Source organism: Macaca thibetana, chromosome 2 (assembly GCF_024542745.1).
Source record: "Macaca thibetana thibetana isolate TM-01 chromosome 2, ASM2454274v1, whole genome shotgun sequence".
NCBI classification, from domain to species: Eukaryota; Metazoa; Chordata; class Mammalia; order Primates; family Cercopithecidae; genus Macaca; species Macaca thibetana.
Genome location: NC_065579.1, coordinates 177,402,392 through 177,546,570, shown reverse-complemented (window position 1 = coordinate 177,546,570; position 144,179 = coordinate 177,402,392). Strand labels below are relative to the sequence as shown.

General features: G+C 35.8%; 1 non-coding gene and 2 pseudogenes across 1 annotated transcript; 2 read left to right on the top strand and 1 right to left on the bottom strand.

The window, feature by feature from the left end:
* Positions 1-20,862: 20,862 nt before the first annotated feature.
* LOC126949397 (U6 spliceosomal RNA) lies at positions 20,863-20,969 on the bottom strand. The gene has a single exon (XR_007723703.1). It is a non-coding gene; the product is annotated as a U6 spliceosomal RNA (small nuclear RNA).
* Positions 20,970-28,850: 7,881 nt separating this feature from the next.
* LOC126949036 (60S ribosomal protein L18a-like) lies at positions 28,851-29,364 on the top strand (annotated as a pseudogene).
* Positions 29,365-69,622: 40,258 nt separating this feature from the next.
* LOC126949035 (protein RCC2-like) lies at positions 69,623-136,260 on the top strand (annotated as a pseudogene).
* The last annotated feature ends 7,919 nt before the right edge of the window (positions 136,261-144,179 follow it).

The following is a 144,179-nucleotide window of genomic DNA, read 5'->3' as shown; positions in this document are numbered from 1 at the left end:
TGGAGTCAGTGGACTGGGAGAGGCAGGCCCACCATCAGTCTGGGTGGGCACCATCCAATCAGTTGCCAGCACAGCTAGAATAAAGCAGGCAGAAGATGGAACGACTAGACTCACTGAATCTTCCAGCCTCCATCTTTCTCCCATAGTGGATGTTTCTTGCGCTCAAACATCAGACTCTAAATTCTTCAGATTTTGGACTCGTGGACTTACACCAGTGATTTTCCAGGAGCTCTCAGGCCTTCAGTCACAGACTGAAGGCTGCACTGTCGTCTTCTCTACTTTTGAGTCTGGGGACTTGGACTGGCTTTCTTGCTCCTCAGCTTGCAGATGGCCTATTGTGGGACTTCACCTTGTGATCATGTGGGTCAATACTCCTTAATAAACTCCCCTTCATATATACATTTATCATATTAGTTCTGTCCCTCTAGAGAACCCTAATTAATACAATTACTAAGGCTGAACAAGCGCATACAACCTGAATGTAAATTCTGTTTCTAACACACCCTTGCTTTAAGGATGTGACTTCTCCAAACCTGAATCTATCAAATGGTTCCCCTCCCAGGGGTCGCTACAGATGCTAAAGACCATGGGTATTGACAGTTGAAACCTCCCAAGTTGTATCTCTCTCATATTCATGGAGTCTCTGGACAAGGGCTTTTTGAACTGCCCATTTTTAATTTCCTTCAGGACAGTGGTTTGTAGAGATTCTTCTTAAATTACTATATCTTGTATGTAACTGTATTTAATTCTCCAAAGTTTGCATACTTCAATTAAGTATTGAGCTTATTTTATCCACTATTACAGGAATTTGTGCCCTGTGTTTTGAATGTGTTCATAACACTGCGTGGATCCTCTAGAATGTTGATGATTTACCTGGACTTTGTACAGTTTAGGGCTTCTTTTCTACCCCTATTCCCTTCCAAGAGTTTACTGATACCCTTCTTTCCTTCTGTCAGGAAATACAGTTAAAGTGGTAAGAGGATAAAACCAAACTTACTGACCATTCCATACTATATTATGGCAGTAATCTAATGAATTTGAATACTCTTAAGGAAGTACTGGAGGTATAAAAAATAAATAAATAAAATGCAGCTGACTTACTCTGATAGACAGAGATAAAAGGCATTGGTCAAATAAATCTCCCAATGTAACTGAGACTCTCATTCTACTATAATGATCATTTCAAATGATCATTAATGGAGGAATGGTACTCTTGGAGAGATCATATGAAATGACAATAATTATTTCAAAGACATAGCAATCAGAGAAACCACCTTTTGTTGACTTCTATAACTCACAGCCTATCCTCAAGATATCGTTAAGATACTTCAGAGTGCATTGTGAGAAAAAACCGGGTTTTGTAAGAGTATTTTGTGTTTACCAGGACATAATTCTCACATCTTCATGATTAGCAAAAAGATATTTTTATCACATCCTGTTAAATGTAGTATTTTTCTGGAATTAGAGAACCTCTAGTGACTTCCAATATACTCTTTCCTCCCATGTTTATCTAACCTTTAAATTTATGGCCCTTATCCATAACATTCTTTACTCCTCCAACTGTGAAGCCACAGTCAGTGTAGTCCAAATTTGATTTCTCTTCTACTTCATGTCCCTGTGTAAAATCACCACTAAATACTCCTGACTTGATGTACTGTGGTGATGTTACTGAAAGCTACAAAGGTCAATTATAATTTGGCTCCTATTTTCTAATAGTCCCTGAAACATTGCTTACTCACCCAATCTCAAAACTTTGAAGCTAGATACAGGTTTTAAGACCGTGCACATGGGCCTCTCTTTTATTCCCTCAGTTTTTATTAACTTTTCCTAATTAGAGCTTATATGGCTCATTATTCCATGTTTTAACAACCAAAACCATTGGTCCTTTTTACTAAAAACTTGTTTTCTTTTTTTTTATGAGTTGTATTCCCTGCTAACAATTTAATAATTCAAGCTTTTTGTCTCTCCTTTATAACCCTACATGTTATTATTCCTTCCTAATCCTAAAAATGTCTTCCTAGTCTCCGCTTTTGCAAGCCTTGTCATTTCATTTACCTATTGCTGTGTAACAACCTATTTCATTACTTCATAAATGAATGGCTTAAAACAACCACTTTATTACGTTTCATAATATTTGGAGTCCAGGAATTTAAGCATACAGTGACTGGATTATTCCACATATTTACATGGTATTGACTAGTTAGTTACCTGGTGTATTCAGATGAGCTGGTGTTTGACGGGGATGGTGGGAACACTGGTCTCAAGTGGGCCTGCATCCATCCACATGTAGTCTCAGACTCCTTCCAAGTTGTCTCTCTATCTGGGCAGCAGGACTTCTTAGGTGGTGGCTCAGAACTTCAAGAGGAAGTGTTAAGAAGACACAGGAAGTGTGGAAGCTGCCCATCTCTCATGACTTGGGACCAGAAACTGACAGATCATCACCTCCAGCATGTTCAAAGCAGTGTCAAAGCCTGCCAGCTTAAAGGAAAGGAAATATTCATCCAACCTCTTCACTGGAGTAGTATATCAAAAAAAAAAAAAAAAAAAAAGTGTAGCCATCTATAATCTGCCACACAGGTATTGTTTCTGAATGAATACCTACTCAGTCATTACTCAGGTGATATGCAGTGTTTGTAAAATCAGGCCAAAATTGGAGCATCAGGAAGTGAGATTGCCAGACCCAGTACTTTCATAGGTGATGCCTAGTTCTTTCATAAGTTTTTCACCACCATCCCCACACCCCTAAGTAAAATATTACTGGATTTTTAAGGGCATTATTAATGGTTCATATTTGGTATATCTAAGTCAAGGAGATTCCAGGAAAATCATGTTGACACATGACAAAATGTAATTGATTTTATAGCAGCAATGTGTTAGAGTGTCTTAAAGAGCGTATCTCCTATGAGGGGTACTTTCTCAATCCCATTTTTCCATATTTTTGTAGACCACATAGAAAGAGACTTGCAGAATTGATATGGCTTTTTCTAGAGGCCATTCCATAACTTATCAGTGATAGCAACAATCTGGCCCACAAATTCAAGACATGCTTTTTTATTACTAGGTCTCCCAAAAATAGCCACCAATTGAGGAAGAGTAAGTCACTATCCTTGAAGACCCAAACGAGGGGTATACTCTTCCCACTTTGAAGATGTAAGTAAATATCACTCCCACAGGGGAAAAAGAAAATAAATTTCTTCTTTCCCTGAGTTTTCCAATATTTTGTCCTCCTTTCCCCCAAAACATCTGCCTGAATGGCTCCCACCTGCATCTATCTGAAGGGAGCAGAAGGAAAAGTTGTTCACCTATTATGATCATTGACTGTTCTTTTGGCATCTCTATTCCTTGAAAATTAGACTGTTGTTCATTTCCTTCTGTAAACTTTCTAAAATGAGATAGGCAAAATCCAGAAAACTTTGCCATGTGTCTTTATCTTCCTATCCTTTCCCTTTACTTTCTTTTCATTCCTACAAGTTGTTCCCCAACAGTTCATCTGGGCAATTATAGTTCATCCATGGAACTTCTATATTCTTTGGCACAGCTCTTGTGCCAAAGAATATTTCAGTGGTTTAACACAATACAGATTTGTTTATCACTTAAAGTATCTTTCCCAGTCTGTCACTCAGTGATCCAAGCTAAAAGAAACTCCACAAATTTAGAGCTCTAGAATTTGAAATGGTTAGATTCTTTGGTTGCTGCAATGGAGGAAAGGTACTCTTGGAGATATTACACTTTGTGTGGGCCAGATGTGATATTTTTGACTTCCACTACAGTCCGTAGTCTAGAATGAGTTCATAGCCCTGATTCCTGATTACTGAAGGGTGAGTAGAAAGTGTAGTTTCTCTGAGTCAAGAAGAAAAGGAAAACTGGATACAGCTGAGTATTCATAATACCAACCACGAGTTATGTGACAAAAAATTTATTCTTTTAGTCTTGACAGCAAATTTGGAGATAAAGTCAAAATTTGTGGCTTTATATGAATATAAGGGTTCATATAGCTTCCTTGGCTATAATTTTAGGCCCTGGGAAATGGGGACAAAAATGAAAAATTCTGTTATTGATTCAATGATTGTGCACCCACTGAAAATGTATATATTGAAACCAAATCCCCAATGTGATGGTAAGGACTTTGAAGGTAGGGCCTTTGGAAGGTAATTAAGTCACGAGGGCAGATCCCTCATTATCAGAATTAGTGCTCTTATAAAAAGGACTCCGAAGAACTTCTTTCCCCTTTCTGCAATTCAAGGACTCAAAAACAAGACAGCCGTCTATGAATCAAGAAGCAAACCCTCACCCAAACTCCAAAACTGCATACCTTAATTTTGAACTTCCCAGCCTCCAGAACCATGAGAAATAAACTTCTGTTATGTGTGAGCCACACATTTCATGGTAACTTGTAATAGCATCCCAATTGGACTAAGACAAATGGATTATTTTTGAGCAATAAAAAACAAATAACTTCTATCTGTATCACATTTCATTTAGGGAATTTTTTCAATCAAAGCATCAGAAATGTATAAAATAATTATAAAAAATTACTAGATGTCATTGTTTTAAAACATCTTTATCATAATACCACAGTGACTTCCCTATTTTATTTAGAGCATTGCTTAAATGTAACCTCCTTAGAAGTTAAACCTTTTGTGATAAATCTTTTCAAAGTTATATTTGTATTGCACTTCTTTCTCCATTCCTTATGCCTTCACACTATGTTGTGTAATGTGATCATATGATATATTGATGATACTTTCCAAAGAAACAGTACATTATACATGTGTGCTATACCTGTTTGCTGTTTGTCTTTTTACCCAGAATGTAAGTTCACCGAGGGAAGACACTTCTCTTTCATTCTAATCAACTAGAACAATATCTGACAAATAGGTAACCAATATATATTTTGTTGAATGAAAACAACTTCAGAAGAATCAATCTACTACAAAATAGCTTCCAGGCCAGCCTTTCATTAAAACTGTATTCTCAGTGATATACCACAAGCTCCTTTATAAATCAGGAGATAACCAATCATCAAAAGAAGAGAGACTTCCTCTTGGTCCTACGCCTACTTCTTGTCTTTGCGAAAAAAAATACCACTTTCTTCTTTAAATTTCTTACCTCTTTGATTCTGTGATGTAATTTCTCTCCCTTTACATTATTTCTACTCTCTTCTTGAGAATTTTTAATGTCTTCTCTTCCTCTTCTTGGTAAGTCATAAATGATCAGCTAAATTCTCTTTCATTAATAATCTCTTCAATAATTATGCTTCATTTAATTTCTTTGGCTTGCATTACTCTGAGACCCAAGATTGATGGGTCTAAACTGATGATCATTCCAAAAGTACTTATTAGACTTATGGACTTAAAGGCCTTTCATTTAAACTCAATATATCCAGTTTACAATTTGGGGACTTCCAGATCAAATGGCAGACTGAGCAGACATGAGAAATAGTACTACGAGCACACATATCGAACACATATACTACATATTTACATGCTTCATACATACATATTCCAGTACTATAAATCTTATAAATTAGTAGGTAGAAGATTTTTAATAATACCTAGTTGAGTTTGAAAGCAAAAAAAAAAAAAAAAAAAAAAAAAAAAAAATCTACCCATCTCAGGAATGAATGAAGATATTCCTTACCCAACGCAACTGGAAGCTGAAGCTGTACAGCTCAAAGGTATACCAGGATAGGAAATATGCTTCAAAGCCTAGAGTCTTATGTATTGTTTAATGTAGTGAAAATGTGGTTCTCCATGTAAACCCAAGAACTTGGGTAATACTATTATATATCTAAAGAGATTTTTTTAAAAAGACAGCATACATCAAATAATTGAATATCATTACATAAAACAAAATGTGTCAGATAAAATTTATAGGTTGAATAAAGGACATCATTTAAGAGGGAAGTACAAATAGTTACTAACCATGAGGAAAGCAACACCGGAATATGAACAATAGATGAGAAGAAACTCTGGAAGCTAGACATACAACTCATAGATTTCTCAGAGGAGAAGAATAGAAGGGGTAAATGGAAGTAAATGTTTTAAAAAATGATAACAGAGTTTTCCAGAATTAAAAAATACACGGTTCTCAAACAGAAAAAGCACTAACATTCAAAATAGGATAAAACAGCCTAAAATTTACTTTAACAGTTGAGTGTGGTAATAAAAAAATAATTTTTTCATTAATAGGAAGAAATACATTTTCAAAGTTAATGTTATTAGTGGTCAAAATTCTACACAGTATTATTAAATACTATAGACAACTAATAATTAGATTTGATTAGCCTATCTAATGGTTTAGCTCTCCACTTCTGGTGTCTACAATGGATTCACATCTCCACTCCATCATTTACCAATTGTGTAACTGTGAGATTACCATTTAAACTTTCACAGCCTCGGTTATATCAACTGTAAAATGGGAATATTCATAACATCTGCCCAATAAGGATACTATACAGATAAAATTATAAGATATAAGATTAAATTATATAATTTCTATAGTACAGTATCATGGATAAGATAGATTCATAAGAGATATTAACAACTCATATTAAGATGAGATACTGAATTTTATCTATAAGAAATAAAGTATATTTTTCACCAGCCAATAACTTACAAATTATGTATAAAATATAGTATTTATAGCTGTTTTAAATTAACTTTTTAATAATCAGGGTGGCTAGGTAATGCATCATCCAATAATAAGTATATAAAGTACTCAAATTGGGACTTTTGAGAGCAAAGGGAGGCTTTATTAATGATTACACCAGTTCAATCTTAACATAATCCTGCACTTTCCAAAGTAAAGCAAGTTGTGTGATCATTCAATCCATAATGTAATTGGTTTTCACTCATGAATTTTGCACAGCTAAATTGAATCATGTAATTACATTGAAATTGGTACCTCTGAAACAGATGAGCATACCCCACAGGTACCATATATGAATCTTCCACTAAATTGAAGTCAATAAAGAGATAAAAATTTATATTCTTCTTCAACCCAAAACATATAGTGCTATGTCTGCATATTTCCAGTCTTGCTAAAATTATAGGATTATTTAACATAATGAAAATACTTTTCACAAATGCATAGTGTATTGTTTACCATTTAAGAACCACCCCTATATCTCAGACTTGTTCATTGGTTAGTGTTAATTTGGAAGAAAGATGCAGCAGAGGGTGAATTGAAAACTTCTTGAAAAAAAGTTACTATCTAATTGAAGTGGAACCACTCAAAATCTTTTTCATTAGAAATAATCACTGAGAATGTGCTTTTTTTAATGATATCAAACTCCTCAAACTTGAAATGTTAAAAAGAAAACCCTGATATTTTATGTTGATGAGTTTTTAAAGTTGATGAGTTGAAGAGTTTTTAAAGAAATTTTGGACAATAAACTGCTACATGGATTCACTTTCTCACAATAAAGATATGACATTTATTTTCCAATGATTCTAAGTGAAACAAATTTAGCAATGTATTTTGCTCCTTAAATAATACAAATAAAGATTTGTAAATCTTGGCAAATCACTGAAAACAATTTAACTGGATTAGTTATACTAAAAATCAACTTTGGTTCTAGACACTGACTTTTACTATAATCAAGTTAATTAAATTGATATAGTGTTGCTTTTTGCTTTCTTAATAATTAGCAAAGCACAATATTAGGGAATGTATTTTAAAAATTATTTTAATATTTGTAAGTGCTAAAGCAATCATATAATTGAATCATCTAATTTATTCAACAAATATGCAGTTATCATCTTCTAAAACTTAAAGAAATTGCAATATGATGCATGCCTTTCTTCTACATTGAATCAAATGAGTTTATAACAGCATGTGGTTAAGGGAATTACTTGTCCATAGAAGAGTGGGTCGGAATGAACTCATGACACTAAAATTTCAAGTGTATACATATGTATATGGAAGGACAATTGTTTTTCTCTATCAGAAAGTACTAATACTAAAATGTACTAAATGAATTAATCTGTCAGCATGTCAAGCACCAAAATTTATATATGTGAACTGATAGAATGAAGGGGGTATGGTAAATCAGGTCTCTTAGAAGAAAGGCTAATATTGTGTGTTATTCTAATATAAGAGAGGCTAATGTGCTATCAGTCCAAAAGTATCAGGTTTTGAGAATAAAGTTTCTTCATGCCCATTTAGTGGCTAGTGAGTAGAACTTGACAGGGCAGAAGAGCCCCTTGTGAATCCTTCAATCAATGCAAACTGTATATAACTTGAAATTAAAATCAACTTTTATTTTGCAAAACATATTACTTTCCGTATAACTAGTCAGCTGGCATTAACAGTTTTGGTTGTTCTTTATAACGGAATGTTCTTCCTTGCTATTCAATGTCAGAGGCATAATGAGAGGTTGCTCAGGTCATTTACAGTTAGGATTCCATTTGAATACCCATACTTAATTAGGGAATTCAAAAATTAAGGAGGGGGATGGAAGAAAGAAAATGCTGGGAAGGACAATCTTAATGCAACAGGAACTGGGCACATGCTTATCAAATTCATTTTGTATTCTTTCTGGACACAACTAGAGTGCATTTCACACCCTCCTTTGCAATTAAGTGTAGCTAAAGGCTAAGTTCTAGTCAAGAAAATATAAGTGGAAGTAATGGATACCATTTACACACAGTATTTCTTTGCATTTCCAGCAGCTTTATACAGGTGAGTAGAGTGACCTTGTATTCATGCATTGAAAATGGCATAACCACAAGATAGAAAATGACTGAGTTCTTGGGTCATGATTTACACCAAGTAAGAACACTCATTTTGGACTTCACAATAATAACAAATTAACTGCCACTATGATCTTCAAACCATTGTGTAGATTCAGGTTTGTTTAGTACTGCAGCAAGTGGTGCCCTAACTTATACTAAGGTTGTTTATAGAAGTTAAGTGCTTTATCCAATTTTTCTTAGTCTTCCTCCTCTTTAAAAATAGGCTATTGGATCTGATCATTAGGTAGTCATGCGTGAACTGTAAGAAAGCAATTTTAGCAAAGTATTAAGGATGAACCACAAAAGTGTTGAGGAATTAAAAGTTGGTGTCAAGTGGTGGGGGAATTTCTTCCAAAGCTTTCTGCAGCCTAGAAACATAACTAAGATCTTAAGCAGACAGCAAAGCAAAAACAAAAACTTTATCTTTGCTTGTAAGATTCAAAGTGGCTTAAAAGTCTATATAAATATGGACTATGAAAATAGAGAAATATATAGATAAAGTAAATGTACGTGGGAAAGAAGGATATAACTGATGAAACAATAAGTCAGATAATGAAAAAAGTGGTAGATTTCAGATAATTAGTAGCAGTATCAAATATGGAAAGGACAAACAAAGGAAGCAAATGAGAGTAGATATATATGCACATATGTACATATAAATACATATACTATATATATTCACACCTACATATAATGTAGGAATATGCTGTGAGTTATATTCTTGAAGATACATTAAGACTAGACAATAAGGACTATAGAAGAAATAGAATAGGAAAATCTCAATATATTTGATGACCTAAACAATATCACGAAACATAATTTTGCAATGGACGTTTCCAGGTTAAAAAAAGTAGCTACTAAGTTATCAAGGTTTTGTTTTTCTTTATAAAAATACATTGTTGAGTATATGATTAGTCTTCTGCCAAATACTATATACATTATATCATCAGAGAAGCAAACAGCCATCAAAAATGGCAGATTATATAGCATAGAATTTATGCCAAATTTATCTCACCGTATTCTAACTCTAAAAATTCATAATGTATGTATTGTACTGTATCTCTAAGATAACCAAAATAATTCCAATTTTTTATTCTATGTAAACAAGATTTTAACTCTGTATTAAAATGCAGAACTACGTAATTCAAAAGTCGATGAAAATGTCAATTATTTTAGAACAAGCTTGAGAAATTTAGAATTGCCTCAAGGACTTTAAAATTGTAGACATATTCTGGGAAACCCACTTGAAACTCCTTCATTTAAAATTGTTCATGTCTTTAAGATCCAGACTAATTCACCTAGACAGTAAAATTGAATGGATAGCTTTCAAGAATTAGATCAAATACCTTAATGCTTACACCATAACCTAAAGGCCAATATTTTCATTAAAATGTTCATAAACTCACAACATGTATTTTGTTGTTTCCTATTTTTTTCTATATAATTGTTTGGGAAACTGTGCTTTTCTTACAGAAAACCTCCATAATCATGCCATTAATCATTATGTATGCCCTCTGCAAAATATTCATGTAGTTAATTTTTCCTAGAATTTTTCACTAACTTCCTAAACCTCTCAAAATAATCTAAAAACTCAGTTACCTCATTAGAGTATAAAATACATATATGGAACAACATTTAGAATTTGTCACACAGATTATGTTTTATCACACAAATACTTATTCTCCTACTTAGAAAGTGCAATTCCTTTCTAGTCATTTTTGTCTAACTTCAGGGAAATAGCAAATTTTTCCTCAGCTATCTCTGAGGCATATAGCCTCTTATTCATCTACATAAAAAATGAGGTTATAAAGATATTAAATAAAAATCCCAATTTCTTAGATATGAATACAGTGTTTAAGTGTCTGGATTTTTATTCGGCTATAGCTGCATATTGGAAAATGTTTTAAAAGGGAACACATTTTGAATGCATATATGAATCTGAGCAGCAGTATCTCAGATTGGAATGTTTTTCTCTAGAGAAATATGTTAGGAATATGCTTCTTCCAAATTTTTCTCTTTGATTATATAGAGTTCTTCTCTCCAAAATATTGGTTTTCTCTTATCTAACCAATAGAGTGGTCTGCCTTTTCTCTCAAATTAATGGCACAGAGACATGAAAAAGAAAGGTGAAAAATGAGAAATAGTATGTGGTATATTTATATCAGAAGGCAACCCAGAAAACACCTTAGCAATTGTCCTAAACACACATTCCAAACAAAGCCTCACAACCCACTATTAATTGCAATAAAAGTAGTTGCCCTCTATCCTAAACAGTGAAGAGACTATTCAAATATGACCTAAGCAGTTGAATAGGAATACCTTCTAGGCTAATAGCCAGATGGGAAAAAGTAAAGGATTCTTAATAGTTTTACACAGAACTCTGTGTGAATATGGCTACCACATTATTCTGTTGAGCATAGACAAGACAGATGGGAAAACTTCTTTACAAAAATCTTACATCACTGAGACTATTTTCTGCTCTTTGTGCACATTTTATATATATAAACTATTATGTAAATTTAACATCGATAATCCTATATGTTATCATAAAACAGGCAAAGTTTATTACGAACAGTTGCTAGGTTTTAGAATAAGCAGACATAAATCCTGTTTTTGGCACTTGATAATTATGTAACTTATCTTCAGTTTCTTTACTGATAAGTTGCAATATTCATATAAATAAGTTTTAAATGAAACATTTAATTTGGTAAAATATGTTAGTTGCAGATATTTTCAAAGATTCCACATATTAGACAATGTACTGCAATTCCTTTACTTGAAGAGTTAAAAAATTACTTATAACATTGTGTAAGTGTCTTTATTTGAATGACAAGAACCTTTAAGAAGGTAAGAACTTCTTGTATTGTAACTTAATTTACTATTAATTCTAATTTATTCTCTTACATGAGCTAAGCAAATGGCTAGAAAATGCATGTGTTCGTGTATATCAAAACATTTTCCTTTACCAAAGACCCCCTACTATTGTTATTTAATGATTTCCAGGCAGATTTTCAAAATGCATTCTAAAACTTCTAACACGTTTTGTATTTATTTTATCAAATATTCATTAATCTAACATTCATTAGAGTCAAAAATGGGACTGTTTCTCCTTTCCATTTTTCCAATTGAATGCCTAGTGTACTTAAACCAACGTCTATTCCTAAAAGGGAAGAGAAACATAACAGTGTTTATCTGGATACTTTAATCTCAGAAGAATTTGACCACAATATTCAATGCTGTGTCCTGTTTTTGTTGTTGTTGTTGTTGTTTGGTTTTATTTTCTGCCTTTTCTAGTCTTCTTAGCAGTCAATGTCCACATGTAGCATACCCCTGTGGATACAGCAATATCCACTATTTAGACAACTCTGTTTAAGCAGGATGGTAAAGGCAGCCTTACACACACCAACCTTGTGGTTTACAATTTAAGTATGTAAATACTTAAGTACTTAATTTCAATTAAGTATTTAAGTACAAGTTAAGTACATTCGCTAGAACCAAGAGCTAGGAAGTTAGCTATGAGTCCAAAACACTTGGGTGGCTGCAAAAATCGACCTCTATGCCACACTGTGGATTCATCTCCAGCCATATCCACTATGTGTTTTGTTCAAAGTGAGCTCTAGCCCCTAGCTCGGTATCCCAACAGCAGCACCCCCAACTCTCTTATCCATATCATTCATCTTGTGAATTATAATGTTATCCTGCTTCCCTACCCTATTGACAATCTGGTTATTCCGCCCAGTAGTCCAATCACTTTCCAGATGGAAGGCTAATGCACCCACAACTACTTGCCATTAGTCTTCCTCCCTAGGTGTTTCTGTTTTGTCTTTGAATCCCTGCTTCTGCCTCTGGACTTGTTTCTGACAAATAAGTCTATCCGAAATCACTTTCTCTTCATACATTGATTCAAGTGATGATCAACAGAAGATTTGCCTTTGCTCTTCTCTGCCTCATTTTAGGCTATCCATCCCAATTCTAGGGATAGCTCTTTGTATTCTGTGCCTTTAGATGTTCTACTTCATCTGTCATGCCTGTACTTCTGCTGCTGGATTTTAATCTCCTTATTTTCTAATGCTGCTAATGATCCACCATAGCTGTGCCACCTTCTTTTGCTTTAACGCCAAGAAAAATTCTATCTGATTTGCAATATGTATTTGCAGTTACCTTGATTTATGCTTACACTGCAATCGAGTCTTTACTTAACATTCTAAATTATGTTCCTGAAGAATGTATATCAGAATAAAATACATATCCCTAAAAAGTACTGTAATCCAGTTTCCTACATTTATAAAAAGGGTAATACTGTCTTTAATGTGGCTAGATTCATGGGCATACAACCTGTGCAGTCACATGGGACCCCATGCTGAGAAAGGTTCCATGCCTGCTTTATGCTCTCCTGTCATCATCTCAACATTCTCAATACTTTCATCTTTTATCTTGTGTTTTGAAGTGAATTGCAAGGACACAACAGAGCATGTGCATGAGTGGAGAAATTTGTTTACAATATATGTGTCTGCTGTTTCTTGCCACCCTATTCATGTATAGTATCCAAAGTCCCTATAGTACAAAATTCCAGTGGAACCAACGATGGATGGGAGTTTAGTGATATTCAAAGGGAGAGTGAGATATGCTTTTTTTTGTCTGCGGCTGAGTAAGCAGAGGTCTTAACAATCTAGAGTGGCCGAACTTTCCATTAGAATGAGAAATTGCTTCAAATATAGAAAAACAATGACGGTATGAGAAGAATGAATAATAAAGGAAGCTTTTTCATATTTTTTCTTATTTCTGTTACTTCCCTGTGTTAGCCCACCCCTTATGCTGAAAATGAAGAAATAGAAGGAAACGAAAAAATAGGGCAACCCTACAGTTCTTTTTCCTTTCAGTCCTTCCTTACTTATCAGTAAGCTAAAGATAGAGGTTTTTAGTAAAATGTGTGTGTATCAAGTGAAAACAAGCAAAAGCAAAAACAAAACAGGTCAGTTAGACTTTCCACTATTGTGTGGCACTTTCGCTGTCCTGCAAGAAAGAAATACATATGCACAAGCTATGAAATATAAATTGTGAAATTTCAGTAATTCTTTGTGTGAGTTAAATGGTATAATATTTGCATTTGAAATTGGCATTGCCACTATAATGGTAAAATTCCTACAAATAATGCGTGTAGATTTTTAATTTAGAAATTAAATAGGAAATTAAAATGCCAATACAGGTTGAGAGAGAGATGGTGGAGTACATGTAATGACACATTTTCCTGCTTTTAAAACAAGGGGCCCTGCACTTTCATTTTATACACCAACCCTCAAATTATGTAGCCAGCCTTAATCTTTAGTCACATATTTGAATGGGCTACTCAGTCTGTCGCTGATTAACCTTCTTTTATTTTTAGTGGTCACAATGTATTGATTAAAGAGAAAGTTTACTTTGCTTCTTCTCTCGGGATGGCTATGGTTGACAAAAACATACATTTTGGCTTCTGCCCTATCTTTTATTTTTATTTCTCCCTTGGTAAAGTACTATATAAAAACTTAGCAGTGTTTCTCCTTGATCAATGAGATGTCTCCCTTTTCCAACAACAGCTTCTATATCAGACTCAGTACCCCAGGGACTTAAGCACATAGATGCTTCTATTCCGCTATTTTTCTTCATTTAGTATCTCATCCTTAGAGAGCAGAAGAGGATAAATAGATTGTTTACCCAGGTGTGTTTTAGTGTTGTACACACACAACATGCTGACTCTCTGTACCCTTCTGACACTCGGTAGGATAAAATTAAAAGTATCCTAATATATATTTTTCTGCTGTTTCTCTCCAAAGTGCTTTATTGTTGTCTTTTCCTCTAGCTGTATGAAGAACCTCACAGATATCCCAAATTAGGATCTAGAATGGACTCCTTATCTGGTGGCCTCTATTTCGCCTTCCTGATCCTGATCCTGGGAAGGTCCACCACAGAGAATAAGTCATGCCGTTGAAATGTAATTTTTAAAATAAAACTAATTTGCCCTAATATTCACCAGTTTAATTTCAGCATTTGAAATGACAATAACTAGGTATTTTGCAAAGTTTTTTAAAATATCTATCATGTGCTCTTTGTAGGTTATGTTTTTACATTTATATTAAGGCAACATTTATATTAAAGCAAAATTTATAACATCTGTCTAAAAATCAGTTTAACATGTACATTTATAATATGTAAAATTAAAAAGGAAAGAATATTAAATGGAAAATAAAATTTCTACACTATGTCTTACTTATTACTTTAAAAATAAAATTAGTATATGAAATTTATATATTCCTCAATTGTATTAAATTTTAGAGTGACCTCTAGAGTATCCAGTAGATAATGCAGTTAGCCCTAAAGAAGCAGTGAAACAAACTTCTGGAATGTTTTTAAATTTAAAAAGAAAATCAGTATATTACTGCGTAAAACAAATTCTACAGTATTTCTTCAGAATGTATGAACTATTTGGAAAATAATGTAAACTGTCAACTTTTCCAGTGTAACATAAAAGACAGCATTATGTGGTAGGATGTAAGATGCAGATCCTAGATAGTTTACCTGGCTAGGTTGTAATCTAAGCACCAGCACTTTCCTGATATGCAAATTAAGTATTTAATTATCTGTGCCTCAGCTTTCTCATTAGAAAATGAGGATACTAGAACTGACTTTATGCATGTTACAGTAGTTATCTAAGTTGATGTTTGTTTAAGGCTTAGAACAATTACAACCATATTATAATTGCTATATATCTTTGCATATATGAAATTTAAGATTAATATACTTTTATGGTGTTGATACTACTTATGATGCCTAAATGTGCAATCATACGTAAGCCAACTTAAATGACTCCAAAAACTGGCAAGCTTTCAAGAAAATGACATTCAGTACTATGTCTGGTGATATCAAAATGATATTTGTAAATATATTACAAGTATATTCAATATTCTATTGGCTCGCTTTTTAAATTCCAAAACATTCCAGTTTATTTCACTGATTCTTTGGGGCAAACTGCACTAAAATTATTGCATTGAAAGGTGTTCTGCAGAATTGTAGCTAATATCTAAATGTACAGTTTAGGTTACAACATATGTGAACACGCTCTCTTAGATCAACAAAAATATTAAATTCAAGTGTAATTCAATTACCTATGTATGTGATACAAAGAATCATAATGCCAAAGAGGCCTATGGTAATCTTAGCCAAGTCATAATAATCATATGACCTACACATTGCAAGTAATGATATTAAAATATAAACCAGTCAAATCTTGACATAGCTAATTATTTTTTGCCTAATTACCTCATTTCTAAATAATTTAAGATTTATCATATCAAGTATTGACTCAGTTGGTATAACACTCATATACTCATTTCAACAGCAGAAAACATTACTGAAGATGTTAATTTCAGGGTTTCAAGTACCTCTCTTCAATCCTCTGTCAAATTTAACAGTGCTGAAAGAAATAATATTTTGTCACCTCCATACCAAAAGCTAACAGTGAGCAGGATTGATATAGCTAGGAAAGGAGCAAGAACAAATGAAATCAAATTAAATCTGGTTCTTTTTCTTAAATCAGCCATGTCTGAATTCAGGGTAAATCAGAGCTCTTTATATCCAAGACTGTGGCAATAGCCTTCCAGCACTGGCTGAAGAGAAACTAATCCATTATAAAAATTAAGATAAATGGAATGTTCTAGAGCTGATTACCAAAGCTACATAAAACCGTATACCACCTAATTGCTTTTGTTTTTATTTCTTTTCAATTGTATGCACTATTCTCTAAATCTACAGTGTAAATGAAGGGAACCATTTTAGAATGAACGACTTGTATTACTGACTGGTATTACTAAGACTAATTGAAAATACATAATTTTTAAATTATTAGTCGAGAAATCAGAGGGGAATTGAATGGAATTTCCTCCACTACTAAAATCCTAATAAATAAGCTTCTACTGGGCATTTTGAACTCCAGCCATTCTCAATAATTTTTGAAATTTAATATACACACAATGTCAGGCATTTATTATTTTACTTAAATTGTTATGGAATATCTTCTATTCGAATTCAAATTAAAGCTTAATATAGATTATGTCTCTTGTCTAAAGTCATCACTTACCTAATTCTCAAAATGAAGCATTCTCTAAGTTATATTGCCTCTTCAATTTTTCAACTTTTAAACAAATGTTTTTGTCTCATGTAAGAGCTTTCCCATCATAGAGATCAGAACTTAGTCTTCATTCTTTGAAGCTATAGAAGAAAATCTAAATCTCCTAAATATATTCTAAACTTTTCCTCAAATACTTCAGTGTTTTTTTAATGTAGGTTTTATATTTGTTGCAGTTGAGATAAAATTTTAATTTTTCTCTTAATGGGTTATCAATTGTCCTGATTTTACTTATCAAATACATCATATCTCTCAATCTGGAAGCCACTCACTATATATTAAATGTTAATCTATTAGCGTTTATTTCTTGATTTTTCATAAGCTGCACTGCTTGATTTTTATATTAGTTCTGATATTATATTATTTTCATTACAATCATTTAAAAACATTTTGATAGCTGGGAAGACCAAACCCTGCCTCTCCATCTTCCTACCCTTGCATTTTCTTTCCTCTAAAATATATCTGGCCCTTACTTGCAGAATTACAATCCTATCTATGAATGTAAGATATATTCAAGTCTTCCTTCAATTAAAAAAAATCTATTGGAAATTTTATTGGGAGAGTAAGAAATTTCTTGAAGATAACTGGTATCTTTAAAATATAAAGTTTTGGCCGGGCGCGGTGGCTCAAGCCTGTAATCCCAGCACTTTGGGAGGCCGAGACGGGCGGATCACGAGGTCAGGAGATCGAGACCATCCTGGCTAACACGGTGAAACCCCGCCTCTACTAAAAAATACAAAAAACTAGCCAGGCGTGGTGGCGGCGCCTGTAGTCCCAGCTACTCAGGAGGATGAGGCCGGAGAATGGCGTAAACCCGGGAGGCGGAGCTTGCAGTGAGCTGAGATCTGGCCACTGCACTCCAGCCTGGGCGACAAAGCGAGACTCTTATCTCAAAAAAAAATTTTTTAAATAAAATAAAATAAAATATAAAGTTTTATATCTACAAACGTGGATTATGATTCTATTCTCCTATGACAGCTTTTACTCCTTTAGTAGCGTTTTGTAAATTTTTCCAATAAACCCTTATACATTTCTTATTAGGCACATGAGTAGGCACTTTATAATTTTTTTCACAATTGTTTTGGGATCTCTAGCATATTTTCTAATTGAATATTCTTTTTGTATAGGAATATTATTGATTTTCTTATTTTGCCCTTGTTTCTGGCCACTCTGCTGACCTATTTTGTCACATTGTTAGTTCATATTATTGAGTTTTCTGTGAAGAGAAGCACATTGTATGAACAAAAGGAGAATGTTAACTCTCTCCAATATTTATACTTCACATTTCTTTTTCTAAATACATCGATTAGGAGCTCCTGTATCATCCTCAATATTGTTAAAAATTATGACTTTTTTCTTATCTCTTACTTTAACTGGAATGATTCCAATATTTGACAAATATACTATTTGATGTAAATTTTTCTAAATACCTTTTCTCAAAATTGAGGCACTTCATTCACATTTCTTGTTTCTTAGCGCACTTGCTATCAATGCATGTTTAGATTTGTTAATACTTTGGATGCAGCTTATCACATATTTATTCTTTTAATAAATGTAGTAGATTATATATATATAAGACTTTCTAATGTTGATTAATCTTGCATTTCCAGATCAAATCATACTTCTGGATATGGTCTTCTTTCAGAGAATACCTGAGGTGAATCTGAGGACATTTTATTTGGGAATATTGAATCTATGTACATAAATTAATTTGACCAATAATTTATCTTTTGTTATCTTTGTAGTGTTTTGATTTGAGTTATTCTAGCTTGTACTTATCCCCGCCTATATCCTAATTTATACCGAAAGAAATATAAATTATTCTATTATAAAGACATATGCAGGTGTATGTTCATTGCAGCACTATTCACAATAGCAAGGCATGGGATCAACCTAAATGACCATCAGTGATAGGCTGGATAAGGAAAGTGGGGTACATATACACTATGGAATACTATGTAGCCATAAAAAAGAATAAAATCATGTTCTTTGCAGGGACATGGATAGAACTGGAGGCCATTATCCTTAACAACCTAATGCAGAAACAGAAAAACAAATACAGCACGTTCTCCCTTGTAAGTGAGAACGATATGATGAGAACTGGTGGACACATAGAGGGGATCAACATACAATGGGGCCTATTAAAGGGTGGAGGATAGGAGGAGGGAGAAGATCAGGAAAAATAAATAATGGGTACTAAATTTAATATCTGGATGATAAAATCATCCGTACAACACAGCCCCATGACACAAGTTTACCTACGAAACAAACCTTCACCTGTAACCCTGAACTTAAAAGTTAAAAGTAAAAATAAAAAACAAAAGCAGCAAGAGTAGCTTTTAAAAAAGAAAAATAGTCAATTAATTTTTCAATGTTTCCATGTTTTGAAATAGTTTTACATAGTGAAATACCTTTCTTTAAAAGTAATCTGGACATTTACACGTTTATGAGTCTTATTTTTAGACTATGTTTTACTATATTTTTATTTTTTCTGAATTATTAATTTATAACTATTGATCACTTCTAAAAAGTCTGGATTGTATATTTTCTTATAAAAGTATTTTTCTTTCGTCTTATTTAATTCAAAATTTGTACAAAGGAGAAACCTTCTAAATTTTAAGTTCTGGATACTTGTTTTTTTGTTTTAATATTTTCATTGAAGGGTACCTTTTCTCTGCTTCTCTTTCTCAATAACATTTATCAAGAATTTGTCTGTGCTATATTTTCCCAGATCTTTTTTAAACATTTGCCACCAGGGTAGTATATTTGTTACAATTGATGAGCCTACATTGACACATCATAATCACCCAAAGTTCATAGTTTACATTAGGGTTAATTCTTAATGTTGTATATTTTATGGGTTTGAAACAAGGTATGATGACATGTACCCAAAATTATAGTATGGAGCAGTTTCACTATCCTAAAAATCTTCTGCGCTCTGTCTATTACTCCTCACTCCCTACTAAACTAAGCTTTTTACTGTCAACTACTAAGCTTTTTACTGTCTCCATAGTCTTGGCTTTTCCAGAATGTCATATACCTGGCATTACACAGTATGGAGCCTTCTCAGATTGGCTTCTTTCATCTAGTAATAGACATTTAAGTTTCCCTCGTATCTTTTCATGGCTTGAGAGCTCATATATTTTAACATTTAATAGTATTTCCTTGTCATTGGATGACAATGATGTGCCACAGTGTATCCATTCACCTACTGAAGGACATGTTGGTTGCCTCCAAGTTTTGATGATTTTGTGTAAAGCTGTTACAAACTTCCACATTTTTGTATGGACATACATTTTCAACTACTTTGGGTAAACAGCTAGGGGCAAAATTTCTAGATCATATGCTAGGAGTATGTTTAATTTCATAAGAAATTACCAAATTGTCCTGTAAAGTGGCTGTACCATTTTGTATTTCCATTAGCAATGAGTAAGAGTTTCTGTTGCTGCACATTCTTGTCAATAGTAGGAGTTTTTGGTGCTCTGGATTTTGGACACTCTACACAAGTCTTTTCAAATACATATTTTTAAGGCTTTATTGATTATTTGTTTATATTTATATTTTCTTAACTATTTGAAAATATAATTATAATTCCTTTCAATTGATACTAATTAAAAATAGTTCATATTGCCAAAATTTATGGAAATTTACAATAAAGTTAATAAATAAGCAGATCTTTTTTAAAAATAAAATGCAGTGGTATTTCTCCAATAGCTGGTAAGTAACCATGGCAGGTTTCCAGACACCTATTAGATTTTCCAAGAAAATAAGTTACCATAGCAACTCTAAAAGCATATTATATGGTTTTAGACCATTACTACTCACTGATACTTCTTCAAATATGAATACATGTGTGAATATATCAACTCATAAACACATTGATTCATAATAAATTAGTTTACGGCATTTACAACATTGCTGCATTTTAAAATAAATATCATACAATGATCCAAATACTTTTTTTATTTTTTAATGGAACACTTCACGAATTTTGATGTCATCCTTGCACAGGGGCCATGCTAATCTTCTCTGTATCATTCCAATTTTAGTATATATGCTGCCGAAGTGAGCACTGATCCAAAATACTTTTGATCATTTCAAATGCAGGAACAGGTAGCTAGAAAGCTAGCTGTGTGATGGATCTCCAACTCCTAACATTATACAGAAACTCCACTGATCATACTATTTCCATGTCAGATATTGAAAGAAGCTCTAGAAGGTCAAGAAAGAGATGAAATGGGAATCCTTAATAAGTATTTGAGAACACTGGTCCCAATTCCCACCTCTCATTCTTTAATGGAAAAGAAGAGTTGCAACAAGTATAAATGCAGGCAAAGAAGCAAACCCGATAGCTTAATTCTAAGCATCCCTTTCCTTAATAAAGAGGAGTTGAAAAGTGAATGACTTAGAATACTCAGGTCTAGACTTAGTGATTTCAGAATTATCCTGGAAAGCTCTTAGCTGAACGAAGGGCCTTCAGAAGGTTTAAAACTGCATATTGAACTATTGAGACTGTCTCTCAGCCATTTTTATTGTTGGCAACAGTCCCCAACCCCACTCTCACACTGTTGTGGGGGTTGTTAGCCTGAAAATTCCATCATGTCACTCCCACGTTTCAAAATCGTTTATACTTGTCCACTGTCTACATCATGATGTCTATACTGCTTTTACCATGGTGAGGAGTCCAGCTTCTGGTGAAAAAACTTCAGGTAATTTCCAGGTCCAGTCTGGTGATTATAAACCCTTCACCTGGAAGGCTTAGGAGAAAGCTGCCTTCCCCCCAGCAGACGTGGAGAACAGTTAGAGCACTGCAGTCTCTGAAGGGAGCAGCAGGCAACGATTCTGGCCCCATCTGATCAGTCATGCTCTTTGCATCTTTGCATGTCTGGCCCCAGCAGGATACCTCCATTCCTAGGTCATTTCATCTGAGGGCCCCCAGGCTGAGGTCTCTCTCAGGTACCGCTGCCAAAGCCTCCTTAAAGCAGTGGCAGGCTGGGTAGAGGAGGTTGTGGAGACTCTGACTCAATGCTCAGAACATTTCCATGTTTAGGCCTTCTCCCTCATCCTCTCCACTGCTTTAAGGTCCGTAAAACTGCTAGAGATTTTCTTGGGGACTCCCTCAATAGTAAGATGCCTCTCACATCTGCTCTGACCTGTGCTCCGTTTTATAGGGCAAAATGCAACAGAAGGTTCATGCTTTCTCTGATTTTATCCTTTTGCTTATACCATCATAAAAGAGTAAAGCCTAACTTCTTGTATATTTTTGGCTTCTTGCTTTAATTGGCTACTCAGACACCTCACTGCTCACCTTTCTCACTCCCAGTTTATCTGAACTCTTGTCATATGACACTCAGGCCCTGTTAGAGTTTGCAGAAATGTGTCTTCAGGACCTCTTCTCACCATAGCTTTCTGAGCAACCTTGTACTTGCATCAGTCTCGACACTCCTCCTTTTATTTACTCAGTGATTTCAAGCAATTCTTTTCCTAGAACGCTCCCTTCCTCCTTGACAATGAATAATAGAAAAAGCAATAACTAAAGAACAACATAGACATGACTTTCTCTCAAAGATCTTCTCATCTTATGCAGAGGCATCCCCATGTTCCCCAAATCTTTTAAGTGCTTTACCACAGATTTGTACATACAAAATTACATTGCAAATTATATGTCCACATTTTTTTTCTTTTTGACACTAATCGAGCATGTGGAAATCCAGAACTGTATGTCATTTTTATCTACATCCCTGGTCCCTAACCTAGGGCTTAGCTCACGGACGATGCTTACTAAAAAGCCTAGATCCCTAAAGAAGATTCTTAGATTTCAGCATAAAAGTGAATTAAATGTTTTGTTTAATAATAAAATAAAAGCATTATATAAAGGAGGAACACTTGATTTTGACCATTTAAAACATTTGTGTGAAACGTATCTGAAATTGAATTTAGTTTTGCTCAAAATTGTTACGTAAAATTATAATTTTAACATTCTTATGAATGTATATAATAGCTACACAATGAAAAATTCTTCCTCGATACCCTAAAGAATGTCTATAACGTATATGACATCCAATGGTAAACGAGTAAATGTTTGAGTTTTACACATTGTTATGAATATTGCTAAAATAAAGCATGCTATTCATAAGACTTGATCACCGCCTAAAACAATAATGCTTTTATTATTATGTGCATAGAATAATTAACATTGTCACTTTTTTCTTAAAAATAAATTTTAGTTTTATGTAAAGCCAAGAATTATGTAAATAGAAATGTAATCAGCTCTACTTTACATTTTATTTTTAAATAGGAGAAATACGGACATTTACCCTTTATTTATTCTGCTGTTTGGTTCCCCTCCGCCCTTCTTTTGTGCTCAATATACACTCGGTCACTTTCTGGAAAGTCACATGTGGTCATAGAAAGTGATATTTTTATGTAAAAATGCTTGTTATTGCAATGGCTTTTTAAGGCAGCCTGATAACAAATTTCCTGTCACAATCTGAAATATATTCTCTTTCACATTTGCCACTGCCTGTGACTTCAACATTTATTCTTCACTTAGCTAATTGTTACTCATCATTCAATGTGAAGCAAGAATGTTGTTTAAAAAACAAAAACAAAACACTGTTTCGAAAAGTTTCAAGTTTAGGCATTTAAATCAATGTCTGAAAATATTTGCTACAACCACAATAATCAGGATACAAGAAAGAAGGACCTCAGCACCCAAGCCACCCCAAGGCCTCACCAAATATTACCACCTCCCAGGTCCCAGACCCCGAACTAAGTGTTAAGGATCCAGTGGTGAACAGAAGCAACATGGGTTCCGCAGGTTGAGAGAAAAGACTCAGCTGGTGGGATGGGAGATAAAAAGGGAAAGAAATAAGATGGAGGGAAGGAAATGTTCAAAGTTGTGTAGCTGTGAGAAAGTATGGTATATATGGAAAACAGAAAGTTCTGGGTTTTGTGTGTGCGTTTCAGTTTGTTTCATGTTGGCTTCTTTTCTGGCAGTGGGGGACTCAGAATAGGGTGGAAACACTAGGTGCTGGGTGAAAAAAAATTACTAGCGTATCATTCACTAGACTGTCCTTAAAGAGGTTTCTATAGACTGAAGGGAATAACTTTTATTACAGGTAGAGTCTAAGATTTGGATTCCCTATACAAATTCAGTAAGCAAGGTTACAGAGGGAAGGGTTCAGCAGGCAATATTGGACAGTTAGGGTGTTAGAGAAGCACATTTCGTAGTTCCTATGTGTTCCCCTGGTCCATATCAACTTCAGCAGCAGTATGATATTCAACAATTACAAGAAAGTGTTAAAAAATACTTTAAATAATAAAATTAAATGATTAATCTGATTTTTTGCCTGAATGGGTAAAACTGGCATTTTCAAATTGATTTGAAATATTTTGTCTTAGAGTATGTCAGCTCAGTTCAGTGTTTTGTCCATCTAATGATTCATGGTTCATTCTTTTTTTTTTTTTTTTTTTTTTTGAGACAAAGTCTCACTCTTGTCCCTCAGGCTGGAGTGCAATGGTGTGATCTCAGCTCACTGCAACCTCTGCCTCCTGGGTTCAAGCGATTCTCCTGCCTCAGCTTCTGGAGTAGCTGGGATTACAGCTGGGATTACAAGCGCCGGCCACCACACTCGGCTAAATTTTGTATTTTTAGTAGAGACAGGGTTTCACCATGTTGGCCAGGCTGGTCTCGAACTCCTGACCTCAGGTGATCCACACACCTCGGCCTCCCAAAGTGCTGGGATTACAGGCGTGAGCCACCATTCCCAGCCAATGGTTCATTCTTTAGATCACTCAATAAATAAATATTTATTGAGTTATTTCTATATGACTATTTTTGTTTTCCATGTCTAGTCTCCAGCCACCATAAGAAAAAAACATATTATGTATAAGAAATGAGAAATAAAAATAAAATCCTAAGCTGCCAACCAAAATAATGGACCCCCTGTTAGACAAACCTTGTAAACTGAGTTCCTGGCCATGACCAGATGGGACGCTGGACATGCCTCTTTATACCTCCTCCCCTGCTAACCACCATTAGACTTAATTTTTTCCTAAAGGGTTAGACAGAAACTAACCCTTTGGAAAGACTTCCTCCACCACTGATTTGAACCATCTTTGTGACTGCTCCTCCCTTTGGTGATTGTGATAAAACAACCAACCAGCATTCCTTCCTGTTAACAGACCACCAAGCATGGAGTGGTTCTGGCCAATATATGGAGGATGTGCAGTGAGGCTTTTCATGTCCTCAGCTTCAAGATGTCAAGGGGCAGAAAACTCCACTCCTGAATCATGCTAACACTGCCACTTTTTGAACAAGGACCCTTGGGAAAGCATGAAGATCATCTGCAAATGCACATGTTTCACCTCTCACAAATATTTGTAACTCTTCTTATAGCTTATTAAATATATATACGTGTGTGTGTGTGTATGTGTATATATTCACCTTCTGTGTTCAGCATAAATTCCTATATTATTCTTCCCACCCTAGAAGTGCCTGTTTATGGCTTCTGGACTGATGGCCACCCTGCAGGCTGCAACCCTTTTTGGGAAATAAAGCTCTCCTTTCCCAATTTATGGACCTCATTATTCTTCAGTTGACAGGAAGTAAGATACGTAAGAAGTATATAGTGTACCAGACATTGATGTTTTCTAAGAATAAAAAGTGAAACAGGAAGAGAGATGGAAACTCTATTCAGGTAGAGATGGCCAGAGAAGGCATCGCTGAAGGGATATTTTAAAACCTGAAGGAAAAGAGGGAATTGAGATATGTGGATATTGGGGAGAAGCACATCCCAGGCAGTTCAAAGGGCAAAGAGCAAATGTCCTACAGTGTGATCATGTTTGGCATGTATGAAAGAACAGTAAGGAGGTCAACCAGGAGGAGGACAGCAGAAGAGGAACACGGTAGAGAGGAGGGGGCCACTTTTACCCTAAGTGACATGCAAACTCACTGTGGAGTTTTGAGCAGGAATGACAACATCTTCCTTGACAGGATTAGTTTAGAAATAGTTTGCATATCGTCTAAAAGCAAACTGGGAGGAAGTAGGAAGAAGAAGTAGGAGGCTGTTACAATATGAATACAGGCAAAAAAATGATAGTAGTTTAGACTAAGGTTAAAGATGTGAAAATAATAAGAAAGGATTACAGTTTATTATTATAGGTAGCCAACACGAATAATAAAGTCCAAAAATCCACTTGTGCCAACACTGACACAATTCAAGAAATAACCATGAGTTCCATGTCACATTTCATGAATACATACTCTACAATATTTACCCCCTCATTCAGAAATTATATAGGAGTTAGGCTGCAGTTGGTGAAATGATAAAAGTTCTTCTCCTTTGTTTGTTTCACTAACAAATACAAATGGAAAGTTGACTTATGAAAAGATTTGTTTGAGTTCCAAAGTTATAAGCAAGGAATTTACCCCAGGATCATAGAAATATCTTTGTCTGGCCAGGCATGGTGGCTCATGCCTGTAATCCCAGCACTTTGGGAGGCCGAGGAGGGCAGATCACGAGGTTAGGAGATCGAGACCATCCTGGCTAACACGGTGAAACCCCGTCTCTACTAACAATATAAAAAATTACCCGGGCGAGGTGGCGGGCGCCTGTAGTCCCAGCTACTCAGGAGGCTGAGGCAGGAGAATGGTGTGAACCCGGGAGGCGGAGCTTGCAGTGAGCTGAGACGGCGCCACTGCACTCCAGCCTGGGAGACAGAGCGAGACTCCGTCTCAAAAAAAAAAAAAAGAAAGAAAAAGAAAAAAACATCTTTGTCTTAGGTCACAGGCTGTGCAGTGCAGGGACTCTAGGCTCCATCACTCATTAGCCGTATGACTTTAGGAAAGTTACATAACATGTTCTTTAAGATGGGACGTAACTATGACCCACAGCATAGGACGAGTGGTGTTTATTTTAAAGTTACTATTATAGCAATGTCTAGCTTATGGAAACAGCTTTTAATATTCAAATGTTAGAAATTTATCTTTCCTGAAGCTAAAGAGGAAAGGACTCTCCCCATTGTTTAATGCATTATTTTCTTCCAGAATTCAACCTATATTAGACCTCAGGATGACAGTGCTATCATTAATGCAGAAGTTGATGTAGCAAAGGAGGAATACAGGATTAGAAGTCAAATATTGCTTGAACTCAAAAACCTCATTAGACCAAACTATAACACAGAATTCATAAAATTTCCAAAGTATATGAAAATGAGAGTAATTAATAAATAAATGCATTTTAGACTAGTATGTGACACATAATAGATACTCCATAAGTACTTGTACAGTGAATTCGTTTTCAATTTATGTATTTTATTTTTTACATACCTACCATAGACCATTAGACATTGACTTAAACTCATTCTGCTCTCTTAGATTCTCAAATGATCTACTATAGCTTTTCTTCTCTTAAAAGTTGTAACTATGGAAAATGATTTTATCAAGTTTTAAAAAAACTGCTAATTTAATACAGTCTCACCAAGTATGACTGACATCATACTTCTATTGGGTTTCAAAATGAAATATTCTTAATGTGTTTATTGATTTTGAATGAAAAATTAGGTTTTAATATTAGAGAAGTTGAAAATAAAATCTGTTATTAGCTGTCAAACACATTTGGTTCATGCTGACTTATCGTTGACTGTGTATTGACAATTGTTTAGGACTAAAATGGGAAAATATCTGTTTAAATTCCGTGTAGTTTGTATTTTTATCTTAACTGTCATGTATTTTTTTCCATTTCTTAGCAATAAAGCAACATGTTGGTGCATTACTTAGAAGATAGAATGTAAATTGGAAAACTATTTGGTACTTGCATGTGTGTACACGCACACACATTTAAAATAAAATTATTTGATACTTGTACATGTATATATAAAACATTTTTCATATATATCTATCCCTTCCAGTTTGCTAATAGCAATATGTATTAGCTATATGCTAATAGCTCCTTTTAAGGGGGAAATGTATTATTTTAATTATAATCATTTTAATTATTGATTAAAATAATATATTTTAATAATTAAATAATTAAAATATTTAAATATTTAAATAATGTAATGTTTTAATTATTTTTCTAGAATCCTAGCCTTCTACTTTTTTGAGAAAAACTTGCTCAGTTATATGTTAGTTGTATGAATGAATAGTAAGCATCTCGTGGGGAGCGACATTTTTTTAAGACTTTCATAATAATGTCACTTAGGTAATATTGGTAAACTTAAATGAGATTATATAAATAAGATGCCTTATAAACTGCAAAATCTATATGTTCACTTATTTTGAATACGAATTTCTTATGCAGTAGTCATTTGGTTTTCAAATGAAAATTAGAATAGAAAAATTACTTTTTCACTTTACGAGTAGAATTGTGTATTACATGTTTATGTTAGCTGTCTAAATATGGCTGGCCGGGCACGGTGGCTCACGCCTATAATCCCAGCACTTCAGGAGGCGGAGGCAGGCAGATCACTTGAGATCAGGAGTTGGAGACAAGCCTGGTCAACACGGTGAAACCCCCTCTCTACTGAAAATACAAAAATTAGGGGGCCATGGTGGCGCATGCCTATAGTCCCAGCTACCCGGTAGGCCCAGGCACAAGAATCTCCTGAACCTGGCAGGCAGAGGTTGCAAAGAACGGAGATTGCGCCACTGCACTCCAGCCTGGGCGACAGTGCGAGACTCTGTCTCAAAATAATAATAATAATAATAAATAATAATAAAATAAATAAAATATGGCTAAGACACTGATTAGAATAAATTTATAACTAGAAAATTGTAAGACAATCAGATCTTATAGTTCTCTTGAATTTTTTTTTAGAAATTACTCAGTTTTTGGGTTTTTCTTTTTATTCAAAAGAGGAGACTCTCGACATTTAACAGAATAGATTTAACATCTGTGTAAAAACACATTTTTCCCTTTTGCGGGCGGCGGGGAGCGCGGAGAGAAGCCATGAAGGCCTCGGGCACACTACGAGAGTACGAGGTGGTGGGTCGCTGCCTGCCTGCCCCCAAATGCCACACACCGACCCTCTACCGCATGCGAATCTTTGCGCTTAATCATATCGTTGCCAAGTCCCCCTTCTGGTACTTCGTATCTCAGTTAAAGAAGATGAAGAAGTCTTCAGGGGAGATTGTCTACTGTGGGCAGGTGATTGAGAAGTCCTTCCTGAGGGTGAAGAACTTCGGCATCTGGCTGTGCTATGACTCCCGGAGCGGCACCCACAACATGTACCGGGAATACCGGGACCTGACCACCATGGGCGCTGTCACCCAGTGCTACCGAGACAAGGCGCCCGGGCCCACTCTATCCAAACATGAAGATGGAGGAGATCGCAGCCAGCAAGTGCCGCCGGCCGGCGGTCAAGCAGTTCCAAGACTCCAAGATCAAGTTCCTGCGGCCCCACCGGGTCCTGCGCCGTCAGCACAAGCCACGCTTCACCGCCAAGAGGCCCAGCATCTTCTAGATTAAGGGCCCTCGCCCGGGTTTGCCCCAAATAGACTCATGAAAAAAAAATATATATATATTATATATATAATATATTATATGTATTTTATATATATTTTATATATAAAAGATATATATACACACACATTCCCCCCCTAAGTTCTTAATCTGACTTTAAATAATTTATTCTGGTGATTGTACTTCAGTATTATAGGTATCACAGTTAAAGATAAAAAGTTGGCAGAAGTTTAGAGAAAAAAAATCTAATTTATACCTAATGCACTTGTTTTACATATTATCATTTAAGATAAATTTTTATTTTAAATTTATTTATTCTACCTTAGTCATTATTTGTCAAAAATATTACAGGATATTTCGATTTCCACAAATAGGTTGAAATTTGCATACTTATATTTATAATCGGATATTCCAGCTCTATTTATATTTTTATGTATTTTCACTTGCACTGAGAGCATAAAAGTATATCTAAGTTAACAAATTACATCATTCACACCACAAATATATGCAAAACTCTAGTTCATTAGAGGGATTTTCTTTTAACCTCTAATCAAATTATTATTTCTCATTTCACTTTAGCCCTGTATACAAATAAACAGAAAGAAGGAACCAGCTTCTTGCTTAATAGTGTGAGGAGTTCTGTTGGTTGATCTGCTCCCTAATGAAAGTAAAGAAACTTACAACAACAACAACATTACAACTACTTAAAGCAACTGGAAATGGTCTTAGGGGCAGTAGCAAATGAAGCAGTATCTATTTAATAACATCCATGAAAATTTTAAAGAAAGGCAGGAATTCGTGGTATTTGAACCAAGAGCATTCACTCTCCCACCTCTCCCAACTCCGTAAGCCAGACCCCACTTCAGACTGTTGCAACCAAGAATACAGGTTTCCTGTCTTCCCAGTGCCCAGATAGAGGGCTTTCTTTTGGGAGGAGCTGGATGCCAGGATTCCTTATCCTGCCCCCAGCTATCTGTTGCTAAGACTAAGTCCTAGGCAAGTGGGATTGTGAAGTGGAACACTTGTGTAGAACAGAGGGTCTCATTTATTTGTGTGTGGTATGGTGAAAATCCTGGGGCTGTATCACCTGTGCTGGCCTCATGGCTTCCTTGTTTCATGCCAGAGAGGCAAGACAAGGGAAACTGGGCTCTTGTTCCAGTCCCATTGCTAAGCTCCAGCAGCTGTGTCACTCAGAGAGAAGCTTGCCATTGTTCCCTAGTTCCAGAGCTATAGCTCAGACATTTTTACCTGTAGGGAGAGACAGAACACAAAACAGACTGCTCTTAAGCTCCTCCCCAGGAAAATTAAAAAAAAAAAAAAGTGACTGTATTTGCAACAGAGAATGGAGAAGTTCAAGCCTAAAGGTACTCTCAAGAACAGTGGAGGCCAGTCATGGTGGCTCACACCTGTAATCCCACCACTTCAGGAAGCTAAGATTGGAGGATTGGTTGAACCCAACATTTCAAATCAATTTCCATAATTGCACCACTGCACACCAACCTGGGAAAAAGAGTGAGACCCTGTTTCTAAAAACAAACAACAACAAAAACAGAGGGTTGTGGAGTTGTGGTAAAAGGCAACTTTGAGGAGATTCAAAATACAGGCTAAACTGTAGGTAGGCAAGTTGTAGGAGAGAGCCAAGTAATGACATCTGAGAGGAGTCCTCCTTGAGTCAGACCAAAAATCAAACACTGACTTCAGAAACTATCTCTTCAAAGGAACCAGAATTAAATGAATTAGTGTGCAGAGCAATTTATGCCCAAGAACATTGTCAAAAGCAATGTGGCAATCAGCCAGCAATTAGTGGACTTTAATGGCGTTGTACGTTCAGAGAAAAATTCAGTCCTGCCAATGCCACTGTCGCTCCCGTGTGCATCTTCCTGAGAAACAACAGCAGAAGCTGAACACCGGGGTGGGAGGTGGAGAAGTCAGGATGAATTTCACTAAAATAATCCATTCAGTCACTAAACAAATAGATAAGCAAATCAATAACCCAGAGGAGGAGGGGGATACCAGTACCCAGAGTTGCTGTAATGTACTATCTAAAATGTCCAGCTCCCAACAAAAAATTCTAAGACATGTAAAGACCCGTACACTGAAAAAAAAAAAAAAAAAAAAAAAATGCAGTCAACAAAACTGCCTGTGAAAAAGACCAGATGTCAATTTTATCAGGAAAAGACTATAAAGTAGCCATTATAAACATGTTCAGAGAACTAAAGGAAACCATGATTAATGAAGAAAAGAAAGATATGAGAACAATGTGGCATCCAATAAAGACTACCAATCAAGAGTAAGAATTATAGAAGACTACCAGAAGTGATAACAATGAAAATTTAAAATGTACTAGGGGGGCTATTCAGTAAATTTGAATTTACAGAAGAAAAAAATAAGCAAATTTAAAGATAGAGTAATAGAGATTTGGCAACCCAAGAAAGAAACGAGAGCCTCAGAGTAACGTGGGACACAATTAAGCACAACAACAAACTCATAATGGGACCACCAGAATGAGGAAAAGAGTAGCAAAAATAATCTCGAAAGAATAATGGCTGAGAAATCCCCAAATTTAGTGAAAAACCATTATGTTCACATATAGGAAGCTTGAAAAACTTCAAACAGGGTAAACATAAGGAGATCCACAAACCTATATGCCACAGTAAAAATGCTGAGAGTCAAAAACAAAAAGAAAATCTTGAAACACTACAGATAATTTATTCATAAAACCATTTTTGCTTTGGAAATGATCAAAAGAGCTTAGGAATCAAAAGTTCTAAATTCAAGTCTAGGTCTGTCATTTATTAATTAGATGAGCTTCAGCAATTTTTTGGCATTTCTGAATTCTAATTTCCTAACCTGAAAAATAAAGTTAATATTTCAAACAAACATGAAATTCTCCTTACACTCAATGTGGTAATATAGGTAAAAGCCTTTAGAAAACAATGTGTCCTAAACAAATACAAAATGCTTTTAAAATTTTTAAGTGAAGGCCGGGCGCGGTGGCTCACGCCTGTAATCCCAGCACTTTGGGAGGCCGAGACGGGTGGATCATGAGGTCAGGAAATCGAGACCATCCTGGCTAACACGGTGAAACCCCGTCTCTACTAAAAATACAAAAAACTAGCCGGGCCCAGTGGCGGGCGCCTGCAGTCCCAGCTACTCAGGAGGCTGAGGCAGGAGAATGGTGTAAACCCGGGAGGCGGAGCTTGCAGTGAGCTGAGATCCGGCCACTGCACTCCAGCCCGGGCGACAGAGCGAGACTCCGTCTGAAAAAAAAAAAAAAAAATTTTAAGTGAAAATGTTTTGGGAGCTCAAACTAAGAACCCAGATTTTTCTGGTTTATCCTTTGCTTTACTACAAAGCCAGCCTAATCCAGACAAGTGGCAGAAATAAAGGAGGCTGTTTTCTGTATCGTAAACAATATTATTCTTTTCAAAAAGACACAATTTGTACATCACTATAGGCAAAGAAAATAATGATATTTGAAGAAGCACTAGATCAATAAGCTCTAAATCAAGCATTTGTGGATGGACTCAGTATTTTAATATAACCAATGCAATTACATATTATGCCAGGGGCAACTAAAAAGTAGTGCTTATATTCATGTTGATCAATTTCTCTAGAAGAGAAATACATATCTATTTTATTCCATAAAACTAGTAAGAAAAAGAAATAGTATTTTCAATGAATATAATTTATATTGATATTTTAGTATTAACTTGCTATTATCTATATAATAATGACCATTACTTATATATTACATACATTATATATATATGAAAATTTGCAATAAAACTGAAATCCCCAAGGAAGACATTGATTCATGGAAATCAAACTAGTTACATTTCTTAGAAATCAGTGAAAATCACGATTCTGTTTCAGCAAATAGCCAAATGCTTACAGAGAGAGTTTTAATTTTGATTGTTCCTGAGAACAGTGTTTGCATTACCAATGTTTGTGGATAAAAGTAACAGAGATTTAAACAAGGTGGGAGGAGATGTATTTTTTCTCACTTGAAAAGAAAGTCAGAGGTAGGCTTTACTGAGCATTCATTCAGCTATTAAAAATATCATCAGGAGTCCAGGTTTTTCTCTGTCTTTGTTTCCAAAGTTTTCATTCGATGGTTGCAAGTAGACTTCAGATCCTACCATCATGACTAATGAAGGCATTCAGAGGCAGCAGTAAACAGTGACCAGAAGTAAACAGGGCTTTTTCTCCAGAAATGTTATTTTTATGAATAAGAGAGAAAAATAACCATAAACTCTCAAGCAGACTTCTTAATTTATCTAGCCTGCTATGGCCAATCTTAGGTGCAACTCAGATGGAAATATATTTAATCTATTATCTTTTATTAATATTTCAAGATTGGCAATTAAGAAGGTATTGGGAACAGCTCACTCTTAGGTCATCTAACCAATGATGTCTGTCACAAGTACTATGAAAGAAGAAAATATTGCATAATTTCAAAGCTTATATAACTGTAAATATATAAAAAAGATCCATTAATGATTAATAAGTTTTAGTATTTCCACAAATTAGATAAGCTTTGGATACACTTTTGAATCCACAATTAATTGTACAAAACTCCTAATTTATTATATTCCTGATGATTTTAAATAGTCATATTACCACAAAAAAATTAAAGTCTAAATTTGGTGCTAATCTATAAAACTATGTGACTTAAATTATTTTCTAAGGTAGGATTATTTCTAAACAACAATTGCAACTATTGTTTTTAACAAAAACAAGTTTAAGTTTGAGCTGCCAACTCAAATACCATATAATAATTTTTGGTCTGTTCAAAATGTCCAGTTCTCTTATTCCAAGAATGTATTATAATTGTACTTTTCTACTTATTTGGTTTCAAAGCATAAATGTGTATTTTAGCCCATTTTCTGTTGCTATAGCAGAATACCGGAGACTGGGTAGTTTATAAAGATGAGAAGTTTATCTAACTTACAGTTCTGGACACTAGTACGTTCAAGATTGTGCAGTCACCTCTGGAAAGGACCACATGCTGTGTTATACGGCAGATGGCATCACATCGGTGGCAGCACTTGCAAGAGCAGCAAATGAGTGCCTGCAAAAGAGACAGGGGCAAAGGAGGCCAACTCACTTTAAAACAACCTTCTCTCACAAAAGCCTCAAGAGTACTAACCCAGTCTCATGAGAAAGACGTCAATCTTAACAAGCTAATCCTCTTAAAGGCCTCACCTCCAACACCATTAGATTGGCAACTAAATTTCTACATGAGTGTTGGTGGGGACAAACCATATGCAAACCATAGCACCATGAGAGGCTTTTTTGGCTTGTAATGGTAGAATTAGTTGCACACAGTGAATAGGGCCTGACTCAACACATGGTCAAAAGTTGTAAGAGTCATTACATAATCTGGTTTGTTTCTCTTTTTATCTGTATGAATAAATACATGAAACACAAAGTAGTTTACATACTAAATACCAGCAAAAAAATTAGACTACCTTTTCAAATGTTAAATAAGCAAACGCTTAAGACTACATGTGATCGTTATAACAGTCACTAATTGTCACATGACTCTGCTGTGCTCTGTGGTGGCATCTCCATCTGGTTGAGCCTGTGAAATATACATCTACACATTTTTTACAGACAGAACATGTAATATTGATGGTCAGCAAGACCACGTAGCCATCCATCCCAGATCCCTCTCTCAGGCTGGACAAAGTCTTCTAAGTTTGGTGGGTGGTGAAAATGGTGGAGAGTCATTGAGTCCTGTGCCTGAACCCTATAAGATGATGATTCTGGGATAATCAGGCAGGCATTTGAAGTATTTATCCAGCCCATCATCATGGGTCTGAATTAAGTCTTATTTCAACTGGTAATTTGGCCTCACATTGGCCATAATGGAGGCAGAGAGCAAACTAAGTGAAGTAAGTAATTCTAGGAAACTGCATATCTTATTACACTCAGAGGCATCATGATCTAGCTAATTGAGGTGTTGGCAGAAATCCTAGGATTAAAAAAAGCAGTACGAATAATTAACTGTGTTATTTGAATGCAGGCCTGTTTAGAGGCATTGGGCTATATCAGATGACCTCCTAATTAATGAAATACTGTAAACTATTTGATTTACTGGAGTCAATACCTCAAAATCTGCTCATATTCTCAATGCTTAGCTCGGTAAAATTTAAGAATTCCTGCAATGATGGGCTTCTAAATTATTATGAAGGTATTACTGGTTTCCCGAGGAATATATGTGTATCTTCCTTGGAAAATTAATGTATCTTCCTTGGGAAATTATATTTCTGGTTTTTGTTGTTTTTGTTGTTGTTGTTGTTTTGTTTTGACAGAGTTTCACTCTTGTCGCCCAGGCTGGAGTGGAATGGCATGATCTCAACTCACTGCAACCTCCACCCGCCATGTTCAAGAGATTCTCCTGCCTCAGCCTCCCGAGTAGCTGGGATTACAAGTATGCACCACCATTCCCCACTAATTTTTGTATTTTTGATATAAATGGGGTTTCACCATGTTGGCCCGGCTGGTCTCAAACTCCTGACTTCAGGTGATCCGCCTGTCTTGGCCTCCCAAAATTCTGGGATTACAGGCACGAGCCACCATCCCAACCGGGAAATTATATTTCAATATGTCTTAGGAAATTCTATTAATTCACTTATGAATGTTGATTAATATCAAGATTAAGATATATATATATACACCATATTTTTTAAAAAGCAGTTGCAAACATTTTTAAAATATAAATATTTATAAGAATATTAAAAGTAAAAAGGAAACTAATTAACATAAATTTGAAAGTAACAATAACCAAAAAACCTTGTTTTAGATTTTGATGAGTTGATCAGATATATATAATATGCTCAAATGAACTACACATAATTTGACAAAGATATGCTTTGTGAAGTCTTGGCTAACTAAAACTAGTCTGCATAGCAAGTATAGTTGTAGAAAGGTTGAGTAAAAATGATCTAACCAGAGTAGATCATTATGGAAATCACATGTATCAAGAAGTAAGAGCCAACTTTTTTTTTTCTATTACAAGGACATTTTCCATTTCAAGTTATTCAATCACAATAAATTTGAAGTTATATATATATATATATATAATTGCATAGTTTATTTAAAGCAGTGTCTTTTATTTTGTGGGAAAATAATTGTCTGTGAGGTTTGATGAAACTTCAAGAATATTTATCACTGTGATAGTCTTATTCACCCCATATTCTATGGTCAAAATGTTCATGTCCCCATAAAATATGTTTTGAAACCTAATCCTCAATGTGATGACATTAGCAGGTGGTGCTTTGAGAGTTGCTTAGGTGATATGAGGGGAGACTTCGTGAATGAGATTAGTGCCCATACAAATGAGGCCCCAGAGAACTGCCTTGCCCCTTCTACCACATGAGGAAAGACATAGACCGTGATGAACAAAGAAGCAGGCTCTCACCTAGACACCAAATCTGCTGGATCCTTGACCTTGGACTTCCTAGCGGCCAGAACTGTGAGAAATAAATTTCTGTTATTTATAAGGCAGTCAGCTTATGGTGCTTTGTTATAGTCCAAACATACTAAGACAGTGTGCCTCTTTTGTTTCCCATTTACATTTAAATATGCAACATCTTAGACTGTTCTGTTAGTTCTCATTGAATTAGACAATTTTGCCAATGGAATCATAAAGATGATTATAAAAGTAACCATTATAGCATATGTCTAACCTCAGAATTAAGTTTAATGAGATGCTTCTGATTTGTATCATTTCTTTACTTATCTTTAAAAAATAAGAGGTTTTTTTGGTAGTTTTGATGAGTTACAAATTTTTAGCATTTTATTATGGAAAAAAACCTTTGCTTTACATATAGTTCATTATATTCTAAAATTTGTCTAGGGAACAATAGATTGAAGATTAAGAATATAATATATAGGTTTGGGGAAGAGAAGAAGATCAAAATAAGTCTCATTTATAACAAAAGAAAATAATGTATGAAAGTGTGCTGAAATCAATAACTAATTGTAATATATTCATCCTATAGTGAAGTAAATATAATACCTTACTATAGCAACAATTCACCTGTGTACCATTATAAATTAGTTACCACCATAAATCCAGTAATTTCATGGTTCTTATTGATTTAACTTACTGATAGATTTACAACCTGACTGTAATCTATTTAGTTATAGGCACAGATTCAGTATTCAAGTCAAATTCTTATTTAATGCAAATGTTGTTTTATTACCTAAAACTTGAAAATAGAAAGAAATTTTTGTTACCTTCACGGAAAATTCAATAGAATAAAATGATGTAAAAATAATGAATAACCTTAAAATATTTCACGTACTCCTTAATGCCAGTACTGCTAATGAGGCTCTTTGGAAGCTTGGTTACTTTTTTAAAAAACACTTTCATGTGAGTGTGGAGTTTTTGAGGCATGAGACTAAATTATGTCTTAAAATAATAAAATAAAACCCACTGTACATAAGCACATGGCATACAAATTTAATAGTTTTTTTTTCCATTAATCTAACTAGTTACTCACCTTAGTTATAGGCCAGGTTGATTACCTCACTGATAAATGTAATTGCACCACATCTCACTTTCATCTCTTATCTCCAGTATCATAGATGAAATCGTCTTCCCAAAGGAAACCAATAAAGTACAGTTCTCTGTTTTAACAAATGTGTAATAAAATTTCTAAATATCATAATGTTTCACAGCTTCTCTCTGAGTTTGTTTGTTTGTTTTTGCATTTTATTTTGAATGTCAAATGCATGTGATTGTTTTCTGGCCATCTTAGCCTTAATAAAGTTTAGAGATAAGTAAGAAGAGTTGGAATTATCTTATTAAGTAATGAATTTCAGGATGTAGTTTCAAGGTCAGCTTCAGCAATTCTCTCTCTCTGTATTTTAACATGTGTTTCTGTTCAGCAGCCTATCTCTATCTGGACAGCCTCCGTAATTACAAAACCTCTCTTTTTGCATCTGGACAAAGTGCCCTCTTCTTATTGATCTATCAATTTCAAGACAAGCTTACAGCCGCTAATGCACACTTTTTTAAAAAATAAATTTTACTGTGTATATCTGAAGTTTACAACACAATGTTATAGAATACATAGAAATAGTAAAATAGTCACTATAGCGAAGCAAATTAAAATAATTTATCATCTCACATAGTTACTATTTTGTGTGTATGACAAGAACAGCTAAAATCTATGTATTTAACAACAAAATAAATCCCTGATAAAATAAAATCGTATCACTATAGTCTTCATGTGGTATATTAGATCTCTAGATTTGATCATTCTTTATGACTGCTACTTTGTATCTTTTGACCTTCCTCTCCCCATTTCCTCACCACCCCTGATGACTAATGTTTTATTATCCATCTTTGTATATTCTCTATCTCTGTATATTTGGCCTTTTCTTTCCTTAAAAGTCATACAGAATAATATGATTAATTTGGGTCTTACAGTAGAAAAAATACAAAATAGTTCCTATTTTTCCTGTTACCTCCTTATCCATAATGATTTTGATATCTCACAGATCTGACCAGAAATCCATCCATTCAAACAGAAGGAGTTAAATTTTTCTAGTCTTGCAGCAGTTTTTGATGGATATATCATAGGTTCAACAAAGGGACTATCTAGCCCCTAAACTAAAGGATCCCGTTTTCTCTGTGAATGAGTCAGGTACATGAACAAGAAAAGGTTTTCTACATTTAAAATGATTTAATAAAACATCTGTCAAAGAAGAATGTATAAAGTGCTATCTATGGTAGCACAGTAAGAGGAGAAATTGTCTACTTGAAAAGGGTAGTTTCACAGATGTTATTTAACTGCATATTGAATGATGACTGCAAAGGTAGCAATGAAACATTATTGAGGCAAATGAAACAGCAAATGCAAAGAAACTGAGGTATAAAAGTGCATAGAATCTGGGATAGATGGAAACATTGACCAGATTCTTCGTCCCTCCCTAATGTATATGCTTGCTATGGCCTCATCTTTGGCAGCAGGTGGTTCTCTAATCTGTGACCATGGGCATAACCATGCAACTTGATTTAACTAACAAAATACAAGATAAAACAATACCTTATGGCAAAAGATAAATCATATATTTTTATCACTGTCATAAGCTTCTACCCTTTCCATGAGAAGAATGACTCTGGCTAGCCCATTGGTTGAAAGAAGATGGAGAGAGGCAGAGCAGACCTAGATTTAAAAAGGTATAGCCTAGGGTAGAGATGCCAAGTCAACCCACAAATTCAAATGTTAGAAATAAAAAATAAATATTTACAGTTATAGTTTACCGAAGGTTGAGTTTTATGCAACAAAACAGAATTATTAAAGTGCAAAGAACCATTGGAAAGCAGCTCCGAAAACAATAGATAAATAAAACTGCAGTGCCAGGTTTCTATTTGTTGGAGAGCATATGTACAAGATGAACTCACAGTTACACAATAATCAAATTACAAAAGCTTTTGAATGGTCATATTAGGTCTCACTTCTTAAGCACTGGGAAGCAGTAAAAGACTTTTACTGTAGTAAAAATCCAATCAAACTTAAAATATTACTCCAACAGAATAGTAGTAAATAAATTAAGGAGTGTAAAAACTAGGGACAAAGATTGGGAATGTTGTTGTTGAAAGTGTTCATTGAAAGAGTTTGAGATAAGAACTAAAGCATGAAGATGTGGGAAGAGATAAGTTTAAATAAATAAAGGGAGAAGATTTCACAGAATGATTGAATAAATAGATGTAGTTATACAAGAAAACACCCGCTCGGTCAGAAATCCAGTTACTACATTTTCTGTTTTTACTTTCTAACTTTTATTTTGTAGTTCAAGGAATACACATGCAGGTTTGTTAAAGGGGGCTTTGATGTGCAGATAATTTTGTCACCCAAGTAAACAGCATAATACCTACTAGGTATTTTTTCAATCCTCACCCTTCTCTCACCCTCCACCATTGTGTAGGCCCTGGTGTCTATTGTTCTGTTCTTTGTGCCCATGTGCACTCAATGTTTATATTCCACTTACAATAGAGAACATGCAACATTTGATTTTCTGTTCCTGTTTTAATCTACTTAGGATATTGACCTTCAGCTTCATCTTTGTTGCTGCAAGGGACATGATCTTGTTCTTTCTTATGACTGCATACTATTCCATAAAATAAAAGGCATCCGAATACAAAGAGAAGAAGTCAAACTATCTAGCTTCACAGACTATATGATTCTATAACTAGAAAACCCCATAGTCTCTGCCCAGTAGCTCACAGATCTGAAACAACTTCAGCAAAGTTTCAGGAGACAAAATCAATGTACAAAAATCAGTAGCAGTTATATACATCAATAATATCCAACCTCAAAGCCAAATCACGAATGCAATCTCATTCACAATGGCCACACAAAAAATACTTAGGAATATAGCTAACCAGAGAGGTGAAATGATCTCTACAATGAGAATTACAAAACACTACTAAAAGAAATTAGAGATGACACCAAAAAAAATAGAAAAACACTCCATGCTCTCGGATAGGTAGAATCAATGTTGTTAAAATGGCCATACTGTCCAAAGCAATATATAAATCCAATGCTACTCCTATCAAACTACCAATGACATTTTTCAAATAATTAGAAAAAAATTCTAAAATTCTTTAGAGTCAAAAAAGAGCCTGAATAGCCAAAACAATCCTGAGCAAAAAGAACAAAGCTGAAGTCAGCACACTATTTGATGTCAAAATACACTACAAGGCTACAATAACTAAAACAGCATGGTACTGGTACAGAATCAGAAACATAGACCAATGGAACAGGTTACAGAACCCAGAAATAAGCTCCACACCTTCAACCATCTGATCTCCCATAAAGCCAACAATAGCAAACAATGGGGAAATGAACGCCTATTCAATAATCAGTGCTGTGATAACTGGTTAGCCATATGCAGAAAACTGAACACTTACCTTTCACCATATGTAAAAATCAACTCAAGATAGATAAAATATTTGAATTTAAAACCTAAACAATAAAAAAACCTTGAAGAAAAACTAGCAAATTCCATTCTGGACATTGGCCCTGGCAAAGATTTCATGACAAAAACCCCAAAAGCAATTGCACCAAAAGCAAAACTTAACAAGTGGAACCTAATTAAACTAACGGCTTCTGCACAGTAAAAGAAACAATCAACAGAGTAAACAGACAACCTACAGAATAGGAAAAATGACTGCAAACTATGAATCTGACAATGGTCTAATATTCTGAATCTATAAGGAACTTAAATTACCAAGCAAAAAGCAAAAACCCCATTGGAAAATGGGGAAAGGACATGAATAGACACTTTTCAAAAGAAGAAATACATGCAGCCAACAAACATATTTTACAAATGTTCAATATCACTGATCCTTTGGGAAACGTAAATCAAAACCACAGTGTGATACCATCTCACACCAGTCACAATGGATATTATTTTTTAAAAAAAAATAAAAAAAAAAACACAGGTACTGCCAGAGAAAACAAAACACTTATACACTGATGGTAGGAATGTAAAGTAGTTTAGCCACTGTGGAAACCAGTCTGGAGATTTCTCAAATAACTTAAAATGGAACTGTCTCTCCCCAGCAATTTCATTATTGTTGTATACCCAAAGGAAAATAAGTCATTCTACCAAAAACACACATACAAGCATATGTTCATTGCAGCACTATTTACAATAGAAAACACATGAAATCAACTTAAATGCCCATCAGCAGTGAGTTAAATAAAATATGGTACATACACATCATGGAATATATATACACCATGGAATTGTTACATGTTTGGTTTATGTTGAGACACAACAACTGTGTTACTGGCATTCCATCAGATTAGGCAGAGAATGAGGTGGACAGTCAAGTGCCAAATCCCTCAATGAATGAAAATAAGTGATTTTGAAATTAGGAGGTAGAGAGAGAGGGGTATAATGATAACTTGTTAACCTGCGAATTGGGGTATTTTATAAAGGAAAAATAAAACAGGTGGGAAAGTTTTGTAAAAGACCAGAAGGCTAGTTTTAATATGTTTCATTCAGGATATGAGGACACAGAGCAGAATTCTCCATTCTAGGGTGTAGAGAGATCTTCAAACATGACAAGTAGCTGGAGAGTATAAATAATATAGGAAAAGTTTAAGTTAGGATATTTATTGGCATCTGAATAGATTTATTAAATGTATAAGTTAAAGAAACAGACACTAATTCAGAAGGTGGGTAAAAGTTTACAGCAGTGGTTCTCAAGTGGGTTGATTCTGCCAAATGTCTCATTAGTCCATATGGAAATGTCTCAAGGAAATTTGGTTTGTCACAGCTCGGGCAAAGTACAGGAGGCATGCTGCAGCCATCCAGCAGATAGACATCAGGGATGTTGATAAACATCCTATGATGTGCGGGGCATTCTCCAACAATAAACCACTATATAGCATATTCAAAGTATGCATACTGCTAAAATTGAGAAAACTTGGGTTAAGGACCAGTCTGAACGTTGTTGATGAAAATGGAAATAGGAAGACGTGATTCAAGAAACTGAAGTAAAGACAAAATAAAATTAAAATACTTAAAAGAACTGTTGTTTCTTTGGCCCTTGTTTACTTCACCTTAAATGCTAATTTATATTGTTTTTCTGAAACACACGTAAAAACTTTATGTGTTGTAAGTTTCTAATAAGTGTTTTAAAGATAAAAATGATCCCATTCTAATGGAGAGTGAGCATGACTCCCCACTCCATGTGTGTCGTCCGTAGTAACTTCCTTCCACAGAGGAAGTACAGTACAGAGAGAGGCGACATAGAGTCACTGCAGAGCAAAGAAACCTGACAAACACTACTTCAAACGCCTGGTCAAGGTTAACATGGACAGTGGATGGTGATAAATCGTGTTGATAGTATGTACTATCGATGATGTGATTAAAATGACAATGTATTAAATATCTCTGTGCTCTTCCTCCTACCAACCAATAACCCCAGTCTAATCACGAGAAAAACATAAAATAAATTCCAATGGAAGGACATGTTACAATATACCTGGCCTCCACTCTCAAAACTGTCAGGGTTATTAAAAACCAGGAAAGTTTGAGAAATTGTCATAGCCAAGAGGCGCCTAAGGACACATGACAACTAAATTCAGAATGGTAACCTGAATGAAATCCTGGAATAGAAAAAGAACATTAAATAAGGCAATCTGAATAAATGATATATGTTAGCTAATGTTATTAATATATCAATACTGGTTTATTATTTGTAACAAATAACTTGTTACAAATCAATTATTTAAAAGAAATATTATATAGGATGTTTATAATGGGGAGAACTGCAGGGGGGGGGCATATAGGAACTCTGTATGAGTTGTTTCATTTTTCTAGAAATCTAAAACTTACAAAAATGAAGAGTTTTTATCTGCTAATAAAGATCTTTTGAATAAACGAAGAGTTTTTACCAAAAACATGATAATGATAAATGTAGTCTATGCTAACATTTGATAAATTGAAAACTGATAAATGTTCCCTGCAAGTTTTTTGGGAACTTACTTACAAATAACAGTAAAAAATTAGATAATTTATTTTTATCACTTTTCCATATGTTCATTAGATAAAAACTGCTTGCACCTAAGTTGCAAAAATATATTAAAGATATTTATACATATGATACCAGTGTAATTTCCTGAGATGTTGAAGTATGAAACATTAGTCTACTAGACTGTAGTCTATAAAATTTTTTGCTTAGATGGTATCTTTAAACCTAACATGGAAAATAAAATGTTTAATTCAAAAGATGAGTTATAATTGACCTTAAGAAAGTCATTGTAATTTCTGTTTTCCACTAAGATATTCATGTGAATTTTAATTTTTACCACATGATAACTTGGAATATACAAAATGTTAGCTACAGCTTTATTTAATTATTTTTTAAAAAAATAATGGTAGGCCAGGCACGGTGGCTCACGCCTGTAATCCCAGCACTTTGGGAGGCTGAGGCAGGTGAATCACCTGAGGTCGGGAGTTCAAGACCAGCCGAAGCAACTTGGAGAAACCCTGTCTCTACTAAAAAATACAAAAAAAATTAGCCGGGCATGGTGGCGTGCACCTGTAATCCCAGCTACTTTAGAGACTGAGGCAGAAGAATTGCTTGAACCTGGGCGGCAGAGGTTGCGGTAAGCCAAAATTGCGCCATGGCACTCCAGCCTGGGCAACAAGAACGAAACTCCGTCTCTAAATAAATAAATGAATGAATGTAACCAGACCATTCAATTTGAAGACAAAGGGCAAGAATTAACATTTATTGTGGTTTGCAACCTTAAAATGTGTCTTCCCGTTTATTTGCACAGAATTTGACAGAAAATAAAACAGACTGAGAAAGTTTAAGTCTTATTAGTTCTTCCATGAAGTTAGTAAATATTGGGGTGCTGAAATGTTGACTCAAATCCAACTAAGACACCTATGCTCTTTTACACTGCAACCTTTAAGTGTGTTAACATATTCCTCCAAACATAAAAAGCAGATTGATACGTTAAAATGATGGCAATCCTTGTATAGCTATTGAATGATATAGATTTGAAAGGGCAAATATATCCTTGAGCAAACAGGTTTCATCTTAAGGACTAATATAGCTTTGGAAAATATTCTGTAAAAAGAGTTTGGCTTAATAAAAAAGTGTTGCCATATGGTAGTGAAAGAGCTACTAAACAAAAGGACATGGTTTCCTTTCCCATTGTATTTGTCTTTGCAGCCCTCAAGTACTCAATTTTATTTATGTTGAACATCTCAAAGCATAAAGTTGATCTGAAGTTCTGAAGAGGCTTACATTTAGCATTAACACCAAAAAAGATTCTGCAACTCCATAAATACCTGTATGCACATACACATATGTGTGCACACACTCATACATTGCTTCCCAGAGAATCTCATTTTTTCTACTTTCCCCTACCTATTATTTGTAGTTATTTATTTTATTTTTTTCTCATATCCCAGTCTCAGTCCTTCCTTTCTCTACATAAGCAAAGACTCTAATAGTTTAATAAGTATCTTCTGGCTTGTATGTGTTCTCACAAAATATGTGTTGTAGTTTGAGCATAAAATTGAGCTTACATAAATAATAATGTGTTATGCATCTGATTCTTTTTCTTGCTGTTTAAAGCCTATATGTCTTTCTTTCTGTACAATCAGTGTAACACTTAATCGGTTATTTTAAACCTCTGAATAATACTCTAAGCCTCGAAAACAGTACATTTTTCCACTCAGGGTTATGCAGGTTGCCTTTTAACTTACTAAAACTACAAATAATGGAACCGTGAACATTCTCACATGTGCCCACTTACAGGACTGTGTTAGACTTTCCATTGCATAATACCTGGGAGTAGAACTGTTAAGTCCTAATGAGGATAGGCAAAAGTCAATTTTACTTAGTTTGCCAGAGTTTGCTTCAGAATGGGATGCAACTTGCAGTACCAGGGAATATTTATCACACCATATCCCCACACATTCGGCATTCTCTAACCTTTTTATTTTTCAGACTTAGTAAAGTTATATTTCATGACTGTTTTAATGATTATTTCCCTTATTACACTGAAAAGTTTGAGATCCCACTTTTATGTATTCTGCATATAACTTTTGACAATTTTTCTATTGTAGCTGCTGACTTTTCTAATTTGTAAGAATTTCATTTACATTACAGATATTAATCCCTTGACAGTTTGGGGCAATATAAGTATCTACTGTTCATCATCTATTAACGTTTTCCATGATGAGTATGATGCACTTTGTTAAATAAAAATTTGTAACTGTAAATAAATCAATTCCAATTTGCTTATGGTTTGAACTGCTTGTTAGGAAATCCATTGAAGTATAAAATGCATACAGATGAAACAATAGTATTTTCAATAAATGATGCTGGGAAGAATGGAAGTCGATATGGAAAAAAATGAACCTCATATATAACACAAAAGTTAAATTAATATGTATCACTTACCTAAAAGTTAAATGCAAAACTACAAAACATCAAGGAGAATACATAGGAGAAAATCTGTGTGGCCTTGTGTTTGGTGATGACTATGTAGACATAACACAGAAAGCATAATCTATGAAATTGAAAATTGGTAAATTAGACTTTTTTGAAATTAAAAATATTTAAACTGGAAAAGGCATCATTAAGAGAATAAAACAACAAGACACAGACTTGTAGAAAATATTTGCAAACTGTGTACCTGAAAATAAAAACTGTATTCAAAATAAACAAAGAACTTTTAAAAATCAACAATAAGAAAACAACCCAATTAAAAATGGACAAAAGATCAGAATAAATATCTAATTAAAGAAGCTATACAAGTGCCAAATAAGCAACATAAAAAGATGCTGAATATCATCTGTCATTAGAGAAATTTAAAGTAAAACAATGGTATACCACTACAAACCTATTTGAATAGCTAAAACTCCAAAAGTGACAATATCAATTGCTGGTGAGAATTAGAAGCAACAGAAACTGTTCTTCATTGCTGGTGAAAGGCAAATGGCACAGCCACATTGGAAGACAGTTTGGAGGTTCTTATAAATTTAAACATAATCTTATATGATCCAGCAATTGCACTCCTGGGTAAGTCTCTAACTCATTTGAAGATTTATGTCCACACCAAAACCTGCAACTGAATGAAGCTTTATTCATAACCACCAAAACCTGTAAGCAACAAAAATATCTTTCAACAGGTAAATTGATAAACAGACTTGTACTATTCAGCAATAAAAAAGAATTAGCTATCAACCCATGCAACATACTAGATTAATCTTAACTTTATATTGCTAAGTTTAAGATCCCTATCTGAAAGGGCTATATATTGTATGATTCCAATTATCTGACATTCTGAAAAAGGCAAAATTGTAGTGACTGTAAATAGATCAGTGATTTCAGGAGTGCAGGGGGGAGGGCGCTTACAGTGGTGAAACAATTCTGTAGAATATTGTAATCGTGGATACATGACCCTATGCATTTGTCAAAACCCACAGGACTTCACAGCACAAAGAGTGAACCTTAATGTATGCTATGAAATAAACAGTAAAATAAGACCTCAACCTTTCCAGATGAGATAGACTCCCTGTGGCTAATAGAAATGCTCTAAATTTGAAAGCAGAACCAGGCAGCCATAGCAGGGTGAGAAACAGCAGTTACATCCTGGGGTCTTGGGAAAAGCAGCTCTTGACAAGCATCCTGCTTTACATCCCTGCACTAGAACAGTCCCTACGAACAGAATCTAGGGGGCTAGATTCTGAACAGAATTGGGGTCTGCAGCGGGAACCCCCAACCCACCACCAGCCATTGGAAAGAACCATCTGACGGAGACCTCTGGTTTTGAGCTTGGAAACCACCCAAGCAAGGCTTGACTATTTTGACCCATCAGAACTGAACAAGTTTGAATCTTTCGTTTGCAGAAATGAACCTGATTGAAAACCTGAGTGACAACTGTCCTTGTTTAATTAAGGCAGACGTTCCTTTGATTCTTCAGAGTACACTTCTGTTTTGCACCCAGGGCTGCATCTCCTTAATCTGCAAATTGCTTTTTTAGAAAATAAAGTGCTCCTTTGCCTCTGCAGAGCTCACTGATCTTTGGTTAGCAATGCAAATTATTCTAAAAATCATTTAAGAGATCAAGAAATCCCAAGACCACCACAAGAACTCACCTTGTACTTCATTTTTGTCAATATTTCTAAATCCTTTAGAATATTCACTGTTTTGCTTCGTAATTCCATATTTTATTTCTGAGATTCACTTTGCTGTTACTAGTTATAAATCATTAATTTTCATCTCAGTACAATATTTCATAGTGATATATACCACAGTCTATTTATTCACGCTATTTTAAATGGGTATTTGTTAAATTCCATTATGATAGAGAATATTGCTGCTATAAACATTCTAACATATGAAAGATGGTCGACATAAGGACACATTTTTGTTGTGTATCTGTGCTAATTGTGTATACATACACATAGATTTAGTGAATAATGCCAAATATATTTCCAAAATAGATACACCAATTTTTACTCCTATCTGCAGTGTATGAGATTTTCAGTTGCTCCATGTCGTCTCCAACACTTGGAATCTGTCTCCATTATTTTAACGATTATGCTGAATGTACAGTCCTATCTCAATGTGGCATGCTTGGCATTTCCCTGATAACTAATCATAAGTACCGTTTATAATGTTGAATAGCCATTCGTATATTCTTTTGTGTAATGTTTTTGTTTAAGATTCTATCCCCCATTTTTATTATTCAGTTTTTGTTTTCTTGTCGATTTGTAGAAATTCTTTATATATTCTATTAAAAGACTTTTATCAGATACAGGAATTAGGAATGCTTTATCCCATGTGGGTGTTAATTTTTTAATTTTTGTTTTTCAAAGATGGCTAGAAGAGATGGGGTCTGGATACTCATTTTTCTCTTTCTGTATTTCTGCCTTTTATGCAACCTCTCCATGTCGCTAGTTTGCTCTTCTCTGAATGTTTGCCTCAAGGAATTTGCAGTACCTATGCAGTTGCTGTCTTCTCCCAGAGCACGTGTGCTCCATGTGATGTGGAAGTTGCTAGTTCTCTTAAAAGCTATGCTTGGACTAGGCAAAGCATCTCTTCTGACATAGTCCACTTGATACAAAGTTCCAAGACGAGGCCATTATCAAGGAGAGGAATGAAAAATTTTACAATGCAATAAGGTGAGTGAAAAAGAATTGTCAGTTGTCTTTAACCCACCACACACTGGTTCCATTGTTCTGTTGGGAAGTCACCTTTTTTTTTTTTTTAATTTATCATCACTTAACCACAATCAAAAGTTACAAATATGATGTTTTGACATATGTACGCACCAATGAAAATATCACAATAAAATAGTGACAATATCTACTACTCCCAAGTTTTCTTTGTGGCCCTTTGTAGCTTTCTCCAGTCAATTGTCTATGCATCTTTGTCAAAACCAGTCATTTATAAGTGTGTCCAGAATTGATGGGTTCTCGGTCTCACTGACTTCAAGAATGAAGCTGCAGACCCTAGCGGTGTTACAGTTCTTAAAGATGGCGTGTCCGGAGTCTGTTCCTTCCGATGTTCAGATGTGTTTGGAGTTTCTTCCTTCCGGTGGGTTCATGGTCTTGCTTGCTTCAGGAGTGAAGCGGCAGACCTTCACGGTGAGTGCTACAGCTCTTAATGCAGCACGTCTGGAGTGGTTCGTTCCTCCTCTCTGGAGTTGTTCATTCCTCCCAGTGGGTTTGTGGTCTGGCTGGCTTCAGAAGTGAAGCCACAGACCTTCGCGGTGAGTGTTACAGCTCATAAAGACTACCTGGACCCAAAGAGTGAGCAGCAGTAAGATTTACTTCAAAGAGCAAAAGAACAAAGATTCCACACTATGGAAGGTGACCCAAGCTGGTTGCCACGGCTGGCTCAGGCAGCCTGCTTTCATTCCCTTATCTGACCCCACCCACATTCTGCTGATTGGTCCGTTTTACAGAGAGCTGATTGGTCCGTTTTACAGAGAGCTGATTGGCCTGTTTTACAGAGAGCTGATTGGTCCATTTTGACAGAGTACTGATTGATGCCTTTACAATCCCTGAGTTAGACACAGAGTGCTGATTGGTGTGTTAACAATCCTTTAGCTAGACACAGAGTGCTAGACAGAAAAGTTCTCTATGTTATCTAGATACAGAGTACTGATTGGTGCATTTACAAACCTTGAGCTAGACACAGAGTACTGATTGCTCTATTTACAATCCCTTAGCTAGACATAAAGGTTCTCCAAGTCCCACTAGACCCAGGAGCCCAGCGGGCTTCCCCTAGTGGATCGCACACCTGGGCCACGGGCAGAGCTGACTGCCACAGTCCCGTGACATGAGCCCACACTCCTCAGCCCTTGGGCGGTGGATGGGACCGGGCGTCATTCATAGGGGAGGCTCAGGCTGCACAGGAGCCCACACTGGGGGGGCGGGGAGGGCAGGCGGGAAGCTCCAGGCTTGGGCATGGCGGGCTGCAGGTCCTGAGCCCTGCCCCATGGGGAGGGAGCTGAGGCCGGGAGAGAATTTGTGCACAGCCCAGGCAAGCTGGCACTGTTTGGGGACCCAACCCACCCTCTGCAGCTGCTGGCCCAGGTGCTAAGCCCCTCACTGCCCAGGGCCAGTGGTGCCAGCTGGCCACTCTGAGTGTGGGGTCCCCCAAGCCCACATCCACCAGGAACTTGCTCTGGCCATTGAGCGCCACACACAGCCCAGGTTCCCACCCACGCCTCTCCCTCCACACCTCCCTGCAAGCAGAAGGAGCAGGCTCTGGCCTCAGCCAGCCCAGAGAGGGGCTCCCACAGTACTGTTGTGGGCTGAAGGGCTCCTCAAGCTCCACCAGAGTGGATGCCAAGGTCGAGGAGGCGCAGAGAGCGAGCAAGGGCCGCCAGCACATTGTCACCCCTCATAAGTGTGTGTGTCTATTTCTGGAATCTCTATTCTGTTCCATTAATCTATTTGGCCATCCTGATTGCAGTAAACACTCTTGATTATAGTAGCCTTATGATAGATAGAAAAGTTGTTACTGGTTGTAAGGTGTCCAGGTTCTTAGTGTCTTGAACAAAGAAGTGGACAAATCACACAAACAAAGCAAGGAAAGAATGAAGCAACAAAAGCAGAGATTTATTTTATTTATTTAAAACAAAAGTACACTCCACAGGGTGGGAGGCGGGCCCAAGCATAGAGGCGTAGGAGCCCCATTACAGAATTTTCTGAGGTTTAAATACCCTCTAGAAGATTCCATTGGTTACCTGGTCTATGCCATATGCAAATGAAAAGGATGAAGTTAAATTACAAAGTTATTTACTTGGTGTATGCCCTATGTAAATGGAGAGGCTATTTCCTGTCATAGCTGAAGTGTTTCCATTTAATTTAGTCCTAGGAAGTCAGCATGAATGAGATTTATATTCCAGACCCTAGTCTCCTGCCTCAAAGTCAGACAGTGTTAATCTTTCATAATAGTCCTTTTAAAAAAAAAAGTAGTTTTGGCTATTGTAGGTTTTTTGCATTTCCATACAAATTTTTTAATCACTTTTCAATTTCTCAAAACATTTTTTAACCAAAAGCCTCCTGGAATTTTGACTGAGATTGTATTGAATCTAGAGATCAATTTAGGAGGAACTGGTATCTTAAAAACACTGAAACTTTTAACCCCTTTAAGTCTGATTTTCTCTTAGAAATGTTTTATAGGTTTGAATGTGCAGGACTTCCACATTCTTTGTCAGGTTTATCCCTAAGTACTTAATCTTTTATGCTAAGTATCACTATGGTGAAAGCTCACAAATTTTGATTATGCTGTGTTTTCATTTTCATTGATTTAAAATGACTTACTAATGGTCCTTTTGAGTTTTCTTTGGCCCTAGGTTGTTTACAAGTATATTACTTGAATTCTAAATATTGGAGAAATTCCAGATATCTGATAGTGATTTCTAATTTAATTCCGTGATATTCAGAGAACATACTTTGTATGACTTGAATACATTTAAATGTATTGATACTTGATTTATGGGCAAGAAATTCTATGGCAAGAAGTTGTAATATTCACTTCAAGTATTTCTATTATTAAGTGCATGTTTAGAATTATTATGTCCTCTTCATGGATCTGTTACTAAAGCTCTTTTAAATCCCTGATAATAGCCTTTGTGTTAAAATCTACTCTAATATCACAATCCTTCCAACTTGTTTTTCATTAGTGTTTGGGTGATATGACTTTATCCATCCATTTACATCTAATGTGTTTGTATCTTTATATTTAAAGTGCAGGTCTTATAATTGAGATCTTTAGAACATTTATATTTTATTTGTTTTCTATTTGTCCCATCTGTTTTCCTTTTTTTTTTTTTTTTTTTTGAATTTTTTTAATGATCACATTTTATCTCCTTTGTTGGTTTATTAGCTACATGTCATTGTTTTGTCATTTTATTGACTGCTTTAGGGTTTATTGCATTTATCTTTTACTCACCATGGTCTATATCAATGTACTATTATACTGTTTTACATACAGTATGAAAACCTTATAAAACTTAATTTCCACTTTTCCCTATCAGTCTTTATGATGTTGATATCATGCATTATGCATGTTATAAGCCCCACAATATATTTTTATTGCTATTATCTTTTTAAAATACTTAAGTAATTTGAAAAATTCTTATATATTCTCCCACGTAGTTACCATAGGCAGTGCACTTCAATTGTTTTTATACAGCCATTTTTCCATCGGAGATTATTTTCCTTCTGCCTGAGGGATTGTCTCAATGTTTATTGTAGGGCAAAACTATTGGTGGTGAATTTTTTCAGTTTTTGTGGTCTTTATTTCACCTTTGTTTTTGAAAAATAATTTTGCTCTGTAGAATATGTGGCTGTAAGTTTTTCTTCTTTCAGAATTTTAAATAAGTATCTTCTGACTTGCATTTTTATGAGAAATCACTGCCATTTTTATTCTCTTTGTATAACATGCCTCTTTTCTCTAGTTTTAAGTTTTTTTTTTTTATCATGGATTTTAAGCAACTTGATTAAGATGTGTCTTATGTAGTTTGATTCCACTTCTTGTACTTGACTTCATTAGTTTCTTAGCTCAATGGATTTATAGTTCTCACCACTTTGGAAATATTTAAGTATTATTTATTTAAACATTTTTTTCTATTCCCTCCTATCACTCTCTTCTCTCCCAATTAAACAAATATTAAGTTAGTCAAAGCTCACTAAAGGTCTTCATTTTTAAAAACTCTGCTTTTCTCTACATATTTAATCTTGGATATGTAACATATATAACATAGTAACATATTCTGTTACTATGTCTTCAACTCTACTAATCTTTTATGGTATGGTATCATATCTGTCATTAATTCTATCCAGTGTATTTTCATCTCACACATTGATTTTTCATCTCTAGAGGATAGAGTTTGGTTTCAGTCTTCCCTAGATCTACTTAACTTTGTGAATATATAGAATACGATTATGTTAAGTTCAAATGTCCTTGTCTGCTACTTCTAATATCTTCAGTTCTGCATTGGTTTCAACTGATTTAGGGCTGATTATGTGTTGTATTTTATTGCTGCTTTGTATTTCTGATAATTTTCATTGGATACAATAAGACAGAATCTTACCTTGTTGTCTATAGCATATTTTTGAATTCCTTTAAATATCCTTGAGATTTTTTTCTGGGTTGTAAATAAGTTATTTGAAATCATTTTTATCTATCTGGGTCTTGCTTTTAAGATTTGTTAATCAGGACCTAAACAGGATGTACGTGAGTGCTAGCTATTCGCCACTACTGAAGCCAGATTATTCTGAATGATACAGGAGTTAAAGGAAATTCTTTCGGCAGTTAGTGAGGGTAACAGAGTCCTCAGTAAAGCTTCCCTTTTACCAAAAAGCAGCCTCTAAATTATTTCTTTTCTATCAAAGACCAGCTTGTAAAATCGAGCTGCAGACATAAATAAGCAAGCTGGAAGCTTGCCTAGGTAAATGGTGGCATCTGTGCCATTGGGAAAAGGCTAGCTGGGGCCAAATATGCTCAACATGGAGGGAATCCCTCTTCTCTTTTTACTGTCGCTATGTGTGCATTAAAAAAGCAGGCAACATGGCACCAGCCAGATAGGGATGTCATTAGCATAATAAAAGATTAGGGTGGGATGGCCAGCCTCTTCATGCACTATGTAAATAACACACCTGGCCCAACCAATCTTCTGAGCCCTATGTAAATCACATATCACTTCCTCAAGCTCATCTGTAAAAACTTCTCTGCTTCACCAGGGACCAGAAGACCCACTCAGGAGCCTCTCTCTCTCTGCAGGAAAGAGAATTTTCTCGTTTCTCTCACCTGTTAAACCTTTGCTTTTAAACTCACTCCTTGGGTGTCTGCATCCTTGATTTCCTTGGCATGAAGCAACAATCCTCGAGTATTACCCCCAGACAAATGATGCTGCTTCATAAATACTTGACTAAACTGCCTATAACTTATGAGGTTTCAAGATTGGTATTATTTCTTGCTAAAATATTAGAGACGATTCATAGGGGAATCTATCTAGGCCTGTATTTTATTCTTGCATTAGTTTATTCATAGTTTTAATTATGGATTTAATCAAATGGATTTAATTACTAATTTATTTAAAACATACAGGACTATTCAGATTTTTTGATTTGTTACATATAAATTTTAGCCATTTCTGATTTCATGATAAAAAATTCCATAACATACAAGAAGGCATAAGCCACTATAAGCAGAAGATACCAGAATAAAAATAAAAAGCAGAAATAGGTTTGTGTTAACATCAAAGACTGAATCAAAGCAGACTGTAGTCAAAGCAGACTACACTAATCATAGATTTTACCCAATGCCTAACTTTACAAAAAACTCAGTACAGGTAAGAACTGGGTACAGTCAGAACTCCTTTTTGAAGGAACATTAAACTGTTAGATGCAGTTTCCAAAAATGTACTCTTCCTCCTGAATTAGATTGTATTTTGATTTTAGATTAACAGGCAATTTTGAAAAATATATCTGAGAAATTATCTCAAATGAAGCCATTTTGGTTTGGAGCCTCCTTTGTTTTACTCTTTATCTGATATACAATTAATAATTTGACTATTCACAACCCCAAAATCCATACATCTTTATTTTAATGATAATAAAAAATACAGATCAAATACATACTGCTAATATAATCTACTAGATAGGAATTCCCCATATTATTTCAGCTAATAAATATTATTAAATTGCTTTTCAAAATTTCTAGACAAAATCATGGGCAATTTTTAAGATCGTTTGGTCAATGCCATTCATTCCCCTGTGTAAACCCAAGTAGGAAAGGACTGAATTTGGTCTGTTATGAATGCTTTCCTTCTAAAACAAATACAGATTTTAGATTTTGGAATACAAAATATAACCACACAGGTAAAAACTTAATAACAATGTCTCAAATTAAACATATGTTGTACAATTGAATATATACTTCACAATCCTGACAATTTCACTCCATAAATGAAACTACCATTGCAAAATCATAACTGAGACAATGAAAGAGATCTGATCTAGCCAACTCCATCTTGCTTCTAACCTCCAAGTTGTCCTTGTTCATTCCTGGGCATAGATCAAACTAACTTTGGAAGGAACTTAGTTTATAGTCTAAAACGAAAACGATAACAGCCCTTTCCCAAAACAAACCCCCTTCTTCCCTGGGGACTAGACTTCCTTTGTAGAACTAACAAATTGCCAAAAGATGAGAACAGATGATTTAGGAGTCATGAAGCTCAAGGCCACAAGATTCTGACCCTCCCCAAATTGCTCCTGGGGAAAACATCATTATTGTAAAACCTAAGATGAGTGTTTGAGATATTTTGCAGACCCTGCACTTAGTGGGTCAGCTGGCACCACCCAGATCAATAAACTAGCTCATCTCACCTGGATTGCCAGCCATTATTCCGGAAGTCGCAAGATGTGCAACTTCCCCAATTTCTCCTGCATATAGGATCACCATTGTAGAACCTAAGATTGACCTTTTGAGATGTCTTTTCAGGCTTCTGCCTTTCTGAGGACCGGATGGCCCCACCTAGACCAGCAACTCCCCTGTGGTCCCCACCCAGGAACTGACTCAGCACAAGAGGACAGATTTACTCCCCACGATTTCATCTCCAATCCACCCAGTCACACTCTCACTGGCACCACACCCACCAAATTGTCTTTAGAAACTCTGTCCCCAAATTCTCAGGGAGACTGATTTGAGTAATACTAAAACTCCAGTCTCCCACACAGCCAGCTTTGCATGAATTACTCTTTCTCTATTGCAATTCTGCTGTCTTGATAAATCGACTCTGTCTAGGCAGCAGGCAAGATGAACTTGTTGGGTGGTTACATAAACGTATACAAGGAGATATGTGCAAGAGTATTAGAGCAGCACTGTTTGTAAATAGCAAAAGAATATATGTATACACAAATAAAAAATAAAAGGATAAAGAAGCTTAAAGTTACAGTTTATCAAGAGGAGTTAAACACATTTTAGTATATATATGCTACATAATACTATACAGTAGTAAAAGCCAATGAACTAGAACTACACATATAAACAAATAAATCTGACAAGTATAATATTGTGCTAATAGCAAATGGAAGAAAAATGCATCAGTATATTCCATTTATATAAAATATATTTAATTTTGCATAATGATTAAGAAATCCATACCTATATAGAAAACTATTGAAACCATCTTTGCAAAAATCCTAACAGTGAGAAGATTATGACAGTGTAAGAGATCAGATCCAACCAACTCCATCTTGCCTTTAACCTCCAAACTACTTTTCGTCATTCCTAGATGCAGGTCAAGCTAATTTTAAGAGGAATTTATTGTAAAATTAATGAAAGACCACAAGCTTAGGAGGATGAGAGGAGCCTGAATACATAGTTAAACAATTGCCAGCCATTATTATAGAAGTCACAAAATTTGGAACTTCCCCAGTTACTCCTGCAAATAACATTACTATTATAGAATAGAACTTAAGATTGACCTTTTGAACGCCACTGCACTCTAACCTGGGGGATAGAGCAAGACTACATCTCAAAAAAAAAAAAAAAAAGCCTTTTGAGATATCTTTTCTGGCTTTTGCATGCATTTCTGAAAACCAGATGACCCCAACTAGACCAGTGACTCCTCAGTGGTCTCCACCTAGAAGCCGACTAAGCACAGGAGGACCATTTTCCACATCCTTATGACAGCATCCCCAACCAATCAGCAGCTCCCATACCCTAGTCCCCTGCCCGCCAAACTGTCTTTGAAAAATCCTAGCCTCCACATTTTTCAGGACGCTGATTTAAGTCATAATAAAACTCCAGGTCTCCCCTTTAGCCAGTTCTATGCATATTAAGCTCTTTGGACAGTTCTATGCGTATTAAGCTCTTTCTCTATTCTCTGTGAGTATTAAGCTCTTTCTCTATTTCCCTGTATTAATAAATCAGTTCTATCTGTGCAGTGAGCAAGTGTAACCTATTGGGCACTTATACTATGAAGAAGTGAATATGAATTAAAAACACCAAATCTATGATCTTAGCTATCTCTGTGTGAGAGAGAAGCAAATGTGTTCCGGAATGGATACAGAAGCACTAAACTGTGATTGAAAATTGTATTACTAAGAAAAAAGATGGACATATTCCTCTATAATATAAACAATCCACACTTAAATTTAAAATGTAAATATTATAATATTGTATATAAACTGAAAAAGTAAGAACTTGTCTATTGGAAGGCATAACCATCAAAAAGCAAACATTGTGATGCATTCCACTAAATTATTACAAGTGGTATGGAAAACAAAAGTCCTGTAATTGCTTAAAGAATAAAATAATTTATAATCCAGTCAGAATAGAGGAATTGTGTGGTAGGAGCTATTAAGAAATTATTTTAGAGGACGGGTGTGGTGACTCACCCGTGTAATTCCAACACTTTGGGAGGCCAAGATGGGCAGATCACCAGGTCAGGAGATTGAGATCATCCTGGCTAACACAGTGAAAACTCATGTCTACTAAAAATACAAAAAATTAGCTGGGTTTGGTGGCCAGGGCGCCTGTAGTCCCAGCTACTTGGGAGGCTGAGGCAGGAGAATGGCGTAAACCCGGGAGGCGGAGCTTGCAGTGAGCTGAGACAGCGCCACTGCACTCCAGCCTGGGCCACAGAGAGAGACTCCATCTCAAAAAAAAAAAAAAAAAGGAAGAAAGAGGAGAAAAGAAAAAAAGAAATTATTTTAGAGAGAGAGGAAAAGAGGTCCTCGAAAGGTTCTTTTTCGCAGCTCCAAAAACATTTCTTGTCTAGCACGAAAGTCCTGGCTCTTAGACCCAGACTGGCAACCTGTGATGTGCAAATGCTGACCATTAGAAACTGGGTCCACCCAACACGGAGATTCCCACGGTTGTTCTCTTGCCCTTGTCCCAACATATGCCGGACAGCATGGTCACGCCCACATATCCCCACGTGTGTAGAACATTATGGCGCCCTGCATTTACATATTAAAGGACCGGGGTGGGAAAGCCAGTTTTTTCACAGCCTACCTAAATGACATGCCTGGTCAAACCAATCCCTTGAGCCATGGAACTGAAATCAGACACCGCCTCCTCTAGCCATCACGTAAAACTAGCTAGTATCCTCCAAATGCAGTCTCCTCTTTCGGCTTTGGAACCCCACTCCGGGTCTGTCCCGGGAGCTTCTTCCTTCTGTCTTTTTGCTTCTTTCTTGCCTATTAAACTCTCCCCTCCTTAAAAAAACCACTCCACTAGTGTCCATGTTGTTTTATCTAATTCAACGTGAGACAAGAGCTCTGGTGTTCCTCTGCTCATCAGAGGCATATTACTTGTAAATTCACAAAAGTAAATAAAGAATATATGATAAATGCTTTTGTTAAGTACAGATTATTACAGTTACAAAAATGAGGGATTTTTCATCTAACTTGATAGACTAAAGAAATCAAAAGGGAAGCAAATGCCTGTGTTAGACAATTGCTTGCACATTGCTGGTCAAATAGCGTCAAGACTAGAAAGAAAAACAAAAATAGACTGCATATAGCAAAAATAATTCACTTACTTGAAGCTAGATATAGATTTCATTAATTTCTTACTAAGGCTTGTTTTTAACTTGATTACAGCCTTAGTACCCTGGCACAGTATAATATTAACAAAACAAAAATTAGACATTGTTCTCCATCTACTTTGAATCACCAATCATTCTCGACTATTTTTTAATGTAGAAATTTCTAATTAAAGTAGTATCTTCAAATAGTATGTTTATATTTCTGAACTCGTTGATTAGAACTGACAACTGAAGTCAAAATACTGGTACTTAAGAGTGGGCAGACCAAATAATGAAGTAAGTTTTGATAGTTAAAGCAGTATTTCCCAGACTGTAATGGACGCCTCTCCAATTGCTAATTGCTATGCATATCTTTAACAATGTTTTCTGGTCACACGCATTTTGGAATCTTGGGTTAAACAATTTAGATAGGCTTCGGGTCCATATGAACTCTCAAAGCCTTTTACATACTCATGTGCCTTATTAAGCATTGGGTGGAGGACACATTGACAAGATTATGTTTATTTCCCAAACTTATTTGATAATGGAGACTTTATTTTCATTAACATCTGAATTATGTCCCCACAAAGCTTACTTCTAATTGGGTATGGACATGCAAAAACATGCCTAATATTCTAAAAGTTTAAGAAATTATGAAGTAATTGACCTTCATAGCCATTAAGATATTTCAGCTTTCATTCAATTTAACATTTCAGTTTTCATTCTAATATTTTAAAAGAAAGGGAATACTTATATCATTCGATCTACCTAACATTATTATTTATCTGACTTATGCTTAACTTAAACTTATAAAGAAATGTGAGAAGGTATGAAGAACTTGTAAAAAGAAGAACAACAGAATAGGCCGCACCGAGAAAGGTTCCTGAACATTTTTCTAACAGTATTCTTGCATTACGTAACCCCTAGATACATCCAATGTCTTGTTTGCCATAGGTAACAAGGGTTCATGGAGAAATTTGATATCCGCTTCCTTAATAGGTGTCTAAGTTAGGAAATGATCGGAAGAAATACAGTTAGACGATCATTGAATCTTTTCTTAAGATGAATGTTTCTGCAAAAATCTACCTCAGTATTTGCACTACATAGTAATGATATGAATCTGACATGGCTACAGGCTTTGGAATGCTTTAAATGTATTTGAATTCCAGACATAGATGTTTTACTGGTAGATAAATAAATATCAAATATGACTAAATCATTCATTCTGAAATTGCTTAAGAAATGCTTAGACGTTCATACTGTATTCATATTCAGTGTTTTATACGATCTTTGAGAAATACCCTTACATTTCTGGAAAGATAATGGAATTTTAAAAGTATACTATACAGACTTTAGGAGCAAATATTTTAATATAGTCTATGTCTGGAAGTAGTAATGATTTAAAGGATTAAGTCTGTAAGTGTGTTACCCTTAAAGATAGTCTCATGGAATTGAAAGCTGCATTTGCTTCCACCGCTAAACCAAGGAAAGTTGTTACTGTGGTAAAGGTAAACTGCAGCTCAATCTTTGCTGAAGTGTTTGCCACAGCTCTTTATTCCCAAATCTACTTAGCTCACTAACCCCACTCTAAAAGAAATAGACATATAGAAATAATATAGGCTTCTTTTGAATCTTAGTTACTAGAAAAATCTTGTTGACCACATCATACTCACCCCATTTTGCTTTATTATATTTAAGCTTCAGAAGTATTCCTATCATTACATTTACATTACATTTACATTAAACTTTTTATAATTTTTCTTCTAATACAAATAGATTACTTCTGAATAGTATTGAGAGGTGACAGTGTGCTAGCAGCCCTCACTCTCAGCACCTCCTCGGCCTCAGCATCCACTCTGGCAGTGCTTGAGGAGCCCTTCAGCCTGCCATGGCACTGTGGAAGCCCCTCTCTGGGCTGGCCAAGGCCAGAGCTGGCTCCCTCTGCTTGCGGGGAGGTGTGGAGGGAGAGGAGTGGGCGAGAACTGGGGCTGCCTGCCGTGCTCACAAGCAAATGAGAGTCCCTGCGGGTGCGGGTGCGGGTGTGGGCTCGGTGGGCCCCGCACTCGAAGCAGCTGGCCGGTGCCACCGGCCCAGGGTAGTGAGGGCCAGCAGCTGCGGAGGTTGCACTGGGTCCTCCAGCACTGCCAGTCCACCTGCACCACGCTCAAATTCTCCCCCGGCATCAGCCGCCTCCCTGTGAGGCAGGGCTCGGGACCTGCAGCCTGCCATGTCTGAGCCCCCACCCTCCGTGGTGGGCTCCCATGCAGCTTGAGCCTCCCTGATGGGCGCCACTCCCTGCTCCGTGGCGCCCAGTCCCATCGACTGCCCATGGGTTGAGGAGGGCAGGCACAGCTCGGGACTGGCAGGCAGCTCCACCTGCAGCCGGGGTGTGGGAACCACTACGGGAAGCCATCTGGGCTCCTGAGTCTAGTGGGGACTTGGAGAACTTTTATGTCTAGCTAAGCAATTGTAACTATACCAGTCAGCACCCTGTGTCTAGCTCAAGGTTTGTAAATACACCAATCGGTAATCTGTATCTAGCTAACCTAGTGGGGACTTGGAGAACTTTTCTGTCTAGCACTGTGTGGCTACCTAAAGGATTGTAAAGGTACCAATCATACTCTGTGTCTAGCTCAGGAATTGTAAATGCACCAATCAGTATCCTGTCAAAATGGTCCAATCAGCTTCTCTGTAAAATGGAACAATCAGCAGGATGTGGGTGGAGCCAGATAAGGGAATAAAAGCAGGCCAGGGGAGCCAGCCAGCGACAACCCACTCAGGTCCCCTTCCACTCTGTGGAAGCTTTATTCTTTTGCTCTTTATGATAAATCTTGCTGCTGCACACCCTTTGGGTCCACGCTGCCTTTAAGAGCTGTAACACTCACCACAGAAGGTCTGCAGCTTCACTCCTGACAGCGAGACCACGAACCCACCAGAAAGAAGAAGATCCAGTCACATCTGAACGTCTAAAGGAACAAACTCCGGACACACCATCTTTAAGAACTGTAACACTCACCGCGAGGATCCGCAGCTTCGTTCTTGAAGTCAGTGAGACCAAGAACCCACCAATTCCGGACACAGTATTAGTCAACACAGTGGACTATCCAGAGAGCCTGATGCATGGTGTTTAAGCAGGGATTTTGAAAGCAAACAGTCTAACTTCTCTACTTACCCACCTCACTGAATTATTGTGAGACTTCAACCCAGTAAAATGCTTAAAATAATGGCATATTGTAAATACTCAATAAATGTTGTTGTTTCATTACTAACAAAGAGGATTAGTTAGGGCTAACAGTTCACAGTTCTCCAATGGTTCACCTTAATTTAATAATATTGTTGCTTGATGCCAAAACTCCAGATGGTAACAAAATATTAATTTTACTTTCATGTTATTTTCTAGTAATTTCCATATGCATATATTTATCGATTCATTGTATGTCTTCTTCCAATATAATGCATATTTTATAAAAGCAGAGACTTCTGATCATTGTTATATCTCCAATATTTCTGACCATTTCTGCATTTATTAAATCATTGATAAACATTTCATTAAATAACAGATAATAATTTTCCTTAGGACATATGCATGTAAAATGGGTGGAAAGGCCAAGAAGAAATTAAAGGAATTCTTGAGTATTTAAAAGGAAATGGGCATTCCTAATTTTTCCTTACAAAATTGTATTACAAAAAAGTAGTAACATTCCAACCACAACCTGACGGCCAGATAGGTAAAGATATCTAAATATTTTCTAAAATTTAACCAATGTGTCACATTTTTTTATCTTTTGGTGTAGTGATACTTTTATAGTTTCTACAAGGGGCAAATATTACCTTTACAATAAGAAAAAATGTACTCTAATAAATTAAAAGACAAAAAAAGCATGATTTAATTATTTAACACAATCTAAAAATTTTAAAATGAAACATTGGATACCATAAAAATGTGTTACTATATTTTTTGTTTGTCAAACAACTAAAATTGAGATGAACTGAGATAATATCTGGTACCTAAGATACCAAGACATTCAATTAGTCCACAATTACATGTGGAAAAGTCTATGCCCAAACGGTAATGTATCACAGTCTAGCAAAGGGTATTTTTCCCCCAAAGTCATTGATATTATTTCTAGAATATTCGTGGAACATCTTTTGCCAAGACCAAATGCGACTGATTATAACCTACCCTTTCTACCCAGGTCCACATTCATTACTTCACAAATGACAAAGTTATGTGAGAAAAAGGAAAAGTAGTGTGAGGGAAAATAAAGCAAATGTGACACAAAGAATCTTTCTCTACCATTTTGCCAAGACTACTACTTCAAATGTCTTAAGTTAAAAACTCTAATACTAGATTATTTATAGGTACAATAAGATTTTTCAGATAGCTTATAAAAATCTATATAATTGAATCAGTGATTTAATAATAAAAATAAGAAAAAAAGGAACTATCTGAAGAGATGTTTAAATATTCTAATTGGATTAACAAGCATAGTAATATGATTATTCACAGGTGTTTATATATTAATTTAATACAAATAAAAATTATTTATATTATTACTAAATGCTGCAATGTGTTGACCTTAAAATTCAGGTCAATCTATGTTTTCAATTATCTATTTTCATTCAAAATAGAAAAAATAAATGAGTTTGGCATTTTGGTATGTTTACTAATAGAAAACAATAATGGCAACACGATCAATGAATGATTCAGTTAAATGTAGGGTTTGTTACAATTTTTTGAATATATTAGACACACCAGATTTAAATTCAATCTAAAACCGTATATAAGTCTTAGATGACTTATTATATAGGCATTTTATAATTGCTTTTGAGCAACCTATAACCAAAGGTGTTTGCAGACTAGGCCTTAGATTTACACAGTCCCAGCTTCATTTTCATTCTTTAATAATATTAGTAGAACAAAATATTATTTAGAGTAATATTAAACAGTAATACCAAACTAAATGCCTTAGCAGAATATAGACTTTTATTTTTTGCAAAAACAAATAGCATTGAATTCTGGTTTTAGCTACAACATGTAAAGATATTGGTAGTCATCACTCCCCTCTTACATCAAGGGAAAGGCTGAACAAACAAAATCAGTCACTTAAATTGGACTTATCGGGGAACTGAGATCACAGGGTAAACCCCAACCCAGCACCTTTAGAGATAGACAAATACAGTGAATCACAGCTTAAATCAGCTTATAAGAACCAGAAGCCATCAGAACCATAAATTGGTAGAAACACTTAAACAGTAACGTTGACAAATTGCTAGAGGCATGTGGAGACTTGTGTGAGAATGAGAATGAGAATCCCCTGGGGTTCACATCCTTAGGGAGCCCCCACATTTTAATAATTTTAACATCCAGGAACCCCACTGCATTCTTATAGTAAAGAGGCAAAAAAATCCCTTTTTTGCTGGGGCAAGGATGAGAAAAGAAACCCATTTTGAAATATGCCCAGAGTATCGGTCATAACAAAGGCCTCCCCAGCAAGAGGAGAAATTTACCAGAGCCTTAGCTGACTTGGGGGGAAGGAAATTAGCCAACTATAACCACTCTAGAATGTCCTCAATTACCTAAGGGGAGGGGAAACCAAGCTGTGAAACAGCTGTAAGGTCACAGACCCACTAAAATAATGAGACTTAATCAGATAATTCTAGACTTCCTCTTCTCCCCCTACACCTTACCATCACAACAACACGGACCCAGTATAATATCAGTAGATTATAGCTGAAAGAGCCAGAAGGCTCACACTCCAAGAGAATCTCAAAAAAGTTACAAGAGAAATTAAGAAAACAAAAAAGTCACTTGAGGAAATTGAGACCTCTGATACCTAAAACCACAGCAACCGTTAAAACAGCCCAACCCTCTAGCAAAATTAACATAAAACCTGACACTGAATACCTATTTGCCACAGTTCCTATTACCTGATGTATCATAACCGGCTTTCAACAAAAAACTACAGAGCATGCTATAGGCAAGGAAAAAAAAAATGTGAAGGGGCAAAGCAAAAATCAAAAGTAGATTTATATATGGCAAAGATATTAGCTCTATCAAATCTGACATTTAAAATGAGTATGATTAAATGCTAAAGGACTCTAATGGAAAAAATCAGACAACTTGCAAGAACAGGTGAGTTACAAAGGTTGAGAAAGGAAAATGCTAAGAATCAGAAGTGAAACTAGAAATCAAAAACACAGTAACAAATAAAGAGTGCTCTTGATGAGTTCACCAGAAAAGTACCATTGAGTTTGAAGAGAGATGAACAGAAACTTCCCAAACTAAAATATAAAGAAAAAAAAATACAAGAACTATGGAACAATTTCAAAATGTGTACTACAAATAATTGGAGTACCAGAACACAGAGACAATGAAAATGAAAAATATATATATATATATATTTGAAGTAACAGCTTCCACCTGAGCTCACCTTGCTCTGCTCATATCCATGGCCCAGGTAGGAAGCCAGTTTAATCGACAATGTGTTCTTCCTAAACTTGTACAGAGCCTGAAGTTGGTCTGTGCCTGACTCAAGTTCAGTTCCGCTCTGGACCAAGGCTTTCTACTGAACCATTTTACGGCCTCTGCAACGGAGTCACCTCACTCTTTGCCGTGGAAAACCTAAAGAACAGCTTGCAGACATCTAAGTTTACTCCCTTCTCACACTTAACAACACTCCAGAGAAATTAGGTAACATTAAACTCCTTTCCTCTCCCTGCCGACCCCATGGTTCAAAGCCAAAACATTTGGTGCAGACACTACTTAGGTTGAATTGGGGTAAGAGATATTGGCAGGGAGACCCAAAATGCCGTATCTTCCAAGAGTCTGAAATGTGAATAAGGGTAAAGTCACCTGACATGTTCCCCTCAAATTACTTAATACATATGTCTGAAGCCTTCATTTCTTTTCTGTGACATCTTTCTTCTCCCCACAATGTATTAGAATAAAAGGGGTAAGTTTTTCTCCTTGACTTCAGCTTTATACCTAAAGTTTAATGGCAGGAAAGCACGGAAGAGAAAGAACAGCACAAGCTTATCTATAAAGGCACCCAAAGTCAGTGGTTTTTAAAAACATATTATCAATTATCATTAATATTAACACTAATATTATTATTTTTTTTTTTTTTTTTTGAGGCGGAGTCTTCACTCTGTCGCCCAGGCTGGAGTGCAGTGGCACCATCTCGGCTCACTGCAAGCTCCGCCTCCCAGGTTCGCGCCATTCTCCTGCCTCAGCCTCCCGAGTAGCTGGGACTACAGGCGCCCGCCACCGCGCTCGGCTAATTTTTTGTATTTTAGTAGAGACGGGGTTTCACCGTGTTAGCCAGGATGGTCTCGATCTTCTGACCTCGTGATCCGCCCGCCTCGGCCTCCCAAAGTGCAGGGATTACAGGCGTGAGCCACCGCGCTATTGATCATTATTAATATGATTAAGATTAATTTGGTCCAGATATCTATTTTTATGATGTAAATCTTAGTCTAAGGCCTAACAAATGATCTTATGCCTCTTGGTTCATCTGCTGACCCCACTATTCCCTATTCCAAGATTCCACTATTCCCTATTCCAACCCAGGATTACAATTGGGTTGGTGCAAAAGTAATTGTGGTTTTTGCCACTGAATGTAATGGCAAAAACCGCAACTACTTTTGCACCAACCTAATATTCATAGTAAAACACACGCACACACACAAGTCACTACATACAATATTATATTATTTCAGAAATAATTGTGAGTTTTTGAATGCATGGAGTAGAGGTGGTTTTCTTGCAACTAAATGCCAAAAATAATTTTCACTGATGAATTAAAGCTGCCACAATGTAAATAATAGCACATCTCATGGTTAAAGCAATCAGTAGAGGAAACATCAAAATTTGCAAGAAATATTTTTTCTCAAAAATTGCTAATTTGCTGGCAAGGAACTCCGCTCCTGGTTATATCATTAACAGAAATTAAAAGAATGTTATTTTCTTTACTTCATTCATCTCCTCCTACCATTGAGAAGCTCCAGAATATATTTTATAACTGAAATTAAGGGAAATAGCAGTTAAAGTAGCATATATTATCTATTTGTCCCAGTGAATTCCACATACTTGCCATTTCATTCTCCTTCATAAGGAACAGCTTTAGTCAAGGGAAGGAGTTTTCCAAATGTGACTTTTCAGAAGCGATTCAGGCGATGTCACAGGACATTTTGAGGCTCCTCACTCTGAAAACAGCCCTCTCCCTTTCAACCCAAACCAGTATAATTTTACTTGTTTTTAAATGTGATCTCCCTAGAAAGAACAACAACAAAAAAAAGTTTGAAAGCTTCTGGTATGGAAGAGTGAGTCCTGGAAAAACCCAGGAGTTCTGGCATTTAGTAGCAGTTTTGTCATTAAATTTAGAGAAATTTCTCAGTAAATCCTACTGGGTGTTTCAGATCATGCTGGATTACATGCTCTCAAAAGTCACCAGCAGATATCACTTTTAGTAATTTCAGTACTCTGCTGAAATCCATTTCTTATTAACTTCATTAGAATAATGTAGTTATAGGATCTACTTGTAACCGAATTCTGCTTTGAGTAAATCAGAAGACACTACAATTGAAAGGACAAGACATATGCCCAATTGATATTTACATATTTTCAAGTATCTAATAGTGTTTTTAATGGAGTTTAGCTAAATATTTAATACATTTAAACAATAGTGAGAGAAAAAATACACACATATAATATGTAAATGTTTTAACATCAAACTGAAACTGAGTTATAAATGCAGCATAAACTAAAAACAGGTTATGTTTTTCTTCTTTTTCCAATTAAAAAATAAACCTTTTCCTTTCTACCTTATGAGAAAAAAACATGGCCTAGTCATTGTTCTTCTTAAACCAATGCTCATAAGCTCTGTTGACATTAACATCCAATTTTAGTCCTGAGAACTACTTTGGTAGTTTTCTGCTCATTTAACATGTATTTTGCATTTTCTAATTGCCAGACCTGGGTGTAAGTTTCTGAGGTCCAAAGATAAATAAATTAAACCTTCCCACATTTGTAAGATTAAAAGTTTGATAGAGTAAGCAGAAATCTACAAAACTAATTACTGTGCACACTAAGTGCACATAGTGTGGTTGTGAATAGTAAGTGAGGGAACAAATGCAGGAGCACAGTGCCCTGCGCACAGGGATCACTAGGCACCAGATCTTTTTAGAAACACCTATTGCTTTATTTCTAACAATTCCCCAACCACCATTCATGCTATGGTAAATACTATCCTAAGGACAACTTGGCATAGTAGACCAAGCAAAGGCATCACATTATTGGACTGCAACGTAAACTAATAAAATCACAACCTGGTATCAGACAGGTTTGGAAGAATGCTTACTGTACCAGTATATCTCACCTGAGAGAGAGTTTCTTACATTGAGATTGAGTAGGAAAAGAATTTGTAGGGCAAGCAAAGTGTCAGTGGTCAACTAAAGTCTTTAGAAAGCTGAGTTTAAAGGGAATGAGTGCCTGCTTCACCTCTGGACGTTTGGGACGCAGCAGTTTCGCTGTGGTCCCAGTGTTATCATCACAGGAAGCAGCAAAGCAAAGTGCCTCCTGGAAAAGCTGCTTGGAAGGCTGGGGACAGGAGGAGGAGGGGTTCTCCCACGGAACACCCTGGGGGCACAGAGTAGTTTTAGAGAACAAACTTCCCCGATTTTTGGAGGAAAGTATGGGAAGTAAGTTAAAAGGGAGAAAGTGCCTATAGCCTAGAGGCATCTCACAATTATGGCAAGGGAAACAACCAAGTCCATCTGGGCCATATACCCAGAGGCCGGTAGTGAACAGAAGTATCTCAATGCATGCTAACTGGAGCTGTATGAATGGCTAATAATTAAACTTCTTACCAGCATGATGCCATAAAGCTATCTTAGACCAACAGACCTTAAAAACCTGTCTGGGTGTAGGCACTAAAGGAAACACAATATAAATCTGAAATGACCAAGTTTACCCAAATTGATTAAAATTAGGTAGTTTCCCTAAAAACACTAAGTCACTTTTTTTCCATGCCTGGCATTTTTGGCCTGTGATTTTGAATCTAGGACTCTAAATTATAGTTATTATTCTTCTTATTAATTAATAGTCATGTCGGAAGTCCAACAGTCATGTCGGAAGTCCAACAAAGCTTGTTTTTAAAGCAGAAGCAGAAATTTTCACAAGGATCCTATTTAGGTACAACAACATGGCTATTAAGAAAGCCTGTAGTCTTAGCTACTCAGCAGGCTGAGGCAGGAGAATGGCGGGAACCCGGGAGGCGGAGCTTGCAGTGAGCCGAGATTGCGCCACTGCACTCCAGCCTGGGCGAGAGTGAGGCTCCGTCAAAAAAAATAAATAATAAATAAATAAATAAATAAATGATAAAAAATTTAAAAAAACAGGGAGAAAAGCAGAGATGAAGAAATGAAGGAGGGGAAGGGTGTCCCCAGGTCTGAAGCCCCAACAGTACCTTTCAAGAAGGGGACTCGAGTGGTGGCCTTGGCCCCTTCTATCTGTAATTCCCGCAGCTCTGGTCAGGGCAGAAATCTCCGTGGCTCTATGAAAGATTGTCTTGGGGCAATTAGTTTGGTACGCACATCGTTGGCATATGGAACTGTACAGTGGACGCACCTGACGGCGATGCATACCCCGAGTCTACCGTGAGAATGACCCTGCATGGCAGACGCAGCTGAATGCAGTTCCGAGCTACGGAATCCAGGAGGGGCCAACCCAGAGTCATTCCTTATTTAGGAGGAACGTCTGAGCCCCTGGCCCTTCCTGTGGAACGCGTACAGGAAACTGAGGCTCTTCGTTTTGGCGTAAATGAAGGTTGCCAGGTGGAGATTGTTAGGGGGAGGGTACTAAGTGAAAATACTATGTGAACTACATGCCTTTTGCAAACAATTGCGGTTCTCCTGTCCAGCCTGCCACTACTGGACTCTTTCCTCTGTATGTAAGCCCTTAGTAAAACCCCATGTGTCCTTAAAAAAAAAAAAAAGAAAAAGAAAAAGAAAAGAAAGCAATCTAACATCACATTATTTAGCACTATGATTAAGTAACAAAGCACTGATTGGTCCCTGCAATAATATACAGGCATAGGCTGTGTCAGGATTAAAAAATTATATTTTCGATCATAGCAAAGGTAAGATGATTTACACCAAAATATAGCGACAGCTTCTTATAACATAAAATTAATTAACTTGAAAAGATCTGTGATTACTGTTGATACATTTAAATTATTTTGTTTTCCTTCATGTAAGTCTTATAACGAAAAATATTTTTAATTAAAAAAAAACTAAGAAAATACATAAACTACTAAAATAAATAAACTCTATATTTAATTTTCTCATTTGCCTTTGGCAATTATGCTAATTATAAGTACAGGTTGAGTATTTCTTATATAAAATAGAGATCAGATTCTAGATTTTGGATTTTTTTCAGATTCTGAAATATTTGCATATACAGTCCATAATGCGATATCTTGGGGATGAAATCCAAGTCCAAAAACAAAACCCATTTATTTATCATATATATTTTAGATATAATCCATCGCCCGAAGGTAATTTTATACAATATCTTAAGTAATTTTGTTCATGAAACAAATTTTTGACTGCATTTTGACTGTGACAGTCACAAGAGGGCAGGTATGAATTTTTCCACTTGCGATGTCATATCAATGTTCAAAAAGTTTCAGACTTGAGGACTCTGAATTTCAGATTTTCTGATTTAGAGATGCTCACCTGTACTACATTCAAATTCCATCTTAATGATTTGTGAACTAGACAAATTTATCATCAGTTAAAATGTCGGAAGCAGAAGTGTATGATGAAGAATGTATAATACCTGCAATACATTTAAAAGGTTAACTCTGCAAGACATGAACTCAATCTACTAAATATTAAGGAAAAATAGTATGTTGCTTCAATGACTGAATAACTAGTAACACATCAAATTATATCACAAAAATTATGTACTAGTTGCCTCACAGGGATTAGACAATTGGAAAAAATTTATTTTCAATTATTAATCTTTTCTAATAATAAATTATATTTAACAATGTATATCTGTAACCAGCTGACATTTTGTGAACTTTCGCCAAAAACTTTTGTGGGTACATAGTAGGAGTATATATTTTTGGGGTACATGGGATGCTTTGAGACAGACGTGCAATGTGAAATAAGCATGTCATGCAGAATGGGGTATCCATCCCCTCAAGCATTGATCCTTTGAGTTACAAACAATCCAATTTATCTTTAAGTTATTTTAAAATGTACAATTAAGTTATTATTGACTATAGCACCCTATTGTGCTATCAAATAGTAGATCTTATTCCTTATTTCTAACTGCCAATATGTTTTTTTACCCATTACCATCCCCACCACCACTCTAGGCCTCCCCACCTACTATCCTTCCCAGGCTCTGGTAACCATAACTTTTACTCTCTATGTCCATGATTTCAGTTCTTTTGATTTTTAGATCTCACAAATAAGTGAGAACAGATGTTTGTCTTTCTGGGCCTGGCTTATTTCACTTAACATAATGATCTCCAGTTCCATCCATGTTGTTGCAAATAACAGAGTCTTACTCAGTTTTATTGCTGAATAGTACTCCATTGTGTATGTGTAGCACATTTTCTTTATCCGTTCATCTGTTGATGGATACTGAGGTTGCTTCCAAATCTTAGCTATTGAAAACAGTGCTGCAACAAACATGAGAGTGCAGATATCTCTTTGATATACTCATTTCCTTTCTTTCGGGTATATACCCAGCAGTGAGATTGCTAAATCACATGATAGCTCGATTTTCAGTTTTCTGAGGAATCCTTGCTGTCTGGAAGAACAGCCCTTGTTCACTGTCTTCCACGGCCATCCAGAGCTGGGATAGGCATAGGCAAGATGTCTTTCTGGAACAGGATCAATTTAGTAATTCTCCTGTTGAGACAGTTCTGGAGTCCAAGGGACTGAATGATCATCCAGTTTCTATCATTTCTACTTGAAGATATGTTAGCAATGTTGTCTCCGATGTTAGACAAAATTATTTTTCCCATTTATTTACTGCTTTTTTTCTCCACGCCCTGTGTCATATTATTTTGCATTTCTTCCTACAAGAGGTAGCACATTTGGTATTGTCATATGACTTGCTTGGCCAATGGCATGACAGTAGACGTGATTTGGCAGAGGACTGAAATGTGCTTGTGTATTTGAGCTTGTGTTCAGTGTGTGTGCCACCATCATGACAGGATCATGCCCCAGAAAGTCCATTGGTCACCAAAGAATAATTAAGACGGAAACCCACGGCCTAGAGCCAACCAAGCTGAGCTTAACTTACACATTTATATCCTAACCAAACCACAGAGATGTAAGTGAGAAATAAAAGACTCTTATTGGATGCTACTGAGCTTTGTAGTGTTTTTTTACAAGGCACTATGAGGAATGCAGACGTCAGTGACAACATTAGTATCCAGAGGTGGGGTATTGTCACAGCAAAAATTTAAAATATGTAACATTGAATCTAAGGTTAGTAGGGGACAAAGCAACTGTTATAGGAGATCAAAAATTTAGATTAAACCTTATTAAAGGATATTGAAAAAAACAGAGACATGTCTTATGTAATGGTCAAACATTTGTTAAAAGTGTTGCCTATAATAAACCGGGAAATAGGAAATATGCCTAATGATCTTGTTGAACGCATCAGCTGGCTCCTACTAGCTGCATTTGATAAAGAATAATTTTTAATATTTTTTAAAAAAGGACAAACTCAGAGGAAAACAAAATTTGTTTTGTAAACAAAAATTGGAAGATAATATAGAAAGCTCAGAAAAATCTAGAACTTGGTTGGAAAATAAAAGTGCTCTCCAACTTCAATAAAAGATTCAATTTAATACAAGTACTGGGGGCCAAACAAGTCAAAGGCATGTCCAATAAATGCAATCAGAGGCATAGATCAAATCAAAGGTGGTATGGCCTTCACCTCTAAAAGAATCAAGGTGATGCTTCTTGGATCTGATTCTCCCAGAAGCAGACTAAGAGTCAAGCATTTAGGTTTAAGTGATTTATGAAGGAAGTGCTTCTGGGAGGGAGCAGCAAGGGAATGTAGGAAGTAGGATAAGAAAATAGATAAAACTGAGCACAGTGCAATTTTAAGCCTCAGAATCAGCCTGAAGCCATGGGGAACTTTTTGTGTATAAATCAGCATTTCAAAGTTTGTCTTCTTCAGGCAAGAAATTTGGTGGATTTTTGTGTGCCACATAAATTTGGGGCACTCTGTGACACCACATTATTTTAGATAAAGCTGACTGACATATTTACTTCAAAATTTGGTAGAATTAGATATCAATTCTGTCCCAGTATGCCCTAACCAAACCCAAAGCTCATATAATATATAGGTTCTAAATATCCTAGTAGCAAATTTCAGCATTTTCACAATCTCTCTTAACACTCATTTTAACCTATGTTGAAAATTGTAAGAGAAAGTGCAATCATTTGGATAGGTGTAGAAGGTTGTACCCTACCCCAAATTATAACTTTGGCCACTTCTCTGTCTCCATGCTTTTACTTCCATTTATTTGTTTGGGGCAGAGACTTAAGCTGGTCCAACTCTATATTCAACTGTGGAGTTCTGGGCTTGCAGCCATTGGTGATTGCAGTCGTCAGAGAGTACTCTCTTAGTGATGTTACAAAATACTGTTTTCTTGTTTTTGTTTTTGTTTCGTGTGTATGTGTGTGTGAAGCTAAATATATCTCTTCATTTAGCACTTCACTGAAGCCTGAATACAGTTGCCTCGAACCCTAATATTCTGATTCTGAGAGTCCCGCTCAGTATAGGATTACATGATTTATAAAACACACTGATCATATTTTTCACATCCTACTAATAGCCACTGTTATATATATGCATAACCCCATCAAAGATAGTATTCAAAATAGCTTTTAGACACATTTGGTCTTTATTTGTACAACATCAAGATTTTTTAAACCACATGGTAATTTTTGAATTCAATTCAAACAATAAATGCCAGTGACAGGTAGTAGAATTGTAGGAGTGTTAGCGCTGAATGGTGTGATTGTGGATTTATTTTGAACAGAATGTAGACAGGGTATAAAGGATTAATGGTTAGGTATGAAAGAAAAGGAGCCAAGGATGTATATAAAGGAGCCAAGGATGTATATCCAGGAGCCAACTAGAAGAAGTGAGTTTCCATATACTGAGATGAGAAAGATTACAGGAGGAACAGGTTTGGTGGAGAAAATAAGTAGTTTGGTTCTGGACATGTTCTGTTTGAGAAATTTGATGCACTTGGTAAAGTACAAGTAAAGATGATGAGCGCATAGTTGGATCTGAAGAGAGAGATCCTGGTGAAAACAAACATTTTGAGATAACATGCTTTTAAGGTGATATTTAACATTATGGAACTAAATACGATAATATTTGCAATTATTTTAGAGTTTAAGCTTTATCCTGCTGGGTGAATATTTATACTTGTAATCCTGAAGCATTCTAAGATTTCACCCCAGTTATGGGTCAAATGACCACAAAAGGTGGTTGCTTTTAAGAAAAATATGCATTCTCTTTCTAAGATACTGCCTGAGTTGAAGTTACTATAAGGTCTTCAACAAGGAAGGATTAGTATCCTCAAAGCACTGCTATAAACAATATTTGGTGAATTTATAAAGTATCTCTGAAATAAAATAAAATCAGTTCCTGTGAAACAGCAGGTCTACCAAAATTGATAGTTGTGAGATCTCTTTAATACATAATATCATTCATAAACTGAGCTTCAAGAAATCATTGATTTTACCTTAAAATGTTTTTATGTCCTATTTATAAATTGTAAGCTCAGTGACTGTTTTTTGAGTAGACAAAATATTAATAATTTATGTTGTCACATTATCACAACTTTCTTTTGTATTTTAATGATTTGACATTTTATATTCTGAAAAATGTGATCCTTCTATAATTTTTTAAACTTGATCCAAATACCTCACACTTTATTATATTTTCATATAGTGAAGAGTAAAAATCAACCTTAAAATTATATTATTAAAACTCAAAATTATGATTCTAACCAGATCCGGTACTTAACAAATCAATAATATTAAAGTAAATTTATGATAACAATATATCCCTGGTATCAAACATCTGAACCAAAATTCTCTGTGGATTCCATAGGCTATTGCTTGTGAAACTCTGAAACAGTATTTAGATGAAAAATGGTGGAAAATGAAGGGAGAGATTATTTCTTTATTGCAGTAGTTCTCAATGTCTTCAATATGGTAATGTTCTTTGTGAACCTGACCTTTATTTTGAGCTTTATTTGCATGCTATTTTTAGCACACACTTCAGGTGAAAAAAAGTTCTCTAGATGTATACTGTTGCTTGTATGTATTGTGTAAGCACATTACTAAAGCAAAATTGCAATAACTGATGAACAAGAGGAAGTTAATGTATCAAAATATTTACCTATAGGCCATACCAATACTCAACTATAATAATTACAAAATCAAAGTATAGAGAGATAGATTAGATAGCTAGAGATACATATAGATATTGATATAGAAACATAGATATGCTGATTTTTAAAACAATTTTGAATAGATGATACATTGATTATTAATACCATGGAGTTCACGTTAATGGATGATAAAGAAATATATATCAGTACAACTTGTAATATAAAATGTATTCTGTAAATTTATATTTTGAAAATCCTGCATAACTTGATCTATAGTATGAATGAACTTCTATATAAATTGGGTTGTGAATATTGAAACATAATTTTGGGAAACCTTTTTGAAATTCAGCAATGATCCTTATAATATCCCTAACATATGATTAAACATACTCTTTATCATAACAATAAATTACATTAAGCATATATGAATATACTTAAGTGCATTTTTAATAAGCAGATCTAAGCTTAAATTTCATATACATTGTGGAACTATCAGTTTCCTTAGTCTAATGTAAATAATAGTATCTAACTTATAGGGTTTTTTTTAGGAGCAAAGAGCAAACAACAGAAGGTTCAGAGGTTTACACAAAGTTTTACATAAATGTAATATTATTAGGACTGGTATTCGCATTTCAAAAAAATATTAAGGCTCTATATATAGGGTTTTTGACAATCTGCCCAAACCTCTAAAATTAAATTTAAAAAACAACGAATACATAAAAACAGAGGTAGCTAACATCATTCATTTATAGTTTTATGCCATATCCAAAGGAGTTTGTGCATACTAACTCATTTAATTATTACATAATTTAGGTATTATTGTCACCCCGTTTATCCATGAGAAAACTGAGGCCCAGAGATACTGTCAAATTTCAAACAGCTAGTAAATGGCAGACCTGGGAATTGAACCAGAAGAAATTAGGCTCCAAGATATCTGATCTTTATTTTCTTTTCTTTTTTTCCTGTTTAAATTTTGTGGCTACATACTAGGTGTATATGTTTATTGGGTACAGGAGATATTTTGATACAGGAATGGAATGTGTAATAATCCCAACATGGAAAATTGAGTATCAATTCCTGCAAGCATTTATCCTTTGTGTTACAAGCAATACAATTATACTCTTTAAGTTGTTTTTAATGTACGATTAAATTATTATTGACTGTAGTCCCCCTATGATGCTATCAAATACTAGGTCTTATTCATTCTTTCTAACTATGTTTTTGCACCCATTAACCATTCCCACCTTCCCCCATACTCCACACTACCCTTCTCAGCCTCTGGTAACCATTCTTCTATTCTCTATCTCCATGAGTTCAATTGTTTTGATTTTTAGATCTCACAAATAAAGAAGAACATGTAATATTTGTTTGTCTTTCTGTGCCTGGCTTATTTCATTTAATATAAGGATCTGCAGTTCTATTTATGTTGTTGCAGATGACAGAATCTTATATTTTTTTTTAGGACTGAATAATATTCCATAGCGTATGTGTACCATATTGTCTTTATCCATTTATCTGTTGATGGACACTTAGGTTGCTTCCAAATCTTGGATATTGTAGTGCTACAACAAAGATGGGAATGCAGGTATCTCCTAGATATACCGATTTCCTTTCTTTGGAGTATGTACACAGTCATGTGATTGCTGGATCATATGATAGCTCTATTTTCAATGTGCTGAAGAACCTTCAACTATTCTCCATAGTACTTGTACTAATTTACATTCCCATCAACAGTGTAGGAGTGTTCTCTTTTCTCCACTTCCTCACCAGCATTTGTTATTGCCTGACTTTTGAATAAAAGCCATTTTAAATGGGATAAGATAACATCTCACTGTAGTTTTGATTTGCATTTCTTTGGTGATCAATAATGTTAAGCACTTTTTTATATGCCTGTTTGCAATTTGTATATCTTCTTTTGAGAAATGTCTATTTAAATTTTTTCCCATTTTAAATTGGATTATTACTTTTTTTTCCTATAGAGTTGTTTGAACTTCTTACATATTCTGGTTATTAATCTCTTGTCAGAGAAGTAGTTTGCAAATATTTTCTCCCATCCTATGGGTTGTCTCTTCACTTTGTTGACTGTTTCTTTTCCTGAGCAGAAGCTTTATAACTTAATTTGATCCCATTTGTCTGTTTTTGCTCTGGTTACCTGTGCCTGTGGGGTATTATTCAAGAAATTTTTTGCTCAGACCAGTGCCCTAGAGAATTTCATATTTTTTGTAGTAATTTTATAGTTTGAGTTCTTTAAATTAAGTCTTTAATTAATTTTGATTCAATTTTTATATATGATAAAGTGAGCGATAAAGTTTCATTCTTCTGTATATGGAAATCCAGTTTTCTCAGCACCATTTATTGAAGGACTGTCCTTTCCTCAATGTATTTTCTTGGCATCTTTGATGAGAATGAGTTCACTGTAGGTGTTCAGATTTGTTTCTGGGTTCTGTATTCTGCTCCAATGGTCTATGTGTCCATTTTAATACCAGTACCATGCTGTTTTGGTTACTATAGCTCTATAGTCTAATTTAAAGTCAAGTAATGTGATTCCTTTAGTTTTGTTTCCTTTGTTTCTGCAAAATATGTAATTGATATTTTGATAAGGATTGCATTGAATCTGTAGATTGCTTTTGATACTATGGGCATTTTAATCAATCAACAGGAAATTTCTTTTTTTTTTTTTTTTTTTTTTTTAGTGTCCTCTTCAATTTCATTCATCAGTCTTTCATAGTTTTCATTGCAGAGGTCTTTTACTTCTTTGGTTAATTCCTAGGAAATTAATTTTATCTGTGGCTATTGTAAATGTGATTACTTTCTTGATTTCATTTTTAGATTGGGTGTTCTTGGCATAGAGAAATGTTACTGATTTTTGTATATTGATTTTGTATCCTACAACTTTACTGAATTTGTTTATTAGTTCTAATAGATTTTTGGTGTAGTCTTTAGGTTTTTCCAAATAAAAGATCATATCATCTACAGACAAGGATAATTTGACTTCTTCTTCTCCATTTTGGATGTCCTTTATTTTCTTCTCTTGTCTGATTGCTCTAGCTAAGACTACTAGTACTATGTTGAGTAACAGCAGTGAAAGGGGGGGATCCTTGTCATATTCCAGATCTTAGAGGAAAGGCCTTCAGTTTTTCCCCATTCAGTGTTATATTATCTGTGACTCTGTCATATATGGCTTTTATTATGTCTAAATATATTCCTTCTATACCCAGTTTTTTTAGAGGTTCTATCATGAAGAGATATTGAACTTCACCATATGCTTTCTCTGAATCACTTGAAATGATCATATGGTTTTTGTCCTTTGTTATGTTGACAAGATGTATCACATTGTTTGATTTGCATATGCTTACCATACTTGCATCACTGGGCTAAATCCCATTTGGATATAATAAGTAATCTTTTTAATGTATTGTTAAATTCATTTGGCTACTGTTTTATTGAGGATCTTTGCATCAGTATTCATCAGAGACATGGGCCTGGAGTTTTCTTTTTTTTTTTTTTTTTTTTTTTTTTTTTTTTTTGGTATGTCTTCGTCTGGTCTTAATGGAATGAGTTTGCAAGTATTCCCTCATCTCTATTTTTTGGAAATGTGAGTAGGATTGGTATTGTTTTTCTTAAATGTTTAGTAGAATTCAGCAGTGAAGCCATTGGGTTCAGGGCTTTTCATTACTGGAAGACTTTTTATTACAGTTTCAATTGCATTACTTGTTATTGGTGTGTTCAGATTTTGGATTTCATCATGATTCAAACTGGATAGGTTGTTTGTGTCTAGGAATTTATCCATTTCTTTTAGATTTTCCAATTTGTTAGCATATGTTTGTTCATAGTAGTCACTCATTATCCTTTTAACTTCTGTGGTATTATTTGTCTGTATTTTAATCTCTGATTTTATTTATTCTGGTCTTCTCTCTTTTTTTCTCTGTTAGTCTGGCTAAAGGTTTGTCAATTTTGTTTATCATTTCAAAAAATAAACTTTTTGTTTCATTGATCTTTTGTATTTTGTTTTCATTTCAATTTTGTTTATTTCTTCTCTGATCTTTATTTATTTGCTTCTACTAATTTTTGGTACAGTTTGCTCTTGCTTTTCTAATTCTTTAAGATGCATTGTTAGGTTGTTTATTTGAAGTTTTTCTTCTTTTTTTGAAGTAGACAGTTATATCTGTAAGGAAATTTCCCTCTGAGTACTGCTTTTGCTGTATCCCATAGGTTTTGGTATGTTGTGTTTCCATTATCATTTGTTTCAAGACATTTTTTTAGTATCCTTCTTAATTTCTTCATTGGCTCACTGGTCATTTAGGAGCATATTGTTTAATTTCTATATGTTTGTATAGTTCTGAAAATCCCTCTTTTATTAATTTCTAGTTTTATTTTGGTGTATTCAGAGAAGATGCTTGATACTATTTCACATTTTTTCAATATTTTAGGACTTGTTCTGTGACCTAACATATGGTCTATCCTTAAGAATGATTCATGCACTGAGGAAGAAAATGTGTATTCTGCAGTCATTGGATGAAATGTTCTGTAAATATCCAATTGGTCCATTTGTTCTATAGTGTACATTAAGTCCAATGTTTTCTTTGTTTATTTTCTGTTTGGGAGGTCTGTCCAATGCTGAAAGTGGGGTGTTGAAATCTCCAGCTATTATCTTATTGGGGTCCTCCTCTCTCTAGCTCTAATAATATTTGCTTATATATCTGATTGCTCCAGCGTTGAATGTATATATATTTACAATTGTTATGTCCTTTATATGGTCTGGCTGTGTCCTCACTCAAATCTCACCTTAAATTGTAATCCAAATTGTAATCTCCACATGTTGGGGGAGGGACCTCATGAGAGGTAATTAGATCATGGAGGCAGTCCTTCCATGCTGTGTCTCATGATAGTGACCTATCACAAGATCTGATGGTTTTCATAAGGGGCTTCTGCCGTTTGCTTGGCACTTCTCCTTCCTGCCACCATGTGAAGAAGATCGTGTTTGCTTCCCCTTCCACCATGATTGTAAGTTTCCTAAGTCCTCACCAGCAATGCTGAACTATGAGTCAATTAAACCCCTTTCCTTTATAAATCTCCCAGTCTTGGGTATGTCTTTATTAGCAGTGTGAGAACAGACTAATATAATCCTCTTGCTGAATTGACCCCTTTATCATTAGGTAATGACCTTATTTTTCTTCTACTAGAGTTTTTGCCTTGACATTGATTTTGTCTAATATAAGTGTAGCAACTCTTGCTTTTATTCATTGGCATGGAATATCTTTTTTCATTTCTTTATTTTCAGTCTATACATATATTACATGTGATGTGTGTTTCTTTTTTCTTTTTTCTTTTTTTTTTTTTTTTGAGACAGAGTCTTGCTCTGTCGCCCAGGCTGGAGTGCAGTGACGCACTCTCGCTCACTGCAAGCTCTGCCCCCTGGGTTCAAACCATTCTCCTGCCTCAGCCTCCTGAATAGTTGAGACTACAGGCGCCTGCCACCACGCCTGGCTAATTTTTTTTGTATTTTTATTAGAGACAGGGTTTCATTGTGTTAGCCAGGATGGTCTCGATCTCCTGACCTCGTGATCCACCCACCTTGGCCTTCAAAAGTGCGGGAATTACAAGCATGAGCCACCATGTCCAGATGTGTGTTTCTTGTACACAACAGATCACTGGATTTTATTTTTCATCCGTTCAGACACTATGTCTTTTGATTGGAGAGTTTAGTCTATTTACATTCAATGTTTTTATAGAAAAGTAGGGACTTACTCTTGTCACTTTCTTATTTGTTTTCTGGTTGCTTTTCAGTCTTTTCTTCCTTTTTTCCTTATTTCCTGTCTTTCTTTTAGTGATGGTGATTTTCATTGGTGATATGCTTTAATTTCTCGCATTTTATTTTTTGTGTATGCATTGTATCTTTCTTGAATTGAGGTTATCATGAGGCTTGCCAATACCATCTTATTTTAAACAGACAACAAATTAAAAGTGATTGTGTAACATCACAATTACAGTACTGCATTATTCTGTGTTTTTCTGTGTACTTACTATTATCAGTGAGTTTTGCACCTTCAGATGATTGCTTTTTGCTCATTAACATCCTTCTCATTCAAATTGAAGAACAACTTTTAGCATTTCTTATTGGACAGATCTGGTACTGATGAAAGCTGAAAGATTTCTCCTTTGTTTCTTCATTTCTTTATAAGTCTTTATTTATCCTTCATACTTAAAAGCTGTTTTCAGCAGATATGGTATTCAAGGGTAATTTTTTTCCAGCCCTTTGCACATGTCATGCCACTCTCTTCTGGTCTGTAAAGTTCCCACTGAAAAATCTGATGCCAGACATATTGGAGTTCCATTATATGTTATTTGATTTTTTTCTCTTGCTTCTTTTAGGATTCTTTCTTTATCCTTGACCTTTGGGAATTTAGTTATTATATGCCTTGAGGTAGTCTTCTTTGGGTTAATAACTGCTTGGTGCTCTATAACCTCCTTGAACTTGAATGTGGATATCTTTGTCTACATTTGGGAAGTTCTCTGATTTTATCCATTTGAATAAAATTTTTACCCCTATCTCTTTCTCTGCCTCCTCTTGAAGGCCAATAACTCTCAGAATTTCCCCTTTGAGTTTATTTTCTAGTCTTCTAGGTATCCTTCATTGTTTTAAATTCTTGCTTCTTTTGACTCCTCTGCTTGTGAGTTTTCAAGTAAGCTGTCTTCAAGCTCAATAGTTCTTTCTTCTGCTTGATACATTCTACTATTAAGAGCCCCTTAAGCATTCTGCAGCATGTCAATTGCATCTCTCAATTCTGTAATTTCTTTTTAGTTGCTTCATTCTCTTTGTTACATTTATCTAGTAGATAAATTTATCTGAATTCTTTCTCTATTATCTTAAATTTCTTTAACACAACATAAATATTTTGAATTACTTGTTTCTCCAGGATTAGTCCCTGGTGTTGTATACAGTTCATTTGGTGAGGCTAGGTTTTCTTGGAGGATGTTGATGCTTATAGATGTTTGTCAGTATCTGAGTATCGAAGACATAAGTGTTTATTGTAGTCTTCACAATCTGGGCTTGTTTGTGCCTGTCCTTCTTGGGAAGGCTTTCCAGGTATTCAAAGGGACTTGGGCCCCAACCTTAATACTGCAGTGATTTTTGCAGACTCATTGGTGGTTTTAGATAAGATCCAGAAGAATTCTCTATATTACCAGGCAGAGAGTTTTGTTATTTTCCCTTTCTTTCTCCCAAATGTAGAGTGTCTCTCTCTATGCTAACCTGCCTCAAAGTGGGGGGGGGGGGTGTGGTGATGCAAGCACCCCTTGGGGCTGCCACCAATGGGACTCCACTGGGTCAGACCTGTAGCTTGCAGAGCACTGAGCCTCGGCCAAGGCCCTTTCTCTCATGGTAATGAGTTCCCTCAGGCCCTGGACATATCCAGAGATGCTGTCTGGGATCCAGGGCTTGAAATAAAAATATAAAATAAATTTGAAAAATAAGTAGCAATTTACCTGTTGTTCTATTCTACTAAGGCTAAGATGGCACTTGAGCCACAATACAAAGTCCCTACCAATCTTCTCTCCTCTTTCCACAGGCAGAGAAACCGTTCCCTGTAGCCACTACCACCAATGGTCCGTGGGGTATTCTGTCAAACTGATACGGGAGTGGGGCAGGGAAGTACTGGGTAGAGAAAAGTGTGGTCTCTTGCTAGGGCTCCACTCCTACAGATCTAGGTGAGGACAAGCACGCCTGACTTTGCACCCAAATGTTGCATTTTCCAAGACCGCCCTGGCCACCACAACGCCATCCTGGGCCTACAAAAACCCAAGACCCTAGCGAGCAGACATACAGTTGGCCAGATGTTGAGATGACCACATCAGCGGAAGAAGACACAAGCGACTGAACAGCAAGAGGACATCAAGGAAGCACACTAGTAGAAAAGTACACCAACAGACATTGGCACACCAGCAGTTCATCAACCCGCGGGATGAGGCAGAGTTTGGCCATGGCACTCAGAGGAGAGCTGGGGCCACCGAGCCGTGCAACTCCGGCGGAAAATCATATCCCTTCTGACTCCCCATCTGCTGAGAGGTAGTTCCACTCAATAAAACTTTGCACTCATTATCCAAGCCCACATGTGATCTGATTCTTCTGGTACAACAAGGCAAGAACCTGAGATACAGAAAGCCCTTGGTCCTTGTGACAAGGTAGAGGGTCTAATTGGTTAACACAAGCTGCCTATAGATGGCAAACTAAGAGAACACCCTGTAACACACGTCCACTGGGGCTTCAGCAGCTGTAAACATTCACCCATAGACACTGCTGTGGAGTTGGAGCCCCACAGCCAGCCCGTCTTTATGCTCCCCTCGAGGTTTGAGCATCAGGGAACTGAAGATGCAAGCCACACCCCCATAGCATGTCCCGCGAGGGGTGAAAGGGGACTTACCCCATTTCAACTGGGGGCTCATCAGGGATCCTGGAAGGTGAATGTGAACAAATGTAAAACTGTCAGGTATGTCTCCCTTCTGAAACCCTGCCACCTGTCTCTCTTTCCTGTGGGTAAGAGGCTCTGTTTCCCTTCAAAAGTTCTGTCTTAACCTGCCAGTAAAACGCCCCAGACTTTGTCTCTTTTCTCTCTCACACACAGTTCAAAATGGCTCTTATCTCTTCCTTAATAATGTTAAGAGTTTTGCTACAGGCTGCGGCAATGTTACTAAGTCAAACGAGCATTAGGCTCAGCTGCCAAAGGTGCAAATCAGACCAATTGTTCCTAGAGGTGCCCCTCCCAGCCCGGGCACCTGGGTGTGCCTGCAGCAGGCAAAGGCCAAGCCCAACAGCCATGAGTGCGGGCAGCAGAAAGTTGCAGTTGTGGCCAGGACCCCACAGGGCCAAAGGATGGGCACTTCCTGCCTGTGCATCAGTGACCCCTTTCATTCCCAGGCTAAGGAATTCAGTCTGGTGTGAACTGGGGTAAAGATATAAGGATTAGAAAGGCCCAGTTGCACTAAGCAAGGATTCTTCCTCCAGAATCTTCCCCTTTTTCCCCTTAAACTATTTTTCTGTTTTTTCCTTTTCTAAGTCAGAGGGCTCCCCCTGCCCACGCTGTTTCTCATAGGGAAGTTAACTGAGGAGCGACCCCTGCTGGCTGATAACTGCAAATTCCACAGGGCACATTTGAAACACTCTAAGCAGACACAAACAGCCTCAAAAATGCTTTTTCAGTACCAAACTTGATTCCAAGCTTCAAACAGAGGCCCTAAAAGGAAAAACCAAGTTTGAGGGATCCAAAGTCAGGCAACAGGCCCAATGTAAATAAGCAAGACCAATTCCTGCTGACTAAACCTCCCACCTCATGGAAAGAGGCCATGCTGCAAGGCATAAACCGGCCAAGAGAACTCAAAGTTTGCCAACAATAGGGAGAAATGGAGGTGCAGCTGGGGGCGGTTAATTACTATTCTCAGGTATTCCTTGCTGCGTGGGTATATACCGCACGGGTACCCATGGCCAGCACCTGCCAAGGTCACCAGGGCTCAGGGATAAGGGGTAGAGAGTGAAAGAAGGATGTCTGTTTTCTCTCTCCATCACACCCTGAGTTTTCATTGAAAGAAGGAAGGGATGAGGGACACCTCTATTCCCTCTCTTTCAGAATAGGCAACCAGCTCTTTTTACCACTCCCAGCTTATACTTCTTTGGAGTGTCTCCTGAACCACTGGGACTACTTTGACCCTCAGAATCTGGAGGAAATATGCCTCATAGCCCTCTGCACAAAGGTTTGGCCAAATTGTGATTTGCATGAGGGACTGAGTTGGCCCCAGGAAGGAACCATTCATTTTGATACTATCCGGTCCGGCAGTTGGAACTTTTCTGTAAATGTGAGGACAGATGGTCTGAGGCCCCAAACGTGCAGGCTTTCTATACCTTGCAAGGCAATCCAGACCTTTGCCGACAATGTATGATTGAAACAGCTCTCCTGTTTGCCATCTCAGGGAAGGCTGCAAGGGGCAAGGCCAGGGAATTAAAGATACGAGTCCCAGAGACACCCTCAGCAGAGGAGCCAGCTCCCTCCAGTCCTGCTTCTCCGGGTCAACCCTGACCTCCCTGTCCAGTTTCCGCCTCTTACTTGCCCCCTACTAGAAATCTTCACTCCAAATAAGCCCCAGTCTCACTCTTCCCCCTCCAACAGATGCCCAGTGAATTTGGGCCCAGTAAGGTCCAGGTTCCCTTCTGCCTACAGGACTTAAAACAAATTAAGGGGGATCTTGGCAAGTTCTCAGATGACTCTGACAGCTATATACATATGTATATATACATACACACACACACACATAGACTTTCCAGAATTTCTCCCAAATATTTGAACTCTCCTTGAGAGACATTATGTTACTTTTGAATCAGACCCTGACAGACACTGAGAAACAGGCTGCTCTACAAGCAGCACAGAGATTTGGGGATGAGGTTTGTATCACATATAGCATCAGGGATGGGGGCAAATATCATCCAACCAGAAGAGAAGCAACACCAATGGATGGCCCTAAATGGGATCCCAGTGATGAGGTGGAAGACTAGAAAAGGAGATACTTTTAGTTGTGCATAATGGAGGGCTTACATAGGACTAAGACCAAGCCAAGCCTCTCAATTGTACTAAGTTGTCTGTGATGGACAAGGGATTTGATGAAAATCCCACTGCCTTCCTTGAAGGGCTGAGAGGACTTGGTAAAGCACAACTCTCTTTCTCCTGATTCAGATGAGGGACAACTAACTCCAAAGGATCAATTTATTACTCAGCCTTCTCTTGATATCAGGAGGAAGTTGCAGAAATGGGCCCTGGGACTAGAAAGTACATGAGAGGACCTCCTGAAAGTGGCTCCCTCAGTCTTTTATAATAGAGACAGGGAGGACTGGGAAAGAGAGAGGAAATACAGGTATTCCCAGTGTGCACCTGTTAACTGCTAAAGATATGGCAAGAACAGTTATCGCTCTTGTACAGTTTATCTGCTCCCATACAAGGTTTAGTTTCTTTCACCAGGGTGAAACAGCTTGGGGTACAATGTTGTCATTAGTATATTTCACTTCTTATCTCTGTAATCTTTGGCACTAAATTCTTTTTTTGTTGTTGTTTTGTTTTGAGAGGGAGTCTCACTCTGTCACCCAGGCTGGGGTGCAGTGTTGAGATCTTGGCTCACTGCAAGCTCCGCCTCCCGGGTTCATGCCATTCTCCTGCCCCAGCCTCCCCAGTAGCTGGGACTACAGGCGCCCGCCACCACGCCCGGCTAATTTTTTGTATTTTTAGTAGAGACAGGGTTTCACTGTGTTAGCCAGGATGGTCTTGATCTCCTGACCTCATGATCCACCTGCCTCGGCCTCCCAGAGTGCTGGGATTACAGGCGTGAGCTACAGCGCCCGGTCTTTTTGTGTGTGTGTGTGTGTGTGTGTGTGTGTGTGTGTGTGTGTAATACACGTTTAACTCATGCATACTTAACCTTATAAAACTTGTTTTTTTCTCTCACGGCCTAGAAGCCATCAAACTCCAAGGGCCAGGCTACCAGAGCTTCAGACGATGGCACCCCTTTGCTAAGAACATTTAGATAGACCTCTGAGAGGAGTCTGACTGCCGTTTTCTCCAAAACAATGACCCTTGTCAGCAGGAAGCAGCTAAGACCAGTCATCGTTCCTATTCTAATGGGAGTTAGACATACCTCTTCAGAGTGGGGAATGATACAGCAGGGGGTCAAGGAAGTGCTGGGTAGAGAAAGTCATAGTCCCTTGCTAGGGCTTCACCTCCACGGACATATAAAACCCCGAGACCCTAGTGGGAAACACGTAGGCGCGCAGACATGGAGAGGAGTGGAAGGAGACACAAGTGGCTGAAGGGAGAGAGGACGTAGAGGGAGCACGCTGGTGGGGGGCAGACTTACAGACCTCTGCCTGCCGGAAGCCCATCAACCAGCGGTACAAGGCGGAGTTTGGCCAGGGCAGTCAGTGAAGAACCAGGGCCACAGAGGGGCCCACTCCGTGGGGGAAACCATCTCCCTTCAGGTTCCCCCATTAGCGGAGAGCAGCTTCCACTTAATAAACCTTTGCACTCTTTCTCCAAGCCCACATGTGACCCAATTCTTCCGGTACAACAAGGCAAGAACCTGGGATACAGAAAGCCCTCTGTCCATGTGACAAGGTAGAGGGTCTGATTGAGCTGGTTAATACAGCTGCCTACAGACGGCAAACTAAGAGAGCAGCCTGTAACGCACCCCCACTGGGGCTTCAGAGGTTGTAAATATTCACCCCTAGACACTGTAGTGGGGTCAAAGCCCCACAGCCTGCCCGTCTGTATGCTCCTCTGGAGGTTTCAGCAACAGGGCGCTGAAAAAGCGAGCCACACCCTCATCACATGCCCTGCGAGGGAGACAAGGAAACCTTTCCCATTTCAAAATGACCTCTGATGTTTGCTTAAAGCCCAAGGCTCTTCCATCTGCTTTTGGTGAATCCTGCCAGGCCTTGTACTAACCCTTCAGTGCAGTGGGCTCCCCTCTGGCCCAGGGCAGCTTCCATAAATGCTGTTCAAGGGCCTAGACCTGGACTTGGGGATCCCAAGAGCCTGCCTGTTGCTCTACGCCCTGTGGCCGAGATTGTTCCTGATTTTGGGTTCTTGCGACAGTTCTTTTCTGTGTGCAGATAGATGTTAAAATTTGGTGTTCCAGCCAGGGGGATGAATGGTATCAGCTTCTATTCTGCCATCTTGCCCCAGCTGTGCTCTTTACTTCTATCACATGCTGCCTCTCTAACTATAGATCAATAACATATAGATTCAATAGATTATTTAAAAGTAGATGAAAAAGAGTCAGCTGAAATACATGACAGAAAGACACAGAAAGACGTGCTGCTTCAACAACATGTGAGTGTGAGACGAGTCTAGTAGAAAGCAGTAGTAACCTTAAACAAAGATTTTATCAACAGAAGGGGAAATTGGTAAATAAGGAAGGAGCAGGGGGTGAGGACATAATCAGAGGAAAGATTTATAATTAGTTCTCAGAATTTCACAGTGGGGCAGATTTCATGGCTTTTAGACTCTACCTGCCATATGGTTCTTTAATGGAGCATAACTCTGGGTTATCACAAGATACTAATAAATATTTGAATCACGTAATTCCTTCTCTTGGCTCTAATTCCATTTATTCATTAATTTAGTATTCAATACCTATTAATCCAGGCGCTGCTGTATGTGCTTGAAACATAGTGAAGACCTAGGCAGGCAAATTAATTCTCCAAAATATTCTATTGTTCATGGAATGATTGGAAAACGTCTGTCCCTGTGCCATTGAGCTCATGGTAAACATCAAATAAAAACTTAAAGATATTCATCCAGATTCAAAAAAGACACACTTCTGATCACATTTCTGGATCTGAGTTAAGTAATGAGTAAGAACCTGAGGGGTAGTACTAGAAATCATAGAAGTGTGCTGAAAGCTCAAAAGAGACTGAGTTCTTATTCATACTCCCTTTGGAAATAAGGGATTATAACATAAAAATTGTCATATTTCTCTGATGACTGTTGACAAAGGGCCAATTCCCATAGAGTGGGTATGAGAGCAGCAAAGAGGAAATAAATGAGAGCCATCCTACAACTAACTCATTTATAATGCCCACATATTTCTGGGGAAGGTTTTAGATACACACACACACACACACACACACACACACACACACACACACATATACACACGACTCATCCCATATTAAAGAGATAGTATACATCTTCTGTTAAAAGACTATTCAACTGCATATTATTCTCCAAAAGATTTGCTATATATTCAGCAGAAAATATTTTAAACCTGCGAAGAGTTTATAACAGAGCAAGAGTATAATCTTTATATGGATAAAGTTTGAACTGTTTCCCTGATTGATGCAGACACAAATCGAAAAGTAAGAACAGTGGATCGGCGTAAAACTCTTTGTGTTTTCACTTTAATGACAGGAAAAAAAAAAAACAACTAGGTGTGGTCACAACCCTGCACTGAGAACTAGTAACTGGGGAAAAAGAGATGAGTAGTTATGATGCCCATTTCACGTCTGGCACAAGAGTAAAAACAATTTATACCCAGTGTAATTGACACTAAGCAGGCAGGAATCATACAGTGAACCTTCTGATCTTAGAGCAGTGTGCTATGAGTTTAGCCAAAATCAAAACACCAATGTTGATAGCAGCAGCATGAGAGATATTGTCCAGACCACAGCTATAATCATCTCTTGTTCAAATCTCTAAGGCTAGTGCTGTGGAATCATCTGCTAAGTATTTATTAAAATATTCTGGTAAGGAACCCTTTAGTGACATTTTTATAGCACTCACATAGCTAAAAAATAAGGCCTGTAATATTTACCTAGTGCAATTTATAAATATATTTTTTATTATCCCAGAAGTTGAGAAGCTTGGCATCTTGTAAGCACAATCTGAGAAAGCCCATTTTTCTAAGAAATACTTTTAATCATTGAAAATGCATGCAATTTCATAAATTTGGACTGCTTATCTAAATCATCTGAACATTTTGCAAGGGAGTATGAGTTTCCCTGAGTATGAAATATTCTTCACAACGTTTCTTCACCTTCTCTAATTATAGTAACTGGATAAGTTTTATTTTATAAGAACACTCACTTTGTCTGTACCATCTCCACAAAATTGTCTAAAATTGATTCCTGTCTGAGTTTATAACATGTTTTGCATTCCATGTAATTTACAGAGATTTAACAATCATAACCCCCATTCATATTTTGCACTCAATAGAACTTGCATAAACAGAGTTAAAAGTTTTGCAATCTTGTTAGGTCTCGAATCTAGATGACAGATGTTGATTATAAAGTGGGCTTGGCTAATCTCAAAAGTAGAAATGCCTTAAACAAGATAAGTGTGTTTAGCTGCTATCTCTATTGAAATATGACCAGATATCTAACAATGATTTTACAAACAATTTTAAAATCTGAAATGAATGATTCATTCTTATTAAACACACAACATATTTATCATTCATCTGTGCATTCAAGTTTTCATGCATACATTCAATTAAAACATTTATTGAGTAAAGTACTAGGTATTTCACTATGCCCTAGGTTTAAAAAAAAAGAAAGAGGTGAAAAATAGACAGCAATTGTTCTTCTGAACTTGATGTGGAAGACAAAGAAACATAACACTTGGGTTAAAATCCTGTGGTGTATCATTTCATACTAACCTGGAATCATTGGAGCAAGAAAAACTTCTGTTCAAATCCTGACCTAGCCATTTCTTAATTATGTAGTTCTAGTTAAGTTACTTGAACATCTAAACTCTAGCTCTCTCTTCCAATAAATGAGCATCCTCTGGACCAGGTATGGTGGCTGACACCTGTAATCCCAGTACTTTGGGGGGCCGAGGCTGGTGGATCATCTGAAGTCAGGAGTTCAAGACCAGCCTGACCAACATGGTGAAACCCCGTCTCTACTAAAAATACAAAACTAGCTGGATGTGGTAGCGCATATCTGTAATCCCAGCTACTCAGGGGGCTGAGGCAGGAGAATCTCTTGGACCATTACACTCCAGCCTGCGCGACAGAGCAAAAACTCCATATCAAAAAAAAAAAAAAAAAAAAAAAAAATTAGCATCCTTTGCTTTTAAACAGCTATGATACGGCCGGGCGCGGTGGCTCAAGCCTGTAATCCCAGCACTTTGGGAGGCCGAGACGGGCGGATCACGAGGTCAGGAGATCGAGACCATCCTGGCTGACACGGTGAAACCCCGTCTCTACTTTAAAAAATACAAAAAACTAGCCGGGCGAGGTGGCGGCGCCTGTAGTCCCAGCTACTCGGGAGGCTGAGGCAGGAGAATGGCGTGAACCCGGGAGGCGGAGCTTGCAGTGAGCTGAGATCCGGCCACTGCACTCCAGCCTGGGCGGCAGAGCGAGACTCCATCTCAAAAAAAAAAAATAAAATAAATAAAAAATAAATAAATAAACAGCTATGATATCATTTAACATATAGGGTTTGAGGATTAGATGAAATAAGTATAGATTACAACAACACTAGTCTAACACTTTTATGTTTTCAATAATTCATACAAAATAAGAATCCAGAAATACAGTGGCTAATTCCAATATAATGATTACTCTGATCCTCCATACTGCCATTAATTTGTAATAAAATATACAAATTTACTGCTACTTTATAGTTTTAAATTTCCATACTATGAAAAGGTAAAAGATTGGTAAGCATTTAAACTAAAATTAAAGTAGGAGCTAACCAAAAAAGTGATACATTTTATCTGTGAAACATTAGACAATATGAAATAGGAAGCCGTGTTCTTATCTGAGATAGCACAAAGTATTTTTGACTAATATTGCTCATTACTGCATATGGCTTTGGAATCTTTTCACATCACACCCCTTTTAATTTATTCTAATCTTATAATAACGCTCAAACATAGCAGGTCCCATAATTAAAAAAAGATTAAATATGAACCCACAAAATATTTTTACATCCTTTTATTATAAGAATAATATTAAAAATAGTCCCACTTGTACAACTGGTATTTCATTTTCTTTTTTTAAAAATTTTCAACATAAGAGGATTATATTTGAGTTTATTTCTATTTCTTCACATGTTCATTTTACACATGCTAATTTATCACCTAAGATTTAAAATATGTTAAATCTGATGTCATGAAACTTATTCTGCAAGTCGAAAATATCTCTTATTTCAAACTATTTTTCAATGAAATTTCAAGGTCTACTTTTTAACATCATGTAAGATATATAAAATAGAAGACTCCTATAAGAGAAGTGAGATGGGAACAAAGAAAGGACAAGAACAGCACTGTCATCTTTCTGAGAAGAAATATAGCAGAATGTAAAGGCACATGAATACTTGTCTAGAGAGCCCTTCTCTCTCAGGAGATGGTATCTGAGAGCACATTAGAGGAGCATCACCACTGTTAAAGGAAACACACATCATGCAAAGAGAGCTAAGATTTCCTACGCATCACAAAACATTGACTTTGGTCTTAATATGTTCATCTTAATTTAGTTGTAAGTCACCCAAACCAAGTAATTAGTGCGAGATGACAAAGGAAACTCCCGGAAGGAAATAATGCACAAACCAAGCTTCAACACCTTTCTCTTTTAGATACTCTGTTCAAAATTTCTAATTACCAGGGAAGAATCTGAAGGAGGTTGTGGCAGGAGTTACCTACTGGGTCATTTTGTTATAAATCAGGGACTGAGTCACATTAACACATGTATCTGCAAGAGGAACTATCAATGTTTATCAAGGGAAGAAAAAGCACTTATAAAACCCTAAGAAGTTATCCTAAATGGCAGTGAAAATTGTGGTGGCCAATTAACTGATCAATTTTTCCATATTCAGACCAAAAGCAATAATTTAAAAAGATAGCGCTTACAGACAAAGAATATCCTTTCTATAGACCTCAGATCTGAAGAATTCCAAGAAGGTATGCCTATGAGGTTCTACCCAAGTGCTGAAGTAAAGTTATGGTCAAATATTTGGTACATACATTAGGATATTGGTTAAGCTGCTTTAAACAGAGGTGATATACTAGTTGTTTAAACTAAATAGAAGTTTAATTCTTTCCTATGTTAAAGCCTAGCAATAAATGGCCCAGGCATAGTAAAGGGGCACTGTCATGCTTGAACATGCGATTTCCTTGTTGGGGTCCAAGTAAGCTATGCCTTTTAATATAACCTGCCAGAGAGGGAGAAGAAAGGAATTAAGAAGCGCATGCTCATTCCTTTTAAAGAAAGGACCTAATGATGGCTCAAAGCACTTCTGTTGCTTTCTAGTGATAATAACTTAATCAAATATCCATATCCAGATGCATGGGAGACTCAGAAATGAAGTGTTTAGGCAACAGTGTGGTCAATTACAAGTGTTATCATGGAAAAAAAGAAGACTGAATATTGATGGACTACAGCAATCTGTCACAAAGCATTTCAGAAGCTGAGAAATGAGGCCAGCAAAATAAAGAATGGAAAATTTAATAGGGACATAGAAAAACCAGAGTTATGAATACCACTAATTCTCAAATAATCAAAAAGGCATAAAATTTTTTAAAAACAGAACAAGAAATCAAATGTTTGTTGTAGTCCGAAGTTCTAAAGTGAATTCAAAATGCTCTCAACTTTCTTTTGTCTCTGAAAAATAGTAGAAAAAGTACAATTTTGACCTGGCTGTGACAATCACGGCAAAAGCAATTCAAAATTTGAATTCAAAAGTTGCAAATATAGATCCAGTTTTCTGAAATTACTTTTCTCAAATTTTGATTTTAAATGAGAATATTTCCTAAAGCTTATTTCATACTAACCTTCAATCATAAAGCTTATGATTACAGGGGTTTAATTTATTTTTAAAGTATGAGATAATGATGCATTTAAACTTTGTTTTTTAAGTGAATGCCTCATTTATTTTCAATTCAGTAAACCTAATTTAAATTGAAGTGAACTTTAAAGTGAAAAGTTCAACTATTTTAATTTTTTTGAAGTAACATGATTCATTTTTAGAAATAAATATTAAATATAGTGTTCACTTGCTTACATTTCAAGACTATAATTTGTTTATATATAATATATATTTTACAATATGCATTATATATGTATTATGTATATATATATATAGCGAGAGAGACCTTATACATTTATTGCATCTCAACTTCACCATCCATTGTTAGTTTGTGTTTTCAAATGAGCAAGTGAAAGAATCAGTATAAACTGATTACAGAATGTATTTCTGTTTTACTCGAATAATCTAGGGCATGGTAAAAAGAAACCTGAAGCCTGTGTACAAATATGTCCCAGATGTTTAACAAAATATAATATGTCCCAGATATTTAACAAAATGTATTGAAAATATAAATTCAGTTTTCTTTTATAACTGTAAACCCATAAATACCTTACAGTTTCACTGTGGCTCCTGACAAAGATGTGTGGAAACTCCACTAAAAGGGCTCCCATTACTGTTTACATGCTTTGTAAGATGGGGACCAAAGGCCAGGGACAATTACATAGGAAGAAACCATTCCCCTTCTGCAGGGAGGTTGCTCTAAGTGACTACAGAATTATTACCCTAATTCTAGGTTTTCCTGTTTTTCCATCTTGGGAATCAGGCTTAGAATTAGGGAGAATGAAAAGCATTACCTAGCGCCGATAAGCGGGGTTATATTGCTGATCTCAGTCCTTTTCCTCTGTAGAAAAAGGGGGAACTCAGGATTTCAAAGTGAATGAGGTTTGAGACTTAGTCCTTGCTTCATTGACTATCCAAACAAAACTAAAAAATACTGAACAGAATCCAAATGTGTGCTGTTGAAGAAGATTTGCTCTGCTTTTTTTGTTTTTTCCTGTTTGGTGGTTGTTTCAGTATGCCTGTTAGAATCATATGTATAGAAAGAGAGAGAGAAAGAGCAGCTAAAGAAATGGTATAGAGAACAGAGTGGTATCAGTAAAAGCGCTAGAACAAGACAATTTTCAGAGGGCAGCAAAAATTGCTATCATTTTTATTCATCCCTTAATTATATTTTGCCACTAAAGTTTGTGTTACAGAACACATGGAAAAATATTACCAAGTGCATACATTTGTTGCCCTTGTTTATGAAAGCTCATCAGTGTTTTCAAACTGTGTAAGTAAAAGCAAATTATTCAACCAGAATATGTTGGGAAACAGCGAGGATAAAAAGAACGTAATTATGTTTTGTTTATTGTATTCTACAAGGTAAAGCCTAGTAATTTGTTTCACTACTTGCAATACATAGGGGTATTAATAATAGGTTTTCTTCAAGATATTTATTTGTCAATCTCCAGCTCATTAACATCAGCTATTAATATTTGATTTGAAAGCAAAAGCCTTAATTTGTAATATAATATAAACTTGACATTAACCAATATTTATAGATTATAAAAGTACAAGCAGTCATCACTGTAAACAGTAATGCAGTATCGTAAAAATTACTGTTTAAGTAAACAGTGCCCAGTGATCTTACTAAAACGTGGTAAACGTTATAAATGAGACATGGCCCATGAAAATATCTGTCAAAATATTGAAAACTCTCTTATCTATAGATATATTAAAAAATGGAAACAAATAGTAAAGTTAATATTTATTTTATACTCTGTAATTTAAAACATTAGAAACTTTAAGAATAAAAGTAGGTTTTTTTGTAAAATGTATGTAAAGACTAGTGTAAACAGAGTTTGCCTTCTCATGGTGTAACTAACAATATGGAGTATTTCTCTGTTTTGGAAAATTGTTATACTACTAAGTTTTGATCAGCTTCCAACATTTTATCCTTTTCACTTTCAATGTCAGGAAATATCTCCAAAGTTCCCTTAAAGTGAAGGGTTTTTGCCAGCATCAATTTTTCTGAGACATTTTCATCCTTTCACCACAACCACCATTCTAATTTAGGTCAATCAGTTTGCCGTGACTCAGCTCCTCTAGAGTCCTTTAAGCTATTTCTAATAGAACTCAATTTACATAAGATTCTAATTCTATATCCAGCATGATCACTTTTTGTTTCTTTGCTGCATTTTCATCTTTATTGGTCAATTCCCTCTTTTGACTATCTATCTTTGTAAAATAGCTCCTGAATTTACCAGGGGAGAGAAGGAGGCAGTAGTACAATGCTAGCATTGCTTTTTGAGTGTAAAGTGAATAACAAATGCATAGTGGCCAATCACCAACAGATTTTGAAAGAAGTGACAAGATTCATCACTGATTATAATGTGTGTCTGTTTTTTACATGGTGATTTATGGACTGAAGAAGTAGCAAGTTTGTGCATTATGCAATTTCTCACAGTAAATATAAGGGGGTATTGAAATTTGAGCTGTGGTTTTAGAGGGCTAGGGTAAGTTAACTAAATTATGGTAAATAAAATCTGTTCATATCAGAACTGTGCAAAGAAAGGACTGTCTTGTATGTTGTAACAAGAATTAGCCTAGATGTTAAATTTAGTTGGCAATAAATGTTTTCTTCATTGACCAATCAGGTACCTCAGCATGATTAACAAGGAAGAATAACCTACTGAAGATTTAGCTTCTGCCATAGGCTTCATAAGAACCCCCAAACACATACCAGCATCCAAGTAAATATAGACAATAAATAAAAGTAGCATACTTCCTGTAAACTGAGCTTCAAGACCAGTGTCCCACTTGTCCCAATCAGGTTGATACACATAAGCCTCTTTTATACAGAAATTCTGAATTCCCCACTACTTTTTAAATGCTATATTATATTAGATTTTGCCATCAGCAAGAGAGCCCAACACAGAAAAAAATAACTTTATAGAGACCAGCATTCAACTGGAAATTTGAGTTCATTAAACTCTCAATAAATATTAGCCAAACTGTGTTTTTACCTTCTCCCTACAAAACAGTTAGACTATGACTCTACCACTTTATGTCCATTAATATTGTCAATATCCATAATTACTGAGCATGACAAATATCTATTCCATCATACCATCTTGCAGTTTTAGTCCTATAGAAATCACACTCATTCCTCCTACAAAAAAGTCTTTCTTACCTAATACCTTTCCATTCTGCCATACGGGTTCTCTATTTTAAAATTCTAATGATTTTCTCAAATTTTATGTGAGTATTATGTTCACATTATATGCAACCATACTTCATGTGCATTTTGTTTCTCAATGCATTTTCCTTCCGTGGAGAAAAAAATAAATGATTTGAGAGAACTGAAAATGTTCACATTAAAATAATACATTAAAAGAATCATTCACCATCACCAAGTGGGATTTATCTCCGGGATGCAAGGATAGTTCAAAATATGCAAATCAATAATTATGATACACCACATTAACAAAATGAACATAATTCAGCACTGCTTCCTGATAAGAATTCTCAACAGATAAAGTATAGAAGGAATGTTTCTCAACACAATAAAGGGTATATATGACAAACCTGTAGCCAGCATCAGCTTCAAAGATGAAAAGTTGAAAGCTTTTCCTCTAATATCAGGGATAAAACAAGAGTGTCCACTCTCACCACTTCTTTTCAACATAGTGCCAGAAGTCCTGGCCAGAGTAATTAGGCAAGAAAAAGAAATAAAATACATTTTAATACGAAAGGAAGAAGTTACATTGTCTCCATCTGGTGACAACATGAGCTTATATACAGAAAACTTGAAGACTACCAAAAAACTGTTGGAACTGATAAATGAATTCAGTGAAGTCATAGAGTATAAAATCAACATACAAAATAAGTGGGGTTTCTATATTCTAATAATAAATTATTCAAAAGGGAAATTAAGAAATCAATCCCATTTACAATAGCAGCAGCAACAACAAAATGACAATGCCAAAGTATAAATTTAACCAACAAGCTAAAAGAGGCCAGGCGCGGTGGCTCATGCCTGTAATCCCAGCACTTTGGGAGGCCGAGGTGGGCGGATCACGAGGTCAGGAGATTGAGATCATCCTGGCTAACACGGTGAAACCCCGTATCTACTAAAAAAAGTAATAATACAAAAAATTAGCCAGGCATGGTGGCAAGCACCTGTAGAGAATTGCATACAGAAAACTATAACATTCTGATGAAAGAAAATGAAGAAACAAATAATTAATATTTTAAAAACATCCATACTATTAAAAATGATCTACAAATTCAATGCAATCCCTATCAAAATTCCAATTTTGTTTTTCATAAAAATAAAAAAATCCTTAAATATGTATGAAATTACAAAAGACTCTGAATAGTCAAAATATCTGTGGAAAAAGAAAAAAGGTAGAGGCATCACATTCACTGATTTCAAAACATATTCAAAAGTGATTAGAATAAAAACAATATAGTATTGGCATAAACAGACACATTGGCCAGTAGAACAGGACATATAACCCAAAAATAAACCCACACATTTATAGTCAATTGAGTTTTGACAAGGGTAAGAGCACACAATGTGAAAAGGACAGTCTTTCAATAAATCCTGTTGGGAAAACTGGCTATCCACATGCAGATGCCATAAATTGGATCCTTATCTCACACCATACACAAAATCAAATCAAAATGGTTTAAAGACTTATACATAAAACCTGAAACCATAAAACTACTAAAACAAAATATACGGAAAAATGCCAGAATATGGGTCTGAGAAAAAATTTTTTGGATATGACACCAAAAGCACAGGCCACAAAAGCAAAAACAGACTAATGGAATGACATTAAACTGAAACGCTTCTGCACAGCAAAAGACACAACAAAGTGAAAAGACAACACACAGAATGGGAGAAAATGTTGTATATCATACATTTGATAAGGGTTAATATCTAAGTTATATAAGGAATTCAAATAACTCACTATCAAGGAAACAAACTGATTTAAAAATGGGCAAAGAACTTGAGCAGACATTTTTCAAAAGAAAACATACAAATGGCTAACAGGTATATAAAAAGAAAGCTCAGCATCAGTAATCATTAGAGAAATGCAAATTAAAACCATAAGAATATATTATCTTACACCTGTTAGAATGACTATTTTCAAAAAAAGATGAAAGCCTTGTGTTGGCAAGGATGCAGAGAAAATGGAACACTTGTACATTGTTAATGATAACATAAATTGGTATAGTCATTATGGAAAACAATATTCAGATGCTCAAAAAAGTATAAATAGAACAACCATATGATTCAGTAATTCCACTTCTAGGTATATATCCAAAGGAATTGAAATAAATATATCCAAGTAATATCTACACTCCCATATTTATGATAGCATCATTCACAATACTCAAGCTATGGAATCAACCTAAGTGTCCATCAAAGGATAAAGAGATAAAGAAAATGTAATAAATATACGCAATTTGTTACAAAATAGATGGACCTGGAGGACATGATGCAAGTGAAAGAATCCAAGCACAGAAAGAGAAATACCACATGATCTCACTTTTATGTGGAATCTAAAACAGTAGAACTCATAAAAGTAGCAAGTAAAATGATGGCTTCCAGAAGAGAGAGGAAATGGGAAATTGTTGGTCAAAGGGTACAAAGTTTCAGATAGACAAGAGGAATAACTTTTGAGATATATTGTACTGAAGGGTGACTATAGTCAAACAACAGTGTACTGTATACTTCAAAATAAGAGAGTAAGAGAGTGAATTTTAAATGTCTCCCTATAAAATGATGACAGGTAAGCAAGGGGGTGGATATGTTAATTAGCTTGATTTAATCATTCTACATTGTATTCACATTTCAAAATATCACATTGTATCCCATTAATATATAAAATTGTTGTCAATTTAAAATAATATTAATAAAAGTAATTGAATAAAGCAATTCTTCAAACAAATAAAGAAAACACTATCCAAATGAATTCAGTGTTGTATGTGTCTGATTGCACATTAAAAGCATGAGTAAAAGCCACCTGAATGTATATGCTGAATTTACAAAGGATAAGAGAATGTTCTTAAGAAGAAATAAAACTTTTAATGGGAGAAAAGATATTCCCAAAACCATGGATATCTTAAGTGTCTCTTTTTTCTTAGAAACAAGATACCAAAATTTTGTAGTTATGCTCTATGAGAAAAGAAAGCCCTAAAATACTTAATCTCAGTAGTTGGGATCTAATGCTAAATTCTTTTATCTGACATTACCAGAGTTCAAAGATTTTTGTAAATGTCAGCAATCAAATCTACAAAGGACGTCTCTGAGGATGGGATTATGAAGCAAACACATTCTGAAATCAACAGTTAACATCAAATTATATCGTTCTATACAGTGGGAAAACATCAAGGAGATTAGAACCAAGAAAATGAAAACACTAAAAGTTGATTGCACTTCCATTTATTGTCTTCTGTAGATATTTTGATTTTTACAAATTGAGGATTTTTGGCAACCCTGCACTGAGCAAGTCTATCAGCGCCATTTTTCCAACCGCTGTGCTCACTTGTGTCTGTGTGTCACCTTTTGGTAATTCTCACAATATTTCTAAACATTTTCATTATTAGCACCTTATATGTTATGGTGATATGTGATATGTGATCATTGATATTACTATTATAATTGTTTTGGGGCACAATGTACTGTGCCTATATGAGACAGTAAACTTAATCTACAAATGTTGAAGGTATTCCGACTGTTCCACTGGCTGGCCATTCCTCTGTTTCTCCCTGTCCTCAGGCCTTCTTATTCCCAAGGTTACAATATTGAAACTAGGCCAATTACCACCTCACAGTGGCCTCTAAGTGTTCAAGTAAATGGAAGAGTCACTCATCTCTTACTTAAAACCCAAAGCTAGAAATGTTTAATCTTAGTGAGGAAGGCATGTCAAAAGCCAAGATAGGTTGAAAGTTCAGTCTTTTATGCCAAATAGTTAGTCAAGATGTGCATGCAAAGGAAAGCCATTGAAGAAAATTAAAAGCGATACTCCAGTGAACACACAATGATAAACTGCAAACCAGCCTTATTGCTTATGTAAACTAAATTGGAGTGGTCTGATAGAAGGCCAAATCAGCCACAACATCCCCATAAGCCCAAGCCTAATCCTGGATGAGGACCTAAGATGAGAGAGGTGAGAAAGCTGCAGAAGAAAAGTCTGAAGCTAATAGAGACTGGCTCATGAGGTTCAAGGAGAGAGGTCGTCTCTATAACATAAAAGTGCACAATGAAGTGGCAAGTGCTGATGTAGAAGCTGAAGCAAGTTGTATAGTTGATCAAGATAAGATCATTGATGATGGTGGCTACACTAAACAACAGTATAGGGAAAACACAGCCTTATGTTGGAAGAAGATCCCATCTAAGACTTTCACAGCTGGAAATAAAAAAAAATCATTGCCTGGCTTCAAGGCATCAAACTACAGACTGACTCTCTTGTTAGGGTCGAATGCAGTTAGTGACATTAAGTTGAAACCAGTGCTCATTTACCATTCCAAAAATTTTAGGGTTCTTAAGTACTATGTTAAATCTACTGTGCTTATGCTCCAGTGGCACAACAAAGCATGGATGACAGCACATCTGTTATAGTATGGTTTATTGAATATTTTAAGTCCACTGTTGAGAACTTCTCCTCAGAATATCACTGCTCAGTGACAATACATCTGGTAACCCAGCTCTGATGAAGATATGCAAGGAGATTAATGTTTTCATGGCTGCTAATGCAATCTTCATTTTGCAGCTCAGAGATAAAGGAGTATTTTAACTTTCAAGTCTTATTATTTAAGAAATACTTACAGTAAGGCTATAGCTACCATGGATAGATATTCCTCCAAATGTATCTGGGCAAAATAAATTGAAAATCTTCTGTAAAAGATTTACTATTCTAGATAACATTAAGAGCATTTGTGATTTTTGAAAGGACGTCAAAATATCAACATTAACAGGAGTTTGAAAGATGTTAATTCCAACTCTTATCCTTTGAGACTTTAAGATGTTCAAGACTTCAGTGAAGGAAGTTGTGGAAATATCAAAATCAGAATTAGAAGTGGAGCCTAAATATGTGACTGAAGATTGCTGCAATCTCAGGATAAACCTTTAATGGATGAGGAATTGCTTCTTATGGATGGGCAAAGAAAGTGGTTTCCTGAGATGGAAAATAGCCATGATGCAGATACTGTGAACATCACTGAAATCATAAATAGGATTTAGAATATAACATGAACTTAGTTGAGAAAGCAGTGGCAGAGTTCGAGAGGATTGACTTCAATTCTGAAAGGAGTTCAACCCTGCATAAAATGCTATCCAGCGCATCACGTGCTACAGAGAAATATTTTGTGAAAGGACAAATCAATCAATGTGGCAAGCTTTACTGTTGTTACCAGGTGTTTCTTTTACTAAAGGAGTTTAAACTATTGAGTAAGAGTGAGCTTTTTTTTAAGGTTTATGAGAGTTATAGCTGTGCCAAGATGGTTGTCTCCAGGAAATCCTCAGACCAAGTTGCATCATACTGCTAAGTGACATGTAGCGTCAGCCCTGCAAGATATTCGTGTGGACCTTATGGCTATCCTTAATCCTATAGACATGTATGCCTCTTATAATACACTTACAGATATGAAGTTGGGAGAGAAGCAACTAGGTTATAAAAGACAGGAATCAGGAAGTGGATCAGAGCATCACTTTCAAGATAAGATCAGAGTGAGAAATTATATCTCAGTTCACAACCAGATGGAAACAGGCAAAGTTTAGAACAACATGAATCAACTGGAGTAAATAACTTTCAGTTAAAATGCTAAACCATACAATCTGAGGACAAGAAAGCAAAGCATCGTGACCAAAGCTTAGGTCTTGAGCAATTAGACCAAGCTACAATGTTAGAAGTCCTAGAGCATGTATGTTTCCACGGCAGGACTCTTCTGAAGGCCTAGGTTTTATACCATTTGGCTTACTCTTTCCTAAGTTAAAAACATATTATAAAATATAGCATACAAAAATAAAAGTATGCTGTGGTTACCAACTGCTTTGGTAACACTTTGACCTAGAGAGGTGCAATATTTGATGTTCAAGGACAATGTCTCCATAGTTTGGAGATTCTGAAGTGGACATCTGGATCTAAAAATTATTTGGTTTTCTAAATTCTTGAGCATTAGGAATTTAACAAGTCCTAAATATTTTATTCTACTGGCCATAGTGAGTTTACACTTCATGTAAGTGATACAGATGTTTGTCTTACCTTCACTCCTCTATTAAAAGACAATTATTGATGACCTACAATGTGACAAGAGCTTTATCTTCTTTTTATTAGGAATGCAAGTATGAGTAAGAAAGAATTCCTGGTTTTAAGAGCTTAAATGCTGTGAAATCTTGAGAGATGGAGAAAGGTAGGAGCAGAAGATTCTATGATCAATTTTTTAGTATACTGAGCTACAGGGTTAAGCATTTAATTGTCTTTCTGTCATTGGTCAATGTGCCTAACCTTGAACAAGCAGATGTGTTTTGCAAATTATGCCAATCAGTATGTAAGAATATTAGGGATGGGGCTAATAGAAAAGAATGGTCAAAATATTATAGATTGGTCAAAATATTAAATATCATACATTGTGATATAGGTAGATATTGATCTTCACCATGGCAGTAAATGGTAATGATATTGTGTAGTATCTGGGGTGATATCTACCTTTGTATTTATATTTGTTTTCATTTTTATTTCGTACTTATTTAATATATATATAGTATATATTTTTGTCCTTATATGTATAAATGTTTTTATTGTATGTTTTTATCTTTATATGTATAAATGTTTTTATGTTTGTGTGCATTATTTTTATATTTTATAATGTGTTTTATTTACCTAATTTATATTTCTTGTAATCAATTTATGTAGTGGGTAAAAGTTTTTCAGTGTCATATAGAGCACAGGAACGGTTTCTAGTTTTATCTTTTGTTATCTATATTCCTATTGATAGAACAGTGCCTGCAACATAATAGGTGCATAATAACTATTTGTTGACTCTTGTGTCATATGAAGGCAGAAGTAGGGCTCTATTATCAGATTAGTCTTAACCTCCCTGGCTACAATGGACTGAATGTTTATATCCCTTCAAAATTCATATGTTGATATCTTAACCCCCAAGGCAATGTTATTGAGAGATGGGACACTTGGGAGGCATTTTTTTTTAATTATGACATAAATCTTTATTAAAATGTGTCTCTTGGTAATATGTTTAGCATTCAATATACACACATGCATATCTACACTTTTTGACACACCTCATGGATTGCCACCGTCAGTTTAACCAATAAATTAAAACTAAAAAGAGGGAGGGGAGGGGGACTAACGACAAACTTTTCATGTTTTATCTGGTTAGAAATTGTGTATTTCTCAGAATTTCCCTGGGGAATACCTGTGGCTAGAGAATGTTTGAAATAAAATATGTAAATCCCTACCCCTTGCATATATATATATATATATATATATATATATATATACACACACACACACACACACACACACATATATACACACACACACACACATATACACACACACACACACACACACACATATATATACATATATATATATATATATATATTCCAAAAGACGCAGTTACAACAAGTGTGCTTCCCAGAACAGGAGCATTCATTTCACTTCATACTCTGGTTTCTGCACCTTCTGGGTTCAAGACAGTTTGTTCCTTAGCTACAGCAGAGAGGTTCATATGGGCACTTGGGCTTGGTGTACCCTGGGATCTGCCCTTACGAATGGGATTTGTTTTCCCCTGCCTTATGAAGACACAGAGAGACAGATCCATCTGTGAAGAAGCAGTCTCTCACCAAACTGAATCTACAAGCCTTTTGACCTTGGACTTCCCAGCTTCTAGAAGTTTGAGAAATAAATTTTCTGGTTTATAAGCTACTCACTTCATGGTCTTTTGTTATAGTAGCCTGAATGTACTGAAACACTGGCAATGCTGTGTTCAGAGAAATGCATCATTGAAGTATAAAATCAAAATTAATGTCTGTGATTTAACACCACTTATTTTGTTAGTCCATGGAAAATTACATCTCTAGCAGCCTGTGAGCTAAAAGCCTGAAAGGAAATGCACCATTTTAGCTTATGGTTAAAAACTCACCATGTCATTATTGCCTGGTAATGAAGGTTACCTGTTAAAGTGTTTTCTACAAGGAGGGACATGGGCATACAATTGACATGCGTGAAATAACATTAAAACACACAGTCAAAAATTATTCAAGCATATTCCAAACTTCTGATTAAATCAAAGATAATAGCAATATGCTGTTATTATGCATTTTACATGCCACTAATACCTGCTAATCTGATTTTGTGAAAGACAAAGAAGGCTTTGTTATTAGCACCTTTGTTAGAAAACAGTATTTAGCTCAAATTTTAAAACCTGACCTTGCTTTCATTTATGCACAGTTATTGTCTATTTATTGTGATAATGTTTTTTAATACAAAATTTTCAAAATAATATGTATCTTAAAATTTTGATTGAATCAAAGCTGAACAGTCTTATAGGAAATGCCTGGACATGTACAAAACTATAAAAGTGGTATGAAAGAGAATAAAATTTGAGAAATTCTATTTAAAATCCAAGGAGATAAAGTTGTTCATTATTTGTCATGACACATAATGCAGATATCAAACCTAGAGCTTGGCAAGACTGCCTTAGGATCAAGGGCTTATTCATAATGGTATATGAAGACCACAAAGAGAGATTATCCTAGAAGAAATTTCTATTCTTCTTTCTCATCTTCATAGCTCCATACTGCTTATGCAAATAACAAATTCATTGGCTTCACTTTTTTTTTTTTTTTTAAGATTTTCTAATCCTGATTGGCAGTCCAGTTTTGCCTGCCTGTCCCCTTTTTGCTTTCAGTTGTTGCGCTGGTTTTTATCCTCTTTCAGTACTGACCCTCGGACCAGTACACTCTAATTTGCTACTGAACTTTAGCTTTATCATAATTTTTCTATGTCTTTGTTTTCCTTGGATTAATTTTCTCACAAGACTAATATAGGTCTTGTTTTTCCAAACATACCTCATTCTCCCCAGATGAGGTTCCTGACTACATCTGTGAAGTTGCAACCCAGGGGGACAATTCTAACATAATTCTACTCAAAAAGCAATTTACCCTGACAATAATAAAGTATTATTGAAAAAGGAATTGTTCAAGGCCATGTACCTAATTATATTGCATAATTTTGTATTCCTTTTCTATAAGAGAGCTCACAAAATTATATAACTTTGGGCCCCATAGTATGGGGTCAAAGCCAGCTTCAACTATAACGATAATCCAGTCATAGCAAGAAAATAATGAAATGTTTGTAAATAAATGGTAGGTACAATTATAGCTTGAGCACTGAGGATTTAAACCGTCTACTCTTTCAAATAGTTATTTTCTAAATAAAATAATTTTATTTCATTGCCTCCATTAATATAACTCTACTATTCTGAAAACCTCTTGCCCAAGCAAACAAACTAGTAAGTTCTTTAAGAAACTTCATGAAAGATGCCAATGCATCACCTCTTCGGTATAAAGCATCAACAGTTTACATCCTAAGACTCTTTGATCCCCTAGCCCCAAAGCCTTGCTTTGTTGTTTCTACCAGTCCCCAAGTGCTCCATCATGATTATTGCCTGATTCTAATTGATCTTCCTCACTTCCAACAATGAAATACCCACATTACATCAAACTGCCACTTCTCAATAAAAACAAATCCTGCCCATCCCCTAGGAGACACTTCCAAAGTTCTGTTGTGGTGGTCTTCTCTCTTACTGTGATTAAATAATAAACTCAAATCCGTCTTATGGACAGATTATGTTACTGATATATGGGGAGCCAAAATTCAACAGTTTACAAGCCCTTTTATGTATTCGTATACCTTCAAGGAATAATTTTGGCAGAAAACTAAACTATACCCATGCTCAATGGTTAAGAGGATATAACTTGTTGATACATGGACAGATGAGACCAATCAGCTGATATCCATGGTTTCCTTCATTAATTTTCACCTTCTTTTGAAAGATAAAAATCAGAATTTTAATGTTTCAACACTGAATCAGAATCTTCCACAATTTTTCATTTCTTCTGAATATATGCAGACTTTTAAAAACTAGTGCCTCGTTGTTTTTCATGGGAAAAAAGTAGAGCATAGCGAATTTTTGGGAACTGATTAAATGTGATTAATGTAAGATTCTCTTTGCTTCCTTCAAATTTCAATAGTAAGAATATTAAACCACTAAGTTTTAATTTCAAAGATAAGAGAAATAGAGACTCAAGTAAAGAATGCTTTGATCCCCCTTTTCAATATATTCAATCCAGTTCATAAATATTCGCAACACTTTTCCTTGTTTCCCTATCAAACGCAACGCCGGAACAAGAAGCAAGAGGAACGGCGACTCAAGTCAGGATTAAAAGGAAAGACAGTATGATGATACTTAAAAAAAAAATTATTGATTATTTTGAAATATGTAACCATCTTCATTGCCACAGAGGGAAAGCAGACAGCCTTCACACCTTTTCATCCCTGCAGCCGCAATATCCTGCTTCTTTCTTTCTCCAGTCTTGTTAGTTCTGATATTCATTCAAAACGATTACACTCATGAAACAAAGTGTGTGATAATAAACTAGGGAGATAAAAAAGAGGATGAATGAAAATCAAGAACACACAGAACAGGCACCCTCCATTCCTCTGTAATAGCCAGTGATAGTAGTAAGTTTGGTAAGAACTCATATTTGTGGAATTTGCTTTCAAGATTAGATGTAATGTATTGCCTGGGAGGTAGAAAGACAAAGATAAGGGGTAAGGATTAATTTGTTGGGGGAAAAATGAGGGATATGAAGGTTCTTAGGTCAAGTCAAGAAACATATCCTCAATCTTTTATCAGCAGCTGTTTTTGACATAACCATTTAATTTTGACCCTTCCTAAAAAGAGAAATATAATCTTTGTTTAAAGAAACTGTTGCTATCAAAATTCCAAAATAAAACAAAACCAAAAGTAAAACAGATTATATTGCCAAATAAGGAAACAGTATACAGAAAAAATGATTTTTCTAGATTATTTTCAAAGGAAGTGAGAAGGTATTCACTCATGTAAGTATTCTAATATTAAACAGTTAAAAATAATTCCTGTGAAACACCAACTGAAAGTGGCATAAATAGAAACGTTATCGTCTGCTAATATGTTAATATTTTCATAATTCTAAAACCTAAACTCTTTTTTATCTATTTATACTATCTTAGTTATCTGATTAAGATTGTAAATTCTAAGAAGTCAAGATCTTTGATTTTGAGTCCCTTAAATTTTCAGTCTGTTCAAAGCATATTATAATTTTGAAAACCTGTGACAGTTGTGTGAGTTAACGTATTCATTCTCAAAGATATCCATCCCCAAATTGGCACTTATAGAAAGTTGTGTCCCACAAATACAGTGTCTTTACCTCCATATGTGCTTCATGTTGAGTTAGACATTTAAAGTTCCAAATTTAGTTCTTTACCTCATTTTATTGCCAAAATTAAGAGACATTTATTAGTATGATTGCCAGTCCAACATAAGGAAAAAACGTTTTTTAGACCAAGTAAATTTCTTGGAGTGATCTATAAGTCATATTCCAAATGCTTAAAACTCTTTCCCCACATATGCAGAGCATCATTGCATGGCATTGTTACCCTGCTATTTACCCTACTAAGGAAAAAAAAAAAAAACCCTGGTTTACGGTGACAAAATAGATACTTGTTCACTATCCCAACAAAAGGTGAAATCATGAAATAATTGTTTTCTAAGAATGTTTTTCCTCATAGTGTTTATCTCTCAGAACTGTGTCTACTATCAACCTCTTCCTTCTTCTGGAAGATTGGCCAGCAGATGATTTCATCACTGCTCCACTCTTGGCTTGTTAACATGTAGGGGATAAAATGTAGCTCATTTTGAAAATCATCCGGGTGGTAGACTTTCTATTTGCATAGAAATTGTTGGAGCTACCAGCATCTAAGACTATGGATTTGGGTTTCAACTTACAATTAGAGAATGATTTATCTCCTGATTCTACTAGAGATGCCAGATGTCAGACCACAGAAAGCCGTGAAACGGTGCTGAAAAAGGAAGAACTCCATAGGCCTGGTCTGCAGAGGCCAACAAAAACAATAACACGATGTATTTACCGACATGTAAAGTGATTTTTGCTGAAGCAAGATCTTTTCCATTAAAAAAATAACAATTCTTTCTTTTTTAAGTGACAAGTTTAGAATCAGTACTTTGCTTTTAGGAAATCCATGAAAGGGGAAAACACGTCCCTGTGTCCTGGAGCAGAGGCAAGGAGTCAAATAAGAAATGCCACCCTAGGGATAACATCAATGTTTTCAGTTACATACATCAATATCATTCTCTCAACGCCTCATTTGGAAAGGATCAACTGTAGGAGGACTCTTGCTAAATGTCAGTAAGTCACTTAGGATGAAATTTTTAACCTGGATTTTCTGCCAAATCTTCACGCTATGTAAACAAGGAAGAAATCCTGACACACTGATGTGTCCAGCCACAACACAAATGGAACAGTGTGCACATTGAGAAGGGGCCAAAGTTATTAGTCCACCACTGATACATACCGAACCCTGAAATGACTTCAACACTGCCCCCTCATCCCCACTGCCTCTTGTTCAAAGTAGATGAATGTTCCCTAGAGACATGGCTTGGTGAGCAGTGGGCATAGATGTTAGCCTTTGCTAGTTCCCTCAGCAAGTTTCCTTTGTACCGTAAACAAACTGCACAACCATATGTGATAGCCTTGGGCTCCACCAGCAGCTTGTGCACCACCTGTGCTGATGGAACTATTGCTGTATGTGTTTGATCTCAGCCCACTGCACCACAGGATTGTGCAAAATGTATGCTTATTAATTAGGTGCAGAATGAATGGCTTATATTTCTATATAGACAAACTTCAAATATCATGGTAACTTGGTACTTTTGTAATTCTCTCTATAAATAATTTTATTAATGTAAATCTAGATGTAAACCATCACTGCAATACCTCTCTTATTAAGAAGTATATATGGGCTAATAATTTAATATTGACTCATAAGATTTAAATATCCACAAGAGTATTATTAGTTATTAAGTCAAAACCAATAGTCCTTATAAAAATAGAAAATACAATTAAGTGGTAAACCATTATGCTTATTTATAAAGGTATGCCTTATAAGTAAACATGTAATATAATTTTATAAGTGAGCATATGTGGTTATACCTTATAAAGGTATGTTTTATAAGTAACCACACCTTTACAAGTATAACCAGATATACTCACTTGCAAAATTATATTATTTTTATAAATTATCACTGTTTTTTGTTTCAATATCCAGATAAGTAATCAGACCTCATGAACATAACCAGCTGTTGTGTGCCACCAACTCAAACGGTATTTAGTATAAAGAAGACACTTCTAGACATATATAAAATGGCGGCATTCAGAACACAACATAAATAATCTTGAATTACTTAGATTGTACAATCCCCTTTTATATGTATCCCCAGATACATCGGAAATCAAGGGAACCTCTGTTATTTGCATGCCATCTCAGCGCAGGCTTTGAAAAGATTTGATGGTGCTAAAATTCTTCTAGCCAGGTATTCCATCTTCCCACTTTGTGACAGCCAAAACATTGTGAGGCCATTTAGATAAACCTCCCTGGAGTTTACATACTGAAGAAATAATGCAAAGGCAAAAGATATGGCTAAAGAATGACTCAGTGTGGTGGTCATGGCAGGAGTCTGGCTGTAGTGTGGTTGAGAGTTCAGCAGTATTGGCTGACCAGCTAAACATCCTAAACACACGTTTCCTTGGCTGGTTGTAAAGACTAGATTCTTAGATCCTGGTGGTTTTCAGAGCCTAATTATTTTGCCTTTCCATTGATTACTTGAACTACTTAATATCCCTTCAATAAATTTATTTTTGTTTAATTGAGACAGAATTGGTTTCTATTGTTCTCAACTAAGAACTCTAAATGAAACAAGCACATTGAAGGAATGATCATTATATTAGCAAGACATTTTTATTTCCTAGGATATATTTGCAATGTGGCTCTAATAGCTATACAGCTTTATAACAATGTCTTGAATAGTCATAATAAAATTTTAGAGGGGGGAAATATGCTAATGGTCAATATTTGCTGAAATGCTGAAAGATTTCTCCAAGGGATGCTTCTGCCTCTTCAATCCTAAAAGCCTAATTGCATTTCTAATTTGAATTCACTCTCTGACAACTACACAAAAGTATGGTATGTTTAAGGTATACCATGCCCCCATGTATTATTTTGCATAATTTTATTCAAAACGTTGCTATTCATTTTATGTCTGTAGCTTAACCAGGCTTGATTGGTTAAGTTACATGGACAAATGACAAATGGTGCATTTTTTCCAATCATATAACAAATATCATTATTTACCGTTAATTTATAACGTCTGGCTTAAGCAAAATAATAATGCACGTATGTGTATAGGTTAAATGTGAATTCAAATCAATGTAATTATCATGAAGCGTGCTTTACGTTGAGTGATGCCCAAAATTCTGCACTATATTAAAACACTCACTAGACCAAAGGTCCACATTATCTATGTGAGTAATGTTAACTCTGAACATTATGCACAAGAAAGTAAAACATCAGTCCAAACCTTGCAGAGCATGTAGATTGCTTGGCAACCTAACTCCTAGAAAAAAAAAATACCTGTGGGTCATTAGAAGGAGAGGAGAGCACAGATTGGCTAAAAAAATATTGTACTTTGTTGGAATTGCTTCATCCTAGAACACAGATATGTCTGTAAAATATGGCCACAATGACTTTTTAATGATTTAATACTGACCCATTAGGAGAGTAAAGATAATTAATCACAATCATGTAGATGTACTCATGATATAGCTACTGTATTTTAAAGAAGTGTGATATGACACAACCCATAGTGAGGAGAAGTAATTTACACATTTTTTTAAAAGCTAAACATTTTAAGTTAAGTATCCCAAACCTACAACAACAACACTGGAATTTTATAAAACATACTACCATTCCCTCTTTTAAAATTATTTCAATATAATTTAATAAAGCAAAGACAATGTTGCTCAAAAATAGTAATAATGATAATAGAGTCATACATGCGTGGAGAGATAAAACATACAAAATGCTACTGTAGGGTGGGCGTGGTGCTAAGTATTTTACAGGCATTTAATTCTGAAAATAATCACACGTGAATTCGAGCTATTTCCTTCCTTTCTTGAAAAAAGGAAACTGAGACTTAGAAATAATAAGTAACTCGCCCTGGCAAGATAGCACAGTTGTGAAGGGAGCAATACACAACATCATTTACCCTGCTTCCTCCACTTCTCAAGTTCTATATTGCAGATGATGCCATTGTTACCATACCTTTTAGTTATTACTAGTACATAATTCTTATTATCATTATCATTAATAGCCATCGTCAATGGTTCATTGCCCATATTTTGATCTAGAGCAACCAGCCTTCCACACAGATGTGAATAAAACTATGTTCTAGCCTACTTAAAAGGCTGAGTCACATATTCTGAGCATTTATTGTAGAGCCTTGCTTCTTTTCTTTCCCTCCCCTAGGAACAAGGCAGAGCAGTAGTCTCAAATTCTAGCTATCAGGAACACAGCACTATATAATGACTGTTGATTCAAAGTATATACTACACCTTGAAAACTTGCACTCTAAATTCATAGGAGGCCATGCCCAAAAAGGCCTCAGGGTGACACCTTTAAAAGTGCCATTTCAACTTTTTTATCAGGCTGGCAGTTTCTGGGTGATGATGTGGTGCACTATAAGACTATGGGAGCCCACTTTTATGTGCCCTTCATCATCTAATGGCATTCCTGTTTTGAAGTGATGTTGTACAATACCCCATTAGGTAAATAAGACATTCTGTGAACTCTCAGATAGTGGTCCAGGCTGAGGCAGTAGGCAGAAAAGGAAAATCCTTATCAGAAATATGTATCAATTACAGTAAGGGTGAAATTCTGTCGTTTCAGGGTATAGGGGATGTAAAGTATTCAACTTGCCAATCTATGACTTATTGGTCTTTCCAGGGTTTGTATCATATTGAGGAATCAGCTTCTGTCTTTGCTATTGTCAGTTTAAACATCTGTCATTGGCAATAACTAAACCATCCTTGTGAGAAGGATCTCATGTAACTGTATCCATTTATAGCTTCTACATCTGCCACCATGATGTGGGTCATTCTGCAAGCATCAAATGGCCAAGGACAGAGACTGGCTGATGTACAAGGGACAAATTACCCTATTCATCAGTCAGTTTGGTTTATTTCCTTCAGTGAATGTGCTCCACAGGACATTGACTGGAGACACAAACACTTATACTCTTCCTATTCTCTGCCATAGGTTCAATCATATGCTTCTTCTTAAGACCTTCTTTCTTTGATCTTCCCATGATAATCATTCCAGGCTCCTGAGCAACCGTCCAAGTCAATTACCATTGCCCAATGATCTGGAAATACTTGTCTACAAACAGTTCTCCCTTTTGGCACAATTGATGGCCAAGTATCCTGCTCAAAGGTCTGCAAACTTGAAGAGTTTTTCTCTCACTACCATATCTCGGGACTAATTCTGATTGAAGTGTAGCGCAGCAGAAATCCATGTTTATCTTTCAACAGCAAATAGCATGGACACACCTACAAATCAACTTGATTTTGTTTGTTTTCACCTATATCATGTGGTCATAGGGAAGGTCTTATAATGCCCATATATAATGAGAAAAATGCACTAGTGCAATAAATTTGTGTGATATTGGGTGCAGGCCGTCTGTTACTGTACCTTCTTTTAAACTCTGTACTTACTGATGTCCCAGCGTAATGTACCATTGCAGAAAATGTATTGCTGTTGTGCCACAAAACCATATGACTTGGTGGAGCTGACAATACTTCTGAATGCACAGCTCTGATAACACGCCACTTCATATCCCACATTCAGGCATCCAATCTCTACTAGGCAATATAATGAAACAAAAGCTGATTTGTTAATTTGTATTTGTGAATAATTCTCTGCTACGGATGGCATTGTCTTCCTTCACAACCCAGAGTATCTGCACTGCTATTCTCCTATTGGAGCTTGCTAGAGATTTCATATGGCATCTTTACCTACATTATATTTAGCAGGTCTTCTGACTCAGGCACTGCTTAAACCTACCACAGATTTCTTTCATGTTCTGGGCCCCACTCAAAAACTGCTAACTTTCTAAAATACTCAATAAAAGAAGCAGAGCAGTATTTTCAATTACAGCATATGCTATACCCCCTTGCACACAGACATACAAAAGTAAAAGATACCTTTCTTTTCCTTAAGTAGGATACCAAAGACACCTTTTTAAAAGTAGTATAAGGTATGTGATGCCATAATTTCTTTACTTTGGAGAGTGTGGTATAAATTGTTTAGCAAATACTTATTTCCTCTCTTCAACTTCCACTGGAGGAGTAGACCCCAGCACCCCTTCCTCTACCCCAATGATAATGGGCGTATCCATATGACTTGCTTTGGTCAATGGAATATAGGTGGAGATTACAGTGTGCCATATCAAAGACTTAAATGGCATAGGTTATTTCTGCTCACCTCATTTGGAATCTCCAAACTCTGAAAAGAAAAGAAAATACCCAGATACTATTTTTTCCTTCAGCTTTGGACACACCAAGTAAGATAAAAAGAGTAAAATAAGGCCAACTCAACCAAATAATAGCATGAAGTAGAACTTCCCCAGCTAGGACAAAAAGAATATTTTCTCATGTCCAGATAATTGAACTATAAAACTTTTCTAATATGTCAAGCCCTGGAATCTGATTAGGGATTACACCTCCCCTCTGGCATGCCTGTAATGTGTCAGGCCACCTGAAGTATTTGCCATTTCCTGCTCTATAGGTCCAATTAAAGTGCTGTTACCAATATGGTATACCTGCATGATGTTCTCTAAAGAGTCGAGATAATCATATTTACCTTAAATAAGATGCTGTTCTTTTAGGGTGTAAGGAATATAAAGTATTCAACTTTACCTAAAGTAAATAATCTATTCTACCTGTTTGCCTATTATGCTGAGAAATAAGGGCAGAGCATAGTCTTAGAGGGTATGTGTTGACTGTGCATTGCTATCCTTCTAAAGTAAATATAAATGCTTTGGCTCTTCCTTGACTGAAATCAAAAGGAATACATTATGCAGATCAACAGAGCAAACCAAGTACCAGAGTTTGTGCTGGTCTGCTCTAATAAAGATACTCCCTTCACACAGAAGCTGTGACTGGGCTGCATGTGATGCAGTTTCTGATAGTCCATTAGCAACAGCCATAGTCTTTCTGGTTTTTATAAGAGTCATAACAATGAATTGGAATTTTTAAAGACTCTACATTTTTAAATCACAGAGGGAAGCCTCTGAATTCTTCAAATATTTGAGTGTATCATATTTTTCTGCTTCTACTTGGGTTGGAGTGTTGTTTATTATTTACTAACCTGTCCAGTGGTGATAGTTTCATATGTTCCCTCTAGGACTTTTCTTCTGTAATGGCTCAAACTCCATATGGCAGGCAGCCAAAATGAGTACCTTTCCAGCCAATAATTATCTTCATCCTGATTTTGTACTCATGAACCAGGAAAATGACCACAATATAAACCTATGGGCCTACTAAACCCACCATGAGATGAACGGAGGCCGTGTTGCCATTTATTATTGTACAAACTCACTTTTAACAAGGGACTATGATGGCATTTTGTGTTCTTTGGTGTCACTGTCAGTTAACAGCCAGTATCCAAAGGCTCTGAAATGATACTGGTATTTCTCTTTTCCCCACTGTGTATTTTTTGGAAATATATTTGGTCCATTTAGCAAAACATTGGATGAATAGTTATTGAATATGTTTGTACTGCATGTCAGGCTTTTACCACAATGGTCATGGTTTTCCTATCAATTAGTGGTTTTTATGTCTGTGAATTGAATTAGGTCTGAAAACTGAGAAGGGCTGTGATTCTCCATTGTGATATCTGACATCAGCTTTCTGCTTGCATGCTCTTGATTATTTGGGGTTATACAAGTCAAGCAATGTAATTCTTGGCAGCTCATCGGTTTTGTCCTTAGGAACACTGTCGTATATTCATTATTGTCATACGTCTATTAGCTACTGTCGAAGTATTTCTGATCTTATGGTCTATTATACATTTATGTTCACCTTGCCACTGAATTAAATGCTGCCCTCTACCCTCTGCTGTTATAATCCACAATGACAATGGAGAGACCAGTTTCATAACAGCATTCCCTATCATTGGATGTGGCCCACAGAAGAAACCACTGACCTACGCAGTGATGCAAATGTTCCCCCTTCAATTAGCACATTCTTTATCATTTCAGCCAGAGGAGTGTTCTCTGCACAGTCTCAGGAAACAAACTTAGTCAACTGGCTTATTATTTGGTTGTATGTAATCAATCAATGCTAACAAATCTACCTTCTGACCTTTTGAGCTCTTCTTCAATATTGTCCCAAAGCAGTTCTGGCAAGTCTAACTCTTTTACCATAGGCCTTCATTTTCTCACTTCAAATTTTCAATTGCCTCACTTCAAATAGCTTATAAACAGGCATGTTCCTTTGCCAGAGTTATAAGAGAGTATTTAAATTTACAAGATATCTTTCTTATCCAGTCATGTATTCTTGCCTCCCTGGTCAAGCATCCGTAAGCCATATTCCCAAACATGGTATGTTAGTTATTTCCATTGTGTGTTAGCCAGAGGCAATGGCTCTTTCACTGCACAATCACTTTCTTTCTGCAGCAAGGATAGGCATTTCCTCTTTAGGCCTTACAAAGATTTAACCTGCTTATTATACTGAAAGCAATGAAGACAGTTTGAGGAAAATTATGAGGAGTGTAAGCATCATCACATAAGGCATCAACTTCTTGTGAAGATTTTGATTGATATTTAATCAATGAGCAGCATATTTTCTCTAACAAGCAAAGATTTGTGATCCCACCCCTTAGGCAGCATTAAACTTTCGTTCATTCCTCTCATACATATCCCACGTTGTACTGGTCTCAGAGGAATTAGACACACATGGAACAGACATGAAGCCAACTGACAGCTTGAAGCTGAGCTAGTCAAGCCTAGATTATAACAGATGAAACCAACTCACAGAGTCCTGTGTGGAAAATTAAATGGTTATTATTCAAATCCTTTGAGTTTTGGAATAGCTAGTCATGCAGGAATATTGTTACAAGAGCTGACTGCTACAGAATAGTATTCATTTTAGAAAATGAACCATAAAATTAGCGTATATAATTTCACAATTTTTTCCCAAGAGTCTTGTGATATTCTTTTCTAATATTTGTCAAACTAATGCACCTGTACATCCTGAACACAATATGTGTATTCATTGTTTACAAGTATTAGCAACATAAAAATTAATGTTAGCTCAACTACCATGTATTTCAAAGGGATGAGAGTTCAGTAATCCTTTTTCCTAAATTTCTTTAGATTATGACCAAATAACAAACCAAATAACCAAACAAATAGTTAATAAGCATACAAGTAGATGGCTAGCTAAACATATAAACTGACTTGAAAAGAACTTCAGTTTTTTACAGACTTGCTTTCAGATGTTTGATCTACAGCTGTCCAGTTTTGTTCATTGTGGCAGACTGTGTAACTCACTAAGACATATCAACTTCTGAAGAGCTCGTGTGAAGATATAATAAAATAATATAAGTGAATTTGCTTATCATATTACATAGTGCAGGTTCTGAAAGAAACGGATATTCAATCGATGTTACTATTCTGTTATTTTTTCTTTCTCTTACTCCCTCATCACTATGTTTAAAGACACATAACACTGGAAATTGATATTTGTATTATAACTACCTCTGTAAACTGTGTTCCTATGAGAAGAGAGACAACGTACCTACTTGTTTTGATACCTGTAGCTTACTTTTTGTTACACTTGTTCAGATTTATTTTAGGCATGGTTATGCTGGATTGTTTTTTATGTTTGAATAATTTCGGAAATCAAGATCCTTAAAATATAAGAACACCATCCTTGTATTTAAATGCCAACATGACAGCATTGTAGAAATGCACATATGGGTGTTTATTTTGAAGTTTTGTATTTTTCTGGCACTTTAAATTGTGAAATGTTCATTCATTTTTAATGTTTTAAAATACGTTTTGAGTAAACGATGAATATAAAATTGAAGTGAAAATTCTAGCTAGGGGTCTAGAAGTACACTAAAAAAGTGATTATCCATTAATTTAACTTTTTTTAGTGTTGAAAGATAAAATAAAATTTAAAATACAAGCAAGATGCTGGGATGGACAATTGTTAGTTCTTCCCTGATATCGGCTTCTCTTCTGTCCCATCCTTGATATTCACATTTCCTATTGACAAATTCACTCCTCTTCAGTTCTCACCCAGAAAGTTTGAATGAGATTGTCTCCACCCTCAGCTCTAGAGATGGGTGGGAAGGAAGGGCTTAAGCCTATCAGCAGGTCACAGTACAACTGCAGCAAAGGATATCCTTAGTGTTGCTTCCAGGAGAGAAAAAGTTCCTTCCTCTTCTGAGAAAGCCATTGGAATAGACATTCATTTCATAGGAAACAGCCTGGGGCCTGGACTATCCCTTTTTGATCCCAGGAAAAAACTGCCTGAAAATGGAACTAAGAGACAACAGAGCCAAGAACTGGAGAGCAAACATCTGAGGCCCAGTCATATTTCTTCAGTCTGAATTTAAAAGCTTTACCTAAAGTCAGAGGTCTTCCTAGATTTTTAAGTAACCTGAGTCAATAAATCTGAGTCTTGTTTTTCATGCCTTGACATATAAAGCACACTGATTTTTAAAATACAAGTAAGAAGTTACTTAGATATTTCTCACATAATTAAGCTTTTAGTAGTTATCTTTAGAGACTTAACATAGCACATAAGATCTCAGTCTCTGGAATCTGGGTATAAATTCTGCTTTTGGCATTTAGTGGCTGACCTTCGGTAAATAAAGTAATATGTGTGTGCCTCGGCTTCCCCATGTATATGATCAGGGTATGGTACCTACCTCACAGGGTAGAGTTAAATGAGATGGTATGTGTAAAGTATTAACAGGGCGCAGTATATAGCATACTCAATAAATGTTAGCTATTACGATTTTTATTGTTTTTGATTAATTAGAAATAACATTTTCACATCAGATATATGTTAGAATATTTTATTTGTACTTCTACACATCGGGAGCATAAGATACTTCTTTTATTCATTCAATTAAAAAATGCTAAAATAGATGTCAATTCAATTATTCCAAAATTTCAACTATAATAAAATTTAGTGAACCACTAAAGAAATGTAATACAGTAACGTTTTCATTAGCTTGACTACCATATCATCAATAATACAATGATATATTACTAATAATTAGAAGAAGTGCTGTACTTCACATAACAGTCTCAATAGAAGGAAAAAAAATGAACTCTCAAAAAGGTATTAGTTATTCTGTACTTGCATTGACTTACATGTTAGGGCAGGATGAGGTATATTGTAGCTTGAAACAATCTCAAAATCTCATTAGTTAAAATGACCAGAAACTAAATTCTTGAGTTTTCAACAAGTTTTTACTAGTCCAGACAACTCTCTAGGTCGATTATACTCTATGACTCCAAGACTTAGTTTGTTTTTATTTAATAGCTGCAGCATTTCAACATGAGACCGGCACACTAATCAGAATGAGGAAAGAGAAAAATTGGAGAAGTGTCACTTCTGCTTTTATTCTGTTGCCCATAATTAGGCACACAATCCTATCTAATAGCAAGGTACTGAGGAAATGCAGGCTCCCAATATGCCAGGGAAAGGAAGGATAATGGGCTGGTTTCAAGCAGTAGTAACACTGTGTTAGGCCATTCTTGTATTGCTATAAAGAAATACCTGAGGCTGGGTAATTTATAAAGAAAAGAGGTTTAAGTGGCTCGTGGTTCTGCAGGCTCTACCAGCATAGCTCCAGCATCTGCGTCAGTGAGGGCTTCAGGAATCTTACAATCATGGGGGAAAGCAAGGGGATGTGCCATCTGCTGTATGTGGCAAGAGTGAGAGCAAGAGAGAGAGGGGAGGTGCCACACACTTTTAAACAACCAGATCTCATGAAAATTCACTTCCTATCACAAGGACAGCACTAAGGCCCTCATGAGGGATCTGCCCTCATGACCCAAACACCTCCCGCTAGGCCCCACCTCCAACATTGGGGATTACATTTCAACATGAGATTTGGAGGGGACAGGCATCCAAACTATATAAAGCAGCTATCATAATTTTAAAAAGGTAAAGGCAATTTTTTGTAATCTCAAATGAGAATCCAACATTATATGTTAAAATAAAAAGCTTATAGCTTAAAAATTATATATCAAACATGATTAAAATAAATATGAATAAATAATAGTTTATCTGAAAATATCATAATTTGCCATGAAGGAGGTCTGAGCTTAGCTATCTAGATGGTAATCACGATTATTTAGAAATTTGCTATTATTTCTTCCCCCTTGAAAGCTTTTGGATTACATTTTTTAAATTGCTTTATAGTCTCTCAATTCTCCTATTTCTTGCACAAACACGTTTTCTTCAAAACCTCAAAGCTTATAATATGTGATAAAATTTTATCTTTTATTAGAAAATCTCTAGGAAGTGATCAACACCACAAATTAAATCAGTTAAGTCCAAGATATGGTAAGGATGATTGGTATGTATTATAACTGAGATACAGGAATAAGCAGTACCTGAAAAGGCCAGGAGAAAAAGTCCTTGGCATCTCCTTGGCATCTAAGTCCTTAGGGGATAATTAGTAACTATTCTATCTGTTGATCTCAAATATGCACTTATCAACAACCATGATTGAGGAAGTATTTCTTCTGAGTACAGTTCCCCCGTAATTGTTCTGCAGCAGTAGACAAGAAGACTAAAGACTCAAGAAGCTTCCATTTCAATGTTATATTCATTGTTTATTCAGAATATCTTTTAAAAAGTTTTCCAAGTCCCAAAGTGATTTGAGGACAGAGTTACCAAAAAAATTCCTTTAACCTCAGTTGTAGGCAACACATTTAAAATTTACTTTCCCATTTACATGTTTAACAATAATGCTATACATGTTACTTTATAATAGTTACAACATCATTAATGCCACTTTAATTTAAGAAATAAAAATTACACTAGAATAATATCATTGATTTTCAACACCTGAAGAAAAAATATTTTTAGTATCACATGCTTCTGAAACAGTTATGACACAATTTTTTTCTTTTTAATTTCTTATTTAAATATAAGAATTAGTATATAGTCTAAATTTATTTCTAAAGAAAGATAGGACAGGATCAATGTATGACTGATGAAACAACCTCACTTCATCAATTAACCATGGAACTCCGCAACTTGATTAATTGCTTCGGGTTAAGAACTAAAATAAAAATAGGAACATAACTTTGTATAGTTACTTTAACTTTGGAATGAGAGGACAGTATTAGATATAGTGAATATGTGTGTATGTATGTGTGTATGTATTTGAATGAGTGTTTATATGTGTGTATTTGATACAGTGTATATGTATGCATATAGATACACATATATGTATATATGTGTATATTTTTAAAATATATATGTATATACGTATGTGTGTGTATATATACATATATATATATGTATTCTCTATGCTTATATTGAAAAGAATAGAGTGCTTGAAATTTCCCAAAAAGATAGAGGTTTGAGTTTAACATGAATGAGCTATCTTCTCTCTCAATTTCCTCTGTAACATAAAATAACAGCCAGGGCAGGAAAACTAATAAAACAGGAAGGCTTTTAATAAAAAAAAAAGATTACAAGTGACAGAAAACTGAACATTTTAAAAGTCTGTAACGAAAATACCAGTGTTGGCAAATATGTGGAAGAAACAGAACTCTCATATATTGCTGGTAAGAGCGTGAATTCTCATAAATGTTATGGAAAATTGTCAGCATACTCTAAAGCTGAAAATGTGCCTACCCTTTGACCTGGTAGTTACACGATCATGTATACACCAACAGCAATGCATACATATGTTCACTAAAAAAAAGCTTATCAGCAGAAAAATGAATAAACTGTGTTACATTTACAAATGGAATCCATTATATCAATAAGAATAAATAAGCTGTAACTACACATGACAACATTAATGCATTGCAAAAAGAAGATATTGAACTAAAGAATTCAGAACAAAAAGGTCACATATTCCATTCATATATAATTCAAAAATGGCAAAACTAATGTATAGTGTTGAACAACAGGACAGTGGTTTCGCTTGAATGTCACTGATTGACTGGAAGGGAGCATGAAAGGAGCTTCTGAGGTGATGGTAATGTTCTCTTTCTTGGTATACATTTGAGTTATGCAAGTTTATTCAGATTATAAAAATTCATTACTTACGATATTTCAAAAATTAGTTTTTAAACTTCTTAGCAAAGAGATACATTTATTTTTTCACATAACTGAAAAATTCAGATTACGTACAAGGCTTCAGGCAACCTGCTTCTCAGAAACATAAACTCTGCCTGTGTTTCAGCTCTTTTCTCCGCTGTGCCGATTTACAAAGCTATGTGTAGTGCAAAGAGGACTTCCAGGCATTGCAGATCTTTCCTCTCAAATATAAATTCAAAAGAGAGTAAATTTCTCCTTCTGTAAATGTCTTCTTCCTCAACAGACTATACTCAGCTTGGTGACCATTATTTGCGTCAATCAACAGAGCCACCTAGAACAGAATGTGCTGATGACTATGGATTCAGTCAAACACCCTCGCATGAAAGTTGGTGTGGGGTCATTTTCTTCCAGACTACATAGACTCAGAAGTGGAAAGAATATTTTCTATTAAAAAAAGAGAGAGAGAGAGACAGCCAACAAGCAAAAGAACATGGGTTCTTATCAGAAATAGGATGAATGCTATGTATCGCAGGTCAAGACACCTCTCAAGCAATCTAGAATAGGTTTGATTTGACCTTTAGGGCCTGCACTTTTCTTATATTATTAAACTAATTGGGAATTTTGAGTGTCACAAGGGAAGTTTCCAACTGACTTGCTACCATGAGTGAGATGCTTAAAAATCCTGGCGAGTCATCAGTGTTATCTGCCATGGTGGGCTCAGTTGCTCCCAGTTCCTGTAGTGTCCAACGTGTCCTAGCAGGAATTATTATTGCATGTGATATTGTGTTTGAAAGCATGAGCAATCGAAGGAAGCCAGAAGACGCAAAAACAGAGAAGTAAACAAAGAAGAGCAATTTCACAAGAAGTAGAACTTATGGAAATGTCAGATGAGATAAAGAAAGAAATATGATCTGTCAAGTATATCATGAATAAAACAATTTGTGGAACAAAAACAAGAAAAAAACTTTTCAATTTAAATGTTTCCATAGTTAAACTAAAAATAATAGTTATGATTAAAAGTTAAGTTGACCAGGAAGATCTATTGAAAGAATTCCAAAACATGTAGACAAAGCATAAATGACGGCAATCACCAGTGAAAAGATGAGCTATTGAAAGCAAAGATAGGAGAGTTTTAATGTGTATAAAAGGAAATCCTGAAATAAAATAAAAAAGTGATAGAGAGAGGTAATATTTAAACAAATAAAGAAAATTTCTTTGTTTAAAGAAAGATGTATGCCTGAAGATTAAAAAGGTTCCCTGAGTCCCTGAGAGGATTAATAAAAAAGGTCATTTATTTAGACATATCCTGGTGAATATTTTGAATTCCAACAGTAAATAGAAAGTCTTATAAGCTTCTATAAGGAAGTAATTTTCAAAGGAAAGTGAATCTGGCTCATATCTGTCTTACTTATAATATTAAAACTTAGCCAGTTAATGAAATATTATCTACTGAGACAAAAGGAGACAGATTCAAGTCACTATTCACCCATCAGAGTAAAGGAACGACATTTTCAGAAATACACGGATTCAGAAACTATATCAGCAATGTGTTCTGAGGAGAATAATCATGAAAATACAATAACCAAACAACAATTAAATCAGAACTGAGATATTGTAAAAGATAAAAATCATAGTGGAGAAATGGTGGTAGTGTCTCTGCAATTTATATAATTGACTCTAAATGGATAATGCTATTATGATTGGGAAATTGTAACAGTGCTTTAAAATAAAGTTTCTTTAAAAGTTAGACAAACTCAGGAAAAGCTCAAAAACAGGTTTCAGTGAAATCCAGGGTCTTGAAACTATGAGGAATGGAAAAGGAGTAAAAGCATTTTAGCTTTCACATCTAGGAGAAGGGGATGCAGCAGAAAGTGCAATTACCCAATACTCATATTATTTCTCTTCCTCAGTAGTAGAAATTCAATTTTATTCATACCAGCAATGCATTCAAACAAAAGTGACATTCTCTGTTATGTCTTGCAGACAGAAGAGCTGTGTGATCACATGCTAAGCAATCCGTATATATGGAAGTTTTCTATCTGATGGCTGGAAGGCTACTAAAATGGTTTCTGACCAAGCTGGTAGGTGTGCCTATTTTGCCTTCTCCCTTTCTCCTTGCTGATGCCTGGAATGAAAATTTAATGGCAGGAAGTCAATGCACTAAAATAAATGAAAAAGAAAGAAGTTAAACCAAAAATAAGAAGAGGAAATTAATAATGATGGAATTAACTAAATGAAAAAATCTAGAAAGAGAAACTAAATACATATTTTAATATTACCAATATAATAAATAACCAAGTGTAGATTGATTAGAGGATAAAAAGATAGTCAAATTAAAAATATACAGGCACACGCCTGGGCGCGGTGGCTCACTCTTGTAATCCCAGCACTTTGGGAGACCAAGGCAGGTGGATCACGAGGTCAAGCGTTGAAGACCAGCCTGGCCAAGATGGTGAAACTCCATCTCTAAAAATACAAAAAACTTTGCCGGACATGGGGGCGGGCACTTGTAATCCCAGCTACTCTGGAGGCTGAGGCAGAGAGTTGCTTGAACCCGGGAGGCGGAGGTTCCAGTGAGCTGAGATCACGCCACTGCACTCCAGCCTGGGCGACAGAGTGAGACTGTGTCACATGCACACACACACACAGAAACACACACACACACAAATAGATAGATATAGATTATAGATATAGATATAGATATAGATATACAGGCATAAGAATGCAAACTCATTTACTTATGTATGTATGTGTGTGTAGAAAGAGAAAGGAAATATTGCTAGAAACCTGATAAAGGAGCTTTTAAAAATAATGAAAGACTAATAACTATCATTCTCAATTTAAAAATAGAGAAAATCCAGGTGATATTTATCATGTATGGGGAAAGTACAAATTATTAAAACTAGCTAAGAAATAAAAATATTGAATATACCATAAAAATACAGATAATTAAAAGTTTAAAGATAAAAATCAATGTATTGTTTTACAACTGAGTTTTATTAGGTAATTTTAGTAGCTTTCAAAAAATAATGTCTTATGTATCCATTTACAGAAAAATGGTTGGTTGAACTGTAGAGCATTCATGATATAAAGTATTATTCAACTATGGAACAAAATGACAGATTTCTCTCTATTGATGAGATAAGACTTACGTGATGCAGATATTTTTGAACATATTATGAAAACTCATTTTAACACATTAGTGTTACTATGTTTCTGAGGGATTTGATTAGAGAATTATTTTATTCTGCCTTATCTTTCAAGAGGTTTTACTCTTATATAATAGTTAAGATATCCTTAAAAATGTTTAAGTGGCAATGTTATTTTACCATCTTTCACTTCAAAAATAGTCTATTTATATGCTAAGTAATATTATACAAAAGCTATTTTAATTTCACAGAAAAGTAATTATACATGACAAAACATTTAAGCAACATATATAGCCCCAAAATGGTTCAATGTGTAAGACATCAATATTAAGTTAAATGTTTCATTTGTCTTGATAACACCATGTATTTAGAAAATTATTATCCATAATATCCATGACATATTATTATGTGAGGAAAGTAGTTTACAGAATTATACTAGGGAAGTAACTAATTTACTTCATTTTGTTGTGTAATATCAAATAGCAATACTCTGCTTAATAATAGAAACACTGGGTTTTCATTACATTCATTACATTACATTTCATTTCATTGTAATTTCATTAGATTGAATCCAAACAATGGACAAGAGATCTAGGTATAAAATAGAGATATCAAGGAACAACACTTAAGAGGTTACTGTATTAGTTTTCTATTGCTACAATGACAATGCACTATAAAGTTATTGTTTTAAAACAATACAAATGTTTTCATTTACATTACTGGAGATCAGAAGTCTAAAATCACAGTTACATTCCTTCTAGTCTGCAGGCTATTTTCTGCTTCTAGAGGCCCCTTGCATCCTTTGGCTCATAGCCCCTTCCTCCATTTTGAAAGTGTATCACTCCAACCTCTGTTTCTGAGTCATACAACATCATACTTTAATCCTCCTGTCTCACTTTAATAACCCTTGTGTTTACACTGGGCCCACCCATATAATCCAGAATAATCTCCACTTCTCAAGGTCCTTAACTAAATCACAACTGCAAAGTACCTTTTGCCACAGAAGTTAATACATTCAAAGGATCCAAACATATGGACGCAAACATCTTTGGAGGGCTAGTGGCTATTTACTGCAGTTATTAACCACCACATCACATCAATACTATAATGTCCATTGGCTGAAAATTCTTGATAAATCTACTAACATTTTCCTACTAAACTGTAAATATGAATATTTTGTACTCAAGATACAGATGAGTCGAGATACAGAGTTAGGGCAATGTTTTCAGCTCCAAAACAACAAAGAGCATCTAGTAGTAACTTAAAAAAACTAATATATTTATACAATTTCAAAAAATGAAGAGGAAAAGAAACTAGTTCAGAATATTTTCTGATTATTGTATGTAATTTTAAAAAAACTACGACAAATCTAAATTAAGTATAAAATCTCCACTCTAAATTATGAATAACACTGAAAGCCACCTTAACCATGTGAATTATATGCCTAAGTATAATTTGATTGAATATATTATAAATCATACAACTTTAAATGTACCTAAGACTTTTCCTTTTGGGGAAATGAAAAGATTCATTTTTACTTAACACATCAACTAAAATTTGTAATTGTCATTATATGTTAGAATTCCATTAATGGCTAAGCAAATAAATATTTTAATCAAAAAATTTAAAATCATAATTAAATCGTGATAAAATATAAAGTTAACTATAGAATGTTTTAACAAAACAAAAAATTATCTCATGAAGCACTTTGCTGTTGATTGTCCTGCTATTGATCTCTAGAATTTCAGAGTTTTGTTATTGGAAAGAGATTGGCAGTTGTTCAAGTAAATGGGTTGTCTTTACAAATCAGCAGAATAAAGTAGAATAATTCAGTGATTTATACAAGGTCATATCACTAATTAATGTAAAGTAATATCTCTAAATATATAGTCTTATAAAGCAGACTTTTTTTAACACATTGTGAAAACTCATTTTAACACATTAGTGCTACTTTGTGTCTAAAGGGTTTGATTAGAGAATTATTTTACTCTGTGTTATTTTTTCCAAGAGGTTTTACTCTTACATAATAGTTAACTTATATCCTAACAAATGCTGACATGGCAAGTTTAGTTCACTATCTTTCAGTTCAAAAACAATTATATTTACATGCTAAGAAATATTAAATTTTACAAGTTATTTTAATTTCATAGAAAATTAAGTATAGATGACAAAACATTTAAACAACATATATATCCCAAAATTGGTTCGATGTGTAATATCAATGTTAAGTTAAGCATTGCATTTGTCTTGATAACATCATGTATTTAGAAAATGAGTATTCATGAGTAAATGTATATTCCATATAAAATGTCTACAGTATTTATTAATTCTTTATGCTTAATGAAATGTCTTATTTCCTAGATTAAAATGTCATTTCATTGACTTGTTTTATATTTCACTATGGCAGAATAAAAATGTAAACATTTAAGTAACAAATGCTTTTGAAGGAATGCTAAACCCACTGGAAGAAAATTGCTGTAAACAATTAAATATCCTCATAACAGGTACATTCAACATTATATTTATAATATTTTTGGAATGTTAAAATATATATATGTTTAATAAATATAACTGAAAGTTATATTTGGTGGTCAATTTTAAATAATATAAAGTTGATTGTGATACTTTTGTGCAAACCTTAAAGCATCTGGACCATTAAAAAATTTAATCTTCCAAAATGTCATCTCCCAAAAGTGATGAATATTGGAGTTTGTTTTAACGTCATGTTATTTTACTGGCCACATTGGTGTAGTCAGAAATGTCCAAATATTTGAATTGGTTTTACTTTTGTGTTAATTTTATTGGCTACATTGTTTAGTATAGTCAGAAAGTCCTGAGATATCATTAAAGAGATTCTTTATTAGAAATAAATCTATATGCTAAAACTTAAATAAACATATTACTTTACTTTTTATAATACAGTATACTTTGAAAAATTTTAGAAATAAATTTAAACAATTAATTACATAATGCCTTACTACTGAGTGTTACATTTGGAGTTATATACATGCTGAGACTCTATCTATAGAATATAAGGACCAAACAATAAAACCAATCTGAGAGAAGGCTTAGATGAAGTTATGGCATGATAAGACTAGTGTTGTTATGAGAAGACGAAGAAACCAGTACTCTCTCTCCCTATCTGCCATATGAGGACACAGAGAGAAGGCAGCCATCTACAAGCCAGGTAAGAGACTCCAGCAGACACTGAAAGTGCCAGTGTCTTGATCTTAGGCTTCCTGACCTCTAGAAGTGAGAGAGAAATATTTGTTATTTAAGCCACCCAGTCTATAGCATTTTGCTATAGCAGCCCAAGAAGACTAAAACACAAAGGGAGAGGGGAGGGGCAAAAGAGGAGGAGGAAGAGGAGGAAAAGAAAGAAAATCTTGGTAAAATTCACTGTTAGACTGTAGGTTGAGATAAATTGATTAACTGATATTTTTGCTTTTCAACTGATGATATCAGTATTGTGTCAAGAAAGTCAAAATCAGTTTCCATCAAATCATCTGTACATATAATACTGCTGTTTAACAGATAATAATAATTGTTTATATAATATAAAGTACACTATTTGTTCATTTATAATTCAGTACATTATGTACTGTTGACAACTCTTACTCTACAGATATAATGCACAATAAGATGAGTGAACAATGATGTAGCAACATATCTCTGTCAATGGCAGAATGCACACACTGAAATGTATTGGTCAAAAGTCTGCCCCTGAGGTAAATGCACATGTAACTGTAATTCTTATAAACATCCTTATGATCTGAGAAGTGAATCTATACTGTCTTGTCTTATGGACCTCTCACATATTCCTAATGTTAATCAATGATTCCTGATTACTGTGATCCCCAAAACTGCAACTTCCTTTATCTCTAAAAGAGGGTTAATATTCACTATTTCATAGGATTTTTAAGGGTTAAATATGTCTTGCATATAAGGCACTTAGCATGATGTCTAACACCAAGTAAACACTCCCTATATGACAGAAATTTATTATTTAGCTATTTCCATATTTAATGTCTAAAATGGATTTAGCTGTACATTTTCTAAGGTATTAGATGTTTGAAATCTCATTAGTCAGTGTAATGAAGCGAAAAACATAACCAATGTAAACAAGGAATAAGCATATTTTAAACCCATAGCTAGATGTTTGATGGATAGAGTTGTACTTTGTTTAATACACTGTTACATTTCTTGTGAATCTTAGAGATGCCCTATCAAACATAGAAATAGTATCAGGAACTCAGCATTCATTGATGAATTATAACTCCTCTTAAGATTTATAATCAAATGCTTATTTTGTTTTATTATTCTAATTCAGCCTTTTAATGAACAATTTTTAATTTCCCTATAGTAAAATTTTATAATGAACTCCGTAAGACAGGAGAGTACATACGGAAAATTCATTTACACTTAGCTTGTTAACAGTTCAAGTATGAAAGAGGGATTCATATATTTGAATTTATTTTCTAAGGGAATCTCTTTCAATTCAAGTATATTTCCATAAATCTGTTATGTTAGTCCTCTCATAAGAATGCCTTACAAAACTATGTCTGCGTAATTTTAATCATTGGCATTGACTTTCTTCTAGCAACACAATGGTAAAATGATTCTCTACTAATTTTCTCAGATTCCAGACAATTCAATACAATTAAATTGTAACTTATCTTTTAGAACTCTGAATCTTAAAAGACTAAACCCAATTTCCAAAAGTTTTTAACTTAATATCACAGTAAGCATTGGAAGAAAAAGTTGTATTATTGAAGTTTCAAAGCTGGTCAATTTGTTTTTCATATTTTTAAATATTAGAACAGTTTTAGATTGTAAAAAAAATATTGTAACAATTTTCCCTATTATAAACAACTTATATTAGTGTAGTACATTTATTACAATTAAGAAACCAACTTTGTTCCATTATTATTAAAGTCTATACATTATTCAGGTATTCTTAGTTTTTACCTACTGTCTTTTTTCTATTCCAGGATCCCATCCAGGATGCCTTCATTACATTGAGTTGTTTTTTCTCTTCAGGTTCCTCTTGGCTATAACAGTTCGTATTTAATATTTTTGACTGATTTTCCAGTAGTTTTTTTTTTAAATTTATTCCTTAAATTAGTCTTTCCTTTGGAATATTAAAGTTTATAGTAGTAGAGATACATTAGTATTCTTAGGAGGACTGGTGGACTCAGATCTATATTGATCTTGTCTTTGAAGATCAAACCTATTAAATTTCAAATTTGTTTTGTACTAGAGCATTCTTCACACAAACACTTGTGTCACTGAGAATTAATTGATCTTCTTACTATTAAATGCAAGTTAGCTCAGATATTGTGCATGCAAATAATTTTTTCTTATAACTTTTGCTGTCTCTGGCAAATAAATAAACTAGAATTTATTTCTAAATTATCCATGAGTATAGATACAACATTCTCTTACAATGCACTGGTACTTGTATTGGAATCTTAATATGACTAAACATATAATAACATACTATTGAATCTGTTGCAGTTCTTAGTGGTGAAAACTGAGGAATGAAAACGTTTATTTTTTTTAAAGGCCAGCCAAGAATATGCCCTATCATTGAATTTGTTCTGCAGAGCAGATATCAGAAAGAGGGTTTAAATTTAAATGAGTGGCATAAAAATTCACCATGAAATTATTTTTGCAAATATGTACATCAATAGAAAACCACAAATCTGTTAAAAGTAGTTTTATATGGAACTTTCTAATAAAATATGAGGGTATTTAATAAAAAAAATTCTCTAATGGCTGAAAGAATCAAGGAAGTACTCAAAACTGCCTAAATTTTTCCCTTAATTAAGATAGTACACTGAAAATTTTAGCTTAAAGTTTGATAGAAAAATAAAATCAGAAATTACTGTGAAACAGCATCACACCCAAGAAGGTCCAACATCTAGAGGAAAAAAAAATCCATTAGGATCATATCAAATATAATGACAATAAAATAAAACTATTGAAAAGATAGAGATACTTGAACAAAAATTTAACAGTAATTTTTAAGAAGATTAAAGTACAAAACACACACAGACAGAAATTCAAACTTCATTTTAAAAAAGAAAGTTTTAATTGTTGATATCTCTCTAAACTTCTGTAACAAATATCTCTATATTATTTTAAATACTGATGGCAATGGTGGCTCCAGACGGCCTGCTGCTGCCATCACAGCAGGTGCAGCAGGGAGGCCAGGGCTGCATGCTCCATGGAACCAGCAGGAGCTGGGGACAAGCAGGAGCCCCACCTCTTCCAAGGTGGGGTAGAAGCAGCTCCCCAGGTGCTAGGTGCTGCCGCAGCCACCCAAACCCTGGCTACACATCTAGGCCTCACAATCCACAGAGCAGGCAGAAGCCCCACCCTTCTGAGCAGGGCTACAGCCACCCAAGTTGTGGCTGCAGATCCAAACCTCCCAGTGCTACTGGGGGACCAAGAGCAGGCAGAACCCTGCCCTCATTTGGCAGCTGCAGTCACACAAACCATAGCTGCAGACTTGAGCTTCTTGCTCCACAGAGCAGACAGGAGCCAGGGCTGCCCCTCTCACCCCTGCTTTTGCAGGCTCAGAAGTGCTTGCTCAAGGGCATGCTCTAATCTAGGAGCAAAGTCTGGTGAACCTTGGCACTATAAAGGCAGCAGGAAGCAGATTCCTAGGCAGAAGGGGGAGGGTCCCCAGTGAGGCCCCACTTTCAGGCCAAGGAGGGTCTGAAGGCTGGGGGCAGGCTGCTAGTCCCACAACCAGAGTGGGAACTTGCGGTGCCTTTGCCACCAGTCCATTGCCTTCCATGGACCAATCGGATGCACTTCCTCCCATCAGAGGCCCATAAAAGCCCTAGGCTCAGCCAGAGCTCAGCAGATGACAGGAGGACCAGCTACAGAGAGGAGCTACCCTCCCTGCTGAGATAAAAAAAAATTCTCTAATGGCTGAAATGATCTGCAGAGATGTCAGGACTACTGGCTACAGAGAAGAGCAACCCACTCCAGGGCCTCCTCTCTGCTAGAAGCTGGGAAGGCATTGGAATGATCAGCAGCAGAGAGGAGCCACCCTCTCCAGAGCTTCCTCTCTGTTGAGACCTGCAAACATCTGGACAACCTGACTGCAGAAAAGAGCCACCCTCTCCAGGCCTCCTCTCTGCTGAGAGCTGCAGATGTCAAGATGACCTGCCTACAGAGAAGAGCTAACTACTGTGGGTCTCCTCCTAGCTCTTCTAACACTCAATAAATCTTCTCTTTATCTTGCTCACCCTCCACTTGTCTGCATATCTCATTTTTCCTGGATGCAGGACAAGAACTTGGGCAGAGGTGCCACTGGCCACAGAGGTTTGTGGCCGGAAAAGTGACACCCCAAAGATTCCATTATAATAGCACTTTTTTTTTCTTTCTTTCTTTCCTTTTTTTTTTTTTTTTTTTTTTTTAAGATGGAGTCTCACTCTGTCACCCAGGAGGCTGGAGAGCAATGCTGCAATCTTGGCTCACTGCAATCTCTGCATCCTAGGTTCAAGTGATTCTCCTGCCTCAGCCTTCCAAGTAACTGGGATTATAGGTGCCCACCACCATGCCCAGCTAATTTTTGTATTTTTAGTAGAGACGGCTTCACTATGTTGGCAAGGCTGGTCTCGAACTCCTGACCTCAGGTGATCTGCCCACCTCAGCCTCCCAAAGTGCTGGGATTACATGCGTGAGAACAATATCACTTTAATAAGCCAATATTATTTTAATTCCAAACTAGTATGACTCCAATTACAAAACTAAATTATAATGGTATAAAAATAAAACTACTAATCTCATCAGTTAGCCAAATATCAAGTATTAGTAAATATTAGTAAACTGAATATAGTAATTTATGAAAATAATATCTTTCTAAAACTCTCACAGACAATTGTCATAGCAGTAGCAGCCAACTCCTTTGGCACACTTGTCTTCTATTCTGGTAACTTCACGCAGTCAATAGCTCAAATCTCCACTTAGAACGCAGAGCTTTTGTACCAGACTCCCTGGCTTCCACCTTTAGGAATCTTTGATTCATAAGAGAAGGCGTAAGCATGCAAATTTCACTTTGTTGTAGGAGAAGGAGAAAGAGACTTCAAGATGTAAAACCTAAAGTGGCTAAACTCCTGAAAGAAAGTCTCTTTGTTCAGTGTCATCAGAATATTGTTTATTTTCTTCCATATCTGTGTCCAGCTTCATTGGACTCACACCTGCAAGCAGAATGTTGATGAAATTCGTGCATTTTTCAACCTGAAAGGCTCTGAACTCCACTGAAGACTTACTGAATTGCTAATACAATACAATAAGTGTATTTTCTTTCTGCTTAAACTTTTCAAAAGTGGATCTGCTATTTGCAAGAAGAATTGTGACTGAGATGAGCTGTTTATAATAGTAATTCAAACATCTTAAAATGGTAGGCAATTTATCAATAGATTTATTTCATCAACAAATTAAGAGAAAACACATATGATAACATTGACGATACCAAAATGACAGTTGATTATGCTGAAAATATGTGTAGTAAACACCTAAGCAAGATAGCAGTAGACTTTTTCACCAAGAGGTTAATGACAATCCTGTTCAAACTCTCTATATATTATATAAATGGAAACTACTACATAGCTGTAAAACCAGCAGTACATCTGGATATATATGTAAAGACATAGAGAGTAGAATTTTTCATACTGACAAAAATTGCAAAGTGAATGTCCTTCAATGAGAGAATGGTTAAATAAACAATGACATATCTCAAAAATGCAACATTATTAAGCCATTTAAATGAATGATTATTCCAAATGATTGGTAGTAATTCAGGTGTTATTGAGTGAAAATAGAAAAATACAGGGTACAATGTGAAATATCTTCATGTTTTAAAAAAATCAAAATATGACCAAAATATTCCATATATATGTATACCATATAAATACATACAAACGTGTAGAGAGTTACATAACTCAAAAGAAGAAAAGGAAGGAACAAACCTTGGTTCTTTAGCATGGGTTAGAGCTTGGTCATGGGCTGGGGAGAAGCTAAGGAGGGAAGGACAGGGGTTTTTGTTGGAGTAGGTGGAAGATTTTGGGGGAGGTAAGACAAAAATTTTTAAGGGAAAGAAAGAAACAGAGATACAGAAAATACAAAAATAAAAGAAAGATGACATCAATACGTAAAGCAGCGTGTATATAATTCCTTTCACGTAATTTGCAAGCATTGTATGTGTAGGTTTCTTCAAAGCATAAATACATGGAGGTAAATATTGTGAGCAGCTCCCTAAGTGATGACTATGTGCCTTTGGGATGGAACATGATAGGAGAGCATGATCAGATCATTACTGTTTGTTTTTACTGTTATTTTCCTTGTTAGCCTTTAGTGTTGTTTGACATTTTAAATTACAGATATTCTTTTGAGAAAATTAATACAAAATAGTTTAGATTTCTCCCTCCAGCCATGACCGTATCCAGGAAGAAGGCCAGGGCTGCAGCCTGGCAGGAGCCTCCCTCAGGCAACAGCTCTGCCTGCGTTGGGCCCAGGAAATGAAGCAGGCCCCTCCAGCAGGAGGCGCAAGCGGCGGAAGCACTGCAACAGCAGCGGCGTAAGGACAGCAGCAAAGACCTTAAGGACAGTCTGGAGCTCCACTGGGCCCCCGGTGGGGACGGGATCAGGCCTGCAGCAAGACCAGCAGCGGCGGGCAAGGCGGGACAGTGTGACCGTGGTCATTACTCAGCCTAAGTACACCAAGAAACACGTCAAACTTGAAGGGTCGAAGTACAACGGGCAAATTTTGATTTGGAGGGCAGCCAACTGGGACTTGATTGGTTGAAAGGAAGTTCCTAAACAGCAAAAGTTGCTTACGGCAATCTCGGTCAGAATTTGTGAGGGGCCTCAGACATATGGGTGGCTGGTAGGGTCCAGGTGTGGGCAGTGGTTTTTGATTAGTTGCTGCTCATAGCCTCCTCATTACCATACAAGAGAAGCCGTGGAGCTGCCGTGGACAAGACAAGGGGCATCTGGGACATGACAACACCAAGAGAGTGGAAGCCCCCAGACTCATCAAAGGTTTCAGTCACGAAGTGATCCTGCCAGCAGCATGTGGGCAGAACCACACACTGACCTTGACAGAAACTAGCTCCTTGTTCACATTTGGGGAGAACAAGATGGCGTAGCTGGGCCTTGGCAACCAGACAGATGCTGTCCACAGCTCGGTACAGACAAGGTACAAAGGCCAGCCGATTACCAAAATGGCCTGTGGAGCTGAACTCAGTTTGATAATGGACTGCAAAGGAAACCTCTGTTCCTTTGGATGCCCTGAATATGGCCAGCTGGGACACAATTGGACGGGAAGTTCATCACCCTGATGCAGCCATTAGAGTATTACTGCAAACTGGTGCCCCTGTGATTGGCTGTCTTCATCCAGAAAGCAAAAGATGGGCAGATTCTGCCTGTAGGAAACGGTTGAATGAGACACAGCCTGTGGCACTAACCACACGCTGGTTCTGGAGTCCCAGAAGCAACCCTTCTCAGGGCTTCATTGGCTATGGCTGGCTGGGCCATGTAGAGCAGAAAATTGAGAATGTTGCCCCTGCCAGGTGAAGCTGTTTGACTTCCCTGGGCGTGGGGTGCCCCAGATCTATGCTGGTTATGATGGCTACACCTGCTCCTTTGCTGACAGTGAAATGGGTGGTCTGTTTTTCTGAGGGGCCAACACCTCTTGTGAGTCTACCATGTACCCAAAAGCAGGGCAGAACCTCTGTGTCTGGAAAATCTGGAGCTGGCTTGTCAGAAGAGCAGCATCATTGCATAACAGCATCACTAGCTGGGCTTTGTTGCCAACATTTGGGCAATTGGCCTACAGGGACCAGAAACCAAAGTCTTTATAGTCCTCTGTCCAGCCAGAGCCTGTCACAGCAGTTGCCAGTTAGACACTGATCAGCCAGCCGTCAAGTGCATTCTCTGGTCCTTACAAGAAAGATCAGCCCTTTATCTAACAGCCTTTATTGCCTTTAAGCTTCAGTCTTTCTTTCTCTCCCCCGACCCAGACACTGACTAGTACTGGCCAGCCTCTTTCTGAGACTGGGAGTAGTGCTCTTCACTCAGCTGTCTTTAGTCTCCTTTGCTTGGCTGTGGTACCACATAGTTGGGATTATTGAAGAGTCCCCTTCCTCGCTTGTCAGCACTGATGCTGTGACCACTACCTGTGTCCCAGTCAAGTGCCCTGTGCTGGAGCTTGGCACAGTGTGTGCTGTGCAGCATTAGTTACAAGGGGCCCTTTCCGGAACCCTCCACTCACTTGAGCTCAAGAGAGGCAACAGCTCTGGCTGGAGGGTCCTTGTTTCCAGAGGATTTGGACTCGTTTGGGTGCTTTACAATAATTAATTAGTTCAGTGGTGCTTTTCGGGGAGATAGGAATAGAAATTAAGTGTGAGACTTGGGTGGATGGGCAAGTTAAATATTGGTCTTTTCAAGTTATTTATTGCTTTTTTGTTACCACTTGTCATTGTTTTCATGTTAAAATGCCTAAAACGACTTGGTGGTTGCTTTTTTCCCTATTTTCCACCCAGTCACTCATTATGGTGACTTCTTCCCGTGCGGGGGACTTAGCAGTATCTGTCTGGGCCAGTCCCAAGGCCTTGTGGCAGGAGACCAGCCTGCATCTCTCCAAGACTTAATCTGACTTTGTACTCATCTCTATTGTCCTGTGTTCAATCAGGAGTCCATGGCAGAAGCTTCTGCAACTTCAGAGCTTTGCTAAACTAACCTAATTTGTCTGAATCACTGCAAAACCACCATCTCTGACTCAAACTTCCATGTGAAGGCCAATTGGTTTCCCTGAACATATCTCTTTCCTGCAACGTGGCTCAGGGATCTGTGTTTCTTGTACCCCGGAGGTCTCCTTTGTTGTGTGGTCACCAAGAAAGTTGAGGAGGCAGCACCAAGCACCCAGCCTTTGCAGGAGCTGCCCCTGGGTGGGGCTGGGCTTAGAGCTTCCAGTGGACTCATGGAAAGCTGGCAGCTAGCCTTTTCTGTAACCCTTGCCCAGGACTGGACAGGAAAAGGACATTTCAAGTGAAGGCTGGCTCGCCCCCGTCCCACTCCTTTTGGCTGATATTTCCAAATGAACTTCGTAATGTGTTAAATCCTTTAGAACAAGGAGTTGGGGGTGGGGGTGGGAGAAGGGGTGGCATGCACTCTTAAAGAAAGATATACAGTGGCTCTGCTGGGAATATGGCATGGTGCTGACCCCATGAGCATTTGACTGATCTTCTAGTCAGGAAAGAGAATTTGAAAGAGGCTTGGAGTGAAGGGGAATTGAAGACAGGGTTGTGATTTGGTCTAAGGCACCGGGTTTAATGGTGTAATTTTCATATATATGTATTTTTTTCTTGGAGTAAACTTTTGAATAAACATTATTTAAAAAAACAAAAATAGTTTAAAAGGAAAATCAAACACTCTTCATGTGGGCCCTATGACTTATTTTAATGTCCTTTCTCTTTTTGTGTCTGTTACTACACAAAAACACAAACTGAAAAAGAAAGTATCAAAAAAATTAAGTTCATGATAGTAAGATTATTTTAGTTTTTCCCTTTTTAATTACATTGAAAAAGTAAAACACATACACACACACACATTTTTGTAGAAAACATGTAATAAGCCCAGCTGTTTTCTCACTCCAAAATATTTTCCCAACAAACAAAACTATATTTTTTACATCACTTCTGTTTGTTCTGAACAATTTATACCTTACCACTCAGCTGTCTCACATGCCATGCCATTTCTTCAAGTTTTCTTAGCTCTTCCAAATACATAATTGATTTTCTTAAAAATCTAAACTCTCATATAAAGTTACTTACACCTATGCTTAGAATGAAAAATATTGTTTTGTACAGCAGTTTGGTCTTGATTTCCTTGCCTAACACTTTCTGTCTGTCCCTGTGGTTTCACCGATCTCTGTACTGAAACTTTCCATCAGTGAGCTCCCTCATGGGGAGTGCTGGCAGATAAGAAAAGAAAAGAAAGGGCCGGGCGCGGTGGCTCAAGCCTGTAATCCCAGCACTTTGGGAGGCCGAGACGGGCGGATCACGAGGTCAGAAGATCGAGACCATCCTGGCTAACACGGTGAAACCCCGTCTCTACTAAAAAATACAAAAAACTAGCCGGGCGTGGTGGCGGGCGCCTGTAGTCCCAGCTACTCGGGAGGCTGAGGCAGGAGAATGGCGTAAACCCGGGAGGCGGAGCTTGCAGTGAGCTGAGATCCGGCCACTGCACTCCAGCCTGGGCGACAGAGCGAGACTCCGTCTCAAAAAAAAAAAAAAAAGAAAAAAAAGAAAAAGAAAAAAGAAAAGAAAGCGAAGTAAGGTATTTGTCCTCCTAGTTTCTGCCGTATGAGGTCATCTCAGGTTGACTGTCTTCTTTGACCTGAGGTCACTGCTGCTCTCCAGACAGTCCCCTCCATAAGCCTCTACCAAAACTTTCTGCAGTTACTTCCTTTATTCCTCACTGTAATCTTGAGTTACTCACTCGGAGATTCCCCTGTATTAGCCCACTACTTTCTAATAAGCAGCTTTGTGAATTAAACATTAGTTTATCCTAATTTGAGTGTGTCATCTCCTTCTTGTGTCCCAAGTGATATGCTTATGTAGGAAATTGTCATTTTTATAATAACACAGACCATATCTTATGCCTCTCCTCATCTTTGTATCTAGAGCAGAGTCCCTTCAATGTAGTAGATGCTTAATAAATATGTGATCAATTGCATTGGATAACAACTTGAGATCAAAGTATTACTGGGAATGCCATGCATTAAATGTAATTTTAAGAGAGCTGCTGATTTAGTCTTCATTTAAGCAACTGTGCAAACATGTGAAGAGTTTATTTTGACAATGCAATGCCACAAAACTGACAAAATAAGGCAAAGCTACCTGAGATACTTTAAAGAGTTCCTTTTGTAACAACACAAACACAAACTATTGAAATATTATTTCTTAATACATTCTCTTTTCCAGCTTTTTAGAGGCATAATTAACAAATAAAAATTATATATATTTAAGGTGTAAAATGTGATGTTTTGATCTGTATATACATTGTGAAATGATTACTACCAGAAAGCCAATTAACATATCCTTCACTTCTCATTGTTAACTCCATGTGTGGGTGATGAGAATACTTGAGATCTATTCTCTTTGTATATTCTAAGTGTGCATTATTAACTAAAGGCACCATGCTGTATATTAGGTCTCCAGAACTTATTTTATGACCAAAAGTTTGTTCATTTGAATAACATCTTCTCATTCCACCACCCCCACCTCCAACCCAAAACTCCCAGCCCCTTATATTCACCCTTCTACTCTCTGTTTCTATTAAGATAACTTTTTTAGATTCCACATGTAAGTGAGATCAGGCCGTATTTGTCTTTCTGTGTCTGACTTTTTTTCACTTAGCATAACATCTTCCAGCTTCATTCATATCATCCCAAATGATAGGATTTTCTTCTTTTGAAGTCTGTGGAATATTCCATTGTGTGTATATACCATTTTTTCTTTATCCACTTATCCATTGATGGACACTTAGATTGATTCCACACCTTTGCCACTGTAAATAATGCTGCAATGAACACAGGAGTGAAATTATCTCTTAACATACTGATTTCATATCCTTTTGATATATACCCCATAGTGGGATTGCTAGATCATATATGTGGTGTTTCTATTTTTAGTTTTTTGAAGGACCTCCATAATGCTTTCTATAATGGCTGTATTAATTTACATTCCCACCAACATGGATGAGCGTTACCTTTTCTCCTCATCCTCACCAACACTTATTTTTCATTCTACTGATAATAGCCTTCCTTACAGGTGTAAGCTGATATCTCGTTGTGGTTTAAATTTGCACTTCAATGATAATTAGTGATGTTGAATAGCTTTTCATATGCCTACTGGTCCTCTGTATGTTTTCATTAGAAAAATTTCTTTTTGGGTCATTTGCACATTATTTAATTGGAATTTTTAAGTTACTTGCTGTTGAGTTGTATGAGTTTCCTACATATTTTAGTGAACCTTTATGAGATAAATTATTTGAAAATATTTTCTCCCATTCCATAGACTGCCTTTTCATTTTGTTAGTTGTTTCCTTTATTGGGTAGAATATATTGGGTTGTTTCCTTTATTGGGTAGATATATTCTCATTGGTTTATTTTTACTTTTGTTGCTTGTGTTTTTGGTGTCATGTCCAAAAAAGCATTATTTTTAATGGCTTAAAATTTAGCGAAAAATATTTTACTCAATAACACTATTTACTGTGAAATAAAGTATTTAAAAGTGAAATAAATTAATGCAGAAAAATAGTTTCATTTTTCATAACATGTTGAAATCTTAAATATAGAAATCACTATCTGGCATTTCCACTTTAATAAATTTTCCTCTACATTTTCAATTGATGCTTCTGAAAGACACTTCTGATAATACAAGTCCCTCTAGTGGCATCTGATACGAACATTGTAATACAGATAAAAAGTGGTTTTTTAGTGCTTAGAAAACACATCAAGACATTTTAAAATTTATTAAATTTAGAAACGAGAGTACATCAGTCATTAATTTGTTGCAATATTTATTCACTCTGATATGTAACATATATTTATTGTGTTAAATTAATTTTAAAATTGATAAATAAGAAGATTACATTTTTGTGTTAAATTAATTTTAAAATTGATAAATAAGAATATTACATTTTCTTACTTAAAAGGGACAGTTTGATAGAGGGAAATGTATTTGTTGAGCACCTAGTGTGTGCTATGTGCTTTATCCATTAATTCATTAAATTTGATCAACAACCAGGTTATAGAGCAGATTTTGTCATTTCCACTTTAAAGAAAATAAAAATCAGAAAATAATAAAACTCTATGTCATCTGTCTAATTAGTGACAGAGTAAAGAGCTCACGTGCAGATTTGTCTGAGCCATTTTTTACTCCACATTTCACTTAAAATGTAACTGTTTAAAAATGAAAATAAAGACTGGCATATAACCAGAACAATTTGACAGCTAATTCTAAACCGACAAGTAGAAGGGCAATACTAAGCTGTAAGAAGGTGAATGGGTCAAAAAGAGGTTTTTAAATCTCAGGAATTTTGATGTAACTAAATTAGCTATCTCTCACTCTCTCACACATTTTTCTTCTTAACCAAACTATATCTTACTGAAAGGTAAATGGGTAAGTATTTTGTTTCATTTTTAAATAAAATTCTGAATTTGATCAGCTAGTTTACTGTACTTACATTATTCACACTCTGATTTCAGTTGAAATGATGTAAGTGATACTTCGTGGTAAGCAATATCGCTCCATGTCCAGATGCAAATACAATATACAAAATTTGTTTAACAGGGCACTTCTTATCATAATCTTGATTTTTAGTTTAAGAAGCCAACAAAAAGAAGTATCGCTGCATGGGAGATGTGAAACACCAATTTTGAAAAATTTTCCCCAATTTTCCTAGAAAGAACTATAAAATATCAAATTATTTACAATTGTATTTTATTTATATTTTATTTAAGGTGTAACCTCTGAATTATTATTTTTTATTCACATTACTAGGTCTGAGTAATATTTTAGTATCATGTTCTTTTAAAAGTAGATTTAATATTTGTTCATTGCCAAGTTCATTAACAATATGCCCCAAAACTGACAGTCCTTGAAGCAATGAAAAAACAATATTTTCATAGTGTTGCTTATTTTTAATATTTTCATAGTATCACTTACTTTAAAACTATCCTTGTGATGCCAGATCTTTCTCTGTGCTGAGAGGTAAAATCTCTGTAAAGCAAAAATAAAATTCTAAACCCCCAATTCACTAAATGGACCCTCTCATCAGCCAAGGGAGCCCAACTAAACCTGAGAAAGCAGTTCTGGCCATAAGGTGAAGGAGGGATGAGACATGCTCATAAACTCTCTTCCCTTTGGGAGTTCAGGCGCATAATTAACCAGCATTAACTTTACAACAGAGATCCCATGACTGGTAGAACAGACTCTTTGTAGCAATAAGATATTAAATTCCAACGTGGCTACAGTATAGCATCACATGACAGACAGCAGGGTCCTTAAGGAAATAAAAAATATTTTACCAGAAAATATGTTTCTTTGACATATTTAAAAATGATTCTGCAAAGCTGACTCTTGTGGGGGAAGTTTACATTCTACATAATCCCTTCCCTTTCCAGGTCTCTTTCTGATCCTGAGAAAGATTGGCTGAGAGTCTAGCACATTTTGCCTCTGGGAGTGACCATCTATGAGACTTCATCAAAATAACAAGAACTTTGGTCTCCACAACCCCTTATCTTAACCCAGACACTCCTTTCTATTGATTCCAGGTCTTTAGGTAATAACTTAACTTTTTCATACAATTGCCAGTCACAAAAGCTTTGAATCCACTTAAGACCTATAAGCCTCTATTTGGAGTTGTCCTGCCTTTCTGGACCAAACCAATGTATACTTCACATGTATTGATTGATGTTTTATGTCTCCCTAAAACATATAAAAACAAGCTATAATCCAACCACATTGGGCACATGTTCTCAGAACCTCCTGAGGCTGTGCCATGGGTCATGATTCATAACCTTGGCAAAACACAATTCCAAATTGATTGAGACTTGTCTCAGATACTTTTTGGTTTACATCACAAATAAGATCTGGAGTTAGCTGCCAGTCACAAAAACATTCTCAGTTGATGGGAATAGGTCTGGGGTACATTGTCCCTGGATGTGGCAGATGTTTAAAGCTGACCATTTTCCTTTTATTTACATGAGTACTACATATGAAATGTTCTTGATCTGGTATACATCTTCGCTGGCTGTTTGCAAACAATCCCTTTGGACTTTGAGCATGATAACTCCAACCTGTTTCAGCAGTCATTTCTCAGACCATCCAGGTGGTCATTTTAAATAAAATCTAAGACAAAATTTGGTTGTTTTTGTCTCCTTAACCCACGTTTTATCTACAGAAAATACTCATAGTTAGCCGCTAAGAGTACAGAAATTTTTCAATCTCAGCCTGGACTGTAATGACTCTGGATGCTTCAGTAAACCTCCCAGCCTAAAGACACCAAGGTATTGTTTCCAACAAGATCATCAAATTTCTCCATTTTTGAAGCCAATTCTAATTTGCTTGAAAGAGAGAGAAAGAATACATTCAACAGAATGCAATAATGAAAACCCTTACTATTTTCTCCTTTTACTCCCCAAACTGCATGTGTTAAAAGCCCTTACTTGTATTTGTTGGTAATGGCTAGGAATTGTAGAAACTGAATAAGTAAAAACTCTCTCTCTCTAACCTCAGCCCAAGGTAGGGGAAAAAAAGAACATTAGATAAATTTCAAAGATTTTGAAAATCATTCAGAGCTTATCATTCACACATATATCTTCTCAGAAACATCTGTTCAAATGTTTTTTCACATTTTATTATTGTATTGTCTTCTTATTACTGAGTTCTTCATATATTATGAATGCAGTTCGCTTGTCTTATACATGATTTCAAATATGATTGCAAATATTTTATCTCACTTTTTCATTTGCCTTGTTATTTCTTGAGGATGGATTTCAAAGAACAGTGGGTTCTTTGAAGTTTTTTTTTTGTTTTGTTTTGTTTGTTTGTTTGTTTTTACGATTAGGCTTCCTTTATTTATATTGTTTTCTTCTTCCTTTTCTTTATTCTCTGACATCCTACTCTTATTCTTCCTTTCATTTGATTTTTTTCACTGAGGGAATTTTTCCCCTGGGAAGATACAATGTATGATTTATATGGTTTGACTGTAT